Genomic DNA, 144,179 nt, shown 5'->3' on the forward strand with positions numbered 1-144,179 from the left:
TAATAATAATAATAATAATAATAATAATACTCTTATCCTCGTATTATTTGATTTTTTATTTCCTCTTTTATCTTATTGGTCGTAAAAACTGTTTCTATTCGCCAGTTGCAGGACAATGGCGTCTAATGGCAATAGTGGCGAGAAGTAATTAGTTGCTTTTTATGTATCTGGTAACACTGTTCGGTGCATAAAAAAACACCAACAGCAGGTGTGTTTTGTTGTATTGGTCTAGTAACATCTGTGGTTAATGTGTGTGTGTGTGTGTGTGTGTGTGTGTGTGTGTGTTGATATGTTTCTGTAAATGGTTTTGTATTATTAATATTGGCCATTATTATTATTATTAATATTATTATTATTATTATTATTATTATTATTTGCACATCATGCCTTCGTCATGACACACACACACACACACACACACACACACACACACACACACACACACAAGTACAATAATAATACCACACCATACCACCACAGTTTAACAAAGATGAAACAACCGACTCACTAATGACACACTGTATTAATGAGATGATTATCCTAATTAACATTCTTCTCATCGCTGTCATTATCGTCTTTATTATCATTAAAAATTCTGACATGTACTCCTTATTAAAGAAACTATTATTCATTGAGAGAAAATTAATAATATCACTAATGACACACTGTATTAATGAGATGATTATCCTAATTAACATTCTTCTCATCGCTGTCATTATCGTCTTTATTATCATTAAAAATTCTGACATGTACTCCTTATTAAAGAAACTATTATTCATTGAGAGAAAATTAATAATATCGAGGAATTTGGACAGCTGAATAACTACATTTGAGGTAAGAATTTAGTTTTAATATTTCTGCTTCAAAATTCTCCCCCCACCCCCTCAACCACTAAAACACGTTACTGCCTCATCATATATACAAGTTTTTGCTCATTAAAAATTAAAATTCGATCAAACTTTATATTTTAAGTCATAAAATTTATTGGTAATTTATTTTTTTGCAGGTGTTTTAGTTTAGGGAATAAATTCTCTTTGTTAGAAATATATAGATATATGGGGGTTTTTCTTGACACGTGTACAGGGTGTTGTGAGAGTGTGTACAGCTGAGGTCGATAATCTCTGGACACATGTCGTAAAATCTGGTCAAATCTATTACTTCATGGTCGTGTTCGTGAGGATTTCAGATTTTTTTTAACATTCATTTATCTGTACTTGTGTCTGTATGAGTCTCTGTACCTGTGTTTGTACCTGTACCTGTGTTTGTACCTGTACCTGTGTTTGTACCTGTACCTGTGTTTTTACCTGTACCTGTGTTTGTACCTGTACCTGTGTTTTTACCTGTACCTGTGTTTGTACCTGTACCTGTGTTTTTACCTGTACCTGTGTTTTTACCTGTACCTGTGTTTGTACCTGTACCTGTGTTTTTACCTGTACCTGTGTTTGTACCTGTACCTGTGTTTGTACCTGTACCTGTGTTTGTACCTGTACCTGTGTTTGTACCTGTACCTGTGTTTATACCTGTACCTGTGTTTGTACCTGTACCTGTGTTTGTACCTGTACCTGTGTTTTTACCTGTACCTGTGTTTGTACCTGTACCTGTGTTTGTACCTGGACCTGTTTTTACCTGTACCTGTGTTTTTACCTGTACCTGTGTTTGTACCTGCTGTGTTTTACCTGTACCTGTGTTTTTACCTGCCTCTGTTTGTACCTGTACCTGTGTTTTACCTGTACCTGTGTTTACTGCCTGTGTTTTACCTGTACCTGTGTTTGTACCTGTACCTGTGTTTGTACCTGTACCTGTGTTTGTACCTGTACCTGTGTTTGTACCTGTACCTGTGTTTGTACCTGTACCTGTGTTTATACCTGTACCTGTGTTTGTACCTGTACCTGTGTTTGTACCTGTACCTGTGTTTGTACCTGTACCTGTGTTTGTACCTGTACCTCTGTTTGTACCTGTACCTGTGTTTGTACCTGTACCTGTGTTTGTACCTGTACCTGTGTTTGTACCTGTACCTGTGTTTTTACCTGTACCTACGCTAGATATAATTTTCTCCCAGGATGAATAGAATAAAACAAAACCCACATCAACATAGGCAGAAATCCCACTTTGACCACCCTGGGAAAAAACACACACACACATAAATTACAATATACAATGAAATGTAAAGAAGTAAGAGAGAATAGAACGATTAAAGTAATAAATCCACACAAAGAATAAGAACTAATGATTGTATTATCGTCCAGAAATACAAAAAAAAATAAAAATAATTCCAGCTTACGTAACATTAATAACACGACAACACTTTGACGGATCACTTTAATTTTCATCACTTCTTTTCTAAATTATTCTGTATCGTCTTTCTCTCTCTTTTATTATTCTATTTCTACTTGGGTACATTTATTTATCTTATTGTCTATCGTTATTGTTAAATTTAGCGTGAGGTGGATCTAATTTTTTTATTTTATCTTAATTTGTTTGTTTTCGTTGTGATTTTTGTCTATTTTCTCGTTATTTTTTTTTTTATGTTATTATTATTATTATTATTATTATTATTATAATTGAAACAAACTGTGATACACTAAAGACCCTCACACACACACACACACACACACACACACACACACCATTAAAACAGGAGCGCCATTATCACCCTCAAAACACCACAATCTGCCAGACGGTAGAGAGCGTAAACCAGGTCCAATTGCAAGAGCTCAGAAAGCATAAAACGAGATCTAAGCGAGAATAACCCACACCCACCCACACCCCCAGACACACCACCCACCCACCACTCTCGACCATCTGGAACTGTTCATTCTTATTTTAATAGAAAATTTTGCACTGATCTCTATTCGAGTTTTTGTTTAAGTATTTATATAGTTTTTTTGTTGGACCGTTATTACCAGAGACGTTTCCTCAATTCAGTACAGACGTAATGTGGATCCAAATTACCTCGCGTGTTATTACAGGTGAGGGATTGAGGAACTAGGGACGTTCTTCTGGTGTGAGGTGAGGTGAAGCCTTGTTTGGGTGGTGAGGGGTATTTGTCTTATGTTTGGGTGAGTGGTGGTGGTCGCTCGTGTTTGAGTGATGAGGTATTGTGTGAAGCTTATTTTTTGGGTGGTGAGGGTGTTGTGTGAAGCCTTGTTTGGGTAGTGAGTGGTGAATTAAAGCCGTGTTTGGGTAGTGAGTGGTGAATTGAAGCCGTGTTTGGGTAGTGAGTGGTGAATTGAAGCCTTGTTTGAGTGATGAGGGTGTTGCGTGAAGCCTTGTTTGGGTAGTGAGTGGTGAATTAAAGCCGTGTTTGAGTGATGAGGGTGTTGTGTGAAGCCTTATTTGGGTAGTGAGGGTGTTAGATGAAGCCTTCCATCCATCCATCCATCCATCCATCTATTAACGAGGTGTGGCGGCTGTCAGCGACTGTATAGCTTGGGAACAAAAGTCAGCGACCTTACAGTTTTTGGCAAGCACATCCGGGCAAACATCCGCTAGCCCACCACACACACACCATCAGAGAGGAGAGATTGATTATTACCAAGTGCACGACGGATCTATGTCTCTCTTTGTCTCTCTGTCTCTCTTTCTGTGCCTGTCTGTTTTTGTCTGTCTTCGCCTCTGTCTGTTTTTGTGTCTCTATGTTTCTGTCTGTCTCTCTCTCTCTCTCTGTATGTGTCTGTCTGTTTCTGTCTGTCTTTGTCTCTCTTTCTGTCTGCCTGATTGTCTCTCTGTCTGTCTGTGTGTCTCTCTCTCTCTCTCTCTCTGTCTATCTCTCTCTTATACACCCCCGGTTTCTGGCCTGAAAGAGAGAGGTACAGCTACAAGCACAGGTACAGAGGCAAGCACAGGTACAGAGGCAAGCACAGGTACAGAGGCAAGCACAGGTACAGACGCAAGCACAGGTACAGACGCAAGCACAGGTACAGACACAAGCACAGGTACAGACACAAACACAGGTACAGGTACACAAGCACAGGTACAGACACAAACACAGGTACAGACACAAGCACAGGTACAGACACAAACACAGGTACAGACACAAACACAGGTACAGACACAAACACAGGTACAGACACAAGCACAGGTACAGACGCAAGCACAGGTACAGACACAAACACAGGTACAGACGCAAGCACAGGTACAGACACAAACACAGGTACAGACACAAGCACAGGTACAGACGCAAGCACAGGTACAGAGGCAAGCACAGGTACACAAGAACAGGTACACAAGCACAGGTACACAAGCACAGGTAATGAGGCGTCACAATAACAACACCCAGTTTGTTTACCACAATTATTACGTCACCTCAACATCTACCTGTAATTAGTGAACATGTGAACGTGATAATTGATATAGAGAATTATATTAGACAAAACTTATAACTTCAGGTAAGGTCTTAATTAATTTGTTCATGATGATAATTATACAGATTATTCTACAGGTGATAATTGGTTTAATTTGTTAATGTGATATAATTGTCAGGTGATAATTTAATTAGTGATCTTGATAATTGTCGAGATTAATATTAGGAATTATTATAGTGATGATGTGATTAATTAAATTAAGACTTGTTCGTGTTAGATTATCAACAGGTAACAGTCCAGGTAAATTAATTGTAATTATCTTTACACAAATTATCAGCTAATACCTTAATGAGTTTATTTGTGATCATTACTGTACTAATTGCCAAGAGATGATAGCATATTTAATTTAATTGTAACAGGATAGCTTATCATTCGGTTCTTTTTTAGGCAGTTAATTACTAATGATAATTAATTGGACTACTTTAATCACGTGATATTTTAATTAACTGACTAATTATTAACAGTTGGATTATATATCGTCAGCTTATATACTAATTATGCCGGATTTAATCAGTGTTGGGTTAACTAGGATAGATAAGGATTAAGGTAGGTTAGGTTAGGTTAGGTTAGGTTAGGTTAGGTTAGGTGTGATGTTGCCGTAGAGTGTATGTTTAGACCACACACACACACACACACACACACACACACACAGCCGCCTGAGTTATTCATCATTACACACAAACGTAACTTAACCTAAATAACTAATCTTACTTACCCTCTTACCCTCTTACCCTCCCTCTCTACTCTTCCCTCCCTTCCCTCTCTCTTCTTTCCCTCTCCCTCCCTCCCTCACAACACACACACAACACACACTCCTGACCGGTAATTACATTAATCCCCTAACAACCTGTCTCTCCACACTCATCTCACCTAAATGACTCTCTTAAGTGTTTTTATTAAGTCTGTTTTAATCCTTGTAAGAGTGTGTTGAGTGCGTTGTGGTGAAGTGTGTTGGTGAAGTGTGTTGTGGTGAAGTGTGTTGTGGTGAAGTGTGCCTTGGTGAAGTGCGTAAAGTGTGTTGTGTGCTAATTAACCTACACATACATTGAAATACATACACGTAAAAACATTCATACGTACATATACACTCACACGTATATGTACACAGATACATAAAAATACACACACACATACACACAGACAGGGTAAAATATCCATTGGCCAGAATAACCTTAAGAAAAATACAAGGAGTCACATAAAGCTTATTTCACCTGATTCATAAATATAGCAAAATAATATCTGGAGGTTAGGTTAGATTAGGTTAGGTTAGGTTAGGTTAGGTTAGGTTAGATTAGGTGAAGTTAGGTTAGGTTAGGTTAGGTTAGGAATAGGGGGGGGGGTGGTGCTAATCTTCACGTGATCCATACATACCACAAATATTGGAGAAAAAACAAGAAGATAGGAGTAAATATTTCAAACATACCGATTTAAAGTCTTGTTAGCTGAATGATGATCCAGTGTTGTCCATTGGAGGCTCCTCGTAATGTATGGTTCAATAGTGTTAACAGCTTGGGTGTCTAATCTTCCTTTAATTCACTGAGTAACACACGCACCCACAGTCTACCTCACACTGCCTGACGACCATGTAAACACCAGGTAAGACACGCGATTTTGAACTACTGAATTGGGTAGTTTGGCTTATTTCTCTCATAATAAACCTTAAAAGTAGCAAAATTGCGATAATGTGACGAAGAGAGAGAGAGAGAGAGACTATTAATATCTCCCCCAATGAACTACAAAACAGGTACTAATTAACATAACACCTGTCACCTCATTTCTCACCTGTCCATGTTTACACCTGTCTTACCTCACGTCACCTTCCCTTAATTAAATTCCCTTCCTGTTTTGAGGGTCTTTGTATAATAACTTTTTACCAACCGATTACAAGTGTTAGTTCTTTATAGTGCTTCAATTTCCAGGGGTCTTGAAGCACCGGCCACAGCAGGTGAGGGAATGGTGATTCATCTCGTCACGTTTGCTGTATGTGAAGAACGACTGAGGGGGGAGGGACCTAGGCTTCCTACTGTATCTGAATGAAAAGCTTCTCTACCCTAAGATTCTGTTGAGTTGTGGTTGTGCTTCAGTACTTGGAAGGAGGCGGGTTATTCTCATTTCTCCTTCAATCTTCCTTCTCTTTCTTACTCTTTCCATATTCCTCCTTATTATCGTTTTTACTCCTTCTATCCACCTTTTCCTCGTTTTTACTCCTTCCATCATAATCCTTATCCCTCTCTCTTTCTTCTTCTTTCTTATTCCTTCCATCCTTCTACCGTTAATGAAACAGCAAATAATTCACCCTAAAGAAACTCAAATAGTGAACAAAAATAGGGGGAAATGGGTTGGTTCTACTTACAAATGGGGAAAAAATAGGGAGAGATGAATTGACCCTGCTTTGAAATAGGGAAAAGCTAGGGAAGAAAACCCCAGCCCCTAATTGGTGTAAAATAAGTACTAAGAAAATATCTCACAGTTAATAGGTTCAAAATAGGGACAGAGGAGTGTGTTTCACCTTTAATAAATCCCATAAAAATAGGGAGGAAGGATTATCCCCGTAATAGAACTGAAATAGGGACAGGATATAAATCTCCATAGGTATTTAAAGAAGGTAATGACACACCTGTAATTAATTACCATACAAGCTGTGATGACACTCTCCGCTAATAGGTATTTGCAAAAGGTAATTACACACCTTTAATTAATTAGCATGTAGGCCCTGGATGATACTCTCTTGATGGGTATTTAAAGAAGTTAATGAGACACCTGTGATTAATTACCACTTTGGCCTTTAAACGGGAATTATACACCTGTAATTAATTAGCATGCAGGCCCTGGATAACAGCCTTGATAGGTAAAGGTAAGGAGACACCTGTGATTAATTACCATGTAGTTTTTATTGTTTTCAAAAACACATTTTATACACAATTGGCAAAAAAAGAAAGAGGCTGAACAGAGTCCTTCGTGATGGCCGCCTCTGAGTACTGTACCAGAGGACGGCCACCATAGGCCTATAAATTCTTACCATGGAAACACGGTAGGCATATGAGAGGATGGAAAAAAACAAAAAACAAAAAAATAACATTCGTAAACCAAGAGTAGGCTATATCTACTCCCCTAGGTAACCAATCAAAACTGCGGGATTGTGGAACCCTGGAATGTAATTGGTTCATTGATATATTGTGTACCCTAGCTATTTCCCCTACAACAATGAGTCAATGGACCAATCAGAATTGAAAGGGACTTTTCAAGCCCAGTCTATCATCTCCCTGATTGGTCCACTGAGTAATTGTATACAAATGTGAGAAAGATAAATAAATAATGAAACTCCTCTACCTGTGTTCACCTGATGATTTTATTTAATTAATTAACTCCGAAAGAATCCCCCAATTAAAAAAAATCCATAACAGTTTATTATTTATTGAACACAAAGAAACTTTTATTTTTTTCCCTCATCCACAATATGTAATGAAAAATATATTACAATTTTTTTCTTATTTAGAAAAACAAACATAAGCTTTGTTCAGCTGATGTATGGCAAATTCCTCTCAAAAGCACATAGTTAATTATGTTCTTTGTCGCGCAGTGTGTGGTCTGTGGCCGGAGGTCTGTGGCGACACTGGTAGTTACTCCCGCGCATACGTGAGCTTACTCTGCGCATGCGTAAGGTTAGTCTGTGCATGCGTGAAAAAACTCTTCGCATATGTGAGATCACTCTGCGCATGCGTGAAAAACACTCCGCATACATAAGTTTTTCTCAGCGCACACGTGAGATTTACACTACGCATGCGTGAGATTTCGTAAAGTAAATATCGTATACAAAACTTATTGACTGAATAAAGGTTAGGTCACCACATGATGAGTGTAGCAGCGGGCTAGCGTGAGATCAGACTCAAACGCGGGAGGAAGGTCAACAAGCACGCCAACAGATTACGTCATGGCCACACAAACCACACACATACGTCAACAAATAAATCAAACTTCAATAACCATAGTTTCTACTTCCTTTGTGTTTGATTTGACTTGAATATAATTTAAATCACCGTGAGTGCATGAGACAAGAGGTCCCATGCATTCACCAGCATCACATATTACAAGCTGGAATGAATTGATATAGATATATATATTTTTTTTCGAAGTTCTATTGCAAGAGGTAACATACTCTGCAATATTACCTTATTACCCTGTGTTTTTATTTGATAAGGTGTGTGTGTACTGAGGGGGGCGCCACCTGTGTCCACCTGACCGTGTGATTGTCAGGTGAAAGGAGGTGTCACCCACTGATTGTGCATGCGGTTATAGGCGCTGTTGTCTCATTGTACCTGGGAGGACCACTTAACCTGTGACACACCTTGATACACTGTACTAACACACACACACACACACAAGTACGCATATATATAAACATACATATATATATAAACACATACATATATATACATACATATACATATTATATATATATATATAAACACATGCATATATATATATATATATATATATATATATATATATATATATATATATATATATATATATATATATATATATATATATATATATATATATATATATATATATATATATATATATATATATATATATATATATATATATATATATATATATATATATATAGACGCTCACAGTGTCAGTAGATGTGTCGGCGTCTTTGATCACGTCCCATGAATATTGAAACAAGAGAAAGATAAAGGTAAATACACTGAAAATCACAAAAGGAGGTAGAACATTGGCTGATCACCTGCCACCCTCCAGAGTCCTCGAGGCCGAGCAACAGGTGACGCTCGTACTTATCATCTCAAGGATGACCTTTTAACTTTTAACAGGTGTAATAATAAAGGACGAGTTATAATTTGGTCACTTTACAAATTATGTAAAATATTAATCAACAGGTAACAAGCTCACCTTAATAACATTTTATATATGTACTGTATATATACATATATATAGTATACATATATATTATACATACATATTAGATATATAGTTTACACAAAGGCTACCACAGTATGTCGGCGAGTGGCCCTTGTGAGACAGAAGCTCTCGGTGATAGCAAGGGTCCCACCGCCCGTCAGCGCCATAGGGATGACGGGCTGACACAAGACACCTGCCTGCCACTCACAACACCTGGTACCTGTGTTAATTAGTGACACGTAAGGTATATAATGGTCAAAAAACCTTAAACAATAGCGAGATAATTGGTGGCGACTTGAGATGCTCGGCCTTGAGGGTATGTAAGGTTTAGCTGGGTATTGTTGAGGCGTTATACTGAGCTCCTCCTCGACCTCTTGACACTCAAGTGATGGTGATAGTTGTTGTTATTGACACACCGGGTGAAGATAAAGTTACATGCAACCATAAGTAAAATAAACAATATAATACAAGTTTGTATATTTATCGTGTTGTATAATTCATCACCCAAGTATAATTATTGGTATGATTACAGTCACTGAGCCACGGTACTGTGAGGGAATAAACCTGAATAGTGTTACATCTGTCTCTCACCTCTCACCTCTCGCCTCTCACCATCAAAACATAATGAAGATGTAACACCAACAACCACAAACTACTCCTTGATATTTACTACGAAATGTCTCGGAGGTCAAAAGGTCAATGGTCCAGGTGGAGGGGTCAACCTGTTTGGGAAACTTAATCAAAGGTGATTTGGTTTACTGGGTGAGGCAGGGAGAGGAACAGTGACCCGCGGGGTGCACGGGGAGCCAGTCGCCCGCCGCCCCCACCCTGGTGTGCTGGGCCGTACAGTGTTGGCAGCCAGTGTGGGTCTTCATCACGAGGTGTTGAGATTACGTGAGAACAGCACCTGGGGAGAACCTGGCCAGCACCTACAGTACACCGGCCTGGACAGACGGACAGCGTGGCTATAATGACTCACTATCACGACTCAGTTCAGTGTCAAGAGTACTGTTGAAGGATTGGTATAACGCCTTACAAAATATTGTGGAGGGCACTCCACAAAGTGGAGTGGAGGGCACTCCACATAGTGGGGTGGAGGGCACTCCACATTTAGTGGGATGGAGGGCTCTCCACATAGTGGCGTGGAGGGCACTCCACATATTGGAGTAGAGGGCTCTCCACATAGTGGCGTGAAGGTCTCTCCACAGTGTGGTAGAAGGCACTCCACATATAATGGTAGAAAGCCCTCCGCACACTGCAGTGGAGAGCACTCCACATAGTGACGTGGAGGTCCCTTCACGGTGTGTAGTGGAGCGCACTACACATAGTGCAGTGGAGGGCTCCCCGCACAGTATTTTTGATTTTGTTGCTCCACCTGTGAAACCTCTCGTGTTGTTGACTGTGGTGTCATGCAGCTGCTTATATAAACTGTCCAATTTGGATGGTTGACTCGTCACGTCGACAGATTGTTATTTTGCATAAACAAGAAATTCAATACAAATTCCTGAATATTTATTTGACTGATGAAATACCTTGTTGTTACAGTTCTGTTATTTACGGTTAATATTATCATGACTCTTCCATCACCATTAATCATATTACATGAAAAAAACACTACAAATAACATTTCATAAAATCACTTTTTTTAAAAAAATATTACAGTATGGTACAAAAAACATCCCGGGGATGAGAAATAAAGAGAGGGAGGGAGACACTAGTCGGGGGAGGGACACGCGGCCCGGGGACTAGGACTTCGTTTGATGTCTGCCACACGGACCACGGTGGTGGGTGACTGGGGCCTGGGTGTGGGTCCTCGTGAGACCTGGGCGTCGCTGCGTCCTCCGTCGCCGTTACATTTGTCGCGGGCTGGAGGACCTCGCTGTTGTCTCCTGGGCGCCGGTCCTGAACCCGTGGGCAAAAAACACACAATTACTGGCAGGTTCTGGCCCCACGTGCTGGGCACACACACATTGTCCGCCTACATCACCAAACATTAATGCATGAAACACGACCATACAGGAACTTGAACCACAGTATTGACCAGACGCCAGACTCAGCCGACAATCGCTCTACCTGTGGCTGAGTGGTCATCGGCTCACACTGGCATCCTTCCAGCACTAGGTTCGAGTCCATATATAGACACATTTCAACCTCTGGTGCCTAATATTATTCCATAACTTCTGCCTTGGTCTAAGTTGTTGTTTATTTCTTTATTATTTGGTTTTAACAAAGTTCTTCCCTTCATTCTCTTACTTGTGTTTATTTATTTAATATTAATCAACATATTCCATAAATATTTCAGTGGTGGACCTCGGCAATAAGGGAAGAACAGTGTTACCAACCTTAAAGCTAAACCTAAAACAGTGTTACAAACTTCAGGGCTGACTGGTGTTGTATAATATAACCTTAACACACAAGTAGAGAAATTATACATCAAAATACAGGCGAAAAATATTGAAAAAGTTATATTCACATTACAAAAAAAATACATAATACTTGAAAACTGTAACATATAGTCTCTGTATCTTACTTAAAATACTTTCTTAATTATTCTCAATTAATGAAAATGTTGAGATAATAAATGTGTGATGATGACTGGTATATAATGTGTTAGAATGTTGGTGTAGCGGTGTATGGTGACAACAGGTGTACTGAAGATGGTGCTGACGCTAATTACCTCCAGCACAGGTAAGGCCAGGTAGTAAGGTTTTCATTATTATTGTTTGGTTACTTTATAAAAGTGTGTGTGTGTGTACATAAAGCATTGTATGTGTTAGTAATACCGTATATAACTATTTATAAAGATAAATAGGTTTATATGCACACACACACACACACACATATATATATATATATATATATATATATATATATATATATATATATATATATATATATATATATATATATATATATATATATATATATATATATATATATACATATATATATATTTATGTATGTATATATTTTGCATGGAATAGATATCTAGTTGTATATTCATACATGTACACACATTTATGTGTATTCATATATACATTAATCAACCTGAATCACCATATATGAAGCCCTGTCTCTATAGTATACATAAATGTGTGATGTGTTTAAAAAACAATATAATTATATCCATTAACTTATATATATGAGTGACTAAAAGACAGACAGACAGAGAAGCAGCACCAGTCAACCCCCATATGAACACGAGGATAATAATAATAATAATAATAATAATAATAATAATAATAATAATAATAATAATAATAATCAACTCTTACTAAACCTTGTCTTATAGACGCTGTAATAAATATATTTAGTTCAGTCATTCCTAAACTCAACGATCAAAACAAAAACTTAAAAAAATATGTTTCCCTGAAGAAAACAAATTAGCCCTATGGTCGCTTATGTAATTAATTCCATTATTTTCATTGTGGTTAAGTTATAAGATTATTGGGAGTCTCAGGTGGGAGGGGAGAGAGAGAGGAGAACTATTTGTTGCTATTGTTTTGTGAATTTTAACTACCACGGTGATTAAATAGCAAATATTAATGTTTTTGTGACTATTTTTCAAGATTAGAAAGGGGGTAGAACGCAAGATTGCAGTGACGTGTCGTGTCGTGCCGTGTTGAGTTGAGTTGCGTGTTTATCGGTGTTGTTCATATATGTGTGTGTGTGTGTGTGTGTGTGTGTGTGTGTGTGTGAATTCCCCTTCAATACTTAATCAACACACCTGACTGCCCACACATGACCAATACCAGCAATACGTGTTTAAGTCATACTAGTTAACTAACCCGTATGAACATTTACCTGAACAAATACTATGAAAAATGATGGAAATTTGGGGCTAAAATGCTGGAATTGGTAGGAAATGCTCTTAAACCTCTCTCCTCTCTCTCTCCTTTACAATTTTCTTCCCTTGAGAATTACAATAGTTAGGTTTGTAAAGTTTGGTCATAAAAGAAGAGGAAGGGCAAGAGAAAGGAGGAAGAAGATGATAATGAAGATAATTAAGATATTTAAATAATAATTAACATATTTCTTATAATTTATAGTAAAATTTACGCATAATTATTTTTATGACAAAACTTAAAAAAAAATATCTATTAAAATATTCCTATAAAATACTATTAATTAATTTCAGATAAGATGAAAAATAACATCCAAGTTATCAGTAAAAAAACGAATTCAAGAAAAAGTATCGATTGATAAGTAAAATTATCTTATCTTATCGTACAAAATAAAAAACAATTTTGGAGGAAAAATTAAAATTCTTTTCAGTTCAATATTGAAAAAAAAATGTGGGACTGAACAGGTGAGGTTACATGACAATTGAGGACATGACAAGTGTGGTGACATGACAGGTGTGAGGACAAGACAGGTGTGAGGACAAGACAGGTGTGGAGAGATGGTCAAAATCACGAGTGTGGCAACATGGCAAATGTGTGAGTATGATTAATGTACTAACATGACAATTATGGCAAGACTAGTATGCCATTATGACAAGGGTGGCAAGCCTGGTAATATGTCATAGTATGGGACCATGGCAAAGTGTAACGTCATGGCAAAGTATAGTGACATGACAAATTAAGGTGACATGACAACTGTTGTGGCATGGCGAGGAAAATGTAACAAAAATACTCTGTACAATGAGGCACTTAGAGACTGGCACTTCTGGCACTAACAGCATCAGTGCCACACCTTCCTCAACCAGCACCACAAAGTTGCCCACAAATCCTACCCACCTTTCTACCCACCACACAACACATCCCTCTACCCACCACACAACACAAACACACACCCCCTACCCACCACACCTTCCTACCCACCACACAAACACACCCTCCTACTGACCACACCACACAAACACACATCCGGGATTTCATATTTTTTTAACGAGGACTATAAACAATCATTAGAGTCTATTAGGACATGATGGCAGCTTTTAACTTAGAGTAAACAAATAAAATCAACTCAGGATATATTGAACTATGTAATCTGAATCCGTTTTGTCTTTAATTGTCGCCGTAAATCACTGTTAACGGGAAAATAAAAACGGAGGATTGGGGTTACCGTAAGCTCGTGTTATTATCGTACTGAATAACAGAGAAATTCGTACTATGGAATATTTTACTTGTGGCTTCCTATTGGGAATATAAAGGTTGATTGAGACAGTTGTTTTAGCCATGAATTAAAACTAGGGAATGGTTTAACGCTGGTTTTATATAATACACTGTAAATCCCTCAACTGTTTTATATGACGCAATTGACGCAACTTCAGAAGGGTATTTACATAGGATGAATAACAGGGTCAGTGTATGGATAAATACAAATTCATTCAGTATCTTTTTGTAATGAACCTTGAGTGTTAATATATTCTTCATCCGCCTGTCATAATATTTTAATAGATTTCAATTCCTACACAGACAGACAGACAGACACACAGACTATCTAGGTGGTGGTGAGGGTGTAGGACACATCATGTAGGTGCATAGTTTCAGGTGAAGATGTCAGGTGATTGGCCAGGTGAAGATGCCAGGTGATTAGCCAGGTGAAGATGTCAGGTGAAAATGATAACGCTGTCATATTCTATAAATGGATGTTATTTTTAACATATCATAACGAAATATTATAATTAAATAACAATTAATCTCACCATAAAAATTAATCACACGTAAAAGGAAGAATATTTTTTAGATAATACACAATGGTAATTAGAAACACATAAATATATAAAAAAAAAAACAGAGGAATATAGAAAGGTTAATACAATAATAAAATAATACCTGCAAGAGAATAAAGGTATAATCAGGTAAATAACAATAAATTAATTAGCTCACCTGAAGAACAAACCGAAGCTGGTCTGAACACAACAAATAAACAATAAACAAATAAATAAATAAACATAAAATAACCTTAACTAAACACCTGTCTTTCTCTAAGCAGGTGTTTTTATTATACAGTAAAACCTCTATTTAACGGATTATATATAATGAAGAAAGTCCGTTATATCGTTGGTCCGATAAAAGTGAAACTCCCATTTAACGAACTATAAAGAGATATGTCCTTTAAATAGAAGTTCCACTGTACACAAAAGAATATATATATTGCAAATAGGTTATAAAAGACACCAATAAGGTTGTTATTATGAAATATAACTCATGGGTTGCAGAAGGACATTATCAGCTGGTGAAAATAACAATAACAATAACATTAACAATTACCATGGAAGTATTGACGTGACTTTTCGTAATTTTAGAATTTTATGATTTTTTGGGGCCATTTTAGTTTTGTTTTTTCAAGCTGTTATTTTTTTTAAGCTGCTTTTTAGGGTTTATATATATATATATGGGTTGTGTTATGTGGAGTGTGTTAAGACGAGTGTGTGTTTAGTGTGTGTGTTAGGTAAGTGTGTGCTTAATATGTGTGTGTGTTATATTCTGTGTATTATGTAGTGTGCGTTACGTAGACTGTATGTTACATAAAGTGTGCGTTACATAGATTGTGCGTTACATTGAGTGTGCGTTACATAGTGTGCGTTAAGTAGTGTGTACGTTACATAGAATCTGCGTTACACAGAGTGTGCGTTACATAGTGTGGACATTACTTCGTGTGCGTTACAAAGAGTGTGCATCAAATAGTGTGTGCGTTACAGAGTGTGCGTTACATAATGTGCCCTCACCCACCTATGTAACACTGTGTTAGCTCATTAGCAATACACCTATACACCCCCACCTTTGTTACTCACATATAGCGCGTTACAGGGGCACTAAAAACCTATTACTTTTGTTATTCATTCCCATCTGACCAAAGACTAACAATAAAATGTCAAAATGAATAAAAACGATGAATAATCTACTTGAAAATTCTTATCTTATGCTTCAACAGGTATAGATTACTAATTATCATGAATGTACAGGTAATTATAGTGATTATCTGATCTTCACCTGTTGTTTTGGACGGTAAGGTAACAGGTAATACAATGCCGTTGATGTTAGTAATCACCTGTTAATATTACCTGTTGTTACCTGATCTAACAGTAAAGTGCTCATGTCTTACCTGTAATCAACGGTAATGAGAGAAGGTAAATGCCACAACATGACGCTAAAGAAGGCATACAATAAAGGGCAATAAAGAAAGGTATAGAGAGATAGAAGGATAGAAAAATGATTAGATGGAGGAATATAGACAGAGAGAAGAAGATAAATAAGCTTGAAACTCCATCCACCATTTACAAGTCAATTCACAAGTTGAGGGCAGATATAGCAACGTGTTGGAGGACTTTTGGTCGTGACTGTACACATTATATCTATACTGTATATACAAATGTACACACACATATATACACATTTATATGGACGTATAGATGCACACAGACACGCACATTATATACCCATGCATTAATGAATACGTGTGTGTGTGTGTGTGTGTGTGTATGTGTGTGTACTCTATAAATAAACATAAGTATAAAAATTAAGTTTGCTGGTAAACAAAAGACTTGGAGATGTGATAAACAGAGAGAGAGAGAGAGAGAGAGAGAGAGAGAGAGAGAGAGAGAGAGACTAGCACCTTCATCTACATCAAGAAGGGGGCCACTCAATGGTCTACTAAACACTATTCCTACATTAAATCCATATTCTGTATAGTCTCTACCTAATTCTACCGCCATAATCATCCCAATCAACAAACACCTAACGTGATCTAACATTATGAATTATCAAGAGCCAAAGATGCAAATTTATTAACTTAAAAATAATCTAATTCTCTATGTCGACAAGAATACGTTTGTGGAGGATTAGAGAGTATGTTCTGTGCTCTTAGATATCGAGTGTCTAAGAGTGAAAGAGTGCACTTGTAAAATAATGAAGAGTGCGTTTGTGTAGGAATAAGAGTGCGTGCTTCTTATATTCCTGGATTTCGTATCATGTTTCAGGATTTTAATTTGACTCCCTCAGTGTAATGTAGTACAACCTAGTTTTATCAATGTTTAAACTCGATTTTTGTTCAAATTTTGTGATGATTTTTACATATGAATTTTCTCCCCCCCCAACCCCCCACCCAAATTATGCCAACATCAACACAAGAGATAGGTGGATTAACGGTTTGTCTGTCTGTCTGTGTTGGTGGCTGTCTGTAAGCGGTGCACATACACAAGCTGATGAAAAGTGTCTGTGTGTGTCTGTATGTTGTAGCAACTGAGCATAACCCCCCCCCCCAAAAAACAGACAAAAATAAGCGAAATATTTAGAAGTTATCGCTGAACGTCACAGACCAAAAAAAGTATCTATACACTTCAGCTAAACGAACTTAACAGAAACATAAAAATAACCAAGTGTTGTTTTTCACATTAAATGAACTGAACGTAAAACGAACACCTGGGAGAGAGAGATAATTAGAGAGATACAGAGAGAGAGAGAGAGAGAGACAGAGAGACATACAGCCATACATATTAATACAGTCTAACCTTAATTAATCCGACCACGATGTTTTGTTTGTTATCATTATTATTTATATATATTTATTTTTATTATAATGTTGTTAATGTTGTGATAAAGAGAGAAAGAAAAACTGATAGGACTATGGGATCTGGACTAATGTGAAATTAATTAAAAAAAAATTGTGAAAAAAAGTAACTAGGTCGGATTAGACGGGGTTGGACTGTAAGGAGCAACTGACTCATTCAACTGACCCATTCATCAGGAGGCTCTTATTAAGAAGTAGCCTTATTTAAGTCCCTTGAGGATTTTTTTTTATTATTAATATTTATTATTATTTTTTTTAACCTTCATTCATTCAAGTCTTGCATGCCATTATGAATGTAGTATATGCAGTAAATATATATTTTAAAATATTTCTTATTATATAAATTTTCTAAAATGTTTAAGTGTAGTTTTTTATTATCAAATTGTTATTTTTTTTGTTTTTTTTTATATTTTATTGAGAAAAAAAATTAAATCGTGTTCGGATGTTAAGGATAGACTGATAAACGCAATATTGTTTTATTATCTTCTTATCGTACATACATATAGCAGTTGGTGTATTGATCATCAAGGCACAAGATATATACAGGTTTATGATTTACTCAATACAGCTACAATTGGACATTATCTTGGTGGTGGTGGTTGTTGTTGTTTTTTTAATTCCCTATTTACAAAACACCTGTTGCCTCCCCCACCCCTCACCCACCGCACCTGGAGGGAGGGAGTAGGCTAGGCAGCAGGTGGCATTACCAGACACTCCTATATTAATCGCATTTAGTACTTTTTAAAGATTTTTTTATATTTTTTGATTGGTGTATTTGGCAGAGTCACCCCCTACATGGTCCTAGGCAAGACTGCAGGGGGGGACTGGCACAGCGGGGGTGAGGCAGGGGCACGTGAGGGGAGAAGAGGGGAGATGGGGAGGGGAGGAGAGAGGAGGGGAGGGTATACTGGGGTGGATGTGTTAATATTAAGAATAAAAAATATTGAACTATAATTTAGGGAAAAATCTTAAATTCAAAGTCAAAACTGAACCAAAAAAAATAAATAAATAAAATAAAAAAACAAGAAAATGACCAATATCTTAATTTTTCGAGGGTAAGATGGACTCATAATAACCTAACCTCTTAAATCTTGAGTGACTGCAAAACTAATGGGATTTCCACCCTTATTCTACCATAGGGTTAAACACCATCTTCCCAATTAATGCTTAGGAGATATCAAGAGATGAATGGGGATAGGGAGGGAATGGAGGGAAGTGGAGGGGAGTGGAGGGAAGTGGAGGGAAGGTAAGGCAATGAAATAACAATTTGAGTGTACTTACAATTCGCACGTGACACTGATCAACTGGGCTTGGTATTATACAAATGTAGTAACAGAATCATACCTGAAAATAACACTAGGAGGGGAGGGGGGGGTGTGTACATCCGGCTGTAAGAAATGGTGAGATGATGACGGAGTGAATACAGAGTGACAAAGAAACAAACAAAAAACAAAAAAAAACAATGACTGATTTGTACAAGGCTAAGGGTGGTGTGTGTGTCTGTGTGTGTGTGTGTGTGTGTGTGTGTGTATCTTTTATCAAGTGTACAGTGATGAATAATTAATCTCTCTAGTTGTACATTGTTATAGGTAGTTGTTCATCATTACATTGAACAATTGAACACTGAATAATGTTTGTATGTGTGTGTGTGTGTGTGTGTGTGTGTGTGTGTGTGTGTGTGTGTGTGTGTGTGTCATTGTGTATATTCTTAAGTCATCATCTCTCCATTTCTTCAGCTATGAATACATGTTCAAAGGGGAATGAACATATTCAAACTTTTTTTTATCATGTTCAAAGCTTAGGTACACGTCTTAAACCTTTAGAACATGTTTTGAACTTGTTTTTGTTGTATTGAGGAATATTGTTCAAAAATTTTAGTACATGTTCTGAGATTAATTACGTGTTCAAAGCATTAGTACATTTTTAAAGCATAGATACATGTTCAAAGCTTTTATCCCATGTTCAAAGCTTTGCCATATATTCAAAACCCTGGCATATGTTCAAAGCTACAGTCCATGTTAAAAGCTTTAGCCCATGTTCAAAGCTTTAACCTATGTTCAAAGCTAAAACAAGATATCAAAAAATTTAGCAATGTTTAAAGCTTTAGCCCATGTTCAAAGCTTCAACACATATTCAAAGCTTTAGCCCATGTTCAAAGCTATAGCCCATGTTCAAAGCTCTAGCATATTTTCAAAACTTTAGCCCATGTTCAAAGCATTAACACATGTTCAAAACATCCTCCAACGTGTATGCGTGTGTGCACTGGTACGATAAATTGAAAATATCTAGAAATACTGTTCACCAGGCGTTGAACACTTGGGATGAACTATACCACCAGTGTTAGAATAGTCCTCACCTCTTAACACACACACACACAGTGATATTCTTTCACATGTGTTCAAAGCTTTGGCTCAGGGCGACAAGATTTTATAAATATATTTTAAATAATGTTTGTGCCACCAATAGTATGCCCCGCCCACCACCCGGCACCTGAACAACTGGAAATGAACAGGAACACTTGAACAAGGGAGCCTGAACACTGAATTTGAACAAAAAGAGCAAAAAAAAAGTATAATAATAATCATGGACATTTGGTTGTTAGTACCTGAGCAAAGTCATCTGCTCCCACACACCTCAACAGGTTCACTTGAACAAGACATATGAACAATAGCACCTGGACTGAACATATAGAGATGTTCATGTACAAATACGGTGAAGAAAGACCATTGTACTGAACATAATAATAGTGTTCATGTACAAATGCAATAAACAAAGACATTTGGACTGAACACACATACCTGTAGATGTTCATGTACAAAGACAATCAGTCAAAAGCCAAATGAACAAGTGTACCTGTACAAGGACAGTCTACAGAGAGATAAATTGAACAAGGTACCTGAACCTGACCAGTAGTACCTGAACAAGATAACCTGAATTGAGATACCTGAACAGGCAGGCCTGAACAAGGGACCTGAACACAGGTACTTGAACAAGAACACCTGAACAGGGACCTGAAGAAGTCACTGAAGGAGTTATTTAGCTTCTCTCTCGTCTACAGATAACAGCAGCCGAGAGGAGCAACATACACACTGTTATGGACCTTTTACAAGAGTTCCTGCACAAAAATACCCGATCATGGTATGGTACCCGGGGAAATGGTACCATGAATTCAGAAGTACCATAGGCTCCAGGTAAATGGTCTCTCCATTACAAAAACAATAAAAAAAAATTCTTAAATCAATCTGAAGAATTTAGTAACTCCAGTTTTTTTACCTTGAATAAAATTATGATGGTTAACTAAACTAAAAAAAAAATAAATCATACGACTCTTGATGCCGTGGTAATATATAAACAGATATAATACTGATGACCACACTACCTGAAGCCTACTATAATCTCTATAATAGTACTCAGATAATTGGACTCTATAACAGTACTCAGATAATTGGACTCGTCAATAGAGGTTGTTATACATTCTTAACCGTGTCTATCAAATGATTCTCAGCTGAGTGGAAAATAAAGACGAGAAATTGGTTGTATGTGTGTTTGGTAAATGCTCAGTGTGCAATGATAGTAATCCACTGAAATCAAGTGGTATAAAAGTAATCTGTTTGGGGATTTATGTAAGTTAAGGGGGATTACTTGTTATGTAATACTCAGGGTTGGGTGATTGAGAAACGGGCGCTGGGAGGTGGTGATGAGAGAGGGAGGAGGGGGGTGCTGGGAGGAAAGTGCTGGGATGATGAAGGTACTAGGAAGGAGGATAATGCTGAGAGGAAGACGGGTACTAGGAAGAAGGTGCTGAGACAAGGTAGGTGCTGAGAAAAGAAGAGTACTTGCTGAGAATAATGAGCACTAGAGACACAAACGACACACCGAACTGGGGCCTCATTTAACACACCGTCTTATATTCTTACTTCTTGAATAAATGTATTTTTATGTATCTTATTATACAATTAGATTTATGAGCACTTGATGGCGGTGGTAGATTAATTATTCATCGTTAATAAATAGAAAGTTAAAAAGAGAGAGAAAGAGAAAGTAATTATTGATTCAACTTTCAATTTACTTTTGTTTTTTTCATCTAGGAATTGTGTTATGTTTTTTGTTTTGGTAAATCAGCTGATCTTTCCATCTCCTGAGACCACCTACCTTGATAAGTGTATGTTCCTACTTATGTGTGTGTGTGTGTGTGTGTGTGTGTGTGTGTGTGTGTGTGTGTCATGGATAACTTTCACTACCATCAAATTGAATAAAAGAAAAAAAAACATTGGTATATGAATTCCACAACTAAGAGAAAGCTCACAAATTAATATCCTAAATTTATGAATAAATCTTTAAGTTTATGAATGAATCTCCATAAATTCATCTTCAAGGTGGTTCAAGAGTGTAAGATCAGCTGTGGTAAAAGAGAGAGAGAGAGAGAGACAGATAAAGAAAGGGAGAAAGAATCACAGTTGCCACATAAAACATTTTGAGTTGTGCATCTGGGAGGTAACAGTGTGTGTGTGTGTGTGTGTGTGTGTGTGTGGATAATACTATACCAAAAGGCGTGGTGTGGCTGAGTAGGCTCCACCACAGTAACTTACGCCCATTCAGTGATAATTATTAAAGACTAAATAAAGATAAATAACAAAAAGCATTATGGGAAATAGACTTGTCGTCACAAACACTCAGGAACTCTATTACTGACCGCAAACTCGTAAAATTATCAAAAAAATCACTGAAATGTTGGAAATAAAATAACAATTACATAAATGGTAAGACAATTATACTGACGTCAACAATTTATGTTTATTAAAAAAAATATATTGATTTAAAATTTAAAATCTGACTGAAATTAATTCAAATATACTTAATTTTATATATTTCAAATTTATTTAATTTATACTCAAAATTTATATATCCAAAAATTATATTCAAGTGAAAAAAAACTAAAACTATTAAAAAAATGACCACATTGTATATAGCTTACCAATTTTAACCATCTGTTAATAAATTAATTAATACATCTTTTAAAATCACATCCCAGTTTATATATGATTGAGATATGAGCCTCTCCAATATATAGAAAAATAATATAGAATCAGTGTATATCAAGAGAATATATATATATATATGTAAGGATTAGAATAATGTGTGGGCATTATAAACACACACACACACATAACACGCACACACACATACACACAACACCATCTTTGCTCTACTGTTAGCGTGTGTTTGTCTACGCCCGTGATGATGGGAAGGAAGGCCTGCTGCCAAGCTTGTTACTCCATGATCTGACTCTGCTGTATTAGTGACCTGACTCGGCTGTATTAGTGATCTGACTCTGCTGTATTAGTGATCTGACTCTGCTGTATTAGTGATCTGACTCTGCTGTATTAGTGATCTGACTCTGCTGTATTAGTGATCTGACTCTGCTGTATTAGTGATCTGACTCTGCTGTATTAGTGATCTGACTCTGCTGTATTAGTGATCTGACTCTGCTGTATTAGTGATCTGACTCTGCTGTATTAGTGATCTGACTCTGCTGTATTAGTGATCTGACTCTGCTGTATTAGTGATCTGACTCTGCTGTATTAGTGATCTGGCTCTGCTGTATTAGATCTGATCTGCTGTACTCTGACTCTGCTGTATTAGTGATCTGACTCTGCTGTATTAGTGACCTGACTCTGCTGTATTAGTGATCTGACTCTGCTGTATTAGTGATCTGACTCTGCTGTATTAGTGATCTGACTCTGCTGTATTAGTGATCTGACTCTGCTGTATTAGTGATCTGACTCTGCTGTATTAGTGATCTGACTCTGCTGTACCTTACGAGTTATAACACCAATATCAATAGTTTGAATCTGCCCTAACACAGATCTGAAACAATCAACTCAGGATCGTAGTGTGCTTCTTATATGACCGTGATCGAATAAAGTCCGTTGCCATAGCCGACTTTAGCGAGTTACCGTGGTCGACTATAGCGAGTTACCGTGGTCGACTATAGCGAGTTACCGTGGTCGACTATAGCGAGTTACCGTGGCCGACTTTAGCGAGTTACCGTGGTCGACTTTAGCGAGTTACCGTGACGTACAACTGTGATCAAAAGTACTTAGACACTTGCCAATACCTTTCATGATACTTGTGGTTCGTATGTGTGATTGACGCACATATTCATTATAAATTACGTCAAAATGAACACTATGTAAAGAACCCACGTAATTAGCTCCAAAAAGTATCTCTACAATTTTGTGTGAGACAATATGACACAACGGACGAAGGATTTTGACAACCCTACCGAGACAACAGGAGTCACAGTGTTCATTTGGAGACTCATCGACCCTCTCCGGCAAGAAACTTTTTTTGAGCAAATATATAAATGATAAGAATTTCATTATAAAAGGTTTGAATATTATTTTCTCCCTCTCTCCCTCACCCTCCCTCCCTCCTACATGACCCTTAAGTGGATGCCAGATAGTGCTAAAAAAGTATCCAGGTAATTCTGTTCTTTACTGTACATAGGAAACGCATCGGCAATTACTGGAGATTGGTCAGCGTATTTTGGTTACATGAGGGTATGAATATTATTGTTATTTTTGTTTTGTGTTAGGCGCTTCTACTACCATGGTTTACGAAGCACCCGTTCATTCGGTCTTAGTTTTCCATGCTTCGACTACCAGGGTTACCATGGTTTACGAAGCACCCGTTCATTCGGTCTTAGTTTTCCATGCTTCGACTACCAGGGTTACGAAGCACCCACCACTCACAAAAACAACTCTTATTAAATATTATCTCTTCTTCCTGCTCCCGCTCTTTCCCCCACTCTTAATCGCTCTTATTCACACTAATTGCTTTTAAAATTATATAGAAGAAAGTCAGGAATAAGACCAATTACTGAAGGAATTATACAAGGATAATCACCAACCATCTTGAGATTGAAGTTTTAAGGTGTCCGACTTGTAAATTTTAAGAGAATTTTCGCACATCCGCAATAATTACTTTTATAAATTTGCAAAAAGTAAATCGTCTACATGTGCTAAAATAATTTGCAAAGATGATTATTTTTTTGTAGTTTCGAAAAAATAAAATATTAGCTATTGGTTAATATTTCCAGGTACTTTAGGTGATCGATTAATTTGACATCAATTAAGGAGGTAGAATTTTTTTTTATTCAATTGACCTTTTTTTTAAGTAATGTTAAATAATTTTCTCTTGTTTTAAGATTTTTTGGGGGGGTTAAATGGTGTCTTAATCATCGTGTTTGGACTTTTGTTTGGATATGTTAACTCTCTGAATCTTCCTCTCTCTTTCACTCTCTCTCATTCACTCATTCACGCTTTCTCCCTCTCTCTCACTGTTTCTTCACTCTATATCACACACACTTTCACACACTCTACCCCCCTCCCTCTCTCTCTCTCTTTTACACACTCTCTCTAACAACCTCTCTCCCCACTCTCCCTCTCTCTCATCCATCTTCCGCATTCTTCCCTTTCTATTTACAGTCATCTATCCCCCCCTTTCCCTCTCTTTTTTCCCCCTTTCAGAGTGGTTTTCGCTCCCCATCCTGCTGACGAGGTTCACATGTGCTCAGTATTTAGAGCCACATATGTTTAGTGATTGAGGGGTGTTCTTCCTCTTTCTCTTCCTCGTCCTCCTTCTCCTGTTCCTTCTCTTACTGTTTCTCCTCCTCCTGCTTCTGTTACTTCTTTCCCTCATGCTCATTTCCCTCCTCTTGCTTCTCCTCCTCCTCTCACCTATCTCTCGTACTCCCCTGATTTCTCCCCTCCCAGTCCATGTTCTCTAATTATTATCCTCCCCTCGCCCTCTCCCCTTACCGCCTCCTCCTCTCCCCCTCGCTATACCTCCTTCTCCTCTCCCTTACTCGTCCCCCTCCCTCCCTCCCTCCCTCACTAAATCGACTCATGTCACCAGTTCAGTAAATCTAATAGAGGAGCTGTGATTTTTCCTCTCTCCTTCCTCTCTCCTCTCTCTCCTCCTCCTCTCTCCTTCACCCCTCACTAAACTGACTGATGTTCACGTTATCACCAATTGGGTAAATTTAATCAGGTCTTGATTCTTCCCCTCCCTTACTATCTCCCTTCCCCTTCTCTCCCTTCCTCCCTCTCTCCTCCTCATCCTTATAGACTCTCTTCTGCCTCACACACACACACAAACACGCATTCTTTCCCCCTCACACACTCTCCCCCTCACCCCACTCACCCTTACCTACCCCTCACCCTCCATACTAACCTAACCTAACCCACACGTGCTCCCCTCAGTGGTGGTTGAGGGGAGTGAGGGGAAACACTGCCGAGGGGAGTTAAGTAGTTACCCAGGATTACGCCACAAAGAATTAGCTGATTGAATGAGCGGTAGTTGGCCTCTGATCATTAGGGAGGAGAGGGAGGGAGGGAGGGATAGGAGGTAAGGAGAGAGGGGGGGAGGGAGGAAGGAGGGAGAGAAGAGAAGGATGGTGAGAGGGAGGGAGAAGGGAAGGAGGGAAGGGGAGGGAGGGTTGACCACACAGACACCCGAGATTGGCTGACTTATAGACAATGTTGTGGTTGACTGGTTGTTTGCTGGGTTGGCTGATTGGATAATTGATTGGTAGAGCGATTGACTGACTCACTGATTGACTGATTAAAGGATAGACTAATTATAGCTCTTGACTGACCTTTTGAACTGGCTCATTGAGGAATTGACTGAGATTGGGTAACTGATTGACTTAATGAGATTGATTGACTTGAGCTGCTGAGTTGAAGGATTAAACTGACATTGCCTGGAGCCACTCATTAAGATTCTGACTGATATATGACAGTCTATTGAAGGCGTCAGATATATACCACTAGTTACCTTTACCACAGTTAATCTTTATCCCACAGCTAATCTTCAACCCTAATCTAATCTTCACTCCGCAGCTAATCAAATAACAGCTAATCGTCAACCCTAACCCAACCTTCACTCCGCAGCTAATCTCCAGAGAGGTTCTATGAATGCGGAACTCCATCGTGTACAGCCCACACTGATTGCCCATGGTGTAGGGGGTGGGGGTGGGGAATGAGGGGGAGGGAGGGGGAATGGTGAGGGGTAAGAGAACAAGGAAGACGGACGAAGGTGGGGAGAGGAAGCAAAATGGGCCGGATTAATGGGGTAAAATGGGCAAAATAGTGACTGTAATTGGCTACTAGTGTGTACCGTCCCTTCCTCCCCCCCTACGAGTCGAGTAATTCGGAACAAATGTCTTGGAAATGAAGAGATATTGAGAGAGAGAGAGAGAGAGGGGGGGGGGTATTGAATCTCCCTCTCTCTCCTTCTCATTCCACGGATAAATCTCTCTCTCTCTCTCTCTCTCTCTCTCTCATGAGCGTCAGAAAAATATCACTGATGTCTGTAATATTTTTAGGTAATGTTGAAGCAGTGAATAGTAGACAGACAGACAGACAGACAACCATGTTTAAGTATGATTGTGTACACTTTAGGACGTGATTACTATACCATAAAAACCATTTAGAATTTAACTATGATTTTTCTCTATTGATTATAATTACGTCCTGGAATATCTTAACAAAATCACAGTGACTCATTATAGAATATATTTCACCCAGAGATTAATTAGATGGTTAAAATTAAATATATCTCACTTAAAGAACTATTTTACGACACACTTATGAGAATCTTTTTTCAGTCATTGTATTATTCCATAGTATAGTTCAATTATATTATGAGGATATATTTCATTTAGTATTTTCAAGAGATCTTATTCGAGGTAAAATCATTATAAACCATATAGGGAAGAAGTTTGCTCATATAGATCAAATTCATGACAATATATTTCAGACTATATTTCAATGACTGAATAAGATCCTCCTAAGTGTGTTAATTTTGCTAGTTAAATTTAGTGTCATTGATTTTTTCTCAAATTTTGTTTACAAGTTTTAAATATTTTTTTTTTTCAATTTGAGGTGAAATTTAAGTTCGTCTTCAATTTTTATATTTTATTAAACATTTGGGGAATTATTTGACGAGTTGGTTGAAATATTAAAAAAAATACTATGCTTAATTGACTGAAATTTTGAGAATTAATTGGTTTAATTAAATGGCGTACATAAACACGTCATTGGTGATTATTTATGATATACCACAACGTGATTGGTCACTGCTCACGGTATAATACAATATGATTGGTCACTACCCAAGATATAATGCATCGCGATTGGTCACTGTTCACAATATAACACAACATGATTGGTTACTCCTCACTATAGAACGCAACACGATTGGTCACTGTTCTCAATATAACACCACCTGATTGGTCAACATTCAGTTCACAACATAATATGATTGGTCACTCATCAATCACTGTACCTGTATTTTGTACCTGTATTTTGTATCTAACTCTACCTGTAATTATATCTGTCAACAAACTACTACCAATATTCTCTTATGGTCACCTGTTATTGACAATTTAGATGGACACTATATACAACACAATATCCTTCGTCACTATACGCACTATTTATCAACATTCACTCACAATTCACATTATTCTATTAACATTCTTCGCCACTATACACATTATCAACATTCTTCGTCACCATACACATTATTTATCAACATTCAATCATCATACACATCATTCTATCAACATTCTTCGTCACTATACACATTATTTATCAACATTCAATCATCATACACATCATTCTATCAACATTCTTCGTCACTATGCACATCTTGTCAACATTCTCCGTCACTATACACATTATCAGCATTCTTCGTTACTATACACATTATTTATCAACATTCAGTCACCCTTCACATTATTCTATCAACATTCTTCGTCACTATGCTCATTATTTATCAACATTCTTCGTTACTACACACATTATAAACATTCTTCGTCACTATACACATTATCTTATCAACATTCTTTGTCACTGTACACATTATTCTATCAACATTCTTCGTTACCATACACATTATTCTATCAACATTCTTCGTCACTATACGCATTATCAACATTCTTCGTCACTATACACATCATTCTATCAACATTCAGTCATTATACACATTATTCTATCAACATTCTTCGTCACCATACACATTATTTTATCAACATTCATTCACCATACACATTTTTCTATCAACATTCTTCGTCATTATACGCATTATCAACATTCTTTGTCACTATACACATTATTTTATCAACATTCTTCGTCACTATACACATCAACATTCTACGTCACCATACACATTATTTTATCAACATTCAATCACTATAAACATATACATTTATCACGGTCAAAATATCCAATATAACATTAATAAACATTTTTATAATTTCACTTCAGTTAGATATTCTCCCTTAAACAGTTAAAATCTCCCTTAGACTAAACATTTCTCCCTTAGTGATTAAAAGATCCCTATTTCACACTCCCTATTTTAACACTGATCTCCCTGAAATGACATTGTCCGTCCTCCCTTACACTCCCTAAATCTCTCCCTATTTTACACACTTCTCCCTCAAACAGACACACACACACACACGCACTACGAGATACCGACACAGACACACACACTTGCTATTATCATCTGCAAGACAAAGATCAGACAAGCTAATCCTCAGGCAGGTAATGACCCCAATTAGCGTGTGGAGGTGATTATCCCTAAACACTGTCCAGGTGAATGCTGCATCTCGTTATCTCGCTCCTGTCTCGTTGGTCTTTGATTACTTTATAACCCCAATTATGCCAAGCTGGAGCTATTTAGTAAAACGCTAATATATATTACTCACACCAAGTTAATTCTCCTCATCCTTTCAACTTCATTCAAGACACTTATCTCTGTCTTGTAATACTATAAACGAACTCTTTTTAAGTCGATTATGAGGTGAATTCTTTTAAGTACTGTCTAGGGTTTTTTCAATCATGAATTCATTATTTTTAAATGTTTTTATATCAATCAAAATCTAAATAATTTATATATTGTTTTTAATATTTAAATTGGTATAGGTTTCTACCGATTGAATTGCGGTCATTAGAGGTCAAACGCGGTCAATAGAGGTCACACGAGGTCATTAGAGGTCACGTATATGAAGCACACTACACAACCCTAGAGTTAACAGTTTCAATAGATCTCCTACCTTCATTAATGAGTCACCTGTGTTGGCTGTGGGACCCAGGTAATGTGGGCGTCACGAACAAGAGTGGGGGAGACACACACACACACACACACACCCACACACACACACACCCACGCCCGCCCATGGCCCCCACACCACCTCCTCATCTTTTGGCATCACGCCCACGCCGCCCACATCACGGGACGCAAGACACACACATGGTAGCAGTGGGTTGGGCTCGACTCTGTGATTCTTCTCAGTAGTGGGTGATGGATGACCTTGTTAGCGCAGTGTGAGGTGGAGTTAATAAAATACAACAAAAATATCGTGTAAAAATAAGATGTGTTATTGTATAAGAACCAAAGAAGAGTTAAGGGTGAACCGTACACGGACAAACACTGGTACAAATGCCCATCATCATAGTTAGTTTACAAGTCATCTTACGTTAGGAAACACTGTACACACTTTACACACACGCGGCTCATAGAAGGGCGCAACATTTGGCACATGCTGATGGGGTGACTGGGGAGTCAGGCAGACCCCACGGGCCCCGCCTGACACTGGGGCCGGCTTTGAGGGGAGGGGGGAGGGAGGGCCCTGCACCCGGCTTGGCACTAAGGCCTGGCTCTGAGCGTGGGGGCCAGCACCCGGCTTGGCACTGAGACCTGGGACTAAGGAGGGCCCCTCAACCAGCCTGACACTGTGGCCTGGTACTGGGGGGGCCCGTACCAGGCCTGATACTGGGGGCCCGGCACCCTGCTCAAGGCGGGGCCCGCGTCCTGCACTGACACTCCACCACCACCAGGGACGCCGCAGGGACGCCCACTATCACAAGGGGGGTATACAGCCCGCGGCAGGCGCCCCTCTGCACCCTGCTGCTGCTGCTTAGCCACCAGCACCGCTCTCCAACTGTAGGAGGCGGGCTGGAAGCTGCCGGGAGTAGTCGGGAGAGGTCCTGAGGCCGCCCACGACCGAGCCCCTCACACAATAGGTTTGAGGTCTGGCGCGGGCGGACTCATGGCCTGGGCGGTGGGTGTGGTGGGGGTGTTGATGGGCGGTGTGTTGACAGAGGCGGGAGAGGACACTGAGGGAGGCTCGCTCTGGCTGTTCTCGCTGTCACACTCACTCCCGTCGCTGTTCTTCTTGCCAGCGCTGCAGGCGTTGTGCGTCTTGACGTGCTTGCTGAGGTGGTCCGACCGCATGAACCTCTTGTTGCACACGGGACACGCGAACCGCTTCTCACCTGTGTGGGTTCGGAGATGACGCTGTAGTTCATCTGAGCGCGTGAACCTTTTCCCGCAAAAAAGCCAGTTGCAAACGAAAGGGCGCTCACCCGTGTGCCAGCGGAGATGCGCCTTCAGATGCGACGTCTTGCCGTAGACCTTCCCGCAGCCGGGGATATGGCACGAGTGGATGTTCCTTTTCCGGAGGTGTGCCCCAGCTGGCCCCAGACGATCAGCTTCCTGACAGTTGGGGCAGTCGCAGGTAGCGCGGCCGGTGTAGCGCCGCTGGGAGCGTGGGGAGGGCACCTGCGGCAACGTGGGCTGGCCCAGCCCGAACGGCGAGCCCATTGCCGGGGCCATTCCCTGTGTGGGTAGCATAGATTTGTACGTGTCCTGCAACAAATGTTGTCCCGAGGACAGGAGGTGGGCCGTGTTGGAGGCGGCTAGTGTGTGCGAGAGTGTGGAGTAGTCACCCGTCGGGTAGTTGGCCATCTGTGACATGCCGGCTACGCCTGACAAACCCGCTGACGTTGCTCCTGACATGTCTAACCAGGAGCCAGCCGAGGCGGCGGCTGCACTGTGCATGTCCCACCAGCTTGTTGTGTTTAGCGAGTTGACTGCTGATACCTCTGGCTTGATGGCTGAGGCAGCCCCTGCCATACTGTTGAAGGGCCAAGACTCGTAGGGGTGTGTGACGCCCGCCACGCGTGAGTACATGGAGCTCATAGCGGGGATGTGTGAGGACCCGTCAACCTTGGACAAGAGAGACGCCTGGGCAGACTCCGACTGTCCTCCAGACGAGGACGCGGAGGGGAAGTACAGGTCAGAGGGCTGGGGGTAGGAGCAGGCCGCACTGGTCGTCACGACTGGGCGCTGGTAACTGCTGGAGGAGGAGGCTGGGCCGTGACCACTACTGGCCGTAGAGGCGGGGCCTGACCTTTGCCCCGTGCCCACCCCGGAGGCTCCGCCCCCCGACCCTGTGGCTGCCCCAACTGGACTCTTCTTCCACGGGTGGAAACCTTTCCCTACTGCGGCGTCTGCTAGCGGCGGTGGGCTCTTGCTGGTCAATTTGTTGCACTGCGCTGCCAGCATGGCCAGCGGGGTCCCTCGTAGAGACGGGTGGTCCTGAGGAAGAGGAAACAACACGTTAGACTCGAGCATCAAGAGTGAGAAGATTGGAAAAGGAAATACCCCGCGTTCACCTGGTCTAATGAGGGTCAGGTAGACGAGCGGTCAGAGAGGCCCACTACCTGCCCGTCACCCTCACTTATTGGTAAACATCCACATCCTTCTTGACCAATGGCGAGAGTAGCCCCGCCCCTCCCTCACTTTTGCCCCAAAGGTCATGACTCTGACCTGATCATTGGCCACCCACGCCCCTACACACCTCATGGCCTAAACCATCAGGTTCCTGGTGAACGTGGGAGGTCCTCAACTCACACTAATCTACTGAAACACAACACCTGTGATTGAGGCGCTGGACCACCTACCCTCACAGGTAGACACATCTCCTGAACCTAATATATTCACCAATGAAATAATAATATCTAGATGAGAAAATAATAGATAATAAATAAAACAGACAGGATAACGTAACGATACAGAAATATTAACAACTTGGAATTAAGACAAAATTCACTTGTATATTATTAACATTTTACGTCCAACAATAAATGTTCAAATATCGTAGCGTTAAGCACTTGTAATAGAATAAACAAAAAGTTTAGTAATAATAAAGTTGTTAACATCACATTCGTTAAATAAAACTGATATACAGAAATTTTGTTGACAATTATTATCAGACAATTATTCATAAATATAGTGAAGAATATATTAGTATTATATAATGCAAGTTAACGGCTAAAACATGGTATAAATATGAATGTTATCTTAGAAATATTTAAAATAAAGGTTTAACCCTTTTAGGATGATGGTTTAACCCTTTGAGGATAATGGTTTAAACCTTTAGATATAATGGTTTAACTCTTTGAGGATAATGGTTTAACCCTTTGAATATTACAGATTAGATTATCATAACATTTTATAACTTAAACCATCGTTCCTAAAAGGTTTAACACGGTTTATGAAAATACAGTAAAAAAAGTCTATACAATAAATAAATAAATAAATAAATAAATAAAAATGGTAAATTGGGTTTAAAAATAAGGAAAGAAGAATAAAAGGAAGGAAGAGAGAGAGAGAGAGAGAGAGAGAGAGAGACCATCAGAATTAATATGGAAAGAAGAGAAACAATAACCACTTCAGAATGACAAATGACACACACACACACACACACACACACACACACACACGCACGCACGCACACACACAAATCACAGAGACTTCCCCAAGATGTGTCGACGATAGCCAAGCCACGATAGTTAACGATATACTGTTGGACAATGGAACTATGGCAGGGAGTAATTACCATGACCATAAATGACACCTGCACATGGGAATAACCATACCTGTCCCTCCCCCTACCATACCTGATGCGTCTACCATACCTATCCCATCTACCATACCTACCATACCAATGAATACCATATCTACCACAACTACAAGTAACCAATATTACCACCAAACTACCACAACTACACGTAACAATACCACCACAACTACCCTCCCGAGGAACTAGTAGTACCACCCCCATAAAAGTACTGTGCATTGATAAACAAGCGGATCACTGTGGTACTCTGCGCCACGGGGAAATATATTGCAGTTTTGATGTATTGGTGGAGAGGAGAGTTATGGTCTGAGGGTCACCTGGTTAGTTACCTGTATGGGAGAGTACAGAGAGAGAGAGAGAGAGAGAGAGAGAGAGAGAGAGAGAGAGATGGAATAATAAAGAAAAAGAAAGAAAGAAAGAAGGAGAAGGAAGAAGAGGACGAAGGAGGGAAGGATGAAGGGAGGGAGAAGCGGTCGGCGGGCGGTTGCCGGTAATGTCCGCGGGCACAGTCTTAATTGGAGGTGTGCGCAGGTCGGCGGGCGGAGAGGGTGGCCCAAACCAAGGCACGCCCGACCTCGCTACTCCACTGCCAGCCCGCCCTCCCTCACTCCCTCACTCCCTCCCTCCCTCGTGCTGTACCGCCTGTTATTCTCACGTAGTACAAAAAAACACGAGAGAGAGAGAGAGAGAGAGAGAGAGAGAGGAGGGTGAGAAAGAGACAGACAGACAGCTAGAGAGAGACAACCAGAGAGAGACAGAGAGAAACAGAGAAAGAGAATTAGGAGATGAGATGTGGGGTGGTTTAGCAATCTTATGAGGTAAGTTTGTCGGTAATAACATCATTTTTATTCTAACCTCCCCCCCCCCCATGTGTACCTTTAGCCAAGTATGTTTTTGTAATACTTAAAACTGTATTATGTAACCAGGATATATTTTTTGTAACACTTAAAACAGTATTATGTAACCATGATATGTTTTATAATACTTAAAACAATATTATGTAACCCGTATGACATTTTTTGTAATACTTAAAACAGTATTATGTAACCAAGATATGTTTTTCGTAATACTTAAAAACTTTATTATGTAACCCGTATGATTAATAAGTATAGTTACAAGTCCATTATATTTCGTAATGTGAAAAATAATTTACAGTCATATTTATTAAAAAAATCCTAAAAGTCAACTATTACCCCCAAAATCCCTTAAAATTAACACTATTAACCCCAAAGTACCCTTAAATTCAACCATATTACCCAAAAATACCCTTAAATTCAACCATACCCCAAAAATCCCTTAAAATCAACAATATTAACCCCAAAATACCCTTAAATTCAACCATACCCCAAAAATCCCTTAAAATCAACCATATTACCCCCAAATCCCTTAAAATCGACAATATATCCTTAAAATACTCTTAAAATCAACCACTACCCAAATCTCCCCAAATTCAACCATAAAATCCCTTTAATTCAACCAAAATTCCTTTATATTATGCTATACAAGTTGGTGTTTTTTTTATCACAGTACAGACGAGGATTAGTGTGTGGAATTCAGGTGGTGGGAGTCATATAAGGCGAAGATTACACCCTTGAGTGACTTACTGAGGGCCAGAGTCTTAGTTCGTCCTGGGTTAAGAAACGGTGGGTATCCTTGTTGAGGTCTCCTAGGTAAACTTGGTCTCCTAGTATGTAGTGTTATAGGTAAACTTGGTCTCCTAGTATGTAGTGTTATAGGTAAACTTGGTCTCCTAGCAAACTTTGTAAACGATTTGTAATATTTTTGTTGGATTTAAAATTCTTTAAAATTTTTGTACCACATTTGTATGATTAATTTTTTTTTAAAGATTTTGTAATATTTGTCTATAAAATTAATACCAAAAATAACGTTCTGTATTTTATAATTTTTCTGTAATAACTTAAGATTTATTACATTGTGATATTTTTGTCGTAAGATTTTTAAAAGATCTTCCAAGAAATAATAAAATAAATAAAAAATCATGAGACTTTTTTTCATACTAAAATAATTAAATTTTTGAAGTTAGTTAATTTCTTGAGATGTGGAGAGAAAATACCGTAGATTCTAATGTAAAATTCTCGGGTAATCTTACGGTAAATTCTCTCTTAGTGAAGGAATTATAATTAAAATGAGTTGTTTTTATTTGTATTCTCGAATTTATAATTGGTTTTGTGTTTGTTGTGGTTTGTATTTCCTATTGTTTTGCTGTTATTGTTATTGTTGTTGCTATCATAATTATCAGGACACAGACACACACATGAAAGCATATAAACATACACACACACACACACAACGAGCAAAGGATTTCTCTTCAGTTTCCAATAACGTACAGAGTTCACAGCCAATCAGGTTCAGTCATTCGAGTCATCCAATCATAGGCGAGTATTATTGGAGTTTCTCATAACTTAATTAATAATACTAACAGTTTATTCAGGTCGTTTTGGGATACTAGTTAGTTGATAAATTGGTGTATGGCTCGCCCTCACCACCACCACCATTACTACTACTACCATCATTACCATCATCACAATACTACCATAACAACCCCCCACCACCATCACCACACTACTACCATCACTATCACCATCCCCACCACCATCACCACACCACCACGACAACAATAATATTAAAACTGGTTAAGAAAGACGCCGACAAAAACAACAATATGTCTTAGGTTGTATCAGAATTCTTAACGTGTTACTTCTCTCTCTCTCTCCTTCCTCCTCTCTCCCTGCGCCCCCTTTCCTCACCCCTCCCTGATCCTTCCTTCTCTCCTTGCCCCCTCCTTCCTCCCTCCCCCCTCTCCCTCCTTCACCCTCAACCAGGAGAAAACGAGGCACTAAGGGGGAAGGAAGGGAGGGAGGGAGTTAAAAGGGGTAGGAGAAAGTAGGGGTTTGGGGGTAAAGGGGGAGGAAAGGGGAGGCCAGACAGAGACACAAATTTGGCTTTAAATGAGACTCTCAAGTACATTAAGGAGGAAAATATAAGCCAGTGAACGTCAGCGGAGGACACTTGGTACACATATATTCTTGGCCAGACTCAGCGGCAACAATTCATGCAACACGCCTCGACCATAACAATCATTGCAAGTCTTCTCTCTCCACCTGCAACATCCTTTTACTACAGCCGGTGAGAGAGAGAGAGAGAGAGAGAGAGAGAGAGAGAGAGAGAGAGAGAGAGAGAGACCTTCAACGACTCACAAACCAGATTTTGTTTTGTTTTCTTGCTTAAATTCGTTCTTTTTTTTATCTCTCTCTCTCTCTCACACTCTCTCTCAAATCTCTCTCTCTCTCTCTCTCTCCTGCTGGGTGATACACTGATCCCACACCGTGAACTATGTACATAAGTCAATTAAGGACCACAGAGCCTAAACTTGATTTGGTGTAGTGTTGCCATCTCGTAGGTCAGGCTGTTCCGTGCTACCCTCCCGCCACCACCTCTCTTATTTATCTCGTTTAAATACTTTCCAAGCTAAACTACACTCCCAAATAGATACCACACACCTTGGTATTATCTTCCAGGTGTTGTTGGGTGTTTCGGGGGTGAAGGTGAAGGGTGAGAGGGGAGAAGAGAGGGAGGGAGAGAGGTGAGAGGGAGAGAGTGAGCACGTGTGGGCAAGGTTGAGGTCTGGATGGCTCCCCCGCTGGGCGCCTAACACAGCTTGTCATAAGGTGCCGCTGCTGATGTTACGTCTTGCTTCTCTACCGGTAGGGGGCACACGCAACCCTTCCTCCCTCCCTCTCTCCCTCCCTCCCCATCTCCCTCCCTCCTTCCCTCTCTCCTGCGCTGCCCTATCCTTCATCTCCTAACCACTGCGCTGCCCAACACACTCCCACCATTTCTAAGCACGAACGTACCCGCTGCGTTCTGTTTTGCGCACTACCGCATCTACACCCTAATGGCACGCGTGCGCACTCTGCAGGTAATATTTTCATGCTAGTATTTTAAGTGTGTTTGCTAGTTACATTTACCTTTCATTCGAGAAAAGTAGCCAAGGGTGTATTTTGCTTTGTGGATAGCGAATGTGGTAATATTTTGGTCCGCGGAAAGTAATAGCAAGGTAATACATTTAGTCTGCGGAAAGAAATTAACGTAATACTTTTTGTCTGTGGAAAATAATCCCAACGAAATACTTTTTATCTTCAAAAAGTTACAAATATAATACTTTTCAACCCGTAAAGTTAATAAGACGGTAATACTTTTGCTCTACCAACACTAAATAAAGTAATAACTAACCTAACCAAACCTAACCTAACCAAAACTAACCTAACCTAATCGTTTGGTGGTTTAATTGACGTGGAGAAAATGGTTCGATGGCTTATTGGTTCGTTCAAGGGTTCGTTTGTTGGTTCGTTAAAGTAAGGGGGTTCACTTGTTGATTTTACTCTGTCTGTCTGTCTGTCTGTCTGTCTGTCTGTCTGTCTGTATGTGTGTGGGGAGAGAGAGAGAGAGAGAGAGAGAGAGAGAGAGAGAGAGAGAGAGAGAGAGAGAGAGAGAGAGAGAGAGAGAGAAAGAGAAAGAAAGAAAGAAAGAAAGAAAGAAAGAAAGAAAGAAAGAAAGAAAGAAAGAAAGAAAGAAAGAAAGAAAGAAAGAAAGAAAGAAAGAAAGAAAGAAAGAAAGAGGGAGGGAGGGAGAGGGAGAGAGAGAGTGTGTGTGTGCTGACGGGGCCAATTTAAGATCTCACCTGTAAATGAGACACAATTTCCACCTGAATAACGCTCCAGTTTACCATCATTAACGTGTCGGTGTAAATCTAACCCGACTCATTTACACTCGTTAGCTCCCTCGCTGCTCGTTGAACCAAAGTGGCATTACAACAGTTCAACGTCAAAACTGTAACACTTTATTGCCTCCGAGAGAGTAGAAGCACAGCTGGTGATGAGATATTACCATAAACAGGAAGGGTTACATTATCACCTGTGAGGGGGAGGTGAGGTGAGGGGTGAGGGAGGGGGGTGAAGAGGGAGAAGGGGAAGGAGATAAAGATGGTGGTGAAGGGAGAAAGGAAGAATGGAAAGATAGAAGAGAGAGAGGAGAGACACAGAGAGAGAGAGAGAGAGAGAGAGAGAGAGAGAGAGAGAGAGAGAGAGCTGCTGATCTGAAGAAGGTGTGGGAAAGGAAACGTATAAAAACAAGCACAGATAACTTAAGACTGAAGCAGGTATAAGATTTACAAGCACCTGGAGGAAGCAACAGCAGTCAAGCAACAGCAGTCAAGCAGCAGCAGTAGTCAAGCAGCAGTAGTTACCCCGCCAGTGTTTGTGGTTTGTACAATAACAGATCACCTGCAGGGTTTTAGAAGCTCCCACCTGCCTTCATTACACAAGGCACCCCACCTGTATCATAAAGTACTATTACAACTCAACTTAACGCATTTACCATTACATTCTATTACAACTAATATTACGCATTTACTATTTATATCCTCAATCAACTAAAATTACGCATTTATATCAATCCATTACAACTCGACTTACGCATATATCATAACACTCTACTATAACTTAAAAACTTACGCATTTACCATTACATTCTATTATATAAACTCGCCCTTGAAGTTACATAATACATCAAGCGATAAATAAACACTTCACGATACAAAATACAAAGGAGATTTACTGTATGCCATGCCAATATATCCCTGTCATATTGCTGTCAACTTCATGAAGCAAACAAGGTGTATATATAACAGATACAAGAGGGTATATGATTTACTACCAATGGTCTCTTAATCCAGGTATGATAACACGATAAGAGGAAGCAATTAGGTGGCAGGTATTGTGTTCGCCATAGAGTAGCTCTTTAATGTGTCGAGACGAGAGGACGTGTGTGGTGGATCAGTCTGGTGATACAGAGAACCGAGTCTGTTTACTATTTTGCCTGGGGGTTCATAGTCTGTCTGTCTGTCTGTCTGTCTCTTCTTATTCCTCTATTTCTCTCCCCTTTCTCTCTCCCTCTTCTTGTTTTTACTTCTCCCTCCTTCCCTTTCTCTCTCTTTCACTCACTCCCTTCCTCTTTCCATACCCTTCATATCCCTCTCCCTCCCTTTCTTCCCTTACTCTATCCCTCACCTTCCTTCCCTCACATCCCACTCTTCCCCACTCCCCACTCCCTCTCATCTAAAACAATATATTATTTTTCCCACCAAGTAATTACATATCGACAATTTAGTTAAGGATCTTCCATTCAGATGTTGTGATGTACACGAGAAAAAATTAAATCTGACTTTATCTGTAAATTGTATCTGTGAAGCGTCTCTCTCTACAATGATTTTAATGGGTATGTTTTCACCATCAACACGACCAATCAGGGAGGCTGGGGGTTGAGTGGGGGAAGGGAGGGGTGGGTTGGGTGGGTTGAGGATTGGAGTGGGTTGAGTGGGGTAGGGGGTTACATAGGTGGGGATAGGGGGGTTGTCTGCCATTCCTAGTACTGAGATAACCAGTTATGGATATCTTTAGTACGGGATAACCAGTCAGTCAGTCAGTCGTATACGGGGGACTGGGATCACCGTTTTATCATACGTACAGAGATATCACATCATCCCGGATGCTGGTGATGATATCATCCTGGCTCATACTGGTGAGATTGTATCTAAGTAATTGAATCCTGGGAGAGAGACAACTAATTACCGGAAAATTATTACAGACAAAAATACTGGAGACCAATTATGTGTAATGAACTTCCGGTGACTATTATTCAATATATATATATATATATATATATATATATATATATATATATATATATATATATATATATATATATATAAACACGATGAAGTGAAGGCACGAAAGAGAACAGGAGAAAGGACAATGAAGGACGAAAAAGGATGAGGAGGAAGAAAAACAAAAAGAAAAGTATGAAATGGGAAGAAAAAATCAACATACGAATAGAAAGAAGAAGAAGAAGACGACGACGCAGCAGCAGTAACAACAGTGGTAGCAGCAACAGTAACGACAGTAGTAGCAGCAACAGTAACAACAGTAGTAGCAGCAACAGTAACGACAGTAGCAGCAGCAGCAGTAACAACAGTAGTAGCAGCAACAGTAACAACAGTAGTAGCAGCAGCAGTAACAACAGTAGTAGCAGCAACAGTAACAACAGTAGTAGCAGCAGCAGTAACAACAGTAGTAGCAGCAGTAAGCGAGACGAGTGGGCGGCGCGGCAAAAGCTCTCTGTCAGGGACCTCCCGGGGTGGACTCAGCGGGTGCGGCAGTGATCCCCACAACGGGTGTCCTCTACCTGGTGTACTGCCTCTCTCCTCCTACACCTTATGCCTTCCTCATTAACAAGTAATAGACGGCCCTCTTAAATGCTAAGTCGATGTTCTTGCGTGGTATATGCGTGCGTGTGTGTGTGTGTGTGTGTGTACTACCCCTAGGGCCATTGTGCATTTGGTTTTTGCGTTAAGCGGGGATGTTCGGTGTACGGGTGTGCTATGTAGAACGAGAGATATAACATATGTGAGTTGCTTTTAACCTACACACACACACACACACACACACACACACACACACATGCTGAAATAACTAAACTTGTATGATGATTTTGTTGAATGTCTGTTTGTCTGTGTCTTCTCTGTCTGTCTGTCTGTCTGTCTATTTATCAAGGCTGGCGTGGCCCTCATTTGGCCTTTGTCCTTGGCCACTACCGTCAGCACGATCCTGGCCACCTGTTCACCTCTTCCTCCTCCTACTCCTCCTTCCTCCTCGTCGTCTTCCTTCTCTTCTTCCTCCTCTTCTTCCTCCTCTTCTTCCTCCTCCTCGTCCCCCAGTTGTCCTTCCTTCTTATATAATTAAGACAGGTTAGGCTAGGCTAGGCTAGGTTAGGTTAGGTTAGGTTAGGTTAGGTTAGGTTAGGTACCGCTAGATGTCAGGATAATCAACAGTTGGTAGTGACAGGATAAACTCTTATAAGGCAACACAAGACGAGGCACAACAACTGGGATAAACAAATTCATTCCGGGAGAGTCTGCCTTGTGACACTCATCCGCCTTTATCTCTGAGGATGTGTGGCAGCTTGTCTTAACTCAGCGGCGGGGGACAGATCTTCACAGAGGTTTAGAATTTAAAATGGATGGTGATTATGTGGGTGGGTGAGTATTGTGGTGAGGTATACTTGGGTGGGTGCTGTAGTGAAGTAGAGCTGGGTGGGTGGGCGGGCGAGGGCGGCTCTGCAACATGGCGGCCAGTAAGGGATGGCGGCCATCAGTCAAGGATCCACCGCACTTAATACTATTTAGTGTTTGGGTGGCCATGGACGACAGTCATTTGGATGTGGTGATCGCGGGCGTAGTGGACGCGGCCGCCATTGGCGCGGGCGTGGTGGACGCGGGCGTGGTAGGCGTGGGTGTGGTGGGCGTGGGTGTGCTGGGCGCGGGCGCGGTGCACAGCGGCGGCGATTAGAGGAAGCCTTACAAGGACCCCCCGGCCGCACCTCCCCAGGGACGGTCGCCACCAATGGCGGGCGGCTGCCGTAAAGAATGGCGCCCAGCACGGCCAACTCCGGCCCTCAGGAGAGACTGTCAATGCAGCCGACACTGATAAATGTGAAAGAAATCCAATCGGAGGCTCACAGGAGACACGGAGGAGGGGGAGGCGAGCAGGAGCCGTGGCAGCGCGACATGAGGCCATTGTTACCTTTAATGGAGTCCTGCCCCGCCAGCCCCAGAGTTAGGAGGTGTCGGCCGGGGCGTCACGCTGCTCATGTACCAAGACCTGGGAATTAACTCTCGACCATTCTCTTGCAGCCGTTAAGTGAAAAAAAGACAAACACGCAATCATGAAGCAGCAATTTTAAGACTTCTAAACCATCAATTTTCGCGGCGGTCATCATTGCCGGAGCGACGCAACAAATTGACCCGCGTTAGCAATGCCATCATGGAAACACCCCCCTCCCCCTTCCCATAAACCTTCCCTTCTCATCTGGGTGTGTGTATGGCTCAACCTCGCCCAAAAGAATGCACAGCCCGCCCACCGACACTGAAAAACGCCCAGGTATACATCAAGGCGTTCGAAACCTCTCCTCCTCAACCTACCCCCCCACCTCCCCCTTCCCTCACCCCGCCATACAGGTGACACCGGACGGTAGATCGATCAGGGGGAACGGAGGTGTTAGTGAAGGCTCCTCCCCACCACCCCCTCCCCAGCCACTCAACCCCCAGACAAGTACAATTTTTTCATCCTTGTGTCGCCATAATGGAAACAGCGAAACATAACTTCAATCAGGAAATTCTTGCCTCACGATTGATGGGTTTCCCTAATGAGGTAAAAATGAAGGAAAACGTAAAATAGTCTCTCTTGGGTACGTCGTGTGAGGACAGATGAGAACACAGGTATAACACAGGTATGAAATAATAGACTTATGATTCCCAGGTGAGTTTATGATGGCTGGCTGGTAATAAAAACAACAAGAAGACACCACCACCAATCACCACCATAACAACAAACACCAACCACAACAACACAGCGATAGATCAATCACAAATCACCATCAATAACACCACTCGATCTATATACCAAGAAGAAGATGGTCGACGCCTTTCACATTATTAAATCACCTTTATCAACAACTACAACAACCACAACCACCCAATAGGACAAAAAAAAAATAACCCAAGAAAAATATTATAGGTTATATGTGTGGATATATTTCCTTATATCAGAGGTATATTATTTTTTATATGATATAGATTTATGGGAAAGAATTTGAGTGAGTCAATATTTTTTTCTCCTCCCAGTTGGACCTGACAGTCACTCGTCCTCCGAAAAAAAATACACACGTAAGAAATAAGTAAATAAATGGGTTAATAGATAAATAGATAAATAAATGGATAGATAGATAGGCAATAGATAATAAATAAACAAAGCAAATAAAAAGAAAAAAGAAAAAATAGGAAAAACAAGACAAACTAAACAGCTTTTTTTAACCTACGAACAAAATATTAACACATAAAACAGCCTCATTCTACCCTACCCCACCCTAGATCATGTTAGCATTAGGTTAGGTTAGATTAGGTAAGCAATAGGGAGGAGGGCTAAACTTCAGGTAATCCGTCTCTCATCTTGCAGGTCTTGTCTACCTATTTTTTTTACCTGCAGGTGGATCGTAATTACAGGTGAGAAAAACACAAAAAAAAAACACTTTCCTTCCACTCGCTTTCACCCTTAACCTACTACCTATTGTAAGGGGAATATATTTGAATATTTTCCGCCAATAGGAGGAAGATATTAAACCCGGGGAAATAAACTCTTTTATTGTGAATATTTCAGGTTTACGGGGGAAATAGCCATATTGTGCGCTATAAAGGTAAGAAATAGCCATATTGTGTGCTATCGGGGTAAGAAATAGCCATAATGAGAACTATAGGAAACAAAAAATAGCCATAGCTTGTGGGGTATGGGAGTAATAAATAGCCATATTTTGAACACTAGTTGTCAAAAATAGCCGTATCTTGACACCTGAGACATAAATAGCCACATCTTGACACTTGAGACAAAAATAGCCACAACTCAACGCTTATGATAAAATAGCCACAGTATTCCAATTCATCTCAAAACAAAACCAAACACCTGGGATAACTCGGACAGGTGTAGCTGGGAGAGACGTGAGCTGAGAGTTTGTTTACTACTGTCAGCTGAGGTCCTGTGACCCCTTCCCCAGGCTAAACATTATTCAGATGAGAACAATTATAAAGGTAGTTCAGGCTTACCGCTTCTGTGTGTGTGTGTGTGTGTGTGTGTGTGTGTGTGTGTGTGTGTACAAGCCAGGAGCCACACAATAAGGTAGGTTCTAGGGTAATTAGACAAAGGTAAGGCAGGTGAGATAAAGGTAAGGTAGGCAGGTAGACCTTATGTGAGGTGTGTGGTGTAACAAGGTCGTTAAGAGAAACACCCTAAAGACACCAACCACCTCCTGTATGTCAACACACACACACACACACACCACGCCAGGGCCCTCATAACACCATCTGTGAGGGAGTTACTACACCACGTGTCTGCTGTTCAACACCTCAGCTCACATGACCTACGTGACCTCCACTGTAAACATTAATCTGTATGTTCACTGTATGTTCCTTTACCTTTCTCTAATGAAGGCTTTTGTTAAACCACCAATGTATGTAATAAGTCATTTATGTCCAATGTATATTTTCAGCCTTCGGGCTGCAGAACTTTTTCAATAAACCGTTAGTTATTTTTATTATTACACACACACACACACACACACACACACACACACACACACACACACACACATACACACAAACACACACACACACACATACACACACACACACTTCAAGCTTAATAATATATAGCACCTTGTCGACATTAATTAATTCCTTAAGACAATAATATTAACAACAACAACAACAACAACAGCAACAATAACAATAACAATAACAATAACAATAATAATAATAATAATAATAATAATAGCAATAATAATAATTATAATAATAATAATAATAGTAATAACAACAACAATAATAATAATAACAACAATAACAACAACAACAATAATAATAATAACAATAACAACAACAACAATAATAATAACAATAACAATAACAATAACAATAACAACAATAACAACAACAACAACAACAATAATAATAATAATAATAATAATAATAATAATAATAATAATAATAATAATAATAATAATAATAATAATAATAATAATAATAGTAACAATAAAAATAACAACAACAACAACAATAATAATTACAAAGACATTAACAATAAGGAAGTTTCCATTTTGGGAGAGAGAGAGAGAGAGAGAGAGAGAGAGAGAGAGGCCTCAGTGTGCCCGTAGGCCTCTGTAAGGTAACGATGCACAGTCGGGTAACCTATCATTACCTAGCCTACCCCCCCCCCCCTTCCCCCTGGGCCACACCTGGTCACCACCGTTACCACCGTTACTACCACGCGGACCCTTACCTGGTAGTGGGAGTTGGTGGTGAGTGGTAGTGGTTGGTGGTAGTGGTAGATGTTGGTAGATGGTGATGGTGGTGGTGATGGTGGTTGATGGTGGTGGTGACTGTTGGTGATTGGGGTGGTGGAACGTTGGTGGTGGTAGAGGAAGTGGTTGATGGTTGGTTGTGGTGGAAGATGGTGGTGGTGGTGGTGGTGGTGGAGCTAGTCAGAGAGAAAGAAACAAACGCACATGAATGACAACTTCTCTTCCCACACTATAACATATGCAAAATAGACAAATATATAACAAAATAGCCAATAGACACCAATAGACAGACAGATAGACAACAATAGACAACAATAGCCAACAATAGACACCAATAGACAGACAGATAGACAACAATAGACAACAATAGCCAACAATAGACACCAATAGACAGACAGATAGACAACAATAGACAACAATAGCCAACAATAGACACCAATAGACAGACAGATAGACAACAATAGCCAAATAATAGACACCACAGATGACAGATAGACAAATAATAGACAACACACAACAATAGACACCCACAGACAGACAGATAGACAACAATAATAATACACAAAAATATAGACAGAAATGGACGTATAGGGGGGTAGTGGGAGGGGGGGTGAGGAGGGGGGGAGGAGGGGGGGGGTGAGGGTGAAAATAATGAACCTATTTTGGGGAGAGGAACGCTAAATGAAAATATATAGCAGAGGCAGTTACCATAAATATCAGTGGTGGTGATGATGGAGACACAAGGTTGTAAATATTAGCGTGTGATGGTGGCGCTATTATGTCACGTGAGAGGGAAAGTGGAGAGATGAGATAAAAGGGAAGAGAGATGGGAGGAGAGAGTGAGAGAAGAGAGAGATAAATTGATAAGAAGAGAAAAGGAGATGGGAGTTGAGACAGAGAGAGAGAGAGAGAGAGTCGAATCAGGTATACACTCACACTAACGCACACACAAATTTATGCAAATACACAAACTATCCGTGAAAGTGTTTAACAGCGTAGACATTATGAAACGACTATCCGGAAAAAGAGGCGAATACTAAATTATACGAGTATAGGCTTGTGGGTGGGTAAGGGAACATGCGGGTAGGGTGGGTACCAGGGTGGAATGGGGCGGGATTGGGTGGGACGGTGTAGGGATGGGCGGGGTGGGTGTAGTGATGTATGGTCCTGGGTGAGGGCGGTGGGTCGGTCGCTTCTCATTGCTAGTCACCGTGATCTTCATTACTGTCCGCCAGACAAACTCTCCCAGCAGGGCGCCGCCACTTACCCTTTCCCGCCCAGGACCACACCAGACCCCTAGACCACACCAGACCCACATATCAGACCTAGAACCACACCAGACCCATACAGACCCATGCCCATACCAGACCCACACAAAACTCGAGATTCCCCCCCAAACCCACATATCAGACCCAGAATCAGGTTATTATTATGTGATATTTTATGACATACCTGCAGGAGCTCAAAGGAGGATTGGGGGGTGGAGGGGACCAGCGAGTCAGGTAACTTCACTCAGCGGGGCACTCAATCTACTTAGTTCCTCTACCTATCATAGTAACCACCCCAGCTCCCTCCTCCACCATCAGGGCACCCCAGCCCTTCCCTCCACCACAGCAGGGCACCCCAGCTCCCTCCTCCACCACAGTAGGGCACCCCAGCTCCCTCCTCCACCACAGTAGGGCACCCCAGCTCCCTCCTCCACCACAGTAGGGCACCCCAGCTCCCTCCTCCACCACAGTAGGGCACTCCAGCTCTTACCACATATCACCCTTCATAAAACGTCCCCTATAACCCTCTCATCTATGTTGACTAATTACTGAGGTAGAGGGGAACACCTGTCAGGAGGGGAAGAGAGAGACAGTGAGGTACTCCCCCAGCATCAACATCTGAGCTGGGGAGGAGAAGGGAGATAAAACACCCCAGCATCATGTGAGGAAGACTAGAGGAGTATAGTGAGGAAGATCTAATGTTGTGGGGAAGTGCCAGAGACGTAGATAGGAAGACGAAGATGGAGGAGGAGGAGGAAGAAGAAGCAGATGTAAAGAGGAAAGGAAAAGAATGACGAAGAGTTAAACAGATGTAGGAAGGCCGAGCATCAGGGTAGTAGGAGAAGAAGAACGAGAGGAGGGAGGGAAGGAGGGGCAGGGCAGGGAGGAGTGTTGTCCCCGGCGGGCACTGTCGGCAGGTAGTGGCGGCTCAGCGGGGCGCCATCACTTAGACTATCACGCTATCATGGCCGGCACCCGTGTCTACCCCAGCCGGCACACGTTCCTGCTCCTCCTGTCCTCTTACCCTGATATCTCCTGTCTCAGAGGTCTCCTGTCCGGCTAACTGGTGTTACCCTTCTCCTATACCCAGTCACAAGAGGTCTCCATGTCTCTCTAACTGTGGGTAACTCTCTCCTATCGAACTATATTGAGAAGAAAATCCATTATACCAAGAGTCCGTTATAACCGAAACTCCATTTAACGGATTATATGGAGAGGTAAGTCCGTTATATGGAGAGGTAAGTCCGTTATATGGAGAGGTAAGTCCGTTATATGGGATGGTAAGTCCGCTATATGGAGAGTTTTACTATAGGTACTTATATTACAGGTAGTGACACATTGACCCACGAAGCGACGGGTGGTGGAGGAGGCAACAGTGAGACCCCAGTAAGTGTGAGAGTTACCGAGAAGTTTGTAATAAGTGTGAAATTTAGGGTTACCGTGAGACCATATGTTGTGTCGATGAGGTGGTGGTAGTGGTGGTTGGTGGGATGGTGGTAGTGGTGGTTGGTGGGATGGTGGTAGTGGTGGTAGGTTGGATGGTGGTAGTGGTGGTTGGTGGGATGGTGGTAGTGGTGGTTGGTGGGATGGTGGTAGTGGTGGTTGGTGGGATGGTGGTAGTGGTGGTTGGTGGGATGGTGGTAGTGGTGGTAGGTGGGATGGTGGTAGTGGTGGTAGGTGGGATGGTGGTAGTGGTGGTTGGTGGGATGGTGGTAGTGGTGGTTGTGGATGGTGGTAGTGGTGGGATGGTGGTAGTGGTGGTTGGGTGGGGTGGCTGGGTGTAGTGGTGGTGGTGGGATGGTAGTGGTATAGGATGATGGTTGGGGATGGTTGGTATGGATGGTGCCGTAGGTAATGGTGGTAAGGGGATTAGGAGGAGGGGGGTGAGGGAGGGAGGAGGGGGAGGGGTGAGGGAGGAAGGGGAGGGAGGGGGGTGAGGGAGGGAGGGAGGGGGGGAGGAAGGGAAGGGAGGAAGGAAGAAGATATATGACATAACCCAATGTGGTAATTAACTAATATAACAATTACATTACCATTTAAGATAACACAACTCTCTTAATTACAACAACATGAACGAACTATAAGATAACACACCTGTTAACTACCATAACTCAGGTGTGATACAAGATAACTACATTAAGATATCTCAGGTAAATTAACACAGGTATAAAGAGATATTTAAGATAACACATATTAATTGCGATAACTTTACTTAATATAAAACTCGAGAGATATTAAACAGGTAAAAATTCTTAATCAATTCTTCATAGCGTCTTTACCTGGTCATATACTGAAGATTTGTCCCCACACCCCCACACCCAGCCCACACCACCACACCCAGCCCACACCTGACTTACATATGGCTACCGACAGACATACAAACAAAACAAACAAACAAAGAACCTAATTTAGATAGATTATACCCCACTCATTCACCCCTTGAGTACGAGGGCTCTAACCCCTTGAGTACAATATCGTAATCCACTATGATAATCCTATATTTACTATTGTACAAAGGTAAGTTAGCAAGGTACTCAAGGGGTTAAGACATCTCTAATGCGTTTTAGATACAGTGAGGGGGGGGGGGGACTTAATCCGCATGCGCTTGTGGATGATAGTGGATGATATGGTGATGAGAGAGAGAGAGAGAGAGAGAGAGAGAACCACGGTAAGCTGTCTTGGTCATGAATTATTACTGCGTGTGGCGGATTCCTGCAGTTCTTCAGGTATTCTCATAATGTTTCATACCACAGAGAGAGATAGAGAAAGTGAGATAAAGAAAGAGAGAGAGAGAGAGAGAGAGAGAGATTTAGTTGTAGTTGAGACATTTTATCAGCCATACTAACAACTATTATCACCACCGTTGCCTGGAGTGGTGATTGTGGTGGTTGTGGTAGTGATTGTGGTGGTTGTGGTGGTAATTGTGGTAGAAGGATTTATGCCTAAGTCTCTACATTAATTAGTTAGTTGTTGATGGGTTTTTTCATGTGTGGATTCTGTCTTCTTTGGGTGAAGGAGTGTGGTGATAGTGGTGGTGAGGAGTGGTAGAGACGATTAGTGATGAGTGGGGGTGGTGATAGTGGTGGTGAGGAGTGGTGGAGACGATTAGTGATGAGTGGGGGTGGTGATAGTGGTGGTAAGGAGTGGTAGAGACAATTAGTGATGAGTGGGGGTGGTGATAGTGGTGGTGAGGAGTGGTGGTGGTGGTGGAGATCTAAAGAAAAAAGAAAGAATGAAAGAAAGAAAGAAAGAAAGAGGGCTAACGAAGGAAGGAATTAAAAAAATAGAAACAAGGAAGATAACAAGGCAAAAGAAAAGCAGTATAACAATATGCAGATGAGGGAGGGAGGGAGGGAGGGAGTCAAGTGTTTTAACCACAATATGTTCCTCCACCATCACCAACACAGCTCCCTCATTACTCCACCCTTTTCCTCCCTTTAACGCCAAGGATAACTCGACTCACTACCCATTATATAATTAAAAAACTGTATAACGGTGTACTATTTCCTACGTGGAAGTAATTATGTAGAATAGTGGGTGGGTGGGTTGGGTGGGTTGGGTGGGTTGGGTGGATGGATGGGTATGTGGGTGGGGTGGGGTGATCGTATGAGTTATTGAAAATACCGAGCCAGGTAACATGTATGTAGGTAACAGATAACAAGTACAGGTAACAGATAACAAGTACAGGTAACAGATAACGAGTGCAGGTAACAAATAACAAGTACAGGTAACACGTATAGATAAGTGCCACGAGATCCTCTCTTAGTGCCAGCGAGGACATGGGGAACAGAAATACCCCCAAAATGTCATCAAGAAGGAGGCAGCAAAGGGAGTCGACAGAGGGAGGGAAGATTGGGATCGACGAGGGAGGGAAGGAAGGGGTCAGCGAGGGAAAGGAGGGAGGGAGTCGACGGAGGAACGGGAGGAATGAGGGTCTGACGAGAGAGGGAAGGAGGAACGGAAGGGCGGAGGGAGGGAGGGAGATCAACGAGGAGAGAAGGAAGGGAAGGTATGACTCAACGGAGGAAGGGAAGGAATGAGGGGTTGATGAGGTGGGAAGGGAGGGAGGGAAGGGAAGGGGTCGACAGGCAACACGAGGTCCCAGGGTAAACTTGAGGCAGATTTACATAATGGCTGCCATAAATCGCGAGGACGACGATGGTCAGTGATGTGTGAGGATTATTTACGTTTATATTCCTTATGTCCTGCATATTCCTTCCTCGACTTTGGGAGGAGGAGGAGGATGGAGGAAGAGGAGGAGGAGGAGGATAATGGAGGAAGAGGAGGAGGAGGAAGAGGAAGAGGAGGAGGAGGATAATGGAGGAAGAGGAGGATAATGAAGGAGAAGGAGGAGGAGGAGGAGGAGGAGGAGGAGGGGGCTTTAGAAGGATGGTGGAGGAGGATGGCCCTGGGGGTAGGCAGAGAAGAAGAAGGAAAGAAGAAGAAGGAGGAAGAAGGAGGAGGAGGAAGAGGAGGAGGACTCTAGGGGGATGGAGGGGGAGGGTGAGAAGGAGGAGGAGGAAGAGGAGATATTAAAAAAAATCCAATTACTTAATAAAATCAAGTTAATCAAGAAAAACACATTATGCAAATATATTGTAAATTTAAGTTTTTTGTGAGTTATCCCCCAAAACACCAAAATTCCAATGGCTTACGAATTAAAATCTAAAAGGTACAGTCACTCAAAAAAGTATCCATACAAAATTGTGTTGAAAAAATATGACACAACGGACGAAGGATTTTGACAACCCTACCGAGTCAACAGGAGTCACAGTGTTCATTGTGGAAGTCATGGATCACCCCAAGTACAGATAGTTGTTTGAGTGACTGTACAAGAGTGATTTCATTACTTCCGGGTGTTTTTGGTGTAAATAATAAACATCTACACTACCAGTATCATTCAACACTGGTAAAAAGTCTTTATAGTTTACAAGAAAAATAGGTTTATATTTTTTTATGAAAGGAACATAATTAATGAGGAATATAAAGAATTGACACTATAAATATTGAGACACAAAAGTGTAGTCGTAAATATTGGAGTGCCATTCTCATTCAGGGTCATTTAGCTTAAGGTGCCAAATTTAGCATAAATTACCTGAAGATTAATAAACTGTTTCAATTAGTGCTATGCTAAACTAACCTAACCCTACACAAACGAAGCGACTCCTTACAATATAGAATTTTTTTGTTTTTTACATAATAAGGTCCCCTCTCTCTCTCTCTCTCTCTCTCTCTCTCTCTCTCTCTCTCTCTCTCTCTCTCTCTACCATAGCGAGTGGCATATTGTTGTTATTGAGTCTTTTAAAAGGGATTTATTATGATAAATTAATAGTAACGCTGCCAGGTGTGTGTTATTGTTTTCTAAGCGGGAGAGAAAGAGCTAGGAGGGGCACCGAGCCATCTCCCAGCAGCAGCCTCTCAGCAGCATGTCTCAGTCGTTGGTAGCAGCAGCAGCACCACCACCACACCACAACGCCTCCTCCTCTACCCACATTCCAGTACCCTGTCCCCCCTCCTCCCTCCGACACTCACACTTCCCTCCTACCACTACCTAATTCTTCCCTCCTGTGTTTTAAAAGTCGTTAATAATACCACATCGGGTATATTGGAACCTTGTGAGGGTATAATGGTGTTTATTGTGAGTGTTGTGGTATTTATACTTGATGGTTGGGTGGTGGCGGTGGGCGTCCGAGAGGCAGGTACACCCTCAGGCGACAAGGGGGCGTGTCCCATCCAGGTCTGCCAACCGCCCCTGTCCCCCACCGCTCGCTCACTCACGCCTTACCTCATACCTGGTTTTAAATACCTGTCATCACCGAATCTCTAACAGGACTGCACCTTAATTACGCATTATACATCGTTGAGAAAACATAACAGCTCCTGAACATAGCGAGTTAAGGGAAGTATAATGAGGATAGAGTAAGAATCAGTACTGCCAACCTCGTACGGGCGCGAGGGACCGGTAGATACCAGGGCCCGCTTGGGTCTGGGGAGCTCACCAATGGCAGGACTGGGCTCGCTACCCTCAACAAATAATCTACGGCGTATCAATTGGACCTCAATAATGGTGGACATGGGGAGATCAAATAGGCAAGAGGGCGGGTGTGTCGAGAGCGGGAGGGAGGGGGGAGGAGGGGGGCACCTGGGTAGAGGGGAGGGGAGGGGCACCTGGGTAGAGGGGAGGGGAGGGGTAGCAGAAGTAGAGGAGAGGGGACCCGGGGCTGTATGCGTTGCCACGTTGTCTGGTCACTCAGCTGTGGCTTACCTACACGCACTACCACGCACTCACTCATCTACATGCACTCACCTACACGCATTCAACTATACCTACACGCACCACCACGCACTCACCACCACACACTCACCTCACCACCACACACTCATCCCATTACCTCATGCAACACACCGCTTACACACCACTTACTGTAGTAAATGTAAGCACTTAAAACATCGTGAAAAGAACGCAGAAGGAAATAGTCTTGACATTGCTACTTAACCCTCACTTATTAAGTAATGTAGCCACGATGACTCTACTTAAGGCACGGAAGATGATGGTTTGAAGCAACACGTTTACTTACCCGACACTTATTTAAGTCACACAAATACTTAACTCCCCAGGTGAAATAAACTAGGGGTCACAGTGTTACCAGATATACGAGAATTATTGTAAAAATACGATAATTTGCTACTGGATACGATAAACAATAAGTACTATATGATATTTAATAATTCACTGATTTTTACGATAATTCATAAGAAATATGTAATGTTTGCTCTTATATTTAATGTGTTTCTTTAAATCAGCAAAAATATATAGAGCGGGAACGGCAATCAGTTACAAGGATTTTAATGCATTTTTAGCGTGTGTGTTTGAGTCGGTATGAGACACGTGAATGTTGATACCCACACGTCCTGTTCCTGACCAGTACATAAAAACATTAGAAAATAAGGAGTCTGCAATAGGCCGGTTGGCCTGTGCATGGCAGCTCCTGTCGAGAGTTACTACCACTCTCTATCATCCATGAATCTATCTAGCCTCCTTTTGAAACTTTCCAGTGTTCCAGCACTTACTACAAAGTTGCTAAGCTTGTTCCACTCGTCTACCACCCTATTTGTGAACCAGTTCCTTCCTATCTCCCTCCTAAACCTAAACTTATCCAACTTAAATCCGTTGCTACGAGTCCTATCCTGCTCGGATATTATAAGAACTTTATCTATATCCCCTTTATTGATTCCTTTCACCCACTTAAATACTTCTATCATATCTCCCCGCACTCTTCGTCTTTCTAGGGAATACAAGTTTAGTTTCTTTAATCTATCTAGATATGGAAGGTTTCTAAGTCCCGGAATCATTTTCGTCATTCTTCGCTGCACCGACTCCAGTGAATTGATCCATTCTATAATAAGGGCATCAAAACTGAACAGCATAATCGAGGTGCGGCCTGAATAGCGCAAGATATAGTTGCAATATGACCTCCGCACTCTTATTACTTACACTTCTAGATATAAAACCTAATACTTTGTTTGCCTTATTTCGAACATTAACGCACCGTTTTCTAGGCCGTAGGTCCGGTCTTACAAGTACCCCTAAGTCTCTTTCACAAGTTGACTTCTCTAGGTTGATGTTGTTAAGGCTGTATACATTGACAGTATTTGTTCTTCCAATATTAAGTACGCTGCACTTGCTGGTGTTGAATTTCATTTGCCATTTTCTGACCACTCCTGCAGTTTATATAAATCCTCCTGTAGTGCATTTGCATCCTGCCCTGAATTAATCTGCCGCCCTATTTTGGTGTCATCCGCAAACTTGCTTATGTCACTGCTGATCCCAGTATCTAGATCGTTTAGGTAGATTATGAACAAGAGTGGGCCTAGTACTGACCCCTGGGGAACCCCACTGGTTACACAGCCCCACTCAGATTTAACACCATATACGCTGACCCTCTGTATTATATCGGTGAACCATGATTTTATCCAATCTAAAACTTTCCCTTCGATACCATGTACCTTAACTTTTCTCAGAAGCCTCTGATGCGGTACTCTGTCAAACGCTTTGCTAAAGTCTAAGTAAATAACATCATAATTTTCGTCATTATCTACTACCTCGAAGACTCCTAAAAAACGTCAGCAGATTTGTTAGACAAGATTTTCCCTTTGTAAGCCCATGTTGAGAGTCGTAGATTAATTTGTTTTTTTCTAAATGCGATCGGATGCTATTTGCTATAATTGATTCAAGAAATTTCCCCACTACTGACGTCAAACTAATCGGCCGGTAATTTGACGCTGATGCTCTGTCTCCCTTTTTGAATATGGGTACTACATTTGCCTCGTTTCTGATAGTGATATTCTTTAATTTCTCTTCTTCATTTCCCCTAAATATCAGTTCCACCTCTGGCATTTCCTCGTGAATTTCTTCTGTGAAAACTGATACATCCCGCGTGATTCTCCGTGTGGCGTGTAGTTCAGTCTTCACGTTCAAAGTTGATCCCATGCAGCGACACACTATAGACAGGACTGTATCTCGGAATTATTAATGTCAGTGAAAATAGTAACAGCATAAGAGCAGAAACAGACTCTGGTAATTGTGAAAAAAATAAGAATTGTGAGCAAAAATATATCTCTCATGGAAATACTGACTGAACGATGCTTCTGAGATATTAACTGTATGAAGAGTCGAGACAGAAACAAGCCGACAAGAAGCACAGTTAAAGATACCGTATGTAAGTGTTGGCTAAGCAGTATTAAAAGCTGTCAACACCAAAATTGTACAGCTATCAAGCCACCAAGAGAACACTTCCCTGGACAGGTATTACAGTACATGGTATAGTGGGGGCCCATACAGACAGTACCATGTGATATATAATGACATTTAAATTGCAGGTTTGTGTATACCTAAACTATATGAAAACCACTGGGAGAAAATTAAAAAGTATAAACCTACATAAACAACACATAATGTTCATTTTTTTTTTCGTATTCAAAATAAACATTATATCGGATCTAGGAACATAATATAGAGGTTATTATTGACGACAGACCAGCCGCCGATTTTTCATAGTAAATGATTATAAAAACGCCGTAATTTCACTGTGTTGTGTAGGTAATAAACATACCAGTCATAAACGAATAATATTTTAGATTTTATAAGATATATTTGTAGTCGTTTATCACTTAATAGAGACAGAATATATGAGTGGTAGGTTGATATCAAGACAAATAGCCCGCCATTCACTTAAGGGCTTAACATCTCTCACTTAATAAAATATAAAAGAATAGTTACTTAAAATATTTCCACCGTAAATTTATAATTCACGGTAAATAGTTTTCTTTCTCGTGCAAAAAAAAAAAAGATTGAATTGGATCACCTGAAGATTAGCCTCCAGGTTATTTCACCTAAAGATTAATCACCCGAACGCTAACCTAACTTAAGGCTTACTGAACCTGCCAAACTTAATGTAGGTTAGGTTAGGTTAGCGCTACGGTGGTTGATCTTAAGGTCCAATAAGCTGGGGGGGTTAATCTTCAGGTGATCCCGATACCTTAATATTTCTAGTTTCAGACGCAAGACACAACAACCAAGACTTGTTGAAACACCTTAGTAACATCTTAGTTATGGACGCGTAGTAATTAATTATAACAACAACAATTAGGTCTCCCAGGACTGTGTGTGTGTGTGTCCTGATGGTACACACACCTAAGGGCCACCGCACGGGGGGGGGTTATCAACATGCTACATGAGGTGGCCACGTTCAGTGAATCTGGCCACGATTGAAGTGGTGGTCAGTCATGTGTAAGCAGAGTGACTCAGGGCGGCATAGGACACAAATGTAATTAGTAAATTAATCAACTTTATTAACAATATGACTTAATGAGGGACGCGGTAGGCATTCAAAGTTGTGGCCGCAAATTAGCGTGAGTGGTTGGTGGGCCGCGGGAGATGGTGGTGGTGTGGTTGGAGGTGGGCCGCCGGTAGTGGTGGTGGTGTGGTTGGTGGGCCACGGGTGGTGGTGGTGTGGTTGGTGGGCCGCGGGTAATGGTGGTGGTGTGGTTGGTGGTGGGCCGCCGGTAATGGTGGTGGTGTGGTTGGTGGGCCGCGGGTGGTGGTGGTGTGGTTGGTGGGCCGCGGGTGGTGGTGGTGTGGTTGGTGGGCCGCGGGTGGTGTTGGTGTGGTTGGTGGTGGGCCGCCGGTAGTAGTGGTGGTGTGGTTGGTGGGCCGCGGGTGGTGGTGGTGTGGTTGGTGGGCCGCGGTGGTGGTGGTGTGGTTGGTAGTGGGCCGCCGGTAGTGGTGGTGGTGTGGTTGGTGGGCCGCGGGTGGTGGTGGTGTGGTTGGTGGGCCGCGGGTGGTGGTGGTGTGGTTGGTGGGCCGCGGTAATGGTGGTGGTGTGGTTGGTGGGCCGCGGGTAGTGGTGGTGGTGGTGATGGTTGGTGGGCCATGAGTGGTAGTGGCAGTGGTGGTGGTGGTCTGCCTTGATGGTCACTGCGCATCATTACCGCGCAACCTCACCTTAATTCCTTTCTTCCACCACATAAATGATAATATAACACACACACACACAATACATATACACATCAACACACACACACACACACAGACACGCACACAATCACAACACAACACCCCACGCCACCCCGCCACACCCACCCCCCGCCACCCCCGCCACCCCCCACACCCCCCGCCACCCACGCCACCCCCCCGCCACACCCCACACCCCCCCACGCCACACCACCCCACGCCACACCCCACCCCCCCCCCGCCACACACCACCCCCCACACCCCACCCCCCACGCCACACACCATGTTACCATCAACACCTCAACATCGATAACATTCTCTCGTAAGTTGATCCATTAACGCCACAATATCTCCTCTTTGTACAACACTAAGCCTAATTAACTATCTCCTCCAGCCAATTACATGTTGAGGGTCGTCCAGGAAACATTTTAAACCCTTTGTCATGATTAATTATTGTTGATTCTCTATGACCTAGCTCTTCCTGTGGTTGAAATGTGATAAAAATAAAATACCGGACAGTATCAAGGAATCTCTCCCAATAACGGACTTTTTATTAACGGATTTATTAGTAGTGTAATGGATAGAGTAAACCCCCTCAGTAACGCGGTGGATACCGTAACCCCTCTCAATAACGGAATGAATACAGTAACCCCTCTCAATAACGGAATGAATACAGTAACCCCACTCAATAACGGAATGAATACAATGTCCCCTCTCAATAACGGAATTAATACAGTATACCTTCTCAATAACACATCTCATTACTAGATACATCTCATGAACAGAATACGTCCCAATAACGAACAGAACTTTCAAGAATTCGTCCGGTATTGGGAGGGTTGGGTGTATTTCATTAATCCGGACGAATAACGGTAAGTAATTCGCGTGCGGTGGTGGTATTCGATAAATCAAATATGTTGGCTGTTGTTTTGATGGATGGGAGGTGTGCATGTGCATGTGTGTGTGTGTATGTGTGTGTGTGTGTGTGTGTGTACGTGTGTAAATTTCTGGGGGTAATACACCACGTCCTGCACAAGACTATCTTTACTTTACTCTCTCTCAGCTGGGGTTCCTCGGTGACCGGGTGGTGACTGGGTGGGTGGTGATTACGTGGTGACTAGGTGATGATTGACTTGCTGACTGGTAACTGGGTGATGACTAACTGATAACAGACTGGTAAACTGCCTTGTGACTCACTATACCTTATATCACGTTCATATAAAGCCTTCATCCAGTTCCTTCGTTATAAAATATTCTCGAAATACGACACACACACACACACACACCCTTCTGTTAACAGGCAACAAGAATATAAATAACTAATCCCTTCAACTCACAAAGGCAACCAAGTGAGAGTAAAAAAAAACATTTATTGAACTTTATCAACACGATCCCTTGGTCGACATTGCGTGTAAATTGTCGATATAAACAACAGTAGTTGAATATTTCTACACTAATGGTTTTGCTCCATTCCTGCTATTCTCAAATTCTCAGTGTGTGTTTTATCGTTCTCTTTTCATTTTTCCCTTCTTTATCAAGGTTTCTATGTTGTTTTAGTCATTCTAGATGTAATAGGAAGAGTGAAAGCAAAGGAAGGGTTAATATTCTAGTATCTGTAGGGCGGGAGTCGTCAGGAGGTGACACCTGTAGTCTTGTGAACCACGGAGCTGAGCTGCAGTCCTCCCAGACACTCACTGCCAGGCGTATGATTCCTTTAGAGAGACAGCTCAATAATACACTACCAACAAATATATCATTTTATATGTTATTTAATTATTTTCAATACGTTGCTAAGTGAATTTTCATTAAAATCAGACCAAAATTTAAGTTACTTTCATAGTTGCTGTCAATGCTGTACGATTCATGTGTTATTAATTGCCGCCGCCGCCGCACTTGAAGCAGCTCAGTGTTTACATTGCGTGTGGACGGTGTGGTTAAATCGTGCTTTCTTTAATTACCCTTTGACGATGGAAAATCGAGTGAAGTATTTGTGTAAATCAGAAAGTCTCATAGACTTGTTGGAGATGATGAATGACAATAATCTACAGTCAACATTTTCAGACACTGTCAAGTTGCTGAAAATTTTAATAACTCCAATGACAACGGCAGAAGCAGAAAGGTGCTTTTCAACTTTGAAGAGAATTAAAACTTTTTTGCGCAGTACCATGGTGAATGACAGACTGTCTGCTTTAGCAGTGATATCCATTGAAAATAAAATGATAACAGAAATAAAGGATTTTAATGAAATAGTAATAAACAATTTTGCTACATCGAAGAGCAGACACGCCGACTTTATTTTCAATTAATACTGGTCCATCACTACTACCATGCCCTGGGAATTAGTGGACATCAACTACAACTCATACCTGAGGTAGGTCACCTACTGTTGTGTGAGGCCTTACAGTCCATCCAGTTTATGTTTCACGAGCCGCCACTGCCACGGCGGCCATGTTTGTTTACATTAGGAAGTTGGTCGTTTCTATCGTAACAATTTGTATCACCTAAAGATTAAGTTAGGTGAGGATTTGGTAGGTTAGGTGAGGTTAGGTTAAGAGGGTGGTCAATCTTTAGGTGAAATAAGCTAGGGTGGAGATTCTTCAGGTGATCCAATATTTAATTTCTATCAATTTCTGGTACATGAGTGGTGGTACAGGTACAGTGCAGGTATTTTGGTAATTGTGGATATTTTTACTCGTTTGGGTTTTGTATTGTTTTGTATTTATATAAATCAGTTATAATCATCAGTTATAATCATTATTTATAGTAGTAGTCATAGTACCGTTGTATTTGCATTACTATTCTTAAACGCTGAGGAGGAGGAGGAGGAAGAAGAGTAGAGAAGGAGAAAGACCTGACACAGAGAAAGATTGAAACAGGGAGATAGAGAAGGAGGAGGAACAGGAAGAAGAGAAGGACGTGACAGATAGGAAGGTTGAGACGGAAGGACAGGGGCGGAAATAGCCGTCAACAACCATGGTCGGTGGCCCACAACAAGCCGCCATCAACCCGACAGCGTCCACCAGATTTGTAATTGAGCGAAGTCTGCAATGATGATGGTGGCCTCCATTGGTGGCTACTACCTCCACACCAATGTTGAGGCCAGGCTACGGCACACGAGGCCATAGGAAGGGGGGAGGAGGGAGAGGAAGAGGGGGGAGGAGGATGGGAGAGGGGGAGAGGAAGTAGAGGAGGGTTCTGGGCGGTAGGATAATGAGGAGGAAGAGGAGGAAGATCAGGAGAGGAGCAGCGAAAGGAGTAGGAGGGAGAAGAGGAGGAGGAGGAGTGGTTCATTAGCGGTTCATGTGTCCATTGTTGAGGTGAGGCACAGGTCTGGGGGGGAGGGGGGGTGGACCACACACAGGTGGACGAACACCCTAGTGGAGTACTGTGGTAGACACGACCTTGAGGGAGGCAACGATACTGTGGTGGTGGTGGTGATGTGGTGGTAGTGGTGATGTGGTGGTGGTGGTAGTAGTGGTGGTGGTGGTGCTACTACTACTCCCTGTCACCACCAACACGCCTCTACACACACACACACACACGAGTCATCATCAAGTGACAGACACATTATCGTCATCGTCTGTGGCCATGAGATGAATTGATTCCTTATGGTGTCTATTACAACATCATCGTCATTGTCATCATCGTCATTATCATCGTCATTGTCATCATCGTCATTATCATCGTCATTGTCATCATCGTCATTGTCATCATTGTCATTGTCACCTAATATTTAAGTGACTTCATTCCTTTGATACCAATTAGGAGACAAACTCAAGCGAGAGAGAGAGAGAGAGAGAGAGAGAGAGAGAGAGAGAGAGAGAGAGAGAGAGACCTTCAGACAAGCTCCTCCAGGGTGACACAATGTTCCACAGTGGTGGTCATCAATGTTACGTCATTACCACGACCTACAATATTGTTACGTCATTACCACGACCTCCACACACACCTCAACTATTATCAATGATTACGAAGGATTATTATAAATTCTATCAATCATTATTAAGTATCGGTATTATTTTAGATTAAGTAAAATAGAATAAATAAAGTAAATTCAAGTATATAAAAAAATAATAAATATCCTCCATAATTTATTTTTCTCCGACTCTTATTTTTTTCTTTCATCATCACCACTACTACCACTCCCTCCCTCTACCACTCCCTCCCTCCCTCTACCACTCCCTCCTTCCACCACTCCCTCCTTCCACCACTCCCTCCCTCTACCACTCCCTCCCTTTACCACTCCCTCCCTCTACCACCACGTCCCTCTACCACCACGTCCCTACCATAACCACCTCTCCTCACGGTTACCTCATCTTCTCTACCACCCCTTCCCTCACTATCTCTCTCCCTCACCACCTCCACCCCAGACCCCCACCCCACACACACACAAAAAAGGTCAAATGAAGTCACATTCTAAGCTCCCGTCGAATTCGCAGCGGGATCAACCACCCCCTTTTGATGTCAGGCAAATTCACTCATTAATATAGCTTGAGTTGATGACTTAATTCCTCAGGCCTTGAAAGAACTCAGAGCTTGTTTAACGCTGAATACTGCTCGTCAACTCTCGCTTTCAAACTTCGTACCAAAACTGTGAAAAAACCTGGAATATTGAGGTGTGGTTTTTTTGGGGGGGGTGTGTGTGTGTGTGTGTGTGTGTGTGGGTGTGTGTGTGTGTGTGTGCTAAATTGTTGGAGTGTGTTGTGTTTTTGAGTGTTGGGGGGGTGTGTTAGGTTAATCTTTAGGTGAAATAACCTGGAGTGAAGATTTTTTTTACCTACAACGAATCATTAAACTTAAAAAAAAACATAATAACAAAAATAACCCATGAAAATAATACCAGGAAACGACATTTTATAAAACTACACACACACACACACACACACACACACACACATACACCTATCAACCCTCCGCTCCCTCACCTCCCCCTCATCCCTCCCCCTTGGACTCACCTGGTTAACTAAGTAATAAATAATAATCTAAAACTCCAGGAAGAAGGTAAACACAGTAAACGTATTTTTCCCCCAAATGACTTAAAAAAAAAACCTGTCAAAACAAGTGTCGTAATTGGTGGGGATTTTTTTTTCAGTGGGGGTGTGGGTGGAAAACAAACGAAAACTAATTTGCTCTTCTTCAAAACAAATGTTGCTCGGTTCTCAACGCAGGGGTAAAGGAGAGCCCTTGGGGGAAGTTTTTTTGTTAGTTCAGTTTATTCCTCCTGTTCCTCTGTTCCTCCCCCCCCCCCGCCTCCGCTTTACTTCTGTGACTTAATTTCGCGTCGGAGCATTTTACGGTAACAAGCTGTACCTGTTGAGCCCCACCTTAAAGGCTCATTCACTCCAACATAATGACCAGAAAAATGGCGACCGCTTAACCCGTGTGAATTACTACAACCGGTAGCGATGTCTGGTGGCATTTAGTGTGCTGGCCAACTCGGTCGAGATCTGTATGCAAATGGAGATGGAGCAGCGGGTCATCCATCAGGAACTGCTGGAGAGGGTAGCAGCGCTGTACCCTGGGGCACCTCCTCTTGTGGTTTAGCCAGGCACGTGGACAGCCCTCAGTCTCACAGCCTCGACAGGAGCCTCACACACTCGCCAAGAGACTCATACCTGGCACATATAGCGTGTATGTATTTACGTGTGTGTGTGTGTGTGTGCGCGCGAGAGCGTGTGGATGTGTGTATGGTAATCTTCTTTCAATAATTGGCTTCCGTGAGTGACATTTGTTGCGTCACACGAACGTCAGGCTGCGGAATGTTGACATTATATTGCCTCTGTTGACGTCAAGGCTTTACGGTGCTGACGTTATTAGTGTTATGAACACACACATACACACACACACATACACACACACACTTCAACAACATAAATAATACAGGTAAAGTTACAAGTCCAGGTACAGACAGACACAAGTACAGACACTTCAGAATAAACTACGTTACTTAAAGCACAACTTAGGGTTAATTCCAAGTCTTTTTTCTTATTACTCCACTAATTAACGAAAGAATGAGTCACATCTACATAATTCCTGTCATTCATTACGCCATTCACAACTACTGTAATTCGTAAGTGTTATTAGAGAAGAATCCTAGAATTTAGTTTCGCTATATTTGATGTAATTGACTCGTTTTTTATATTATTACGGTTATTAGATTCGCTATATCAAATTTCTTCGTTATGGGCTGTTTAATGTGAAGTGTTTTCGTTATTATATAAGTCTGTGGTGGGGGTGGAACAGGGTAAATGGAGGAAGTAAGAGAGAGAGAAGGAGATGGAGGAAGAGAGAGAGAGGATGGGGGGGAGGGCAGGCAGGCAGGCAAGCAGTCAGCTGATACAATGTAAACAAAGTATGACGTCAGAGCTCCTCAAACACATGACGTCATCGATGCAGATAATGATACGGGGATATTTGATAACTTTAAAGATGGAAGATTACACTGGACCTTCCCATCCCTTCCCTTTATCCTCCCCTCCTCACGTCATTATTCCTCCCTTGTTCTCTCCCCCCCCCCCCCTTCCTTCCTCCCCTCTTTCGCCCACCCTTCCTATCGTGATGTACTTCCCGGACAGCTGAAGAGAAATACCTTTGATAATTATCCCTTTAACTCCGCTTGTGAAATTTAGTCTTGGCAGTGATGACCTCCGTGTTTGTGTGTGAGGTAGGGAGGGAAGGAAGAGAGGGAGGGGGGAGGGATGAAGGAAGGGAAGAGGAGGGGGAGGGAAGAGGAGGGGCAGGGAAGGGAGGGAAGGATAGAGGGAAGTAGGGAAGGAAGGAAGGAGGGGGTGGGATGGAGGAAGGGAAGGTGAAGGGAGGGAGAGAAGAGGCAGAGAGGGAGGGAGAGGAATGGAGGAGGGATGGAGAGTCTGTTTGTGTATGTATATATGTATCCATGTGTATATACAGGTATGTGTGTCTGTTAACATAGCCAAATGACTTACACAGATCAACTCTTCACATACATAAATCACAAAGCAAAACACGTACCGGATTCCAAACACTAATTTTAGACAAATACAACAACTAATAAAAAATAAACATACCTAATACTTACAAATTATCTTATCAACCTTGTATTTTGTACCTGTGTTGGTCTTAGTATTTATGAAGGTAAGCGTTCTGGATGTGACATTTAGGTTACTCTCATCTATACCCCGATATATTCTGTAATTCATGCCTGTCTGTCTGTCTGTCGTATGTCTGTCTGTTTGTCTGTCGTATGTCTGTCTGTCTGTCTGTCTGTCTGTCGTATGTCTGTCTGTCTGTTGCAGGGTTTAGGTCTCTTGTAAGTATCAGGTTTGGGGGGAAAATATCACGATTCGGTTAAGTAAGATTACTGTTTATATTGGGTTAGCATTTATTTCCGTTATACTCATACAGATATATCCGTCTATCCACACATATATATCCACACTCATAGCCTCATCTATCCATTCATATATATATATATTATATCTCCTATACATTTCCATGCTTATATCCATATCCACACAATTATATCCATGTTTATATTCACATCCACATATATATCCACACACCTCATCACATATCTCCCCGCTACACATACGACACAAACACCTACACAAACACTATAAATTATCATAATATACAAAAAAAATTACACATATCAGATACAAGTTCAGAAAAAAACACAGAAGACATTAAGTTGTTAGCTATAAAAAAAAATAAAATAAATTAATAAATAAATAAATTCCCCCCCCTTCCCCAAAACAATAGAGAGTAACAACAGTAATTTCCAATAGTGAACAATTTGCAGCTTCAATGAGACGCATCTCAGAAAAGGTCGCCCAGTGTACAGTAGAACTTTGGCAAGTGATCCATATTAAACTTTTTCAGAGGCCATTAACTGGGTGGTATTGTACTGTATGATTTAGTGGAGTCTAATTTAATTTTTTTTTTGGGGGGGGGGAGGGGGATAGGTGAGGAGGCTGGGAGAAAGACGAGAAAGAAAGAGAAAAAGTAAAATAACAACAAACAAGAGTAATAGATGAAAAACAAGAGAGATAAAGACACAGAAACAAAGTACAAAAGAAAATTGACAGAAAGACAAACAGACAATCTCGACAAGAACCTGAACGTCCAACATAAATCATTAACACGTAAATTTTTCTGACATTCCCAGGTAGAGTGTGAGGGGTTACCGGCCTAACAATAATATGTCCTATACCACGAATTTAGGTTAGGTTAGGTTATTACTTTTATATTGACTTAAGAGGGAGGTTGTAAGTGTAGAGTGTTAAGTATAAGTATGTCTGGATTGGGTGTGGTTGGTAGTGGTTGTGGTGGTAGTGATGGAGGTGATTGTGGTAGTGGTTGTGGTGGTAGTGATGGTGACTATGACTGACTGACTTGTGGTGGTTGGTGGTTGTGGTGGTAGTGATGGTGACTATGACTGACTGACTTGTGGTGGTTGGTGGTTGTGGTGGTAGTGATGGTGACTATGACTGACTGACTGGTGGTGGTTGGTGGTTGTGGTGGTAGTGATGGTGACTATGACTGACTGACTTGTGGTGGTTGGTGGTTGTGGTGGTAGTGATGGTGATTATGACTGACTGACTGGTGGTGGTTGGTGGTTGTGGTGGTAGTGATGGTGACTGGCTGACTGACTGGTGGTGGTTGGTGGCAGTGGTGGTTGTGGTGATAGTGATGGTGACAAAGACTGACTTACGATGAAGACATAGAAAGACTGACTGACTGACTAACTAACTAACTGATTGACTGACTGAGGGTGAAGACAAAGACTGACCGACTGAATAATAGTGAAGACAGTGTGGTTGATGGTGATCGTGATGACAACGGCGGCTCTTGTAGGGCTGAAGACAGTAATTACATTGAAGAAAAATAGACTGTGGGTATACCTGACCACCAAGTAATTAACCTGGGCAACATAAGGTGATTAGTGATTAGCGGCGTCGTGTGTGTGTGTGTGTGTGTGTGTGTAAGACTCCCCAGAATATGTTACTCCTGTATAAATCCTTGACAGTCTACCATCGTCTAGTGTCAGGTAAAGAATTGACAGGTAAGAGAGTCAACCTGAATCTTGTGTGTAGTTGATCACAGGTACACGAGGTAATGGTCATTGCTGTCTCCTCCTCCTGCTTCGCCTCCTACAGTATTGATACACGACATCACTCATTCTCCTACTGTACTGTCTCCTATTAGTGGGTCTTCTTAGCATTCTCCTGTCTCCTATAGTAGTGCACACTCACACAAACAAACAAACAAACACCCTATCTGAGTCACATACACATCTGGGATATAATTGAGTCTGGTAATTTGTTGACGTGAGGTAGTACGGGTGAGTGGATGACGAAGTGGGTGGGGTGGTGTGTAGGTGGTCAGAGAGGTGCTGGCAGGTCATCAAAGGTTAATGACTTCTCACACACAAGGTCAGGGAGGCGGCGGGTTGTTCGCGACACAAACCACCTTAAAACACCAATTACTGTACAATGGAGCTAAGCCAATAATCCCCTGTCGGGATCCCGAAGGACATTCTACCTCATCACCCCGAACTACCCCTCCCCCTTCCTCCTCCTCGTGTCCTCTCCCTCTAGGTCTAATAGCCAGAGGTCAGGTCAAGAAGGAGAGGAGGTGGGGAGGAGAGGAAGGGGAGGGAAGGGAAGGGGTCAGGAGCATCGAAGTTCTTCAGTCATTGTGGGATCATTGACAAACCTGAAGGCGAGCCCATCAAGATATGTACTGCGCTGAGGAACATTGTACTGCGCTGAGGAACATTGTACTGCTCTGAGGAACATTGTACTGCGCTGAGGAACATTGTACTGCGCTGAGGAACATTGTACTGCGCTGAGGAACATTGTACTGCGCTGAGGAACATTGTACTGCGCTGAGGAACATTGTACTGCTCTGAGGAACATTGTACTGAACTGAGGAACATTATACTGCTCTGAGGAACATTGTACTGCGCTGAGGAACATTGTACTGCGCTGAGGAACATTGTACTGCTCTGAGGAACATTGTACTGCGCTGAGGAACATTGTACTGCTCTGAGGAACATTGTACTGCGCTGAGGAACATTGTACTGAGCTAAGAAACATTTTGCAGTACAGTGGCCGGTGGAACAAAGACGCCGTTTATTCCTACCACGAGACCATCAACACCAGTCCAAGCAGAAGAAGAAGAAGGTAAGTGAACGTTCGCCAGGCGTAACTCTCTCCATCCTTAGCTTAATTCACCTGAAGATTAATCACCCTAACCTCACCCCTTCCAATTAACGTTAGTGTAGTTAATCATAAGATGAATCAAGCTGGGAGTATCAAATCAGGTGAAATACTAGAGATGTCTAATCTTCAGGTGATGCCACAATGGATAGACAGCAAGCCAGGTATCACATCCACACCTACATCACTATTTTTATCAGGTAAATAGATACCCTACACCTGTGCTCTCATTAACAAGGCACAATACAGGTGTACACACAGATGCCTGAACGTGAATATGACTCCTTTGTTTACGTTTGGATCAAGGCAACACCTGTACTCGTGTCTACCTGTAATCGTGTCTACCTGTACTCGTGTGTCTACCTGTACTCGTGTGTCTACCTGTACTCGTGTGTCTACCTGTACCCGTGTGTCTACCTGCACTCGTGTGTCTACCTGTACCCGTGTGTCTACCTGTACTCGTGTGTCTACCTGTACTCGTGTCTACCTGTACTCGTGTCTACCTGTACCCGTGTGTCTACCTGTACTCGTGTGTCTACCTGTACTCGTGTTAACCTGGACTAATATCTACCTGTACTCTCTACTTGTAAAAAACAACAACTCCCTGACACCATCAAAACACTATACACTTAAACCTGTACTTATATCAATACTTCCCAAATGACTTCTCTTAATCTATACTTAAAAATCTGTACTATTTAATACTTTACACTTTAATCCACATTTGAGCTGCCATTACCGAATAAAGTTTCATAGCCACAATTACTTTAAGTTATACGTGATAACTTCAAGACGTTTGTGGTTTAAACTTCATCGTGTACTGCCACAGACATTACCCGCTGGGATAAACTTTACGTGTCAGTGTGAAAGGTTAGTTTTACTCTTTAACTGTGTGAGAGAGAGAGAGAGAGAGAGAGAGAGAGAGAGTCAAAGAATATCAATTTTATTTACTCATAACAAAATCATATCACAAATCCCCACAAGTTTATACAGGGAAACGGTGAGGGGAGGGAGGGGGGAAGGAAGAGGGAGGGAGGGAGAGGGAGTCACAAACAGATTAAGGTCGTTCTTGATACTCTCCTGGGGGTCTTTTCCTCCCTCCCTCCCTCCCTCATCACGAGGGTGGGAGAGATATAAGTAAGTGGTGGTGATTGGAAGGGGAGGTGAAGGAGGGGCGGAGAGGAGAAGGAAGAGGGATGGAGAGGAGGAGGAGGGGCGGAGAGGAGAAGGAAGAGGGGTGGAGAGGAGGAGGAAGAGGGGTGGAGAGGAGGAAGGAAGGAGGTGGTAATGAATTTTGTTTGAACACACCTTAGCCCACCCTAGCCCACCCTCACCTACCTTAACCCACTCTGTCTATCTGTCTGTCTTTCTCTGCGTCTATCTGTCTGTGTCTCTCTCATATTCGTTGATTCAGGTACACAATCAGAGAGAGAGAGAGAGAGAGAGAGGAAGGCGTGATATCTGGTCGATCCCGGAATTAGTGTCAGCGTAAATGAGAGTTGATGAGTACCTGTGATGGAGAGGCGGCCCTGTTACAGGCATGTGAAGGAGTGGGGAGTGAGGGGGAGGCGGAGTGGGATGAAGAGAGAGAGAGAGAGTGGGAAAGTGAAAGGGATTGGGAATGAAAAAATAAACACGGCATAAACTATACTAGAAAAAAAAGCACTGCAAAGAAAAAAAAATCCAGGTAAATTAATCAAGGAATCTAAACCCACATTACCTAAACGATACGTTAATTAGATGATATCAGATATCACAGGTAATTAGGTGATATTCCCCTTAACTCTATATAATTCCAACGATCAATAAATTATTTAATATATATAAACCATAAATAATTTGGTATTATATCTTTAAGCGATGTTATTTGTAAACAAGAGAGAGAAACATTACTACAGGGATATGAATCAGACTAGAGACAGGGAGAGAGAGAGAGAAACATTACTACAGGGATATTTCTAATCAGGTGATATCCATCGATCAACCATTCCTTCGGCAAGTACTGACGGAGGAGGTCTTGGCCCCTTGGTATTGACATTGGTGAAAGAAAACGAAACACAATCTCTCTTTGATACAGTAAAAATAATACAATAATACATAAAATACGATAATAAATACATGAAATCTAATGTAATTCTTAGTATCAATTATCAATACTAATAATACTTAAAATAATCAACATGCTTCAAAAAGTAGGAAAAAATAAGTTAAGATTTTCAGATACGTAAAAAAAAAATAATTATACATTTTTTATAGCATTCATAAATGTTTATTATTGAGGAAGAACCATTATAGTGACAGATGGTTGTGTACTGTCTGTCTGTCTGTCTGTCTCACAGCTGGAACAACATTTAGGTACCAGCTGTAGTATCCCTCTGGCAGCTAATGTGTGAGATAGTGTGGATAGAAAAGGTGAGAGAAAGCGAAGAAGTGAGAGAATTAAAGAGAGACAGCGAGAGAAAAAGAGGAGATGAGAAGAGGAAAAGTGATTAAGAGAAGTAGAAGAGGTGAGAGATAGAGAGAAAGTGAGGGAAGAAGAGAAAGATAGAGAATTTGAGAAACGAACTAGTGAAAAATATAGATGGGCAAGAGAGAGAGAGAGAGAGAGAGAGGTGAGGGGTAGAGGTGTGAGAGAGAGAGGTAGAGAGGTGCGAGGTAGAGAAGTACAGGAGGGAGGTGTTACTCTACCTTGGCTTGTTGAGGGATCACACTCGGTGGCTGAAACAAAAGATTGTGTCGTTCATGATGGAGGCTGGCGGCTAGGGGGGGGGGGTGTTATATCATGCTTTTGTTTTTTCAACTTTGGATCACCTGAAAATTAGACACCCCAATTTGTTTTTCATCTGATGATTAAAACACCTAAGGTAACCAATTGTAACCTGACCTGACTTATTACCTGACCTACCCTGACCTGACCTATTACCTAATCTAATTAATTACCTGATCTAATTCAACTTAACCTAACCCCCCTCAGGTAGTGTTAGGGTGTCTTATCTTCAGGTGGTTTGTTCCCTGGAGTCTGCTAATCAATGTGGAACTTAAGAAATATATATATTGGTATTTTTTTTCGTCTATTTCGGATATAATATATTTCGGATATTTAATGACAGCTTTTGGGAGTTTTTGTACTTTTTGACATTATATATTTTTGAAAAGTATTAATATTTTTAAGTTATATTTTTTGGACTTTTTTGATATATGGACATTTTTGTATATTTTGGACATACTATATTATATATTTTTGATAATTTTCTATATTTTTATATAATTTGGGTATTTTTGTGAGGGCATTTTGGAATATAATTTAAACAATATTCTGGGCAATTTCTCAGTGGGTATTTTCGACAATTTTCTATGAATATTTTGGGAACTTTTAACATTACTTAAGGCCAAAAAAATCGACGCTTCAGACCACTAACACAAGGTTCCATAACACAGCGGGAAGTGAAAGGTCATACATGTATATTTACAATCCATAATATAAACTGGAACTGTTACTGGGATGTATAGGTTTATATTATATCTCCAAGTTTATTTCCAGGGTGTTAATATCTCCTGTGTTTTGGGTTAAATCTTCAAATATTGACATAATCTTCCTCTGGGGTTAAGTTAATATCTCCTGTATTTGGGTTAAATCTTCAAATATTAACATAATCTTCCTCTGGAGTAAATATATATTGATTTTATATTTATCTTCACCATATAACAAAAAAATTCTTCTGTCCTTGATTATTAACCTAAGCAAACAAACAAAACATCATCATCATCCTTATGCAAACAAGATCAACAATTATAAACAACATTTTATATTTAACAACATCAGTAAATTCATAATAAAGGGGTTTTATCCTTAAGTAATAATATAAAAAAAACATTTGGTATGGTCCACCCTGTCCGCCACTTCACCTGAGACACTAATTAGCCAGGTAGTACAGGTGAGGTAGGTGTGTGTCTCCCTGTCCGCGTTTCTGTCCCTTTCCTTCCTTTCCCCCTCATAACCGCGCGAGGGGGTGGAAGGTGATGGGAGGGTACGAGTTGGAGGAAGGGGGTGAGGATGGAGGGATGAGTGAGGGTGATGGGGTGAAGGTGGGAGGGAAGGGGTGAAGGTGTGGGAAGGAAGGGGTTGAGGTGATGGGTGTGATCAACGAATCGGTATAAAGTCATTATCTCTTATCAGACGAGTACACCAGGTGGGTATAGCCCCCCCCACCCCCACCCTCTCTGTCTCTCTCTCTCTTTCTCCCTCTCTTTCTCTTCTTCTCTCTCTCTCCCTCTCGACTGAAGGAGATGCCCCTCCCCACCTGAACACCAGCTGGTTTTTGCCATCTGCCTCTGAACAGCTGGTGCACATTGACGACACCTCACCTACCTGGGGTCACGGAGGGTTGTTGAGGGGGTCACTGGGGGTCAAGGAGAGGGGGGGGGGGCTGGGATCAAAATCAATCATGTAGGCGTCTTGCTGCTACTCCCTCACCCCCTCCCTCCCCCTCTTTCCCCTACCCCTTCCTTCCCTCCTTCCCCAATCACTCCAACGTACAGTATTGCATTACCAGTCGAGGTGTGTACACGTATAGTACACTGTGTACATGTGGCGGTGTGTGCACATAGTAGACGAAAGAGAACAGCAAGAATAAACAGAGAATGAGTGAACAAGAAGAGGAAAGAAGAACAGTAATGAGACAAACAAACAATTAATGGCAAACAGGTGACACTTTAAACATCTCATAATAATAATAATAATAATCCCTAACTCGCCTCTCCAACCCTGTTTTTTATCCCTTGGCCTTTCTTTCTCCCCCTTCACCCCTAACTCCCTCCCCCCTTTTTACCCCTTTAGTCCTAACTCTTCCCTCACCCCTTTCTTACCCCTGGTCTACCCTTTCTCCCCCTTTTCTTCACCCCCCCTGACCCCCCCTAACTCGCCATTGCCGTCAAGAGGGCCTTAACGAGCGGCTGGAAGTAACCCAACGGTCAACAACAGTAAATCAATACCTGGCGACCGCAGCACGTGACTCGACAAAATGCCTAAGATGATTTATAAAATTTATTGTCACGAATATTGGCCCAAACAGCTGTCTCTCTCTCTCTCCCTTCCTACCAACTTCTCCCCCCTTCCTCTCTCTCACTCTCTCTAGTCCCTTCCTACCTACCTACCTACCTCACTGTATACCATTCTTCCTCCTTCCCTCCTCCTTTCATCCCTCCTTTCACATCCATCCCTCCTATCTTGTCTACCTTTCTACCTCCCTCCTTCTACATCCTTTCCTCCCTCTTCCCTCCACCAGAAAAATTTAACATAACAACCTTCAAGAATCCTTTTCATATCATAACTAAAGTGAATCAGTCAAATCCATTCTCAAGTCACCAGTCACGAACGCCATTGTTTTTATCATATGAACCTCTGACAACACGGGTGGCGGAGAGTCGTCTGGCAGTGTTAGCTGATCCATAAGCCCCCCCCCCCCTCCCCTCTCCGGCCCATAACCCCCTCTCCCCTGGCCCATACCCTCCTGGCCCATAACCCCTCCCTCCCCCTGGTCCATAAAACTGCGAGAGGACAGAGTGATAGAATAGAGGTGTTATTTACAAGTCTCCCCTTATCCATAACCTTGACAGCTTCGCCAATAGAAAATACGAAAAATGATCCCCCCGAAATGCCATTGGCTCAAGCACCCTTAAAGGTTCTTACGTGAAATTTTCCTCGTAACTGTTGACTTAAGAGAGTATTTGACAGATTCACTTAAGCTACGAAACAAAAATGGATTCTTAAAAGTTCTTACGTGAAATATTCCTCTTAAATGAATCTCTAAAAATTGGATGACTGACTCCAAAAGGACAAAAAACATCAACATGGCTTCAATATTACACTAAGACTCGACCTTAACTAGATACATCACCTTAGCACCAGTTCAGTGACAAAATTACAACACAGAATCACCGTGAATCAGGACTCGAGTTAGTGAATCATTTTAGAGGATTTTCTCACTCAAGATCTAAATCCTGAATTATAGGCAGATACTATTTGTAAATTTATATAAAACTTTTTCAAGGATTAGAGAAAGAAGTTTTACACGTCACGTCAAGTTTCATGACATATTTGAGCGATTATCAGAGTCAAGATTCACAAAGATTCGTAAGATTATTTTTTTCTTGTAATTGAAGATACGAATTCCTGCAAGGTTATTTATATTCTGTTGCTCCTGTTGGTTCGTGACAACGGTAGCAACAACGGTACTGACAACGGCGGTGAGGATAGCGTTTTCTTATCTAACGTTACCAAAAATTATATAAATTTTTGGTATCTAGTTGACAAAGTTGTTATCTTAGACAATGAAAACAGAATACATACGATAACACAATAATACGAAATTAAATCTAGTTTTATGTGATTGTGGTTCTAAGATCACAAAAAATTACTTAGCTAAAGATAACTAAACGTATAAAAAATAAATAAACAAAATAAAAATAAATAAAATATAAATTAACACTATTTCTAAGTTAACAAAATAATACAATATACTGTACACAAACTCTCAAACACGTGATCATACAAGTTAGGAAATAATGTCGTATAAACCCACAATAAAAACCTACATTAGTTACCACAATAATACAGTTTTTACTAATGGTGCAGTTAACTATAGTGATTAAAGTACTGTGTAATAGACAGCCACCAGTGAAGTTTAAGTTCGAGGTTAAGTAATGTTATGAGTCAAATGAGAAATGATAGTATTTTTCCACAAAGCATCCGGCGTTAGTGTGTTCAAGAGAGGTAGTCGGATGATTTTAAACGACATAAACTCAACCACAGTCAACTATTTCCCCTTCTTTAACCATGATGGGTGAAGCTACCGTGTTTTAATCAACCAATTGGAATCTATATCTCCATTTGACTCGTGGTATCAGGACATCTCAAGAGCTTCTGTCAGTCGTAAACAATAGAAACAAAAGACGATCAGTAGTGGGGAGTTTGAATGGCCTCGGAACGTCAATCTTATAATCAAATTCTAGCCACAAAGAAGAAAACCCCAATTACCATAAGACGAGAATGGGTCGAATCACCACACATCCTTATCACACCAGACTGTTCAAACAATCCAAACAAAGGTCCAAACAATCCAAACAAAAGTCCAAACAAGTAAACACTGCAGATGTTTGAGGAGGGAGAGAGGTAGGTGGTGGCGGGGTGGTGAGTCTCTTCTGTCAGGTTGGCTACTAATGACAGGCCAAACCCGCCCACCGCTGGGACAAGGGCCGATTATCAGAGGCTCTTTGGGGTAATCTGTCTCGCGTTGTGGGATACCTCAGGATGGTAGCTCATCTCTTCTCTGTTTCTCCCTCCTCCTGACTGGCTGCAAACCTCAGTGTGTGTGTGTGTGTATTCCTAACATCTCCAGACATGTTCTTATCCTTATTCACACCCATCAAATCCATTTCCATCCACCACCACTACTAACACCTTCCCCCCCCCCCCTACAGGCTACAGCTATCCTAACCACAATCCTTCACCCCCTGCAGCCATCCTAACCACAGAACCCACCCCCTCTTCACCTATCCTGACCTAAACAGTCCGTCCCTCTCACCCATCCTCACCGTTCCATCCACCCCTTCTCCTCTCACCTATCCTCACCCTACCTATCTATCTACCCTCTCCTCTCTTACCTATCCTTCCCTTACACCTATCCTCACCGCACCCCTGTATCCATCCCCCTCCTGTCTTACCTATCCTCCTCTCTTACCTGTCCTCACCTCACCCGTCTATCCCTCCCGTCCCTCACCGTCACAGGAAGTATCTGCCTGTAAAGTTGCTTTGGACAGATGAACTTTATGCCGACATTATTCGCGGTATAACGAGGAAGGATTGCACACTAAACGATCGACTTTACGACCATGGCCAGAGGGCGTGGGGAGAGGGCGTGTGGGATGGCATGAGGGGTGGCCGTGGGGTGGGAGGGGGGGGAAGAGAGGGAAGGGGAGTTTGTTTTTGTTGAAGAGTTCTGAGAATTCATCCAAATTAGGGAAACAAACAACACATAGGTGAAGGTTTGTTAATCATCACCTAAAAAGATGTTATTGTAAAAGGGGATCCGGTTAGTGTTTCGGATAGTAAGTGTTTCGGATAGCGGGTGTTTCGGATAGCGGGTGTTTCGGATAGCGGGTGTTTCGGATCCTAGAGAGAGAATGAGGCGATACACCACAAACCTCCTCCCCACCCCACCTCCCACCCCACCTCCCCACCCCTCCCCACACCCCATTCACACAAGCATCTCCTCATCTCTCACTTCCTCTCACTCCTAACTGAGGGTAATGAGATAGAGATAAGCAATAAACTAAAGAGTAAAAAACCAAAAAACGAACTGACAAACACTCAGACGATGGTAGAAGATGATTGATGTTATTAGTAATTCCTGTCCGCTGTGGAGTTTCGCTCTTGAACTCTTAGGCGTAATTTTAATCATTTATGTCTTAGTTAACTCTTATTTCTATATAGTGTCGTGTATATGTATGTATTTATGTATGTATGTATGTTTGTGTATATGTATTTGTGTATATTCATATTAAAGATTGACACACACACACACACACACACACACACACACATCATCTTCCCCGATACAACAACACACTAAAACTCTGTCTACAAAAGCGTTCGTGAATAAATCCGACTTCACAGGGGATTCATAATCTAAAATGAATCCGTCTTCACAAGAACGAAAAACAAAACAAAAACAAAACAATGAAGTTATTAAGGAAAATAATCATCCATAGAGAGGATTAATGTCTTGAAATCCGGCTATTGAGGGGATTAGTTTCCATAAATCCCGTAAGACTGGTGTATTATGGCGCTGTAGGAGTGAGGAGGTCGTTGTCAGGGAAGGTATGTTTGTGTTAGGTGGTGTTTTGGGATAGGTTTGTTGTGGTGGTAGTTGTGGTGGTTGTGTTGTGGTAGTTGTGTTGTGGTAGTTGTGATGGTTGTTGTTGTGGTTGTTGTTGTGGTAGTTGTGGTGGTTGTAATTTTTTTTTTTCATTTTTATCTATCTTTAATTATCATATTAATTTATTGTTAATATTTTTATGGAGTATTTTATAAAATTTCCAAAACGTATAAAAATTAAACAAAAAAGAAGAAGAAGAAGACTGAAGAAGAAATATTTGTGTTACATTACTAAACACCTAAAATAAAATTCCTTATAGAGAGTTGAGTTCCCCTTGGAGCTAATCCTCTACACACCTGGCAGATAGTATCGAATCCATTTACCGGTGAGGTTCAATCCCTTATATCGCTACTGGACATTAACAAACATTTATACTGACAAACAATAATGTAAATAAACTCTTTGTACCTATTTACCGCCAATAGATACCATCATGAACTTAAATACGTTGAATAATAGTGACAAAATGGAACGTCGACATTACTCCGCCTAATAATGTTATTAGATCTTATCAAAATCCCTCGAGATGGTGATTACATTGTGATTGAAATGTGTTATTGGAGTCTCTACGTCCTCTTGTATACAGCTACTGGATGGTATCGAAGCCTGCCATCTATAGTTGTTAGGGTTGGGAACTAAACGTGGTAATGGATTCTCTTAACTTGATGCTCATTTGTTATTTTTATAGATGCGATTATGGAGGGATTATATAAACACGGCGGTGAATCCTTTATGTGTGTTGGTTTATGATTTTATTGAAACGATGGGATTTATTTCATAATTAGTGAATGAAATGTAAGAATGTTCTTTTTCCATTTGCTTTCTATTCGTAATTTATGTGTTTTTGTCTTACTAACAGTATATGGGTAAAGACATTCACATTAACACGGAAAGTAAACGTAAAATTGCTCTAAACTTTGCGAATGACATGAGTGAATGTTCTTTGTTCTATCATCTCTCGGCTGACATTCAAGGACAATAGTTATGGCTCGTTTTCCCACCGTCATTCATTCATTCAGTCATTCACTTAAAGAGGTACTTCGTGAAGTATTTGTAAGCTCATTCTGGCCAATTTGTCTCGACTCACTGTAAGACTGACCCTTAAAAGCGGTTCAATGTATGAATGAAATACCATACGACATTCATACTTGCTTCTCTTATCATTCATACATTACAACCATGTCCTTGGTCAGCCCCAGTTAGATATTTCATCTCCAAACACTACAACAATCTATACGAATTGAATACAACACAATTTTCAATGCTAATTCAACGACGAATACTCCTTTTCTTTCATTCATGCATACAACTGTGAAATAATATACCCATACAAAGTCAGTTTGTTCCTGTATAGATTACGCAAAGGGAGAAAAACAGTAGAAATGGACAGAAAAACAGTAGAAATGGACAGAAAAAACAGTAGAAATGGACAGAAAATCTTGCTTGTAAACCCAAAACTAATGATCGTACGAGGAGGGAAAAGTTGTCGTATTGCCTATGTTATTCTTCTCCCAGGACGAACAGCTCAAGGCATCAACAAAAGGCGTGGGAAAAAAAAAGACATTCTTTTGAGTATTGATGATGACAACTTTCAATGGCGGAGTTTGTTTATGTGTGGTATTGTGTTGTAAGCGCCCTGAGAAGAAGAAGAAGAAAGATGGAACAGAAAGAGGAACAAGGAAGAAGACACAATAGAAAAGAATAACGAAGAAGGGATATGAAAAATAACAGAAAAAAATGAGGAATAAGAAACATGAATAAAAAAAAGGAGGATAATTTTACGATAAAAAAAGAGGATACAAAAAAAAACGTAACAAAACAGCTACAAAAACTGTCGCCCACCAGAGCAAGGACCCACACACACACACACATCGACACACACACACGCAGCAACCAACCAGGCAACGACACACAAACACACACACAGACCAACCAACCAACCAGGCAACGACACACACACAAACACAAACACACACACCAACATGTCAACAGGCCGACGGTGCGTTTGAAGGAGTGTGTGTATTGTAATGGGACAAAGGCAACTTGTCTTTGGTCCTGTGACTGGTCAAACCATTGGCGGCTGGACGGATTATAGTTCCCACTTCCCTTTGTCGCAGTCGCCACCACCGCCACCGCCGCCGCTGTTATATTTGGCTTACAATTCTCATATAATACCAAGGTGACATTTTTTCCCCTAAACTGTTATTTTTTCCCTGAACTGTTTTCATTTTTATCTATATTACGATCTTTTACAAATAATCTTTAACATTTCCATAATTTATTCATTTCCATCTAATACGAAATCTAGATGCATTCAAACTTTCACCAAAAACATTAAATATTTCTCTAACTCATTTATTTTCCAACTATAATACGTAATTTAGAGATAAAAATACGATATATATTTTCACTTACGGTTATACTGTGTGTGTGTGTTAGTGTATATCAAGATAACCAAAAAATTAATGTAAGAATTAATAAGAATTTTACCCCAAGTTGACTGACCATGTTGGATTGTTCCTTGGCTGCGTGTTACTTGTTGTGTTACGGTTGCTTTTGTGTTACTTGCCGCTGTCATGTTTGAGTTGGTCATATTTTTTTTAGATTTTTTTGAAAGTATATTGTTTTGTTATTATTGATGTTATTATTGTCATTATTATTTCAACAAGATATAAAATACCGTTAAACAATAATAAGGATAAAATAGACAAGCAAAGAACCATAAACAAATAACCGCAATAACAGGTGTAAAATCACGAACACAGACGCAATAACAACTGAATGATGGATTACAAGCGTTATGCAGTGTTATTGCGTGTGGTTTCATTACATTACACGGGGCATTAATAACACGATTGAATTAACTTATGGATTTCATAACTCAATCTGTAGAATAACGGGAGCTAAACGGGGTCACAACAGGAACGGTGTACTTAAACGGAAGTTAAACTACGTTACAACAGAAACGGCTCACTTGAACGGAAGGTAAACTCGTGCACAACGGGAACGGATCAGCAAAACAGGAACAAAGCTTTATCAAAACAGGAACAGATCAGCTAAATCGATCAAAAGAGATTAGCCAACTCAGTCCCGACCAGCCAACTAATCCCCGACCAACCGACTAAGCGCCGACCATTGATGACAGAGTTTGTGTGGTGGATGTCGCCTCAGTCTGATAACATCTACACCACTGTCCTATTGAGAGAGAGAGAGAGAGAGAGAGAGAGAGAGAGAGAGAGAGAGAGAGAGAGAGAGAAGGTAATTTTCAACACACGAATCCTTGAAAATTTCGTCCTCATGAATTCTTTCAACGTAGAACAAAGTTTAAACATTACAAACACATCAAAAACGAACAAAAACACACTAAAACAAATAGAAAAACACTCATAAACAAATAAATAAACAAAAAAGGCACAGAGACGTTCGCATATTACAAGGATTAAAAAAGATATTAAACAAATCCGGATTTATAAACACACTTAGAAAAACGACACCATTACGAATCCATCTTCACGGTAGGTCACAGCCTCTCAACCACTGACACCCTCCCTGCTGCCAGATACACATTATATTTCTCACCCTCTTCTCCCTTCTCTTCTCTCCCTTATTCCCTCCCCTTTTCCCTCTTCCTCCTCTCCCCTTCTTCCTACTGCTCCTCTTCCTTCTCTTCTCCCTCTTTCCCCCTTCCCCTGCCTTATTCCTCTCTTTCCCCCCTCCTCTTCATCCTCTCCCCTCCCTTCCCCCTCCTAGTTTACCCCCGGCAGGACACTGGGTAACTGGTATCCCTTATTGGTATTATCTCTATTATTCTCTTTTATTCCCTTATTTCACACCGCAGCCGACACAAAGGCCAGCTGAGGCGGCCAGACGAGGGAGGGGAAGAGGAGGAGAGGGAGAGGATGGGAGGGGGTAGAGGATAGGGATGGGAGGGAGAGAGCAAGGGAGAGAAATGGGAGGGATTTAGGGAGATATGGGATGGGAGGGAGAGAGAGAGAGAGAGAGAGATGGAAAAGGGCAACGAAAGATTTATGTATCGAGAGGTCAATAAAATTTCATGGCACTGGACGGAGATGGATTGGTTAGCGCTTCTTGTTGGTGTCTGTCTGTCTGTCTGTCTGGCTGTGGAATGTGTTGGATTGGTGAGGTTGGTATCTGGGTAGAGAGAGAGAGAGAGAGAGACAAATACACAGATAGACAGAGAGAAAAAGAAGCAGGCAGACAGACAGACAGACAGATCTAAAAATAGTCAACCAAACACACAAACATATCACCCTTCCTGACTCCCAGCTGTCGGGTAGGTCGGTGTAACAGGGCGGAAAATTTTATTGGTTATCCGTGGTTGTTGTGGTGGTGGGCGACATTGTGGTGCAGTGATAGTAGTAGTAGTAGTGGTAGTAGTAGTAGTAGTAGTAGTAGACAACCACCACCACCACCAGCAGCGTTAACAGCACAAAAATAAACAGCAACAGCAACGGTATTAATAACAACAGAAACAGCATTAACAACAACAGGCGCAACACTAACAGCAACGGGAGGAGACGATGGCATCCCGCAGGTGTCTTGAGGGGCCACCCGCTGGTACCATTTACCCACGCCTGCTGCCAGCTCTCAGGGGGCCCTCAAACACTGCTCCAGAGCCCTTGTTGGGGCCCTCAGGGTACTCATCGTTATATCATTCCCCTACTCCTCCTCCTCGCCCTTTCCTCACCCCCTCACCCTTCCCTCACTAGGATGGAGAGAGAAGGGAGGAGGGAGAGGGAAGGAGGGAGCCAGGGAGAAGAGAGAGGGAGGGATGGAAGGTGATGCAGTACTGGTCGACCCAACATGAAGCTTCACCAAGAGGAGGAAGAGAATAATAACTTGCATCCCGGAGTGTCCCTCCCGCTTGCCTCCCTCACTCCCTCCACTGACTCCTGTGTCCCTCCCGCCTCCCTCCACCATCACTGTGCTTGTCACACTATGTTGAGCCACACACACTGTCTTCTCCCACACTGTGCTGAGCCGTTGTGACGAGCCTGCCAGCGGAGAGTCACACAGGAGGTGAGCCACAGTAAGGCGGTAAAACCAGGTGATTCAGCTGAGCGGAAGTGGTAATAGCACCTCTTTTCTCCCCGGGAACATACCTCCTGCTGGTGGAGCCGTGCAGCAGCAGCAGGAGCATATCGGCGCCGGTCCTCACAAAGGACAACCCTTCTGAGGGTGGCTGGCCGCGGTCCTGGGCGCCCCGGGGCGAGGCACAAAGCTAACAAGAACCCCCGCGGCTGCTAACAGACACCCTCAATACCCAGCCCGTGCCCACAATACCCGCCCATGAATATTCTGATGGGGTATTTGGGGAATTCGAGGGCATTGAGTTCTTAAGGGGCTTTTGAAAACACCTCATGGGTAAGGAATGTTGTCTCTGGCTCCCAGGGGATGAATACAGAGCTCAGTGTTACTCTCGAGAGGACGTCACTGTTTGGGTCACTCACACCACTAATAACCCACTACCCATCACTCACGTAAAAAACAATAAAGAAAACAAAAACAGGTAATACAACAACAAAAACAGACAAGAGAAAGGTTACAAAATGGCTGTAAGCGGAGGAGGCAGGAAAGGTTTCAGTAATAGGTGTGCAGACGTCTCTTGAGAAATACCACAGAGTGTCTTGATGACTTCACACACTCATCATCTTCCCACGTCTGTGTTCATCCCGAGACTAAAAGTTCTCCGGCAATGCCTCAGCCTCCACCAATCGCGAAAGACGTTAACTTCTCGCCCACCAATTAGCGTGCATAATCAGCCACTCGAGCGGCAATAATCGTGTCCGTAGCGGCGGCCGATTACGGATCTCACGTACGTAAGATAAACGATATTTTTGCCACATCGTGAACACTCGAGATGAGAGGTGCGGTTGGCCTCTCCTCCTCCTCCTCCTCTTCCTCCTTCTTCTCTTCCGCCTCCTCCTTCTCTTTCTCCGCTTCCGTCTCCTCCCCCTCCTTCTTCACCTCCTCTTCCAGTCGTCGTTGTCAAGAGAGTCAAGATGTTACTGTCTTCCTAATACCGTTAATACGAGCTTAATGTCGCCCTGATCACCCTGACTTTTATTCACCCTGGCCTACACTGAGCCTCCCTTCACCCTGGCCTACACCCACACTGGCCTTCACCCCAGCATCCATCCTCACTGCATCAGCGTTCAGCCTTCACCCAACCTGCATTAGACTGTATCGCGCCCTACTGAGGTGATACATTGACCAAAGGCGTGCAGAGAAGTGAAGGTTTAGTGTCGTGCAGGTCCTGGGGGAGGGAGGGGTCAGTTTGGGGTGATGGAGAGGACCAAACGGGGGAGAGGGGAGGATAGGGGGCGGGGAGAAGCTGCCTGAAGGAGGTAAGGGGGGAAAAGGAATCACTACTCGACTCATAGGGTTGTGGTCACACCAAAACAGCATACACATACATCGGGGCCATGGTTCCTCCTGCCCCAGATTACTGTATAAGACACTCAACGGGGCGTGGTTTCTCTTCGCTCCCCGCCACAAGAGAGCCGCCGGGGCGTGGTTTAATTGGTGTTTACCTTGGCGTAGCTCAGGGCGGGATGGGACAGGTAACTCCAGCCACGGCAAGAGATGTTTGTAGTTTGCAATTGATTTCTGACACAGCTGTCGAGGTGAGGAATGACGGTGTAATAAGTCCTCATTCAGTATTCATAGCTGGCGACGACCTGGGCATGGCTGGGGGCTGGTGGGGGCTGGAGGAGGTAATAAGGGACTGGGAAGAGGGACTTGTGGTGGGAAGGAGAGGTAGGGGTTGGTGGTGAGGGCTGGGGACTGAAGCTGGTGTTGGTGATGCTGGGGGGGCTGGTGTTAATGGTGGGGGTTGGTGATGGGGGCTAGTGTTGATGGTGGGGGCTGGGGGAGAGTGACGGACTATAACTTCGGTCTCATTCAATAACTTTTGCATAAGAGAAAAACAACTTCTTGGTTCTTGTACCTGTTAGTTAATTCAGTGTGTTATATTCATTTCTTCCTTCCTTACTTCCTTACTTCCTTCATTCCTTCCTTTCCTCTATTACCTCCACATTCCTGCATATTATCTCCATAGGTAAAAATTATTCCCTCTCCTTTCTCTCTCTCTTCCCCCCTTAACCGCCTGTTTGTCCATCTGCTTCTCTCTGTTATCCCGTCTTTATTCACCCTCTCTGATAATTATCCTCCTCTCACCTTCCCCTCCCCTCCCTCTCTCCTTCTTTCCCTCGTTAATTTTCTTTCACCTCCTCACTTCGCCCCTCCCTCTTTACCTTCCGTCACCTCCCCACTCCCTCTTCGCCCTTCCCTTCTTTCCTCCCTCCCTACTGTCCTCCTCCCCTACTGTCCTCCCTCCCTACTGTCCTCCTCCCTCCCCTCCCCCCGCTACTCCTCCACAAGGGCTCTCAAGTGTTTACTCAACAGCAGCCGAGAGTTTCCGCCTAAGAGCCCCCACAAAAACCCTCAATAAGAGTCAAGAGTGGCGGCCGCTTGTGAGGACGAGGCTGCCAACTGACCATCCTGCCAGCCTGTGTTGACCCACGGCCAGACACACACACACACACACACACACACAAGGTTAAGAGGAAAATCAAAACTTACGAATCCTTGAAAATACCTAATCCTACTCTCAATGGTGTAGGATTCGTCACATTGGGTCGCCATCCTGACAAATATTTATAGGATGTTTCAGGTGACAATAGGAGAGAGAGGGAGGTGGGTGGCAGGCTCTCACACCGTCAATATGAGGTGTCGTCCTGTATACCTGGGTGGAGGTAAGAAGGCAATTGGGAATATTATTTCTTCATCATTTTCCATGGTGTGTATAATAATAATAATAATAATAATAATAATAATAATAATAATAATAATAATAAACGGTTTATTGAAAAGGTTCTGCAGCCCGAATGCGGAAAATATACATTGGAGATACAAGATTTATTACATACATTGGTGGTTTAACAAAAGTCTTCATTAGAGAAAGGTAGAGGAACATACAGTGAACATACAGATTAATGTTTACAGTGGAGGTGACGTAGATCATGTGCGCTGAGGTGTTGAACAGCAGACACGTAGTGTAGTAACTCCCTGTGTGTGTGTGTGTCCCTGTCTGTTTGTCTGGAGGATGAGGAAGAGAGAGAGAAAGAAAGGAAGGGAAGGAGAGAGGTAGGAGGTATAGGTAGAGAGGAAGAGGGGGAGAAAAGTAGGGAAGGAGGGGAGGAAGGGGGAAATAGAGGTAGGGAAGGAGGGAGGAAGGGGGAGGAAGGAGGGAGGGAAGGAGGGGCGGAGAAGGAAAGCGTGGTATGTAAGAAAAGAGAGAGAGAGAGAGAGAGAGGCAAGGTGTCATATATCAGTATAATTACACCATATATCAAGTGCTTCCAAATGACCTGTATAGCCATGGTAAAGGTTCGAATCCCCTTTAAACATGACCTAGCCTGACCTTACCCCCCTTCCCCTCCGCCATGTTAGGAGGGAGTACAAATTAATGACTCTTACATACGAATAGAAATCTGTCTGTCTGTCTGTCTGGTTCTGTCTTTGTTTGTTTGTTTATCTTTCAGTTTTATATATTGTTTGCATGTTCTCTCACCTCCTCTCCTCTTCTCGTTTCGTCTATCTCTTCCCCCTCCTCTCCTCCCCCTCCTCTCCTCACCTCGCTATAGTGGATCGACTTCCGGCCAGACTCAGTAATAGCCACAAGTTTTTCAAAATAATATGAACGCCGATATCTATAAATAGCTTCCCCCCCGAGCCCCACGGTCACTCGTTCACACCGGGCGTTCACAGCATGTAGGGTTCACAGTATAAAACGTTCACAACATAAAACGTCCACAGTATAAAACATTCACAGCACAAAAACGTCCACAGCACAAAACGTTCACAGCACAAAACGTCCACAGCACAATAACGTTCACAGCACAAAAACGTTCACAGTACAAAAACGTCCACAGCACAAAAACGTTCACAGCACAAAAACGTCCACAGCACAAAAACGTTCATAGCATACAGCGCGAGTTCACAGCAGCAGCAGAGAATTATGTAGCTAGCCAACAAAGTTCTCCTGTCTGGAATAATTCTAATAATTATACTAAATTAGGAAAAAAAATTATGTATGATTATAATAACGTGGAATAATTAGCGAGGCAACAGCCATTCAACATGCATTTCCCCTTACCATTAATAATGTTAAGTGACGGCCACCCACTGGACCACGGACCATGAATCACGGACCACTGACCATAGATTAGTACTATGGATCACCAACCATAGATCAGTGCTACGGATTACGGACGTTGGATCACGGACAATAGATAAATACTAAGGATTACGGACGTTGGATCAAGGACCATAAATCATAACTATGGATCACGGACCATAGATCAATACTATGAATCACGAACCCTGAACCCAAAACATGGATCAAGGACAATAGATTAGAATCAAGGATCAACAATCACGTACAGGGAGACAGTTTGAGGTCAAGTGTTAGGGAGTTATGTAGACAGCTGCGGGGTGCCTCAGGGCGGTGTTGGGAGCCTATGGGGATTACTGTATGTGTGGCTGTGGTGGTTGTGGTTGTTGTTAGTGGTGGTGGTTGTTGTTGTTGTGGTAGTGCTGGTTGTTGTGAATTTTTTTCTTATTTTTGTTACTAGTGTTTTTGTTGTGGTTGTTATTGTTATTATTGTTTTTATTATTGTTGTTGTTGTTTTGGTTTACGTCTTTTAAGCATTGATTATAATATATATTACTTTATAATATAGATATACTTTGTTTAAGAATATATGAATTATCTCTTATTTAAATAACTAAATTAACAAACAAAACAAATTAACAAAACAAACAAACAAACAAACCATTATTACGTAATCCAATCAACAATTATATATCCAATCATGATTCAGTGTCAACATATCTCACCAGCCATTCACAGAGCATGTTAGATAATGTCAACATGGGCAGCCAATCACAGTACAGCTCTCTTTATAATCGGATCACGCCAGCCACTCAGCGCCCAGATGACAAGTACCTGGGTGAGGGCTGCGTCTCTTCCTTCACACAATGGCGAACTTGTCACTAGGATTCACAGTAATTCTTAAGTCCGTTTATTTTTTTATCGTAAGAGGCGATGTAATGATCAATTAAAGTGAAACCTCCATATAACGGATTTCTCTCTCGATATAACGGACTTTACTCTTCATACAGTCCTTTAAACAGAGATTTCAGTATACAAAAAATAATACGATTTTGGGGTTGGTTGGGTGAGAAGGGTTGGGATAAGGGGGTGAAGGGGTCGGTGGAAGGGGAGGGGCATAGGGTTGGAGGGGGGGAAGGGATAGGGGAGTGAGAAGAGGAACGGTAAGGGGGAGAGAGAAAGATGGAGAAGGGTGGTAATATGGGAGGAAGGGGAATGAAGGAAGGATGGGAAGGAGGGTGATGACACGGAGGAGAAGCGAGTAAAGGAAAGACAACGGTACGAGTCAGAGAAATGGAAAGGTGTGATGGACGGGGAGGGAAGAGAGAGAGAGAGAGAGAGAGAGAGAGAGAGAGAGAGAGAGATGTGATGGACGGGAGAGAGAGAGAGGTGGAGGAGGGCGTGGATGAGGAGGGTTTGGGGGAGGGAGGGCAGCAGAACGAGAGGGTAGACGGCTGGGGAGGGAGGGAAGGAAGGAGAGGAGGGAGGGAGGGTAGGAGGGAGGGGAGGGGGTAGGAGGAGGGAGGGAAGGGTGATCATGGAGGGGCCTGGTGGCAGCTTGTCTGGGCACCTGGTAGAGCCACTGGACAACCCCCTGTGCGCGCGTGTGTGTGCGTGTTAGGTCTGTCTCTCTCTCACGTGGATACAACACAGCACTCCCTCTAGTCTCCTTATACCACACAGCGTCGCCCACATCACCACCACCTACAAACTCAAGGCAAAAATCCTCCCTTTGACCCATAAATCCCCCGAAAAAAGAAAATCCCCCCTCCCAAGACACAAAACAAGGTGATTAATCTGTCGAGGATAAAGATGTCGTCTACTTGTTACAGATACAAGCAAGATTACACCACAGGTAACCAAACTACACCTGTAATGCCTTGTACTAGTAACACAAGCCTCGTGACACAAGGAGAAGCCATAGGTGTACAAGTCACGACGCCACCCCCCCTCCCCTTATACCTCTTTCTACTTCATCACCCTCACCCATCACCCTCACCCTTCACCCTCACCCATCACCCCTCACCCTTCACCCTCACCCATCACCCTCGCCCATCACCCTCACCCTCACCCTTCACCCTCACCCTCTGTAGTTCTAACTCCTCCCCCTTCTCTTCCTTCCTCACTCTACCTCCTCTCCTACCTCCTCCTCCTCCTCACCCTTCCACCTCTCTCTCTCCCCATCTCCCTTTTTATTCTTATCATTATTATTATTATTATATAAAAAAATAACCTAAAATAACCAAAACAAAAACAGAAAAAAAGAATAAAATAAGAATACGCAAAATTCGAGAGGAAATGAAAAGTATAAAATATAGTTAAAAATACAATGATTTATTTCACCAAAGAACGCGGTGAGTATCGACAGTCGGGCCATTTATCATCATCATAAAAAGAAGATAAAAAAAAAATAATATGAAATAACCGGAAATAAAAATCAGTTTGAAAGGAAGAGAAGATAATTAAAATAGAAAGTGATTAAAAATAATAATGACTTCTTTATTTTTATTGTTAATTTTTGGGGATTTTAATAATTTCTATTATTTTATTTGATAGTTATTATTATTATTATTATTATTATTATTATTATTATTATTATTATTATTTTTATTTCAAGGCCCCTAATAGGTAGTTCACGTGTCGCTACATCAGGTAAAAATTTTATTACCAAACTCTTCGTTATATGCGCTGTTTCCTGTCTCCCACCTGTCCCTCGCTGATGACCCTGTACTCTGTCCCCCGTCTTTTATTGAGTACTGTCTTATTAGTTTATATTGAGTACTGTATCTATTATTCTGTCTATTTTACGTTTTTGTGTACTCTCTCTCTCTCTCTCTCTCTCTCTCTCGGCATCAGAGATTCAATAAACCCTGGTGTATCCTGACCCGTATTTCAAGAGAGATGATTTACCGTCACCCATAACGTTAAGAGATGGCGTTTCCTGTCCGGGTTATGTTCAGGATATTGTCCAGGTATATTAGTGACCTGTACAGGTATATTGGTGACGTGTCCAGGTATAATGGTGACGTGTCCAGGTATATTTTGACGTGCATAGGTGTATTCTGACGTGTACAGGTATACTCTGATGTGCGTGTACAGTAACTACAGGTGGTACACATGATGGATCAGGTGTGCAAGGGATATGAACACAACAAAAGGTACAGACACAATACAACACCTGAGTATGTATGTATGTATGTATGTATGTATGTATGTATGTATGTATGTATGTATGTATGTATGTATCAGGTTTACTGTAGGACACTTTATCAGATAACACTAACATATAACACTAAAAATAAAAATACGTACTAAACGAGATACACCTGCGGTAATTAGGGTCACAAAATGGCCCTAGACACCTGGTTGGGTGGTTTAGTATCCTAGGGTCGACCCTGATGGGAGAGGCTCATTCCCTCCGTCACTCCCTCCCCCTTCTTCTCCCCAGTTAGTTTATATCATCAATGGGGAGATTATGTGGAGTTGATGGTATCTCTGTTTGTCTCTCGGGTATATGGTGATTAAGTCTCTCTCTCTCTCTCTCTCTTATATATAAATTGATGAGGTTTGACTATCTCTCAAGACCTGACTCTCTCTCTCTCTCTCTCTCTCTCTCTCTGTTATCAAAATGGTAGAGGTGAGAGAATTACGCCTTGGGGAACTACACAGTCCAGCGTCAGATTACAACACTTCCTGCCTTCATCCAGCCTTCGTTCACAGAGTCCTCTTAACTCTTAGGGGAAGCGTCGTCTTACCTTCAGGCTTATGTGTGTGTGTGTGTGTGTGTGTGTGAGAGAGAGAGAGAGAGAATTGTTCCCTTCTTGATGTTTTTAATCTCTACTTCCCTTTACACACACACACACACACACACACACACACACACACCAAGGTCACCGTCACAAATATTCGCTTATGTGGACGTGGGGAGACGGCGGCGGAGGAGGTCGGGCGAGAGGAGACACGCAGGTCCATTGGCGGGAGGAAGAGAAGAGGAAGAGACGAAGGGGCGAGGAAGAGAATATAAATAGACGAAAGAAGAAGAATAAGAAACAAGAGAAATAAACCCCCCCCCCACCACACCAACTCAACCCAACCAAAGCCAACTCAACTCAACCCAACCCAACCCAACCCAACCCAATTTCTCGTAACATTTTATCAACAATGAATTTACTCACGCGCGCTCATAAACCACCACCAGTAACACAACTAATGGCGAAATAAACGGAGCTGTGAGAGGAAGCTGGCGAGTCCCTGTGGTCACGCTAATTAGAATTCTTTCGCCAGGTTTATTACCATTAGGGACACAGGTGTACAGTACGTGTAGGTGAGGAAATGCGGAAACAAACAAAGAGCGATTTTTTTTCTTATTTTGTTTTTGTTGATGTTTTTGTTTGATATTTTTATTTATTTGTTGTTGTTAGTTATTGTTATTATTATTATTGTTGTTAGTTATTATTATTATTATTTTTATGATTGTAAAGACAGTAATAATAATAATAATAATAATAATAATAATACCAACAACAATAATAATAACATAAACAACAAATACACTAATAACCATAATCACAACAATAACAATCATAATCATTAGCCACAACCTCCAATCATTACCATAACTTCACCACCACAAAAAGTTCAACCACACATTTCCTCTATGTAAATACTACTTAATTATTCATTCCACAAACGAGTTGATTTAAAAATAAACAAGACAAAACATTAATGCAGGTGTAACTCTAATGTTTGTTTTGGGGTGTTTGTGTTTGTGTTTTTTTCCCATGCTATAAATAAACACAGGTATTTATTTGGAGCTGTGACGTCATCTGTTGTTATTTGGACAGATTAGGAGGGAGATTAGATGGATAGGTAAGAAGGAAGTGTGGGTACTACTTTAAGGACTCAAGACCAAAGAGGACATTATTTTATGGACTCTGGAGACCGGAGGACCAACGTGTTTATGGACTCTGGGTAAACTCAAAAGGTCACTTGCCCACACCATAAGAGTGAGGTTAGGTTAGGTTAGGTTAGGTGACGTTTATGGTATATCTTTGGAGACTTACCAACAACTACATACATACATACATACATACATACATACATACACACTATACACACACAAACACACACACATCAACTTTACACGCATATACACACACTCATAGATTCGCACTTTGCACTTACATTTTACGCATACACAAATAGACACTTTACGCACACACACACACACACACACACACACACACATACTTTACACACACTTTACACACACAGACAGAGACACACATGACAATAATTTCCACTAATATCAGCATAATATTACACAGCTACGACACATTCAGTCACACCCAACACACGGCCCTACCAGACGCCAAGCAAACTCACAAATCATTTTATTTCTCACATTTACACAATATATTCTGGGGGGGACGTGATTTTTTTACATTACACTTTCAAGGTTAAAAGTGGATGATTTCCCAGCTGTAATAGCATCAAATTCATCAATATATGTCGAGACAGATAGACAGAGACAGACAGACAGAGACAGACATACAGAGACAGACAGACAGAGACAGACAGACAGAGACAGACAGACAGACAAATATGAAACCCTCCTACCGCTATACTACACTACTCTTCCTCCTCCTCAGTATTACAGCGACACCATTTATCGATAACTATTCATAACCTCTGACTGGATATACATTCATCACGGTGTTTGTGTGTGTGTGGCTCCCCCCTTCCCCCCCCACCCCACCCCTCTCCCCCTCAGGTAGGTAAACACGCTCACAAGAACACAGTCGTCAATGTACAGGTAATATTTACTCAGTACAATGGTAAGGACTCGAATACTGGTGATTTATCGTCGTTCTATTGTTACCAGTGATTGATTGTGTAGATTCGAGTGTCATTCTTAATGGAACTTTTACAGGAACAATAATAATAATAACAATAATAGCAACAACAACACTACCACCAATTGAACCCAGATAAGCCAAAATTTCAAGTGACTTCATCTTTCTATCATTTTCTGATTATATTCATCATCGCCAAAATAGTGAACGGGAGAGACAGAGAAAATAATACAATATGGTGTTAGCAGGAGGCGTCTAACAGGTGACTTGATGTAATACAGGTGACATGACGTAGACAGGTAATGACGTAATACAGGTAACATGATTAAGTACAGGTAACACGGCGTAACACACACTATCACAATGTATCATATGTGACTTGTTGCCTACCACATATAGAACAAGAACAACAAACAAAGTAACATCACAAACACAGCAACAAACAAACACCACAAAGACAACCCCCCTAAACAAACAACACCGCACCCTAACAAACACACACCTCAACAAACACACACCTCAACAAACACACACCCCAACAAACACACACCCTCAACAAACACACACCTCAACAAACACACACCCCAACAAACACACACCCCAACAAACACACACCTCAACAAACATACACCCCAACAAACACACGCCCTAACAAACACACACCCCAACAAACACACACCCCAACAAACACACACACCCTAACAAACACACACACCTCAACAAACACACCTCAACAAACACACACACCCCAACAAACACACACCTCAACAAACACACACCTCAACAAACACACACCCTCAACAAACACACACACCCCAACAAACACACACCCCAACAAACACACACACCTCAACAAACACACACCTCAACAAACACACACACCCCAACAACAAACACACACACCCCAACAAACACACACCCCAACAAACACACACCTCAACAAACACACACCCCAACAAACACACACCCCAACAAACACACACCCCAACAAACACACACCCCAACAACACACACCTAACAAACACACACCCCAACAAACACACACCCCAACAAACACACACCTCAACAAACACACACCCCAACAAACACACATCCCAACAAACACACACCCCAACAAACACACACCCCAACAAACACACACTCAACAAACATACACCTCAACAAACACACCCCAACAAACACACACCCCAACAAACACACACCCCAACAAACACACACCCCAACAAACACACACACCCTCAACAACACACACCCCAACAAACACACACCCCAACAAACACACACCCCAACAAACACACACCTCAACAACACACACCCCACCAAACACACACCCCAACAAACACACACCCCTAACAAACACACACCCCAACAAACACACACCAACAAACACACACCCCAACAAAACACACACCCTAACAAACACACACCCCAACAAACATACACCCCAACAAACACACCTCTAACAAACACACACACCCCAACAAACACACACCTCAACAAACACACACCTCAACAAACACACACCCCAACAAACACACACCCCCAACAAACACACACCCCAACAAACACACACCTCAACAAACACACACCTCAACAAACACACACCCCACCAAACACACACCCCAACAAACACACACCCCAACAAACACACACACCCCAACAAACACACACCCCAACAAACACACACCTCAACAAACACACACCCTAACAAACACACACCCCAACAAACACACACACCCTGCAACAAACACACACCTCAACAAACACACACACCCCAACAAACACACACCTCAACAAACACACACCCTTAACAAACACACACCCCAACAAACACACACCTCAACAAACACACACCCCAACAAACAACACACCCCCAACAAACACACACCCCAACAAACACACCTCAACAAACACACACCCCAACAAACACACACACCCAACAAACACACACTCCCAACAAACACACACCCCAACAAACACACACCTCAACAAACACACACCTCAACAAACACACACCTCAACAAACACACACCCCAACAACAAACACACACACCCCAACAACAAACACACACCTCAACAAACACACACCTCAACAAACACACACACCCCAACAAACACACACACCCCAACAAAACACACACACACCCCAACAAACACACACCCCAACAAACACACACACCCCAACAAACACACACACCCCAACAAACACACACCCCAACAAACACACACCCCAACAAACACACACACACACCCCAACAAACACACACACCCCAACAAACACACACACCCCAACAAACACACACACCTCAACAAACACACACACCCCAACAAACACACACCCCAAACAAACACACACACCCCAACAAACACACACCCCAACAAACACACACCTCAACAAACATACACCTCAACAAACACACCTCAACAAACACACACCCCAACAAACACACACCCCAACAAACACACACACCTCAACAAACACACACCTCAACAAACACACACCCCAACAAACACACACACCCCAACAAACACACACCCCAACAACACACACCCCAACAAACACACACCCCACCAAACACACACCCCAACAAACACACACCCCAACAAACACACACCCAACAAACACACACCTCAACAAACACACACCTCAACAACACACACCCTAACAAACACACACCCCAACAAACACACACCCCAACAAACACACACCTCAACAAACACACACCCCAACAAACACACACCCCAACAAACACACACCTCAACAAACACACACACCCCAACAAACACACACCAACAAACCACACACACCCCAACAAACACACACCTCAACAAACACACACCCCTAACAAACACACACCCTAACAAGCACACACCTCAACAAACACACACCCCAACAAACACACACCTCAACAAACACACACCTCAACAAACACACACCCCAACAAACACACACCCCAACAAACACACCTCAACAAACACACACCCCAACAAACACACACCCCAACAAAACACACACACACCCCAACAAACACACACCTAACAAACACACACCCCAACAAACACACGCCTTAACAAACACACACCCCAACAAACACACACCTCAACAAACACACACCCCTAACAAACGCACACCCCAACAAACACACACCCCAACAAACACACACCCCAACAAACACACACCTCAACAAACACACACCCCAACAAACACACACCCCTAACAAACACACACCGCAACAAACACACACCTCAACAAACACACACCCTAACAAACACACACCTCAACAAACACACACCTCAACAAACACACACCTCAACAAACACACACACCTCAACAAACACACACCCCAACAAACACACACACCCCAACAAACACACACCTCAACAAACACACACCCCAACAAACACACACCCCAACAAACACACACCTCAACAAACACACACCCCAACAAACACACACCTCAACAAACACACACCTCAACAAACACACAGCTCAACAGACACACCCCAACAAACACACACCTCAACAAACACACACCCCAACAAACAAACACCCAACAAACACACACACCTCAACAAACACACACCTCAACAAACACACACCCCAACAAACACACACCCCAACAAACACACACCTCAACAAACACACACCTCAACAAACACACACACCCCAACAAACACACACCCCAACAAACACACACCTCAACAAACACACACCCCAACAAACACACACCTCAACAAACACACACCTCAAGCAACAAACACACAGCTCAACAAACACACACCCCCAACAAACACACACCTCAACAAACACACACCCCAACAAACAAACACCCCAACAAACACACACACCTCAACAAACACACACACCCCAACAAAACACACACCCCCAACAAACACACACCCCAACAAACACACACACCTCAACAAACACACACCTCAACAAACACACACCTCAACAACACACACACCTCAACAAACACACACCCCAACAAACACACACCTCAACAAACACACACCCCAAACAAACACACACCCTAACAAACACACACCCCAACAAACACACCCCAACAAACACACACCCCAACAAACACACACCCCAACAAACACACACCTCAACAAACACACACCCTAACAAACACACACCCCAACAAACACACACCCCAACAAACACACACACCCCAACAACAAACACACACCCCAACAAACACACACACCCCAACAAACACACACCTCAACAAACACACACCCCAACAAACACACACCCCAACAAAACACACACCCTTCTACCAAAACACACACCCCAACAAACACACACCCCAACAACAAACACACACACCCCAACAAACACACACCTCAACAAACACACACCCCAACAAACACACACCCCAACAAACACACACCCCAACAAACACACACCTCAACAAACACACACCTCAACAAACACACACCCCAACAAACACACACACCTCAACAAACACACACCCCAACAAACACACACACCTCAACAAACACACACCTCAACACACACACACACACCCTAACAAACACACACACCCCAACAACAAACACACACCCCAACAAACACACACCCTAACAAACACACACCTCACAACAAACACACACCCTAACAGACACACACACCCTAACAAACACACACTCAACAAACACACACCTCAACAAACACACAACCTAACAGAAACACACACCCTAACAAACACACACACTCCTAACAAACACACATTACCTCAACAAACACACACTCCTAACAAATACACACTTCACAACATTACACACTTTAAATAAACACACACTTCAACAAACACACATAGATATTTGGAGGCACTTGATACTGTCAGTATAATACCTAAGCTATGGTTGATTGTGGGCGAGCAATTCCTGTGTGTGTGTGTGTGTGTGTGTGCTTGTAGTGTGTGTGTGTGTGTGTGTGTGCGTGCGTGTGTGTGTGTGTGTGTGTTGTGCGTTGGGTACCATCTCATATTGGTTCATGCTGGGAGGTAGGAGTGAGGGAGGTGGTGAAGGGGGGTAGGGGAGGGATGAGAGGGTAGAGGAGGGAGGGGAGGGAGGGGTGGAGCAAGAAGGGAAGTTGGCAAGGAGGGGTAAGAGGGCAAAGGGAGGGAGGGAGGTAAAGATGGACAGAGGATGGGAGAGACACAAGAGAGAGAGATGGGGGGGGGGGGGGGAGAAACAGACGGGGATGTGGAGAGAAGGAAGGAAGGAAGGAAGGAGGCAGCAACTCTCCTCACTCCCCCAGAAGACAAACAAAACCTCACAGCTCAGATGCAACACAAACAGTAGCCAACGTGATGATTTCGACTGCAATTTCCATCATGAATATACAACTTGCAAACCCTCATTGATATCAACAAAAAACAACAACAACAACAAAAACAACAACAACAACAATAATAATAATAATAATACGACATTACTGCACAAGGTTGAAAGGACATCGTATTTGTTATTATTATTTGCAATTCCCATGATTGATATGTAAGTTGCAAACACCGCTTCTCTGTCTTATGTATTGCAACGTGATAATTATAAATGGTTATTAATCATCTAAATTCGTAAATAAATGTGAAGAAAAATATTTAACACCAAAAAACAAGACAAAACCTTCAATAAATTAATTTTTCTGCATTAAACCATAGAGTAGCTATGAATAGTTTTTTGAATGAATTTATCAAAAAAATATTAGTTTCATCTTATTTCGAAAAGTTATTAATTCATATAGACAATAGTCCAGTTTACAACGACATTTGGATTACATTGTATACATAATTTGCTTAGAACGAAGACAATTGAAGAAAAACAAATATTTGAACGATATATTCTTGGCATAAATTACGTAAAACCTCATTAATTTCTTCATTCATTCAGTTAATTCATCACAATTCACAAATACGATAATAAATAACAAAATGAATAATAATATACACAGGATATAAATCACAATCACTAGTTAATTCACCAATTCAAAAAAATAAACAAACGGACTTAAATATTCTAAAAATAATCCCCATTAATCTCCTGAGTATAAATCCACAGGTAAACAGGTAAGGTAATCCGTTGTTTAAATCCACAAGTTTACCTGAAGAAGGATTACAATTCTCGAAGTCTTTTATGTAATCTCCCATTGTAGATAAAATTATAAAGGTAAATCACACTCGGCTACGAAAATCCAGTACTAAAATCCATCAGCTTCCACCACACGAGGGGAGAGACTGAGAATAGGGAGGGAGGGAGGGAGGGAGGGAATAGGGTAGAGAGGGAGGGTGAGTGGGAACAGGGAGAGGGAGACACAGTAGGGAGGGAATTGAGAGGGAGAAAGGGAGGGGAGGAGGTACAACTTACGTGTTAATGGACTAATCTGGAATGAATCAGGAATAAATACTCTCTCTCTCTCTCTCTCTCTCTCTCTCTCTCTCTCTCTCTCTCTCCGGCGCGATACACTGATTTACATCGTCGTAAATCCGCGTGAGACTCCCCAGCGCCTCTCTCACGGGGTTATGAGTTAGGGGGAGTCTTAGGTGAGTCATAAGTGATTAGGAAGTGACCAGGTGACTCATAAGTGATTTGGAAGTGTTCAGGTGAGACGCAAGTGATTTGGAAGTGTTCAGGTGAGACGCAAGTGATTTGGAAGTGTTCAGGTGAGACGCAGGTAATTAGGTGAATCTTAGGTTACCAGACAAATCTAACCTAACCTAACCTGACCTAACCCCCAGGTAGCTTTAAGGTGTTTAATTACCAAATGAAATAATCTAGGGTGCCTAATCTTCACGTGATGTGGTAAAAGAGTGTAGAAAAAATAATTGAAAACAACGTATTTTTTCACGCTTCTCTTGTAAGAGTTTTCCTGCCATGACGCAAGATGGCCGATCAACATAAAACAAAAACACATCAATCAATCAAAACCTTTTATTCTCCCTAACTGCTATAACAAGTACGTTCTGCTATGGCACTATTCAATTAAGCAAACAAACAATAAAAACATATATTACTTAACATATTTGTAAGTATATATGAAGATACTTATAAAATATTGCTAAATAATGTTTTCTGTATAGGTTCAAGAATCCGAATTTTAAAAACGGATTCTCAAAAACGATAAATGTAAAGAAACAAAACATTACGATTCACAGAAATATTATAGATTAATAGTACGTTAAAATTGTCAACAATAAAACAAAATTACGGCATTACTGACCGACATATTTTGACATCTAAAGATAATAATATAACTTAAAATGAATTAGAAACAATATGAGACTGTACAAAGTGTGACTGTATAATATGACTGGTAACTGTGTTTTAATGAGTGTATATGTGGCCTCAGGGAGTACACCTTAACCAGGCGGACTGATAAGGCAAAATACCACAGTGTTCGTCGCTTGGGTGTGTAAGTTATCGTCGACTGCTTTGGGATTCAAGTTATCGTCGACTAATTGACAATCTTCATAAAACTATTGTACTATCATATAAATCTCTATTGGAATGTTTAAAACTTTACTGGTGTGTCCGAATTAATTTTCAAATAGAGAAAAAAGTAGACAAAATACTTGTTAGGTTGAGATGAGTTTTATTATGGAAAACATTTTATTTTTATTTGTATTTATGTATTATAATCACTTAATAATTAATCCTGTACTAAAATTGGTAAGAAAATCAAAATCAAAACAAATAACGCGTCGGCGGGTCAGTAGTCAATATTAACCCTAAAATTTATCATTACATTACATTTATCACTACAAGGAAGACAAAGTTACAGAAAGTTGCTAGCAATTGCATTCGACTTCCCGCCGCTTTGGTAAAATTTCTCGTTGTCGGCCAAGAAGCGTCACAACACATCACCGGGCGATAAAAAACACCCCAAACTTCCAATAGAAATTAACTAGCGATTAGAAATACAAATCTCTGGGTCTTAAGAGATCTCAGACACGTCACTGCATCTTGTAAACAAACCATCTAGCAGTAAACGTCTTCATTATCGTTCAAAAATTCACGTTATCGTATGAAAGATCTCCCGGTGCGCCAGGAGGAAGTTCTCCCTGCAACACTACAGACAGAATTATCTCTCACTTCCCGTAGAGATAACAGCGTCCAGGACTTCTCTCTCACCTCCCCGTAGAGATAACAGCGTCCAGGACTTCTCTCTCACCTCCCCGTAGAATTAACAGCGTCCAGGACTTCTCTCTCACTTCCCCATAGAGATAACAGCGTCCAGGACTTCTCTCTCACTTCCCCATAGAGATAACAGCGTCCAGGACTTCTCTCTCACTTCCCCATAGAGATAACAGCGTCCAGGACTTCTCTCACTCACTTCGAGATAACAGCGTCCAGGACTTCTCTCTCACTTCCCGTAGAGTTAACAGCGGACTTTTCTCACTTCCCCGTAGAGATAACAGCGTCCAGGACTTCTCTCTCACTTCCCCGTAGAGTTAACAGCGTCCAGGACGCAGCGTCTTCTCTCACTTCCCCGTAGAGATAACAGCGTCCAGGACTTCTCTCTCACTTCCCCGTAGAGATAACAGCGTCCAGGACTTCTCTCAACAGGGTAGAGTTAACAGCGTCCAGGACTTCTCTCACTTCCCCGTAGAGTTAACAGCGTCCAGGACTTCTCTCTCACTTCCCGTAGATAACAGCGTCCAGGACTTCTCTCTCACTTCGTAGAGATAACAGCGTCCAGGACTTCTCTCACTTCCCCGTAGACTTAACAGCGTCCAGGACTTCTCTCTCACTTCCCCGTAGAGATAACAGCGTCCAGGACTTCTCTCTCACTTCCCCGTAGAGATAACAGCGTCCAGGACTTCTCTCTCACTTCCCCGTAGAGATAACAGCGTCCAGGACTTCTCTCTCACTTCCCCGTAGAGATAACAGCGTCCAGGACTTCTCTCTCACTTCCCCGTAGAGATAACAGCGTCCAGAGATAAGCTTCCTGGACTAAGCGGTGTTTAATGCGGTCCCGTTGCCACCAGTCATACATATATAAACAGGAACTAATTGGTGTTGAAATAATTCCCCGGCCGTATTGTCCACAACACAAATGTGATGGATTATAAATATATTCTAAGTCGTCTCTCTCTCTCTCTCTCTCTCTCTCTCTTTGCGTTACATATTGATAAGTTTCTGTAAATGCCATGCCTAACCTAACCTAATCTAACCTAACCGTGTAACGATAAAATTTCATACGTCGGTAAATGAGAATTTTTAATATGGCAAATACGATTTTTTTTAATGACGATAAGAATAATTTTTTTAAACTAACTGCAATATTTATTTTAGTGGCGAAGATTAAAATTTAATGTAATAGATAATAAAATTTTTAAATACGGGTAAAAAATTTTAAAGTTTATAACTATAGATATTGTATAGAGGCAAATGAAAATGATATATCAGTCAACAATATTATTTTTAAAGTGACAAAAACATAAATTTAATTATTTAATATTTTGGGGGTAAGGAAAATCCCACCTACCTACCTATAGACACACACACACACACACACACACACACACATACGAGAAAATATCTAAATTAGTGAGAAAAAACACATATCTTTCTTTTACTTTATCTTCACTATGACAACGAACTCCCTAACCTCGGGTACACGGAGCTTCATACACGTATTCCTGTATCGTCTATATATCCTTCTAGAAACTGTATTCCTGTATCGTCTATGTATCCTCCTAGGGAATATTTTGTACCCACCCCCTTCACTATGAGGACGCCATTAACTTAACCTGACCAGTCGCCGTACACAAAGGGTTAATATAATTCTAAATACATAATCTTTGTACTTTCTATGTAATGTGTATAGTTTCAAAGAGTGTATTATGTATCGTCTACGTACTTTTCTGAAATACATAATTATCGTCTACGTACTTTTCTGAAATACATAATTATCGTCTACGTACTTTTCTGAAATACATAATTCTGTAACCTCTGACGCATATATTTCATAATTTTTGTAATACTTGTTAATAAGGGATACACCTGTAGATGATGATTAAGCATATGTGAAAAATACACCTGGTTGGGATTTCGATATTAAGTAATAAGTAATTTTAAGTAACAGACTCACTTACGGCGGTCGTTTATATAGTGACTCTAGAGTGATTCTGTATACTCAATAGCTAAGTAATAAACATTCTACTTATCTCTACCTGTAAGTAACTTATAAAAGTCCGAAACTTTATTTAAGTAAGTAGATGGTTAGGGATTCCTCGATTAAGTACAAAATTCCCCACCTTTGTTTTATAAGTAACATGGTTTAAGTAGATTGCATGACTCCGATTAAGTAAAAAAATAAATCAAATTTTCTTCAATTTGTAAGTAACTTAAAAGACCGCTGTAAAGTATCTCGACTCTATGTTAAGTAAATTTTATTAACAAACGCTGTAGATATGTTACTTTTCTGTTAAGTAATAAAGTGTGGTGATTCCTTACTTACGCACGTGTGGTTAAGTGTGCGTCGCTGGATATTTACAAGTATATATAACAACTTACTTATAACAATCTACAACCATCCAAAAGACACTTATATTAACAATCATTTTAGTACACTTATAATTCACAACCACTCACCACACACTTAGCATAACCACTCAACACACTTAAAAATCACTACCACACAACACAGAGGAAAAACTTAATACAATTCAAGCTTAGCTAAAGAAAGCTTAAGAAAAAAGCTTAGGAAATAATTAAAAGTTTATTTCTATCGTAGTTTTTTTTTTTTTATTATTTATTTACAACTGAAAAAATCCAACCAGTGATTTTATTTAATTTTTTTTATTTTACTTAAACGAAAATTTTCAATGAGTTTATTTTGTTGTATTTGTAGATAAAACAACTATGTATATTCCGGCTTGTATATATGGACATACATACATACATATAATTATACATACACACACAAACAATCACACACATACCACAGTTTCACACATACACACACACACACACCTGCGCAAGTGACGGGAGAATTACAGAATCATTTATACGCACTACACACCTTTACCTACGCAATCATTAAGAAATAGCATACGCAGAAATGGACTTATATGACTTGCACACACACAGACGAATAATTACATTAAACCAACAAAAAATAAATAAATATATATCATTTATTGAACATTTATCACTAATATGGTTATGTGTATAGTGAATGGTATCTCGTAATAAAGAAAAATCGAGCATTAGGAGCAGTTAAAGCTACTTCAACAAGCCTCTAAATAAAGGTAATCGTTGGTTTAATAGATGGGATTAAATCAGAGAAATAAAGTTTTATAAGTATTTTTTTTTTTAACTTTGGTTTTGGTTTATAAGAGAAATATTAGGAATATTTTAACTATCGTCTAATATCTTCACTATGGGGACGCTACTGTTAATATTTTATGTCAGTTAACGATAGATAATTTTATTCAGCTCAGAGGCGACACCATACACAGGGGGTTAAATATACTACTAAAATTCCTCAGGTGTTTTTGAATCTTGATAAAATGTTCTCCCTTAATTCTGCGATAAGTATCAATAATATTCCTCTCTTCTTAATCTCAAAGTTAATATTAGTGAGATATTCCTCGTGTGTGTAATATTAGTTAAAATGTAAATATCGGTAAATATTCCTCACTTGTGATCTTAACACTGGGAAGTATTATCTATATTAATTTTATTTACTAAGTCAGACGGTCAAGCTAATCGGAAGGTCAAGCTAATCGGACGGTCAAGCTAATCGGACGGTCAAGCTAATCGGACTATCAAGAAACACAATCTTTCCTCGTCAATAACAAAAGCGTATCTAATAAAAGCGAATCGAAGTCGGTTAGAGTGAAAGAAAGTCGGGTGTTCGTTAAATAAATTAGGTAACGTAAAATTTGTCGGGTTTTCACATTTAAGGAGTCGGGTGTTCAGCTATAATGTTAGTGTTCAAAAAAAAAAAAATTGGATGTTCGGAAATTAAGTCGGATGCGGAAAAGTCTGGTCGGGTGTTCAAAATGAGGTTTAGGTAATGAATAATAAAGTCGGGGTGTTTTTAAGATGTCGGATTTTTACTCATGAATTAGAATGTCTAGATATGAAGTCGGGACCTCAAAGCGTCAGTAGGGGATTTTAAAAATAAAGTCGGATGTTTAAAAATATAGTCGGGAGCTTAAAAACTAAAATCGAGCGTTCAAAAACTACATCGGAGTGCACTAAGTCGTACCTGGACGACTACAAGCACCAAATTACGACCTGAAGACTACGACTGACTCTAACCCTTCCCTTAGCGTCAAAAATATAATCCTAAGATCCCAATAAAAAAATAAGAAATAACCACAAAATCACTATTGACTTACGGATAAGGTCAATTCTCAAATCCCTCTCGTGACAAAATTTAACCCAAGTCTTTAACAAAATACTAAAACCCTTAAAATTACAGGTTAATGAACAGATAACGAGAACCTAAATTGACCAGGAAACCCATTCACAAAATGACAGATGTTAATTACTATATTCAAATTTACAAATTACCTTAAAGAATGAAAAACCCACAAACCCACTGACACAAAGTTTTATAAAATCCCTTTATGTTAAAAAAAGGTATGAAGCCGCAAATCACAGGTGTGTAGAGGTACGGGTGTTGAGGGAGGAGACACTAAGAGCCACCTGTGTGTTATTGTCCGTCGTAAGCCATAACAATCAGGTGATGAGCCACGTTGAGTGAGAAGGAGGATGGTGGTGGTGGTGGTGGTGGGGCAGTAGTTGTGGTGGTGGTGGGGCAGTAGTTGTGGTGGGTTAGTTGTGATGGTGGTGGGCATCAGTGTGTGTGTGTAAAGTGAGGGTATTGATGGTGGGTTAGTTGTGGTAGGGGTGGGCAGCAGTGTTTGTAAAGTGAAGTGTTGTCACTGCCGTCAAGATAAAACGTCAATCACTTGAACTTCCTCCAAGACGATGATAATTCGCTGTAAATACGAGTTGACTGTAAACGAGTAAAAAAAAAGGGTAAATGCATATGTAAACAAAAACAAAAAGCAAGGAAAAAATAAGCGAGAGGGAAAGGTGTGTTTCCCTCCGATGAAAATGTTTTACAAGACCACTAGAGAGATCAACCTACCAGGGTCTTTCGATCCATCTTGGCCAGACGAGGTAAAAACAAGTGCCTGAAGTATATGAGTGTCCCTCAAGGAGCCGCCGTCACACACGTTATATCAGGTATGTTCCTCCACACATCTGCTCACACCTTGGTCAAAGACAAGACTGTTGAAAATCACCACCAAAAATTATCACTATCACAGAGCGCAACTTTTGTTCACTGCACTTTCTATAAACATCCTCCAATTATTCTCCAAATTCGGCAAAAATCACCAATTAATTTCCTGTACATGTAAAGCCAGGTTATAAAAAATGTCGCAAGGCATCGTCTAAGTGTTGCAAAAGTAGTTAAGAATTGGATAAGTCCTTGGCAGTTATAAACCAACACAGGGTCACCGTTTGTCGGCGCAGGCCCGGCACGACGGTAGCCAGAGCCTCATCACCACCACTACCACACCGGCGATCACCACCACAAGGCAACTGTGACACTGAGGAGGGCCACCGCCACCAGCACCTGCACCCTGCACACGCAACAACTGCTCCCCACCATCCTGACGCGACGCTGCCACCCTCGCAGGCCGGCCCGCCGCCGGCAACGTGTTCAGTACACCCCGGCCGACGCTGACGCAGCCTCGCGCGGGACCATACTAGTGCTGACGCCCAGGTGGAAGGGGCAGGTGGTTCGTGCCCGAGTCTCAGCTGGTACGCCAGATGGTGTGCTCTACTGCAGGTGGTAGTGATGGACCTGCTGCCAACACAACACCTCCTACACTCGCCCAGCCGCCGCTAGACTAAGCCTCGACCCTCACCGCCGATATGATATCCCCACCGTAACTATAATTGCAATCTGGGAGCCAAGGTAGTAATTTGGGCGGCAGCAAGTTCTCCGCTTGTGGTGGCTAGTGAGGGGGTAACCCGCGGCAATATTGCTGTGGGTCTTGGGACGCCAGTAACCACACGACGGCCCACAACACCCGGGCCCACGGACAGGGGACACTGACCAAACACCTACACTGTCATACTTACAAGGCCTCCTTTCTCCGTCGTGTAAATGTCCGTCCGATTGGCAATATTAAGATCGGTGAGCATCATTGATGCAGGATGGTCAAGCAAATCACCAATCGCAAGATTAGGTCACAAGGGGTCACAATATGACTGGAGAGGTCACTCTAATGATAGTCCACTGCGCCTTGATTACAGTGGTTACAGGTCTGATTACCAGGTAGACCAAACAATCACCATACTTAGGGCCAAACAACTGCCTCACGACAGACCAAGTACTCAACTTACACTGATCTCGTACAAGTTATCACTCAGCAGCTGAGCGGGCTGGTGAGGGCGGGGCGTGGGGCGGTAAGCTCCGCCTCAGTGCGCGGCGAGGGTGGCACATGCCAATCGTGGCAGCGGAGGAGCCCCGAGTGACGGCTGCCCCGCCCCTTGAATCACCAGTCCCGCCCACCACGCCCACCAACCCCAACCACTGCCATCTACCGGACACCTCGTACACTACGCTTCTTTACAACTGCAGAAATGCCTGGACCGCGGTTTGGACGTGAAAATAAGGGGTTAGCTTGCTCCTATGACGGCAGTACGTATTAAATAATGGTAGTCACTTGTTGGATCCGTCCTCCACTCTTTCATTATGCATATTTGAACAAGCACTTGGGATGACTAACACCACGAGAGGGCGTTAATTGCTGATACCAACACGTGTGGGATGACGGAGGCGCTGTAGCAAGGTGCCGCCCTTCAGTACCGAGCCAATTTGAGTTAAGTGAAACCTAACATCAGCGCGACGCCTCCTGTTCTGTACTGGCACCCGTCGCTGAAAGTTTCCTCGCCTGTTTGTTGTGGTGTAAATAACGCCAGCTGAGGGCGGAGGAAGGGGAGGGGAGAGGGACGGGAGATGAGGAAGAGAAGGAGAGAGATGAGAACAGGAAGGAAGATGCTAAAAGGAGGAGAAGGAAGGGGAAGAGGAGATGGAAGAGGAGGTGGAAGAGGAGATGAGCAAGTTGGCCTCTCAGAAGACGACGAGGACAAGTGAGAGTTACTGTCCCCTTGTTCTGGTAGGCCCGTCACTGCCACGTGCCCCCCCGACACTCATTCCCTCCCTCCTCCTCCTCCTCCTTCCTCCTCCTCCTTTTCATGCCTCCTTCTTCGACATAACCCTCCCACCTACCTACCCCGAGGTCTGCTACCACCCCTCTTCCTCAACCCGGCGAAGATTCCTACCATTAGTGAACAAGAAAGACTCCCTGCCATTAGTCAGTAAGAAAGACTCCTGCTATTAGTGAACAGAAAGACCGTATCACACCCTCTTTCTCACCCGGCAAAGACTCATCCTATTAGTAGATAAGAAAAACTCCCTGCTATCAGTAAGCAAGAAAAACTCCTGGTATTAGTGAACAGAAAGACCACGTCACCACCCTCTTCCTCACCCGGCAAAGACTCCTGCTGTAAGGGACCAAGAAAGACCCCACCAGCTACTAAAGACCAACAAAGATCCCCCCACACCCCCACCATCTCACCCTCTTCTCTACAGCATGTGCTTCATAACAGGTTTTCAGTGAGACAATTGACGCATATTGAGAGAGAGAGAGAGAGGGGGGGATAAAAGAAGGGAAAGAGGAAGGAGGTGAAGGAGAGGGAAGGGTGGATGGATGAAGGGAGGGAGTGAGGGAGAGTAGTGAAGACCCCACAACCATCACCCACTAACAACCAATAACCACCAACAACCACAAACCAAACACCCAAACCCCAAACTCTCAAACTCAAAACTCAAAACTCACACACTCTCTCTCTCTCTCTCTCTCTCTCTCTCTCTCTCTCTCTCTCTCTCTCTCTCTCTCTCTCTCTCTCTCTCCCTGTGGCCATACCGGATACAGTCCTAAACTTATCGCCAGTATACCAACACAGTTAATTCTATTACTCAACATCCTGCCCTACGAGCATCGCCTGGTTCCGCTACGAGTGAGTTTGTCTACTGTATATTGTAGTATTTGTGTACCTGTAATCACTTATACCTGACCTGACCTGACCTAATCTAACCTCATCTAACCAATTGTAATTTCTTCTCAACTAACCTAACCTAAACACACACAAACAATTACTATCCACTGCCCTCGGACACTATCCCACCCTCCACTTCACCCACATGTAATTTCTCCTCATATAAACACCTCCCTCCACCCACCCATCCACTCCACCCATCCCACCCCTCCACCCCCTACACAATTAACTCCCCATTCCCAATTATCATTCTAACTAACACACCCAGACACACCCAACACCCACACACCCACACCCACACACACACACCCAACACCCACACACACCCAAACACCCACCAACAACACCACCCCACCAACACCCCACCCACACCAAAACCCCACCCACACCAACACCCCACCCACACACACCCCACCCACACCAACACCCCACCCAACCACCCCACCACCAAACACCACCCACACCAACACAACCCCACCCACACTCAAACCCCACACACCAACACCAACCCACCCAAACACCCCACCCACCACCCCAACAACACAAAACCACCACCACCCACACACTAACACCCCACACACCAACACCACCAACGCCCACCCACACCCAAAACCCCAACACCACCCACCCACCACCCCACCCAACAACACCCCACAATACCCCACCCACCAACACACACCCAACACCCCCACCCACACCACACCAACACACACCAACAACCAACACCACCACCACACCCCACACCAACACCCCACCCACACTAACACCCCACTCACACCACACACCCCACCCACACTGCCCAACACCCCTACACACAACAAAAACGCCACACCCCACACACCACCAACAGCTCTCGTATTTTTTGCTCGTCATTATTTTCACTGTCTGACGGGTTAATTGTTAATGCTGTCAGTGTGTGTTAGAATGACCCTCAGCCATGATCATATTAACATTGTAATAAATATGACTGAAGGCAGGAAATGTTGTGGTTAGCAGCCATTATGGTGGAGGTGTGTTGGGTGGTGGTGTGTGGTGGTGTGTGTGTGGGGTGGTGTGTGTGTGTGGTGGGTGGTGTGTGTGTGTGGTGGGTGATGTGTGTGTGGGTGGTGTGTGTGTGGGGGTGGTGTGGGGTGTGGTGTGGGGAGGTTGGTGTGTGTGTGTGGGGGTGGTGGGGAGTGGTGTGTGGGGGGTTGGTGGGTGGGGAGGCTGGTGTGTGGGGAGGTTGGTGTGTGGGGCTGGGGTGTGTGGGGGTTGGGATGTGGGGTTGGTGTGTGGAAGTGTTGGTGTGTGTGGAGGGTGTTGGTGGCGTGTGTGGAGGTGTTGGTGGTGTGTGGGGGTTGTGGGGGTGGTGGGGGGTGGTGTGGGGGTGGTGTGTGGGGGTGGTGTGTGGGGGTGGTGGGGGGTGGTGTGTGGGGGTGGTGTGTGGGGGTGGTGTGTGGGTGGTGGGGGTGGTGTGTGGGGTGGCGTGTGTGGGGGTGGTGTGGGGTGGCGTGTGTGGGGGTGTTGGTGGTGTGTGTGGGGTGTGTGTGGTGGCGTGTGTGGGGGTGTTGGGGAAGGAGTACTTGTATGTTTGATTTTACTCTGTGCTGAGAATCCCATCTGTGTTATCTAGTGCTGTACTACACTCTTCCTACCTCCCCCCCACACACACAGCCTCAACGACCCCCACCCCTCTCCAGCTGAACTTGTTGAAACTATCTTCTCTCGAGTGCCAGATTTAGGCAAACCTTGGCCCCCTTACTCCTAACCTTACCTAACCTAACCTAACCTAACCTCCATCCAAGCCTATAGCATTAGAACATTTAACCAGGTGAAATAGACTGGGGTGTCTAATCTTCATGTGATCCTACTTTTTTTTATGTAAACAATATTAAAAAATAACACAGCCATCATGCATATTGTAATAGAGTGTAATAATGACAAATAAAAAGAATTACGGTAATTACATAACTACATAATAGTTTAGTAAATAATTATTACAGTAAACGACGCTATATGTAATTACTCTATGACTGTCTTTCTGAATAAAAACAGTTTGAAACGTTTGTACCACATTTTTTATTTTTGGGGGGGGAGGAGGGGATTCAAAACGTTGCTATAAAATAATTAAATTGTTTCTTTGGTGTAATCGCGAGAATTTAGACTTTTGTTACTGAATAATCAAGAGTTTAAAAACGTTTCTACCAAATAAATTTATATAAATTAGGAGGCGGATTTCAAAGGACAATTATCACTGAATTATGTATGAAGTTTGGAGGAATGAATGATTGAATGAAATCATTGCTAAAATCTGGCAGTGTTCAGATCATTCCTGCTAAAATCTGGCAGTGTTCAGATCATTCCTGCTAAAATCTGGCAGTGTTCAGATCATTCCTGCTAAAATCTGGCAGTGTTCAGATCATTCCTGCTAAAATCTGGCAGTGTTCAGATCGTTCCTGCTAAAATCTGGCAGTGTTCAGATCGTTCCTCCTAGAATATGGCATTGTTCAGTGGTTCATTCCTGCTAAAATCGGAATTTGCTCAGTAGGTATGGCAGAAGCAGTTGCACTTACCCGAGCAGTAAGTAGAGCAGTAGCAGTATAGTACCTTATTCAGCAGTAAGTAGGGCAATAGCACCTTCCCCAGCAGTATAAGCAGGACATTAGCACCTCCCCAACAGTAGTGTTAAAGCACCCCCACAGTAGTGTTAAGAGCAGTAGCACCTCCCGCATCAGTAGTGTTAAGAGCAGTAGCACCTCCCCCAGCAGTAGTGTTAAGAGCAGTAGCACCTTCCCCAGCAGTAGTGTTAAGAGCAGTAGCACCTCCCCCATCAGTAGTGTTAAGAGCAGTAGCACCTCCCCCAGCAGTAGTGTTAGGAACAGTATAGCACCTCCTCACGCCAATAGTGTCATGGCCGCACTCAACAACACAACTGAGAGATATTAACAAAGGACTCCGTTATCGTCGTCCACTAGCTACTGTCTCGTCGTAACCCCTTAATCCAATACGAACCCGAACGAATCACTTATCCATTTGGCTTCAATACAATACAATACAATACAATACAATACAATACAATACAGTATACTTATAAACAGTATTAATTTAACTATTATATGTATATTTCCATAACATAAACCTCCAAGTGTCTATTTTATAATCACATATCAGGTTTTTTTTTCTATTTCAAACCCGTATGTGTTATGAAGCCTCGAATATATACTCCGAAGCTCCGTTTAATGATTCACTCACCGTTCAACACATTTAGTCCCGTGGGTTAAGATTCACCATAACATAATGGAATTTAATTGAGGAAAAACACAGAAATATGTTGTTTTTTTGTGTTTGTTGATGATTTAATGTTTGAATATCTTTAAATAGCCGCTTCATGACCTTAGTAGTTGACGTTCAATAATGTATTGTGACTTTAATTACTTAGGAGTGGACTTTCGAAACGCATGAAGATTCGACCCTTGGTTTGTTTCACCTGTGTGTGTGTGTGTGTGTGTGTGCGTGTGAGCGTGTATTACATTCATGGCTTTATATATATAACTGTATATATCAGTACTATACACGGCCTTTAAATGTGAGTGTGAGTGTATGTGTTCCCTCAGAGACACTCACAGGCGATGCAATCATCACTACTTCGTCAGGTAACATAACCCACCTGCGTATTAGGCGAAATAACACCAAATAACACAATTCACCACGGTAACATAACCTGGCCTTACCTTACGACCTAATTACTCGATTATTCACCTGGGCTTGTTCCTTACCTCGACCAATCCCTACCACATACTATGACAGACAGACAGACAGACAGACAGACAGACAGATAGTAAGTAACAACAGTTCATTTCTCTTATTATAATAAAAAAACTGATTACGAGATTGGAAAAGAGTTACAGGATAACAGCTTTTAACATCTGAGGTCATTATGTGCAGCAGCTTCCGTCGCCTGCAGCAGTAACAGCAATAACAGTAATAACAGCGATAACAGCGATAACAGCAATAACAGCAGTAACAGTAATAACAGCGATAACAGCAGTAACAGCGATAACAGCAGTAACAGTAATAACAGCGATAACAGCAGTAACAGCAATAACAGCAGTAACAGTAATAACAGCAGTAACAGCAACAACAGCAGTAACAGCAATAACAGCAGTAACAGCAATAACAGCAATAACAGCAGTAACAGCAATAACAGCAGTAACAGCACTAACAGCTATAACAGTGATAACAGCGATAACAGCAATTTCAAACAACGCATTTCTCTCTGCTTGGCTTCGTGGGCTTGGAGGGAGAAGGGAGAGAGACTGGTTGTTTCCTTAGGGAGAGGGAAAGGAAGGAGGAGGGAGAAGGAGGGTGGGAGAGGAGGGGAAGAGGGAGGGAGGAGGGGTCAAAGGGAAGGGAAGGAGGGATGGAGGGATGGAAGAAGGAAAGCAAGGAGAGCTGAAGGAAAGAGGAGAGAGGGAGAGCACGTCATCAGCCCCCCTCGGGTATAGGTCACGTGGGCGGCAATGAGCCACACGTCATCGATCACGTCATCAATCACGTGACCTCCGCCACCCACGTGCTGTGAAATTGGGCCCACCATGTGACGGCCCACGTCAGCGGGTGGCTGAGGGGCGGCTGGGTGGTGGGGTGATATGGGTGTGCGTGGGGATGGCGGGTGTGGTGGGGTGGAGGTGTAGTGGTGTGGGTGTGGAGTGGTGTAGTGGTGTGGGTGTGGAGTGGAAGAGGGAAGGTTAGGAAGCGGAGATGACATCCTAACATGGGCGTATCCTACAGAGAGAGAGAGAGAGAGGTCGTAAAACGCACTGTATAAATTTCGACTGTTAGACCAAAACGCTATTTCAGCAACGCGTTCAGGGGATGAATATGGATAGTGGAGGGGAGGAAGAGGAAGAGACAGAAGAGGAGGAGGAGGAAGAGGAGGAAGAGGAAGAGACGGAAGAGGAGGGAGAGGAGGAGGAGGAAGAGGAGGAGGATAGGGAGGAGGAGGAGGAGGAGGAGAAGGAGTGGGCAGTAACATGTATGTGTATCTGTGTGTATGTGTGTGTATGTATATGTGTGTGTGTGTGTGTGTGTGGGTGGGGGGGCGACACTGCACTCTATTTCATCTACTCCCCAAACTATAACGTTAAGTACTTATTTACAGCTGGGTGAACTAAGCCCCTTGGGATCGTACCACTGATGTTTAGGACAGAAGGAGAGTGGTGTATCCATTCAGCCACCGCACCCCATAAGATCATCACTGGAGAATTTCACCTAAAGATTAATCTAACCTAACCTAACCAAACCTAACCAAATCTAACCTAATCTCCACGTAATCTAAACTAATGCCCACATACTTCATGGCTAAAAATCTGTACTGTTACTAAGATTTCGGAGTAAACAAGAGTGTGGGTGAGGTGTTAGCGGGACGAAGGCACACAAGACGCCCCTGAGAGCCTAGTGCCACATAATGAGATGCTCCTGGCAGTGGTCGGGTGCCACAAGAGACCAGGGTCATGTTACTTAATGAGTCCGTGGCACACCAGAGCCGCCGCCATCATTCTTGTGTCTCACACCTCTCTAACGACCCCATCTCACCTCACCTCACCCCTCCCTCCTCTAGTGATGTCTTCCTTACCTCCCCTTCCTTCCTTCCTTCCTTCCTTCCTCCCTCCTCCCTCCTTCCTTCCACTCCACCCCTCCCTCCCACCCTCTAGTGATGTCTTCCTTACCTCCCTTCCTTCCTCCTCCCTCCCTCCTTCCTTCCCTCCACCCCCTCCTCCCTCCTTCAGTGATGTCTTCCTTACCTCCCCTTCCTCCCTTCCTTACTCCTCCTCACCTTCCTGAGGTCTTCATCACCTACTTCCCTCCTTATCTCCTTCCCTCTTGTGATGTCTTCCTTACCGTGCCTCCTTCCCTCTCTTCTTCTCCTTACTCCATCTCTCCCTCTCCCTCCCTCCCTGTCCTTCTCCCTTCCTTTGCCCTTTCACTCGCCTCTATTCTCACTCTTTACCATTTACTGTCGTGATAGAGAGACCTAAGTAAACAAGAGTGCCAGACCAACGTGCCAGGCCAAAGTGCCAGGCTGGGGCGGCACTGTCAAGGGTATGAGATAGATGAGGTGGCTTCACGAGGTCATCTCAGGTCAACAGTGTTATCTCGCCCTGCCTGACCCCTGATGACACACACACACACACAAAAGTACAAGCTGAGTGTGGGTTGTGGGCGGGGTAAGAAAAGAGTTGTTGGCTTGCAATTTGGGTGTGGGTGGCTGTGGGCGGTGGGTGATGGGCTGTGGGCAGGGGTGGAAGGATCAGCTGTACATGTGTAATACAGGAGGTACCTGAGAAGGCGGCATTGCTTGTGTGAACGAGGGGGGGGTGGGGTGAGGTGGCGTGGAGTGAAATCGCCCACAAAATCACCACCTACACATACACACACACACACACAACACACACCATCACCACCATAACTATCACCATCATCACTACTATTACCACCATCACCACTACCACTGCTATCACCATTATCACCAGACATACATTTTGAGAGAGAGAGAGAGAGAGAGAGACCCCCGGTAGTACCACCATCAATCACAGAGACAGGTCAGGGGAGGTCTGTCTTCACTCTAGTACAACACGGTGCCAGAGAGCCAACCTGGCCCTCTTCCCTCTTCTCCCCTCCCTCCCTCTTCACCCCTCTTCTCCCCTCTCTTGCCTTCCTCCCCTTACTTCTGTCTGCCTCCCTCTGCCTACTTCGTCTCTTCTCTCCCCTGTTTCTCCCTTCTGTCCCCTCTCTTTCTCTCCCTTTCCTCTCTCCCCTCTCTTCCTCTCTCTCTCTGTCCCCTCTTTAGTCCCATTCTCCATCTTCATCTCTGTTTCCTCGTGTCTTCACATCTTTTCCTTCCCTTTAATCTTCTTGATCAAGTTTTCCTTTCATGTGTATTATAGACTCTCTTAGTGTGTGTGTGTGTGTGTGTGTGTGTGTGTGTGTGTGTGTGTGTGTGTGTGTGTGTGTCTGTGTGTGTGTGTGTATGGCATTCATAACTTATCCAACCCAATTAACCCAACCCAACCCAACCCAACACAACTCAACCCGAAAATAAAATACATTTCAACCTAACTTCTCACAAGAAAAGAAACCTCACTCAACAGACGCTTTACGTTTAACAAGCACAAATCTTACGAGCGTGGGGCCTTATGGCGAATAATGACTATACCACCTGCCAATTTTACAGATGGCAGATAAGAATATAGCATAATTTACACCTGAGGCAGAGAGTTTAGGTTAGGTTTGGTTAGTTTAGGTTAGGGTTCTCTCTCTTCAACATTATATTAATGCTGATGACGTAGAAAAACCCTCCCCTTAGGACTGACGAAGTTCAGAGAGGTAAAGGTAAGGTCTTGTCCCTCCACCAGGTGTTTAGGCAAATGGGTGTTACCTGTTCACTATATATCAGACGGGGTTACTTTGATGATTTATACAGGTGTTTCATCATAATTAATGGTGTTTAGTGGTCCGGGAGGGCAGGTGAGGTGAGGTGGAGGCTGGTATGTTCTTTCCTCTCTTCCTTCTCTCCTTTACTCCCTCCCCATCTCTCCTTCTTTCCATTCTCTAGCTAGATTTCCTTCTTTCCTTCCTTCCTTCCTCCCTCTCTACACTCCCTAGATTCCTGTCAGGTAGAATCACTAGAGGTAGAGGAGGTAGATAGTCGCTAGACGCTGAAGGTGTACTACACTACCTCAGGCCTTCCAGAACCTGCTCAGACAAGCTCCTGTGGGGGACGTGACACGCGAGAACCTGCCTGATGACATCTGACACCAGGTGAGGGGTGAGGGGGGCAGGTGGACAGGAGGAGGAGGGGATAATGGGGGTGAGGTAGGTAAGTGACGGGTGAGAGAGGGATGTTGAGGGGTGAGGGAGGATGGCTCAGGAGGGAGGAAGACAGGTGAGGGAGGGTAATGGGGTGAGGGGGGGGATAGTGAGGGATGAAGAGGGATGGTGAGTGGTGGTAGGGACGTTGAGGGGTGAGGGAAAGCAGCAGGAAGGGCTAAAGGAGGGTAGCAGAAGCAGCAGGTGCCGAGGGAGGGCAGCAGGAGGAGCCGAGGGGCAGGTTTCCAGTACTAGTGGCCGCGAGTTATGTGGCGCCGAGCGGAGATAACCCTCGACAGGCGAAAGTGCTCCTCCAGTCAAGTCATCCTCCAGGGGGGGCCTCACTACCACAGGAGGAGGAGGACGTGTGGGAGGAGGAGTAAGGAGGGTGCGTCTCACTCTCCCATCAGGAGGAGGTGAGGGAGGAGCTCCAATCATCAACGCCGCCGCCGCCGCCTCACAACTCAGGAAGGGTCAGATAATATACAGAATACGACCTTTTTAACGCCCGTCGCGACACACAAACACACATTTCCCTATAATCTCCCCCGTGTCTATGTCCCTCCGTCTGGGTCCTCACCGTGGCAATAATGAACGACCTGATTGTATTGAGTTTCAATTGCTCTATCATCAAGCCGACGCCTCGCACAAGAGAACTGATCAGACCCCCGCGAGATTTTTATGGAAGTGTGTATTTTGTAAAGTGACACCCCTTCATTTGAGCCGCTGCCAACCTCTGTAATTGGTCGGTGAAGCAGACACGGGACGCGGGACCTCCTCCATGCTTCACTAGCGATCACTGCTTTATCCTGGTTACGGTCCCCCCTCGCTCCTGCGGCCGCCAAGACCTCAAGGGTCACCTGACACTTACTCCCGACATCCGCCACGCCCTAGAGTAGGACTTGAGGGAGACGCGGATATTACAAACACTCGATTATCAGGAGCAAGTGGACCTCCGTCAGGCACTGTTGATAAAGCGGGGTCTTAAGAAAGCATTAAATCACCAGAGACGAAGAAAATTGGAATTGACTGAGGTATACGAAGGAGGGATACGATCATCAACTTGTTACAGGCACAGAGTTGAGGCCAGACAGTGTGGGTCTCAGAGCCCTTCATCTCGTCGGTAAACAGCGGCATTACAAGGAAATAACAGACCTTACCGGAGGAGGATCACGTAGCTTCTTCTTACCCTCGATACTGGCCGCACTTACAGGCTAGCGGCGGGTGTCTGGGGAGGAGGAGGAGGAGGAGGAGGAGGAGGAGGTATTGTGGGCTAATGAAACCCTCTCTGTTTATTATTCAATAGACCGCTGATATAAAACTACACATTGGCGCCGCCTCAGACTCTCCTCCCCCTCCGCCTTCCTTGATTGGATCACATACACTGAAAACCCAAAATGATTAGGGATTCAAACGACTGGAATGTGAATCCACTCTCATGGTGATTGCCGTGATACAGGGTTATTGCACGAGGTTACAGGGCACTTATCAACACACTTCAGTTCTAATGGTAGTTATGGGGCTGTGGATGAGGTAAGCAACTTTCTTCATATTATTAGAGTGACTGTGTGAGACTTGTGTTGTTATGGTCATGATAGGGAGAACATACATACATACATACATACATACATACATACATACATACAAAGTTAGGTTAGATAAGGTCAGATCGTGAAGGATGGAAGGAAGGGACAGGAAATAACACACACACACACACACACACACACACACACACACACACACACACACACACACACACACACACACACACACACATAGGGCTAACGACGCACTTTTGAATACCACGAAGCATAACATAACAGAAAAAAAGTAATTCCAGGAAATAGTAAATGATGGAAAAGATTCAATTTCAGATAAACAGAAGACAATTAATAAGAGAAAGATCTGCAGCTGACCGGAAGTGAGAGAGTGAGAGAGTGAGTGAGAGAAAAAACGGTATTTGAATATATTGATATTTTGTAGAATATTGACGGTCGGTAAAATATGAGTGTGGTGGTGTGGTCCAACGACAGACAGACAGACAGACAGAGAGACAGTAATAGTAGTAGTTCACCCTCCACCTGCCAATCCACCCACCCACCACCCACACCCACCCCCACCCACCCACCCACCGTGCCTCTATTAGTGCTGGCTGCCGCTTGATAAAGAAAAATTATAATAAGGAGAATTAGAACAATCGACTCTGGCCAAGCGTGAGAGGACTCCTGCTCGATCCTACTTGACACGAAAGGATTGATAATGGAGTCCTTCGAATACCACGGTGAAGGAGGGAGGAGGAGGGAGGGAGAGAGGGAAGGAAGGGAAAGAGGGAAGTGATTGAGGAGGGATGAATGGAGGGAGAGAGGAAGGGAGAAAGAGAGAGAGGGAGGAGGTGATTGTAGGAGGGAAATGAGGAAGGGAGGGAGAAAAGGGGACTGTCTACCTAAATGAAAAAAGGAGAGAGAGCACTGTTTGTATTCAGTGGTTGTCCTTCCCTGATGATATAATTACCCTTAGAGGGGAGGAGGAGGAGGAGGAAGGGGAAGAAGAGGAAGAGGAGGTAGGTAGAGGAGGAGAAGGAGAAGGAAAGAAGATTAGCGAGGAGTGAAGGAGGAGAGGACAGGTAAGTCCAAGTATATGAATGCACACACACACACACACACGCACACACACACACACACACACACACACACACACACATCCTTCCCACTCCCCAACCTTCCCTTCCCCAACACCATACCTACAAAAAAAGGTGAGGAGGGGGTGGGATGGGATGAGGTAGGGATGGGATGGGTGTGTGGGGAATGGGGTGTGGGGTGGTGGGGTGGGGTGTTGGGGATGGGGGGGGGGTGGGGGTGGGGTGGTGGGGATGGGGTGGGGATGGGGTGGGGATGGGGGTGGTGTGTGGGGTGGGGATGGTGTGTGGTGGGGGATGGGGGTGGGGTGGGGTGTGTGGGGGGTGGGGGGGGGTGTGGGGGGGCTAAAGCCCCATGCAGTAACTACAAGCTCCACTCCTCCGTGACCGACACCGTTAAACACCATTATATTTCAATTTGTATCGTCGTCTATCGTAAAACCTGGATTTAATGGAGTCGAGAGAGAGAGAGAGAACAGGAATTGGTCATATAGGAGGCAGTTAATGACTCTTTAAAGGAAAACATAACTCCCTCATCTTGGTAAACACATCCTCAGTCAATTCAGTTAAAGAGGACATTGAATGGAGGGATTTCCTGAACATTAACCAAACCTAACCAGAGCTAACCTAACCTATACAGCAGTGACGTGGGCGTGAAGATGACGTTGGTGTGAGGGTAACGTGGGCGTGACGATGACGTGGGTGTGAGGGTGGCGTGGACGTGACGATGACGTGGGTGAGGATAGGGCGTGACGATGACGTGGGCGTGACGATGACGTGGGTGTGGTAACGGGCGGACGATGACGTTGGTGTGAGGGTGGTGGGCGTGACGATGACGTGGGAGAGGATAACGTGGGCGTGAAGATAACGTGGTTGTGACGTGGGCGTGACGATGACGTAGGTGTAAAGGTGGCGTGGGTGTGTGGTGTGCGTGATGTGGGCGGGCGAGAGGGAAGGAGAGTAAAGCCAGATGTGAAATGAATCGTAAGGAACTCGACTGATTACCACATCCGGGGACTATGGGACACCACGCCACCACGACTACCTACCCTGGGACACCTCTGGGACACTCCTGGGACATCACTCTTACCCTGGGGACATCACTATACCCTGGGACATCATTCCTACTCTGGGGCATCACTATACCCTGGGACATCATTCTTACTCTGGGACATCACTCTTACCCTGGGACATCACTCTTACCCTGGGATATCACTCTTACCCTGGGACATCAACTATACGCCTGGGACATCACCTCTTACCCTGGGGACATAACTATATCCTGGGACATCATTCCTACTCTGGGACATCATCAATACTAAAGGACATCAACTGTTACCATTGGACATCAGCTGTTACCATTGGACATCAGCTGTTACCATTGGACATCAGCCGAGGAAACACAATTACACGTGAAATTGTTAAATCCCTATTAAATATTAAACCACAATTACAATGGGTCCATAGGATTGTCTCTTTAATGAACTGTAAAAATGGTTGATGTTTTGTGTATGACTCAGGTATACACGGTTAATTAGTGACAGGTGAGGGGGGTATGTCTAGCAGCTGGTAATATTTTGACGAGGGAGTAGGTCTTGGGTCGGATATACTGAGGTGGGTATGTTTGGTGTCGAGTATACTGAGGTGGGTATGTTTGGTGTCGAGTATACTGAGGTGGGTATGTTTGGTGTCGAGTATACTGAGGTGGGTATGTTTGGTGATAAGTATACTGTAGTATGATTGGTATGATTAGAGAGAAGTATATTATGGTTTGTATGATTGATGATGGATTTATATGAGAGGGGAAGTATATCTTGCTATGTGAATAGTGTATATACTGTGAGGTGAAAAGAGGATGTTTTCTCTCTCTCTCTTCCCCTCTATCTCTCTTCCTTTCCCTTCCTCTCCATCTTTCCTCTACATCTCTCCCTTCTCTCTCTCTATCTCCCTCTCCTGAATGATTGAAGGTCCCACAGGTAGTCAGACAGTAGCGCGAATTGCAACCAATTTAGAGTTGATTGTTTACAAAGATGACGTCACTCACTGGATCCTGGATCGTGTGAATATTCAACATTTGATTTTGTGTGATCGTCTTGTGGTCTCTTGTCAGTGTGAATATTTTACGTCGGGATGTTGCTTTCAGGGGTGGGATGGAGGGTGATTTTTAGTTAGTTTCCTGAGTGGAGGTAAGAGGAGGAAGAGGATGGAAGGAAGAGGAGGAGAGGAGGGAGAGGAAGATGAGAGGCATGAAGAGTAAAGGAAGAGAAGGGAAGAAGACACGCCCACCAGCTTTTATGATCTCCTCTCACGCAGCCTCCACCTGTTTCCCTCCCACGCCCCTCCTGCCTCCCTCCAACCCTCCTACCCTCCCTCACCGCCCCTTCTAACCTAACCCCCCCCCCGCCCCTTTAACCTTCATAACGCCCCCTCCAGCCCCTCCTCGCCGCCCCCTCCATACATTCTGAGTCCCCCTCCAATTTATCAGACTCGCTTCTCTATATAACAGCTATGAACTCCCAAAGGACCTTCATAATGCCCCATATTGCCTCTTGGAGTTGTTATACCTCTTCCCATTCTCTCCAAACCCTCCAAGAACAATTATATATCCAGTTGTTTCCTTTAAACACCTCCATGTATCACATACCTCTCCCTCGGTGCCTCCAACCCCTCCAAGAACTCTTTTACCTCTCCTAGTTCCCTCCAAACCCTCCAAGCACCACTTACCTCTCTCCCAACCACCTCTTTCTCTCATCTGACACCCCCAACACCTCTCCCAGATGCCTCTATCCCATTCCCATCCACCCTCCACCCCTCCCAACGCCCCCTACTTAGTTCCGTCTCCCTCTCCCTCATCAACCCTGGACTGCCACGCCCCCTTCTCCCTCCCTGTCTCCCTCCCTCCATTATTCTCCCTCACTCCCCACTTTCCCACCCTTATATACCCATCCCTCTCTCTCTCCCTCCCTCATCCTCACCCTCCTCCACTCTTCCCGTCCACTCCCTCCCTCCCATACTCCCACCCTCATTATGTCTCCCTGAATCCATGTGACGTGCTCTCCATCCTCCACACACACTCACAATTCGTCCTCCTCATCCTCTTCTTCCCCTTCTTCTTCTCTCGTCCCCTCCCTCCTCGCCCCCCTCTTCCTACAGCCCTCCAGTGACCACCTCTCCACCGTTCACGTCTCTCACCGGGTCGCTCGCTGGCCAACATTCAGGACATACTGGCAGATATAACTTTATGATCTGACCTTATTGGGCAAAACATGATCGTGGGGAGGGATGGGGAGTAGGGAGAGGAGGGTGAGGAGGGAGTGAGAGTAGTGTGGGTGGGATAGGAAGGGTAGGGATGGAATAGGGAGGAGTTTTAAAATAGTGTGGAAAAGGTGGGGAGAGTGTGTGGAGGGTGGGGGGTGGGAAGGATAAAATAAGGTGTAGATGAGTGGGAGTGGTGTGGGGAGGGGTTTAGATTGGGGTGGGGATGGTGTGGGAAGGGTAGGGTTGGAGTGGGAAGGGAGTGGACGGGATGGGAAGGTGTTTGTAGAGGTAAGGGAAGGGTGGAGGAGGAGTGGGGTAGGTTGAGGGATAGGAGTACGCCAGAGAGAGTGTGTCAGCCGACCAATAAGTGGTAGAAAGAGCCAATTAGTATTACCTGTAGCGCCTCACCTCAGCTCGTGGCAGGAATATATTGTGGCTGACCCAGTGTGTGTGTGTGTTGTTTGGCACTAGTAAGCATCAGTAAGTCACCAGTTGGCATCAGTAAGTCACCAGTTTGGCACCAGTAAGTCACCAGTTGGCACCAGTAAGTCACCAGTTTGGCACCTGTAAGTCACCAGTTGGCACCAGTGAGTCATCAGTTGGCACCAGTAAGTCACCAGTTTGGCACCAGTGAGTCACCAGTTGGCACCAGTAAGTCACCAGTTTGGCACCAGTGAGTCATCAGTTGGCACCAGGTCACCAGTTTGAAACAGTGAGTCACCAGTTGGCACCAGTAAGTCACCAGTTTGGCACCAGTGAGTCATCAGTTGGCACCAGTAAGTCACCAGTTGGCACCAGTAAGTCACCAGTTTGGCACCAGTAAGTCACCATCAGACACCAATAACTCACCAGGCAGCTCAGACCATCACCAGACCATGACGTCAGCCACAAAACAGTACGAACAAGGGACCTAAATGGGTCTGGGTCGGTCTGGTCTTCCACAGCAGCGGTAAAAAGCGTTAAAAGGTCGTATTAAAGACCCCCACCCCCGTCCGTTCTTTCATTAGAAGTATGCTCGCCAACGTCTCATAAATCCAGGTTATAAATCGGCGCTAAAATACAAGTTCAGGCACGATCTGTAACCCGGTTATATATATGCACCGACACCACAGAATGATCGCGTAAATTTAGACTCGTAAGTCAGTTTCCCACGGGTGTAGGTGTGGGGGGTAGGTGTGAGAGTGGGGTGGGACAGGTGGGGGTGAGAGTGGGGGGGGGTGAAAAGAGGGGAGGGGGGTTATGGATTTGGGGGTGTGGGAGGGGTTGGGTGTTGTGTTGTCGGGGCTGCCCTCCTGCCCTGCCCTCCCAAGCTCCGCCCACATCTTTATCTTAGCATCAGGATCTCGGAGGTGAGGGGGCCACTCTAGCTTGCCACCCCTCCCACCCCACCCACCCCTACCTCCCTCACCACCACATAGCTCACACTTCCTCCTGCTCTCCCTCAGCCACCAGGTAAAAATAACTTATATCACAGAGAGAAGAAACTTAAAAATAGGTCAATAAAACAATGATGATATTAAGTATAAAAGGAATAATAGAATAGAAATAAATAAAGGGTAATTTTTAAAGTAGGGTGAAACTGAGCAGACGTCATCATGGGATAGACTGGCTGGGTGGCTGGCTGGCCGCTACGGGTTACTAGGCCAAGTGTCGGTGGAAACTGTCGGTATTATGGAGGCCTCACACCCCCAACACACTCCAGTCTCGAACCCTAACTCCAAGACTCTCTCTCTCTCTCTCAATCCCCACCGATGTAGCTGGCGGACACGGCTTTTACAGGAGATAATAACATAAGTGAACTAAAGCGAAACACGAGAGAACAAAAAACAAAACAAGTGAATGTCTGTGTTGGCAACTTTAAGAGTCGGCCGCCTCACACAGTAATGTTCGCCCGGGATGAGATGAATGACGTTCCTACTCCGCCCACTTTTAATAATACCCTTTTTGCCTCTCACCTAATCATTCTTTCTTCCTGTTTCGCACATCTCTACCAGTAACTAAGTCCCTCCGACGGCTAGGATACTAAAATGGGTGTCAGAGAGGGGGTTTATATCTGCCCTGACGGCTCATTAAGTAGAGAGTAGGAATAGGACGTAAGCAAGTGACTGATTGTCGACCCCGCCCCCTCAGCCTGATTGGTCCCCGCCCCGTAGCCACGATGCCATCTTGTTCACCACCAACACCACCACCACCACCACCACCACGCGCCACACACACACACACACACACACACGATCTCCACCATACACTAACTCTTCCATCCACACACACACACACACACACACCTTGATGCCACGACCTACCAAGCGCCTCTATCATCACCCCGCCATCACCCCTCACCAACTCCCCCCGCCACCCAACCCTCCCTGGAATCTTAACTAATTACTTAATTTCTCAAGATCGTGAGTTGAGAAAAAGATGCAATTAATCCATTACCTAAAAAAATTAGTTCCATATATCCCCGACACCTGACCCCCACCATCCACCGCCCTGCCTCCTGCCCCTTGCCCTTTGCCCCACCCCTACCCTGCCCCCTCACCTTGCCCCACCATCTCGCTCTTGTTTCATCTCACAGCCTCCCCATCATCCATACCTCACACCCTTCAACCTTACTCCCTATTAACCCACTCACCATAAACCCAAGAGTCTCATTCATTCTACCTCGCCCCCAACCCCCCACTCCTAACCCACACCTCCCTCACCTCTGCCTCTACCCCCCACCTTCCCTTACCACCCCACTCACCTGATTTAAGAGAGATAGCACCTGGAAGTTAATTGTTCCCCATGATTGAAGTCACGAAGCTGTTTTCTTGAATATTTAAAGCGTAAAATATTTAATAGTGAGTTTATGACGAAGGGACCACCAGCGGCCGGCCCCTCGCGCGTGTGTACATAATTACTGGTTGTTTAATGAACACCGCCGTCTTGAGGAGCACACAAGACTATCTCAACCACCTGGAGATTATAGCCATCCTAACCTAACCTAACCTAGCCACCTGGAGATTATAGACATCCTAACCTAACCTAACCACCTGGAGATTATAGACATCCTAACCTAACCTAACCACTTGGAGAGAGAGAGAGAGAGAGAGAGAGAGAGAGAGTTTCCCTCTTAGTAAACACGTTACCATCCTGTCATTGGAAAATTGTTGGTCGACAGAAGGAAAATTGACAGACGGATGTAAGGACCGTGTGAGGCTCCATTGACCTGACCTGACCTAACCTGACCTGACCTAACTTAAATTGACCTGACCAAACTTAAACTGACCTTACCAAACTTAAGCTGACCTGACCGAACTTAAACTGACCTGACCGAGCTTACTCCTAGCTTAACCTGACCTGACCTAAATAAACCTGACCTAACTTAATCCTAACTTAACCTGAGCTGACCTAACTTTACGTAAACAAAGCTAGCCTAACTTAATCTGATCCAACTTAACTTAACCAAACTTAGCCTGAAGGAGTTGGCGGAAAGGGGAGGGTGGAGGTGAGAGGGTGGAGGGGAGAGGGTGGAGGGGAGAGGGTGGAGGGAAGAGGGTGGAGGTGAGAGGTGGAGGGAAGAGGTGGAGGGAAGAGGTGGAATAAGGATGAAGTGGGAGCGAGAAAAGGGCATAGAGGAGGGAAGGAGAAAAGTAGTGATGAGAGGGGAGGAAAGAGTGGTGGAGGGAGAGAGGGGAAGGAGAAGAGGAGGGATGAGAGGGGAGAGAGGGGAAGGAGAAGAGGAGTGGATGAGAGGGAGGGAAAGAGTGGTGGAGGGAGAGAAGGAGGGAAGGTCTAATTTGTATTCAGGAAGGGGACTCGCTAAATGGTTCCGGCAGGACGTCTCTCTCATGGTCTCCCTACACCAGTGGGGAGAGGAAGAGGAAGATGGAGAGGAGGAGGAGGAGGAGATTGGGAGGAAGAAGAGGAGAAGGAGGATGAAGAGGAGGAGGACACAAGAGCTAAATAAAGGGGAAGACAATATGCCTCTCGGCATACCCAGTAGACAAACACACATACGTCCCCTTAGCCCCCTTTCTCTCCCTCTCCCTATCCCTCTCCTCATCCCTCTTTCTTTAAACTTACACGTCATCATCGCCCCCGCTTCTCCCTCTCATTTTTCTTCCCTCTATTTGTTATTCCTTCTTCCCTCTCTATCCCCCAACCCTTTCTTCTTATCATCCTCTCTCCCTCTCTTATTTTCCTTCCTCCTCCTCTCACCCCCCACTCTTTCTTTTCCCACCCCTACCCTCCCTCTCCCCTCTCTTCACACCTCTCTCTCTCTCTTCTCCTTCCTTATCCTCCCACCTCATCTTTCTCTCCTCCTTCCTTACCCTTTCTTTCTCCCTCTCTCCCTTTCTCTCCCTTTCTCTCCGCGTCACAACAAAAACACGCTGACTCATCACATCCTCGTTCAAGAAGGGAAGGACCCCATTGAAGGACCAAGGAACGCTGGTATCCGCCTGAGAGGACCCCCAAATAATGGTCATAAGGACTCTAGGATTCTGTGAAGGACTTCTTAGATATAGAGGAAATGGTATGTGCTGTTGATGGAGAGAGAGAGAGAGAGAGAGAGAGAGAGAGAGAGAGAGGGATAGGCAAAAAAACAAAGAAGAGAGGGATTCAGATTTAAGCTATTGGGATTTTAATGCATTCGGATTAACGGTACTCGGATTAAAGGTTACTTGGATTAACGGTATTCGGATTAGCGGTATTCGGATTAACGGTACTCGGACTAACGGTACTCAGATTTACACATGTATCTTGACGACTCCATGAAGCTTGCAAGATCTCCCCCTCCCCTCTCTCTCTCTCTCTCTCTCTCTCTCTCTCTCTCTCTCTCTCTCTAACAGCCTCTGGAATGCAAATGACTCACTCTGGGAACATTCACTCTAGCAAAAAGACGGAAAGTGAACTCCCCGTCGTGTAAAACTGTGAGAGAGAGATAGACAGATTGATGGATAGACAGATAGGAGAGAGAGGGAGAGATGGTTAGAGTGAGAGATAGAGGGACAAAGAGAGAGGGAGAGAGAGATAGAAAGATAAAGATGTAGACAGAGAAAGAGAGAGAGAGAGAGAATCACCAGCAACAAATCCCTTTTATTCTCTCGTCTGTTCCTATATCTCCCCCTGCCATATATCTTTCAAACTTTACTATTGACAGAATATTTAGAGAATTCCGTTCACTTAAATGCGACTCTTCACCTTCATTAAATATTATGACATAAATGTTCCTATGAATATGTTAATTAATGCTATAAATTGTCTCAAGGTACTGGGATTCACCGCGTTTACAAGGGAAAGGTGGAGCTCTACTCGCTGTAAACAAGAACGTGTCCGACCCTGGCCACAATCGCTCTCCTCACTCTTTATTCTCTCTATGTTTTGGGCTTTAATTCGTTCTATGGTGGAGGGATTATGTGTTTTGTGTTTTTTTTATGCTTAAATGTAAGAGTCTGGAGTGGATTAGGTCATTTTTTCCGAGGGTTATAGAGTTGTTAAATGTGTAGATGCTCTTTTGTTTTGAATTTGGTGGTGTTGGTACGTCTGGGAGGCAAGTGGGTGCTGGTCGTGGGCCGGGGATCCCTTGCTACAGGATCCAATCCGCTGCTGGTAGAGCCTTCCACAGCTACGTGTGCGGCACACTGCGCAGCCTCCACCAGAAAGAACTACACCTGTACTTTACTGCGCACATTTTACGTAATTTAATCAGTAATATATTCACGTTGATGGGATGAAAGTAAAGTATTGCTTCAGGGAGGTGTTGTAGGTCTACGAGAGGCTGTCTGGTGGGGGTGTAGGAATGCTTTCTCGTCCCTATAGATGACTACCTCTGTTTATATGACCAGGGAGTGGGTGGCAGCCTCGTGTGTTCTGGTCTTGGCCTCAGACATACACCCCAATTTTACCTATTATTTACGTATTAACACCAGCAATATATATATATATATATATATATATATATATATATATATATATATATATATATATATATATATATATATATATATATATATATATATATATATATATATATATAATACACACAACCATCCAAACACGGTCGTCCAAACAGACAATACACCATTGAATGTTTTATCAATGACCTTCGTTTAACTTATTCGGGTATACAAAGCCCATCACGTCTGTGTGTGTGTGTGTTACGAACCTCGGCTTAAAAGTCTCGATAGATTTATGTATTAGAGTAAATACAGTCGACGTTCACTACCTGCACCCTTCTACCTATTCTTATTCTCCCTTACTTCCCTTCTCTCTCCTCCCCCTTCTTACTTTCTTTATTACTTCCCCTCACTCTCCCTTTCCTTCAATCTTCTGCCTTCTTCTCCTCTTCCTCTCCCTTCTTCTCTTCTCCCTTCTTTACCTCACTTTTTCTCCCTCATCTTCTTCCTCCTTACTTATCTGCCTACTTCTCCCGTCTAGTCTTCTTCCTCCTCCTCTCTTTTACTCTTCCTCCCCCTCTTCTCCTCTTCTTGACTCTTCCTTTTATCCTTCAATCGCTCACTCCTCCTCTCCACCTAACCTAACCTAACCTAACCAACTCATAGTCTGGATAACAGAGGTGGAATTACGGATTTCAGAGGTGGAAGTCCGGATAACAGAGGTGGAAGTCCAGATATCAGACATAGAAGAGAGAGAGAGAGAGAGAGAGAGAGAGAGAGAGAGAGAGAGAGAGAGAGAGAGAGAGAGAGAGAGAGGCACTGGGGCATCATTTCGACTTTTCCGGGTAATTATTTTTCAGAACCAATTAAGAGTGAAATAAAGAAGTCAGTGAAACGAGGCTGTTCTTCCTGTACCGGTGAGGGGAGATGGAAGAGGGGAGATGGAAGAGGGGAGATGGAAGAGGAGAGATGGAAGAGGGGAGGTGGAAGAGGGGAGATGGAAGAGGGGAAGAGAGGTGTGGTAGAGCAGAGGGTATAGAAGGATTGATGAGGAAAGGGGGCGAAGGAGATGAAAGAGGGGAAGAAGATGGGAAGAGAAGGAAGGGAGATGGAAGAGGGGAAAAAGATGGGAAGAGAAGGAAGGGAGATGGAAAAGGGGATGAAGAGAGAGGTGTGTAGAGAAGAGGGTAGGGGGATTGGTGAGAGCAGGGGCGTAAAAGGAAAGAGAAAGTGAGATAAGAAGGACGAAGAAGAAGAGGAAAGGAATAGGGAAGAAGGAATGAAGAGGATTAGAAGACGAATGGGGGAGGAGAAGAGGGTAAGGGGAAGAAGAGCGAGGGTGAGTGGAAATGAGGAATGAGGGGAGAGAATGAGGGGCAGGAAAAGTAGGAGAGGGGAGAGGGCGAGTGAGAAAAAGATTGAGGAGTTTGTAGGAGGGTCAGGGAGAGTCAGGGATGGTTTTGGAGGGTCAGGGAGAATCAAGGATGGTCTTGGAGGGTCAGGGAGAGTCAAGGATGGTCTTGGAGGGTCAGCGAGGATCAAGGATGGTCTTGGAGGGTCAGGGAGAGTCAGGGATGGTCTTGGAGGGTCAGGGAGAGTCAGGGATAGTCTTGGAGGGTCATGGAGAATCAGGGATAGTCTTGGAGGGTCAGGAAGAGGCAAGCTGGTCTTGGAGGGTCAGGAAGAGTCAGGGATGGTCTTGGAGGGTCAGGGAGAGTCAGGGATGGTCTTGGAGTGCTTTAAAAGATCAAAGGTAAGGTCTTGGAGGGGTGGGAGGGAGCAGGCGTAGGGAGGAGGGGCAATTGGGAAAAAAGGGCAGGAAGGGGCAACAGGATTATGTGGAGTGACAGCAGAAGAAAGGAGGAGGTAGGAGAGAGGGCAAGGAAGGAGAGAGAAGGAAGAAGGGGCAAGGGGCAAGAAGTGCAAGGAAGGGCGGCAAGGAGAGAGAGTCTGTGGGGCAAGAGAAAGGAAGGGCAATGGGAGAGGGTCTATGGGGGTAAGAGAGAGGAGGGGCAAGAGGGGGCAAGGAGTGGGGGAGGGGGAGGAGGGGGGTGAGGCACGCGTCAGGGTGGTAGGGGGAGCAGGAAGTGGGGGCCCTGCAATACACCACACCGCTGTCGTAACTCGAAGACTCGGCTGATTTACGACCTCCCCTTCCCTCCCCTCCCTCTCCCCTACCCTCCCCCTCCCCTACCCCACCCATTCCATCCCACTCCCCACCCAGTGTTGTTCTCCACTTAATGTTCTTTCCCCAATGTTCTTCTCCCCACATAGTGTTCTTCTCGCTACACTGTTCATCTCACACATAATGTTCTTCCTACATAGTGTTCTTCTCGCTACACTGTTCATCTCACACATAATGTTCTACCTACATAGTGTTCTTCTCTCCACATAATTTTGTTCTCCCCATCACTGAAAGTTACAGGTAATGAATAGGTCAACATACAGGTAGAGATACAGCTACAGGTGATACAAAATTTAAAATGTACAGGTACCTAGTGACAGAGGCAGGTATAGGTACAAGTACAGGTAACCACAGGTAATTAAGAGTACAGGTAGGTATAATTACAGGTCACTGTGAGATACGTACATGACCTACACACACACAACAAGACACTACAACACAATATCTTAATACAATAACCCGATCAGTTAATAAAGTAACCTACACTACAACCCGACCAGAACCGACAAAACCCGACTCTATACAACCCGACCTAACCGGATCCTATCCAAACCGACCAGGTGTTAAAGGAAGTTACCTGGAACCCGAGCAAATGACGTAGAAACCCACATAGAGAACCCAATTAAATAGTATTAAAACCTCTGAAACCCGACCAGGTTAACAAGAACACCTGAACTGTATAGATACCTGGATAACTAAACGAACCTTAATTACCATACCTGTGTCAAATAAGGAACATTAACCCCCTCCGTTGGTTAAATAAACGACAAAGACATACTCAAACTAGAAACGAGAACACCTTCGCAACATGCAATATTACCTCATTTGCATAAACCGGTTTTGCAATGCATTGACCCTACGATATAAAACGAGCTTGGAGTCTACTTTTTTTTTTGCTACTTTTGTCAACGGAAACGTGCTTTTGTAATGAGTGTTAATAACTGTTGTTAATAGTGTAGTTTTGCGGTAAATGGTGTGTTAAAATGATGGATTTGAGTGAAGCGTTTTCCGTTGTTAAGTCAGATTTACAATATGACGGAAACAAGAGATAGTTAATGCGTGTTGAGGAATTTTAATTAGTGTCTCAATTTTAAGTATTTTTCGGGTTTTTTCTTATTTTATTCGTTCTTGTTATCTATTTTATTTGCTATTTTATTGTCTTTTATTCTTCCTACGTGTGGTGTGGTGAGAGAAGGACGTAATTATTGAGATATGGGAAAGGTTGATGCCGGATGTACACACACACATCACACACACACACACACACACACACACACATCACACACACACACACACACACACACACACACACACACACACACACACACACACACACACACATCACACACCAACTACCAGACTTTTAAAACGTGTCTACAACTCGGTACATACGTAAATATAGTCATAATGAAAACGCCCCCACTTATAAAAGTATGCATATAAGTGATGTGTGAGTATGCGTGACGACCACAAGACCCCCCCCCCGTCACTCCCGTCACTCGTCTGTCCTGGCGCTGAGGTGACGGATGAGGCGTCACTCCACTTGTCATTACTAACCATAATGATAGGTGAGGTAGGCCTATGGCGTTCACCTATTACTTACCTAACGCTCTACCATCACCTGTGTGTGTGTGTGTGTGTGTGTGTGTGTGTGTGTGTGTGTGTGTGTGTGTGTGTGTGTGTGTGTGTGCGCATATAAACGTATGTATGTATATGCCTGTGTACATCTCCAAAACAAGGCTCTCCTCTCCTTAGGAAAAATCCCCTCCAAAGGTCCTTTCTCCTATCTACAAGACCTCCAAACTCACTCTCAAACATGCTCCTCCCCCTCGTGACATCAACAAGCTCCTCCAAACACTCCAAGGTCCTCCTCAAACCTCTTGGAGCTTTTGTCATGAAGTCAGAATAAATATTTTGGTCTTAACCTCCAAAACTACAATTGGGAAGAACCTCCAAATTGCCTCCTGGGGACAGTATCTCTACAAAATATAAATATTGAGTATAAGTTTGGAGAGATTTCGTGTGTTCCATCTTCCCCCAGCACTCCTAGGCTCCCCCACCACTCCTAGCCTCCCCAGCACTCCTAGCCTCCCCAGCCTGCCCTAACACCCCCAACACTCTCATGCCTCTCCCAGCACTCCTAGGTTCCCCCAACACCCCAGCCTACCCCAACACTCCCAGCCTCCCCCAGCCCCTCCCAGCTTCCCCCAGCTTCCCCCAGCCTCCCCCAGCAGCCGCGTCAGGAGAGTCTTGGCGTGTGTCCCAGGCAGGTTGTGGATCAATACCTTCTTCATTATAAGACTCACAAGCTCTGGGGGTCGCGACCAGCCAACTCTCTCTCTCTCTCTCTCTCTCTCTCTCTCTCTCTCTCTCTCTCTCTCTCTCTCTCTCTCTCTCTCTCTCCAAATCTTTCTTTTCTCAGGTTCGGTTTGTGTGTACGTCTGTGAGTCTAGGGTGAGTGTACGTATCTGGGGTGTATGTATGTATGTATGTATGTATGTATCACTATCATCCTTACCATCATCCTCTCGCCTTCATCCTTCTCCACCATCATCTTCTCTCCCTCTTCTCCCTTATCTCTCCCTCATCTCTCCCTCTCCTCCCTCACCCTTTTAATTAACGTAGTATTTTGTTAGTATGAAAGGAAGAAAAAACAGACCTGAGACTTTTAATTTGCATATTTGCATACGAAGTGTGTGTGTGTGTGTGTGTGTGTGTGTGTGTGTGTGTGTGTGTGTCTATCTATCTATCTATCTACACATATTTATATACAAACAGAGAAAGACAGACAGACAGACAGACAGACAGACAGATCACCATACACCACACAAAAACAATAACAAGACGTTAAAAGATAAACACACACACACACACACACACACACACACACACACACACACACACACACACACACAAAAACACTCACACACACACACACACAAACACTCCCACACACACACACACAAACACTCACACACACACACACACACACACACACACAAACACTCACACACACACACACACACAAACACACACACACAAACACTCACACACCACAAGTAATTACGTCACAGAATACAAATTATACAGAATTATACACGATTACTTAATTATAACACTCAGTATGATCTTGTTTACTGTAACATAACCTCTCTGTAGTCATGACCCTTAATGATAATTGTTATAAAACTCATATTTATTATAATCTAAATATAATTTAAGGTTAGATAACCCATACTTAATTTAATTCCCTATAACCCATATTTAATGTAATACAATACCTAATTTTCAAGTTTATATAACCCGTATTTAATTTAATTCCATGTAATACGCCCTTATTGTAAACATACTTTATTTAATGTTATGTAACCCGTAGTTAACAGTAAAGTCAGGTATACCCATTCCTTGAGGGTGGCCCGGAAACGAACCAGTGTACCTTAGGACGGGAAATGAGTGCAGTATTCACTCAGCCATCGCCCTCACTTACCCCCCCCCCCCTTCCGTTCTTTCCTTCATATTTATTAGACAGTTGTTAAAGGTTGTTATGTAGTTATGTAGTTATTACAGAGGGAAGGTTATGATTGGTGGAACTGAGTGTGACGTTTGATAATGTTTTTATTTACTTGATTTGAAGATTTTTATCAACAACAAAAACAACCAGAGTTATTAATGGTACTACTACTACTACTACTACTACTATTACAACTGCTACTACTACTACTACTATCATAATAATAATACAATCATCACCCCTTAAAATACAGTAACAATATATCAACACTTAAAATTTGGTTAATACAATAAAATAAACCTTGGAATACAGTCAAAATACATAATGAAATACAATCGAAAAATATCTACAGTCAAAAACTTGAATACAAAGACAAAAAAAAAAAACTACTCCACTTTACAGTACAAGAATTATAGAGAAACAAAATAACCACTAATCCTAATAACACAATAGATAAAACAAATAAATAATTACAGACATATAATTATCCAAATTATACAAGATCCACGGATAATTTCACCAACAATTCACAAGTTCCCGGATACTTATGTTACTTTTCATTACACCGATCATTAGTCATATTATTTTGATAGAAGTTATGTCTCTAGGTATAACTAGTCTCTATAATATCTTAATTATATGTCGTGTGTGGTATAATGTCTTGGATGCTGCCAGTAGAATGGTTATTAATAAAGGATTTTTTTACGCTTTGTTTTTATGCTTAATAACTGGTGTTCTGAGGCAGGTGGTGGGAACAGACAGACAGACAGACAGACGGACAGACAGACAGGGTGAGATAGATAGAGAGTTAGACAGAGAGAGGGAGAGAGATAGATAAAAAATAGATAACCAGTGACAGACAGATAGATAGACAGGCATATCGAGATAGATAAACAGATATAGAGTGAGAGAGAGATAAAGAGAGAGAGATAGTGAGATAAAGAGAGATAGAGATAGGGAGGGGGGGAGGTTACTATATCATATGAAAACTCAATTGACATTTTGAAGTATGATTTGTGGCCTCCTTCCTCCCTCCTCCTCCTCCTCCTTCCTTCCCTCCTCCTCCTTCCATCCTTCCCTCCCTCCCTCCTTCCCTAGACAGATAGATAGAGTTTGTTTTTCAGAGATGTTAGATAGACAGGGGGCGTATTAAATTGATAGATTTGCGACATCATCGCCCACATAGCAACCCCACCCCTTCCTCCTCTCCTCCTCCTCTCCTCTCCTCTCCTCTCCTCTCCTCTCCTCTCCTCTCCTCTCCTCCTCCTCCTCCTCTCCTCCTCCTCCTCCTCCTCCTCTCCTCCTCCTCCTCCTCCTCCTCCTCCTCCTCTTCCCTCACCATGATGCGGTAACCTTCTCATTCTACCTCACCTATCCAAGAGAAACATAGGTGAGAGAGAGAGAGAGAGAGACAGAGAGAGAGAGAGACTTAAAGAGAGAGAGAGAACGATAAAGACAGACAGGCTTAGAGAGAGAAAAAGAGAGATAGAGAGAGAGATCAGAGCCCAGCGGCACCTTATGGGGTTCCAGACTCCATAAAACTCTCACGGGAACAATTTAAGCCGACAGTAAATTTTTGGAATGGTCGCTGCCAGGAGGCCTTTGTCTCTCAGTCCTCGGGCTGACGCGCGCTCTTTTTACAGCTATTCCTGGTAACTAATGGTAACCACTCCTTACTAACCCCTACCATCACCTACCACCCTCCTACCATCACCTACAACCCCCTTCTTCCCCTACCACCCTTCTACCATCACCACCACCCCTACCTTCTACCACCCTCCTACCATCACCGATAACCCCTCATACCTACCACCCTCCTACCATCACCTACCACCCCTCCTTCCCCTACCACCCTCCTACCATCACCTACCACCCCCTCCTTTTCCTACCACCCCTCCCTACCATCCACCTACAACCCCCTACTTCCCCTACCACCCTCCTACCATCACCCTACAACCCCCCTCCTTCTACCACCCTCCTACCATCACCTACCAACCCCTTCCCGACCCTACCACCCTCCTGCCATCACCTACAACCCCTTCTTCCCTACCACCCTCCCCTACCATCACCTCACCACCCCTCATCCCCCTACCACCCTCCCTACCATCACCTACCACCTTCAAACCCCTACCCCGCTTCTACCTCCACCTCCTTCTACTACTACTACTACCCACCCACCTTCTCCTCCCCCTAGCCTCTACCCCCTTCATCTACCCCTACTACTACTGTATCCTACCCCTACCACCTTCTCTTCTCCTAATTCCCCTACTGCCATCTCCTCTTCCTCCTCCTTATCCCCCACTTACTCCTTCTCTTCCTTCTTGAGAGACGTCTTCAAGGTCCATGCTAAATCGTTTTCTTGTTTATGGAAGTCGCTCTTAAACAGATACTTGAGAATGAGGTTTTGGTGTGTGTGTGTGTGTGTGTGTGTGTGTGTGTGTGTGTGTGTGTGTGTGTGTGTGTGTGTGTAGGCGTTACAACACGAAGACACAACTCAACACCACATAAAAAGGTTAGTACGTATTTGCACATTAGTCTGCCATTTTGCAACAAAGGAACAACTCTTTCTTTCACCGCTAACACACACACACACACACACACACTATCTCAATATGACATTTCAAACTTATACCGAGTTAAAATGTTAGAGTGAAATGGTGATGAGAGAATACCTAACTACAGCGAGGCGGCCGACTGACAAATGAACTACTGTGTGTGTGTGTGTGTGTGTGTGTGTGTTTGTTTATTATCTAGTCACTTTCAGTATCTACCAAATCAAACACCTGCCCATCCACTTACCGACCTACACACACACACATACCTGTCCAATGAACCACCTAACGCACCTACCTACCCAACATGGTCAGAAACACACACACACACACACACACACACACACACACACACACACACACACACACACTGAATGAACTTGTCCCTTCAACGCTGACGACAATTTACTTCTTCAGGTATATAAATATTCATTGGTTTTAATTACTTTTCTTAATTGTTTTGTAGTTTTCTTTTTCTTAGGGAGATGAGACGACCAGTGAGTTTACCTTTTGACGGCATAATGAGTGTTGGAGGGAACACTGGCCTCGAGATTTACTGTAGAGAGTTAGATGGATGGATGGAGGAGGGTAGGGATGGTGAGAGACAGGGAGGTGGATAGGTGTGGTTAGGAGGGAGGGTAGGGAGAGGGTAGGGAGGGAGACAGGTATAGGGAAGACAGGGGACAATCTTGCCTTGTTCTTCTGTCCCGTTAGAGTTCAATAACCTTCTTCTTATTCTGCTTCTTCTTCTTATTCTTCTTCTTCTTCTTCTTCTTCTACTTCTTCTTCTTCTTCTTCTTCTTCTTCTTCTTTTTCTTTTGCTAACCTAACGTAACTTAACTTAAAATAACTTAATTTAACCTGATGTTAGTTAATCTAAATTATCTTAACCTAACTCAATCACATTTTATATCAATCACGAATAAAACCATAGAATTTATTATCAATCACGAATAAAATAACCAGAATTTTTTATCAATCACGAATAAAATAACCACAATTTATCAGTAATTAAACGAGAATTAAAACGACTCTGAGACTTAAAGAAACAATTCCCTGGCAGGAGAGTAATTTAGATCCAGTTTCCAGTTTCCAGTCGTCCAATTAAGTCAGAGTTCCTCATTAAGATTGCACTCGGTAACACAATTCCAGAGTGTCATTACGAGGGCCAATTATCACAGCACGAGCCCTTTAGGAGTGGGTAGAAAGGGATTGGAGAGTTATAGGGGGTTGGTAAGTAAGTGGGTTAGTGAGTGGGTGGGAAGGTGGGAAGGTGAGTGAGTGGGTGAGTGAGTGGGACATTATTACAGGATCAATAAATTTACACTACTTCATATTGCTAGGAATGATTTAAGGTGAAGTTTACCTGATACAAACTCGTAAGTGTGTACGAGTCATGGAGTGGGCGAGTGTGTCATGGAGTGGGCGATTGAGTCATGGAGTGGGCGATTGTGTCATGGAGTGGGCGATTGTGTTACTAATTGGGGCATTGTGACGGATTTATCAGGAGTGGACAAGGAGAGGGAATGAGAGGGGTGAGGTAGGTGTGAATGGTAGCAATAAAGGGAGGGAGAGAGGAGTGAGGGAGAGAGGGTAGAGAGGGTGATCACACTGGTCTGTACTACACCCAATGGACTTAATTTAACTCTTGACGTAATCCTGTGAGAGAGAGAGAAAGAGAGAGAGTGTGAGAGAGAGAGAGAGAGACTGTAATAATTGGTATATTCAACAGCTAATTAATGACACAAGACTATGGGGGGGGGGGAGCTCTCCTGTGTGGCCCGAGGGACGTGTTGTGTGTCGTGTGTCAACCACCACCTTGTTTGACACCACCACAACCACATCTACCACCACAACCACATCTACCACCATCACAACTACCACCATAACCACAACTATTACCACACCACCAGCGTCCACTACCACCACCAGCGTCCACTACCACCACCATAATTAAATCAACCACCACCACAACACTACTACCAATACAACTACCACTACCACACCTTCATTTACTACAACCACATCTACCACCACCACCACCATTACCACCACAAATACCACTACCACAACTACCACAACCTCCGTTAAAGTGATGAGGGTCAAATTTGAAACGAAATGAGGGCATGTCACAGTAATGGTGACCCTGCGACCACCTGCGTCCACTTGCGTCCTCCCTACCGCCCTACATCCTAGGACATGAACAGTCGCCACAGAAGACCGGTGGGCCGCATGCGGTCGTGGTGCCACCGCAGATTCTCGCCGCAGCTGAGAACATGAGTGACAGTGTGGAAGAACGGGGAGGAGGAGGAGAGTAGGAGGAAGAGGAAGAGGAGAAGAAAAAGGAGATGAAGAAGAAGAGACGAGGAAGAGGAGGAGAAGGAGTAGACAGTAAAGATGGATCTTGTCAAGGAGTCAACCACAAAGAAGACAGATCACTCACCATGCAGGCAACACTCACCATGCAGGCAACACTCACCATGCAGGCAACACTCATCACGCAGGCAACACTCATCATGCAGGCAACACTCACCATGCAGGCAACACTCATCACGCAGGCAACACTCACCATGCAGGCAACACTCATCATGCAGGCAACACTCATCATGCAGGCAACACTCATCATGCAGGCAACACTCATGCAGGCAACACATCATCATGCAGGCAACACTCACCATGCAGGCAACACTCATCACGCAGGCATCACATCATCACCATGCAGGCAACACTCACCATCACTCATCATGCAGGCACACTCACCATGCAGGCAACACTCATCACGCAGGCAACACTCATCATGCAGGCAACACTCATCATGCAGGCAACACTCATCATGCAGGCAACACTCATCATGCAGGCAACACTCATCATGCAGGCAACACTCACCATGCAGGCAACACTCATCATGCAGGCATCATGCATAATGTATGAAGCGTAATGTATAATGAATGAAGCGTAATGTATAATGCATTATATATGAAGCGTAATGTATAATGCAGACTACGTAAAAGAAAATAAATTAAAATTAAAATAAACAAAAATACGTGGACCATCAGAACTAAACGTTTCAGCTCAAGACAAAACAGGACGTGACCACAGCAAGAGAGAAGAAATAATGTGTAAACGACCAACAAGATGGAGAGAGAGAGAAAAAAATATATCCTAAATGGTATAGTAATTAACCTGGGCCACCACAACACCACCTGACACTCACCTGGACACTGGGAGAAACCTGGACAATGTGGCTAATTAACACAGGTAAGGGTAAAGGTTGTGTGAGGGAGGGAGGTAGGAGGGGGGGGTGGAGGTGATATTTTCTGGGTGATAGTGTTTGGTGATATTGTATGGTGGTGATATTACCTGGTCAAATGGTTGCTGATGACAAGACCAGGTGTGATTCGATGAGGACACATACCTGGTGACAGTCTTTATCCAGCCTCCTCTGTCTTGCTCCGCCCCCCCCCCTCCTCTCCCTACACTCCCTCCCCTCCACCACCTCATTCTGTGGTCGAGTGATAAACCACAACATGAACCAGGTCAATGAGGTGTTCGAGTAGGACCTTGAGGCCGCCTGAAGAAAGAGCGAGATGACACAACCTGAAGCAACGGGACTGTGTATAATAGGAGGGTAGAGGGAAGTAGGTAACTAACTAGCCCCGGTAACTAGCCTGTCTCTCTCTCTCTCTCTCTCTCTCTCTCTCTCTCTCTAACCAAGCACTTAATACTGCTCAATATCTCCTATGTTCTTCCTCATTCCTCCTATTTCTCTCTCCTTCTCCTCCTCCACCCCCCCCTCTCCCTTTCCTCTTACTCCTTCAACACCCCCTCCTTCTCTCTCTCTCCCCTTCCTCCTCCTCCACCTCCTCCAACACTCCCTCTCCTTCGTCTTTCCTCCAACCCCCTCTCCCTCTTCTCCAATTCACCCTCTTCCCTCTCCTCCTCCACTCACACATTATCCCACACGCAAGATTACATGCATCAGTTACCACACCACCCCCCACTCCCCTCCCCCCTCACCCCCCACCCCCACCCCCCCCCACCCTCACCTCTGTGTGTGTGTGTGAGCGACTCCACCTTTAGCAACACTTAGAGTCACTACTGAGGTACACCTGCACGGCTACACCCTAGACTAAACACAGGTGAATTAGTGTGTATACTTGAGGGAGGGAAGTGAAGGAGAGTCTTATCAGGTAAATGTTCAGGTGTGTATGTGAGAGAGAGAGAGAGAGAAAGAGAGAGAGAGAGGGGGGTCGTTAAGTCAGATAAATGGTGTGTGATATTAGTTTTGAAGTTTGGGTTCCTGTCTGTCTGTCTGTCTGTCTGTCTGTCTGTCTGTCTGTCTGTCTGTCTCTGTCTGTCTATTTCTGTTGTAAAAGCAATATCAAAACCTAACACCACCCTCCCCACACACACAAGCTCTCCCTCCCCCCACACACACAACCTCTCCCTCCCCCCACACACACCCTCCCCTCCCCACACACACACACACACACACCACCTCCTCCCACCCACAACGTTTCTCTTTGTCTTTTATACAACTAGACAATAATCCTGGCAGAGAGTGAACCTAAACTTAACATTCACCTACGTTCTATTTTTCAATATGCAGACTCATATTATTGGGGGGGGGGGGAGCATGTCCAAAACGTATTCAAATATGTCCAAACGTGACAGATCGCATGTCCACCTCCCATAATATAAACACGTGTCCTTCTCCCTCCCCCTCCTCCTCTTCCACACACTATGACGAGTATTATTGTTGTTGAAAGAAAGAAAGAAAGAAAGAAAGAAAGAAAGAAAGTTGCTGACTTATATCATCTCCCATAGCATTATAAGGCTCAAATCTACTAACTCAATTATAGAACATGGGGTGGTAGTTATAGTGGTGTGGGAGGCTATAACGTTATCATATTATAGACGGTGAGGTTATAGAAGGAATATAATAGCAGATGAGTTATATAGGTTGATTCATATTTAATATAGGGAGGATCTGTTTTATATATTCGCTATAAGAGAGACAGACAGACAGACAGACAGACAGAGATCTCAGGAACGTATGTATGTATTCCCTACATATGAATGATTATACATACATACATACATACATACATACATACATACATACATACATACATACATACATACATACAAACATACATACATACGTACATATATACATACATACATACATACATACATACATACATACATACATACATACATAAGAAGGCAGGGAGAGTGATTGGAAGGGAGTTGAAGAGACAGGGAGTAATGAGAGCTCAAGGGAGAGAGGGAGACCAGGGAGTGTGGTTGAGTGGGAATTGAGAGGGCAAGGTATAGAGAGGGAGGGAGAGACTGGGTGGGGGAGAGAGGGAGTGGGCAGAGGGAGAGGACCACTCGCTCATGATTGACACAGTCACACCCAGAGAAGGAGGAGGCAGCCATCACGAGGACAATAGGCGGGGATGTGGGCGTCAGTTGGGTGGAGACGGGTGTTGGATGGTCGGGTGTAGGCGTTTTTAGGCGTGGTTGGGCGTGGGTGGGCGTGGAATGGGCTGGTGTGACCATGAGTAAGTACGGGTAGGGTTGAAGTTGCTGGATGTAAGAGTGAGGGGGCGTGGGTGTGGGCGTGAGGGGGCGTGGGTCGGCGTTTGGGGGGGCGTGAGGGGGTGTGGGTAGGCGTGATGGGGTGAATGGTTGTGAGGGGGGCGTAGAGGGGCGTAAGATGTGTGGATACGCATGAGTGTGGCTAAGGATAATTTGGATACATGTTGTGGTATGGAAGGGTAGGTGCGACGCTACCCTACCCTATCCTATCCTACCCTACCGTACCCTACCCTACCCTACCCTATCCTATCCTACCCTACTCTACCCTACCCTCTCCTATCCTATCCTACCCTACCCTTGATTCTTATAAGTAACCCGTAAGTTAAATTTCCCTCGTAAGTGAAGAAATAAGAACGTATAAAAAATAACCTACTTTAACGCCCAAAAGTATTTCTCATCACAATTATTACTTTTAATATTTTACCATAAGTAGATACGTTCACTTAACACTCATTTGGAAGACAGAATTAATAAGCAACTCGAAACTCTGTGAATATGGATCGAATCCTCTTAACACGAGATGATTTTATCAATTCAGTGGCTTAATAAGGAGGTACCAAAAAGAGTTTATGATGTGCACTCTTGACTTTTACGCCCTCTGGGGATAAACATACTAGCATCAAGAGTCTACATGGACAGAGAAAGTGTCGTTTTTGGTGCGTTTATGTTTTTGTTGGTGGTAATAACTTCTCCGTGTTGTGTTTTGCCTCTTGGTGAATTTAACAGTTATTACTATTATCTCTATGTTTCTCTAATCATTGGCATTTATGCTAATTATCTTTCCGTTTCTCTAATATTGTCATTTATGCTTATTCTCTTAGTTTTTCTGCCTGTTTGTACGTTCGTGTCTGCGTGTGGTTATTCTGATCCACTGTTCTTCTATTCTCTTCCTTCTTTTTCACTAGTTCTCCCTCTTCTCTTCATCCTTCTTCTTCTCTTCTTTATCTTTCGTCCTTCAGTACCTCCCCTCCCCTCGTATTCGTCTTCCTTCTCCTCCTCTTCGGTTTTCTCTCTCCCCTTCTTCCTTCTCCTATCTTCATCTTCCTTCGTTATTATCCTTCTTCCTTTGTTTTACTTTTCTCTCTCTATCTTCCTCCTTACCTCTCTCTCTCTCTCTCTCTCTCTCTCCCAGCAGCATCCAATCTACCCAAACCGGTTTTATCTTCGTCTTCCCACACCAGACAGAGGCAATAATATCACTGATGTTTAAACAATTATTCCTGTATTCTTTTTTCTCTCTATTTCCTCAATTATCCTCAGTTTTGCTTTAATTCATTTATTACATCTTATTACACCTCTTTTAATCATAGTTGTTGTTGTTGTTGTTGTTGTTCTTGTTCTTGTTCTTGTTGTTTAATTGGCTAAAGTGTTTGTGGTGTTTATGTTTTATTTGTAATGTTTATTTAATTATGTGGTGGCAGTGGTGCTATTTTGATGGCTCGACAACCTGATATTACTGACTTGACTGGTACTGTGAGGATGTTTTTGATATTGAGTACAAATTATTGTGGTTTGTTGTTGTTTTTTTGTAATTATTTTTGTTATGATTTTTTTTTTCACGTCTTACCTTACTTACCTTACCTTACCTTACCTTACCTTACCTTACCTTACCTTACCTTACCTTACCTTACCTTACCTTACCTTACCTTACCTTACCTTACCTTACCTTACCTTACCTTACCTTACCTTACCTTACCTTACCTTACCTTACCTTACCTTACCTTACCTTACCTTACCTTACCTTACCTTACCTTGCCTTACCTTACCTTACCTTACCTTACCTTACCTTACCTTACCTTACCTTACCTTACCTTACCTTACCTTACCTTACCTTACCTTACCTTACCTTACCTTACCTTACCAAACCAAAAATTATCACAAAAACATTTATTTCCACCACCTTTATCATCCCATTCTTCTTCCTTCCTTTATTAAATCTTCTACACATATTAACATCTTTCTTATCAACCCTAATTTTCTCCCTTTCTCTTTTAGTTTCTCTTCCTTCCTGTCTTCTCTTATTTCCTTCTTTATTATTACGCCCTTCCTTCCTCCTCCTAGATAACAATTTCCTTCATTGTGTCGCCGGAGAGGAAATGATAACAATGACGATAAAGAGAGAGAGAGAGAGAGAGAGAGAGAGAGAGAGAGACGAATATTAACTAAATCAGTGAATGGATAAATGATTATAAGACCCTCAGAAACAAGACTAGTAAACACAGCAACAAAAACAGCAGGAAAGACAACAAAAACAGCAACAAATACAAACAAGAACAGCAACAAGCGCACCAATGACAACAGCAGCACATTGTAGAGAGATCTGTTAAGGATGTGGGCAGGTGTTGTCAGTGGCTAGCCTTTACGGAGTTGTCAGGTGTGCATTATGACCCCTCCTCCTCCCCTCCCCTCCTCACCCCTCCACCTCCCTCCACCCCTCCTTATTTCCCACCCCACCCCCCCCTCCCTCTCCTGGCCAGCTGCCTCGGTGACACCTGTCATTATCTGTGTCTCCTGCTCACCTACACACCTGCTACACACCTACACCCTATCTCCCACACCTGTTACACACCTCCCACACCTGTTACACACCTCCCATTCTTGCAACACAAAACATTATTATTATTTTAGTCATCATTTACAAGACAATTTACAAAGATTAATTTACACAAACGTTACATAAATTTCACTCACATTTACAAAACATTTACAGGTTTTAGATAAGCTTGTAGTTATGTCCCTCGTAAGTGTTTTATTATTAGATAGTAAAAAGACAATTTGGATTTTAAATATGTCGTTATCATTCTTATTCTCTCTTTGTTATTCTTTATCATTTCCTCTTTTATTACCGCCATTAAGTGATTCGTTTTTGTTCTTACTGCGATCGTCTTTTGTTTTCTTCTTTTTGTTATTATTATTGTGGTGTTATTATTGTTGGTGTTATTATTATTAGTATTATTAGTAGTAGTAGTGTTATTGTTAGTGTTATTATTATTATTATTATTATTATTATATAGCACAGTTAGATACAGGTGTAATGAATTTCTATTGGCC

General features: G+C 43.1%; 1 protein-coding gene and 1 long non-coding RNA gene across 6 annotated transcripts; both read right to left on the bottom strand.

The window, feature by feature from the left end:
• Positions 1-8,997: 8,997 nt before the first annotated feature.
• LOC121863584 (transcription factor Sp9-like) lies at positions 8,998-105,948 on the bottom strand. Of its 5 annotated transcripts, XM_042362306.1 has the most exons (4): positions 105,671-105,948; positions 70,245-70,274; positions 31,250-32,264; positions 8,998-11,195 (listed from the first exon to the last, which is right to left on the bottom strand). In XM_042362306.1, exons 1-4 carry the CDS (start codon positions 105,734-105,736, stop codon positions 11,008-11,010), a joined length of 1,299 nt encoding a protein of 432 aa, XP_042218240.1. In that variant the 5' UTR covers positions 105,737-105,948; the 3' UTR covers positions 8,998-11,007. The 5 variants fall into 5 exon arrangements, with proteins under 5 accessions (XP_042218240.1, XP_042218236.1, XP_042218238.1 ...); XM_042362302.1 differs by lacking the exon at positions 8,998-11,195 and having other exon boundaries at positions 26,039-32,264; XM_042362304.1 differs by lacking the exons at positions 8,998-11,195; positions 105,671-105,948 and adding an exon at positions 104,667-105,630 and having other exon boundaries at positions 26,039-32,264.
• On the bottom strand, positions 15,422-24,478 carry LOC121863585. The gene is made up of 2 exons (XR_006088427.1): positions 23,480-24,478; positions 15,422-23,400 (listed from the first exon to the last, which is right to left on the bottom strand). It is a non-coding gene; the product is annotated as an uncharacterized LOC121863585 (long non-coding RNA).
• Positions 105,949-144,179: the final 38,231 nt, after the last annotated feature.

The sequence above is a fragment of the Homarus americanus genome, unplaced genomic scaffold (genome assembly GCF_018991925.1).
Source record: "Homarus americanus isolate GMGI-L3 unplaced genomic scaffold, GMGI_Hamer_2.0 scaffold41366, whole genome shotgun sequence".
In the NCBI taxonomy this organism is placed as follows: domain Eukaryota; kingdom Metazoa; phylum Arthropoda; class Malacostraca; order Decapoda; family Nephropidae; genus Homarus; species Homarus americanus.

Coding starts and splice junctions, on each gene's coding strand:
- LOC121863584 (XM_042362302.1), bottom strand. CDS start 105,736: ATGATGCTCACCGATCTTAATATTGCCAATCGGACGGACATTTACACG. Junction 70,275..105,670: donor CGACGGAGAAAGGAGGCCTT/GTAAGTATGACA, acceptor CTTTTGTTTCAG/CCACCGAGTGTGATCCCTCA. Junction 32,265..70,244: donor TGATCCCTCAACAAGCCAAG/GTAGAGTAACAC, acceptor CCTCTTCCTCAG/GACCACCCGTCTCTACGAGG.